Source organism: Strongylocentrotus purpuratus, unplaced genomic scaffold (assembly GCF_000002235.5).
Source record: "Strongylocentrotus purpuratus isolate Spur 01 unplaced genomic scaffold, Spur_5.0 spur5_scaffold_13, whole genome shotgun sequence".
NCBI classification, from domain to species: Eukaryota; Metazoa; Echinodermata; class Echinoidea; order Camarodonta; family Strongylocentrotidae; genus Strongylocentrotus; species Strongylocentrotus purpuratus.
Genome location: NW_022145598.1, coordinates 3,630,873 through 3,775,051, shown reverse-complemented (window position 1 = coordinate 3,775,051; position 144,179 = coordinate 3,630,873). Strand labels below are relative to the sequence as shown.

At 38.5% G+C, this 144,179-nt stretch overlaps 2 protein-coding genes and 1 long non-coding RNA gene across 4 annotated transcripts; 2 read left to right on the top strand and 1 right to left on the bottom strand.

The window, feature by feature from the left end:
- The first annotated feature begins 30,134 nt into the window (after positions 1–30,134).
- On the top strand, positions 30,135–51,132 carry LOC580996 (kelch-like protein 12). Of its 2 annotated transcripts, none has more exons than XM_030982728.1 (6): positions 30,135–30,274; positions 42,128–43,047; positions 44,664–44,900; positions 45,331–45,620; positions 47,876–48,025; positions 50,771–51,132. In XM_030982728.1, the coding sequence occupies exons 2-6, from the start codon at positions 42,140–42,142 to the stop codon at positions 51,031–51,033; spliced, it is 1,848 nt and encodes a 615-aa protein (XP_030838588.1). In that variant the 5' UTR covers positions 30,135–30,274; positions 42,128–42,139; the 3' UTR covers positions 51,034–51,132. The 2 variants fall into 2 exon arrangements, with proteins under 2 accessions (XP_030838588.1, XP_030838587.1); XM_030982727.1 differs by having other exon boundaries at positions 30,136–30,274; positions 44,661–44,900; positions 50,771–51,131.
- Positions 51,133–52,004: 872 nt separating this feature from the next.
- LOC115922943 lies at positions 52,005–53,903 on the top strand. The gene is made up of 2 exons (XR_004063687.1): positions 52,005–53,092; positions 53,177–53,903. It is a non-coding gene; the product is annotated as an uncharacterized LOC115922943 (long non-coding RNA).
- A 5,880-nt stretch (positions 53,904–59,783) lies between these two features.
- LOC581063 (melanotransferrin) lies at positions 59,784–98,981 on the bottom strand. The gene is made up of 13 exons (XM_030982726.1): positions 98,701–98,981; positions 98,079–98,203; positions 85,013–85,133; positions 80,359–80,574; positions 79,006–79,129; positions 72,851–73,031; positions 70,836–70,919; positions 69,123–69,288; positions 68,428–68,592; positions 66,700–66,993; positions 66,049–66,214; positions 63,789–64,053; positions 59,784–63,015 (listed from the first exon to the last, which is right to left on the bottom strand). The coding sequence occupies exons 1-13, from the start codon at positions 98,753–98,755 to the stop codon at positions 62,731–62,733; spliced, it is 2,247 nt and encodes a 748-aa protein (XP_030838586.1). The 5' UTR covers positions 98,756–98,981; the 3' UTR covers positions 59,784–62,730.
- Between the last annotated feature and the right edge of the window lie 45,198 nt (positions 98,982–144,179).

The following is a 144,179-nucleotide window of genomic DNA, read 5'->3' as shown; positions in this document are numbered from 1 at the left end:
GGATAGAGTACGGAACAAAAGAGTTGAGGAACCTCGAACCCCCCCCCCCCCCCACTCAGGGGTCAGAGGGACCGCATTTGTGTTCCCAAAATCTCGGGTAAAGGGGTACTTTTCACGCAACAAAGTCCGGCCCGTATTGATTTATACTAACCGGAAATGGGGGGGGGGGGGGGGGGGGTGCTTCCACAAATCCGACCCGTATTGACTTTACACACAGGAGATCGGGGGGGGGGGGTGCTTTCAAAAGAAGGGAACATGCATACGAGTACCCTACATAACACAGAGTGTGGACAGGGGCGTCGCTAAAAAAAAAAGGGGGGGGGGTGCGGTCGACACCCCCACCTGTCAGGATATTGTCGGTAAAATTGCGCTGCTGTCGGGAAAAATGAGAACAGAGGGAGGGGGAAAATGAGAGGGAAAGGGAAAGAAAAGAAAAAAAAGAAAAGGAAAAAAAAGGAAAGAAAAGAAAAGAAAGGAAAGAAAGGAAAGAGAAGAGAAGAAAGAAAGGAAACTTAATTCAGACAACGATCAAGAGTCGATAACGGTGCAACTAAATTCAAACAAGGATTAAGAGTCGAGAAACGGTACAAGGAATCGATGCTTTCATAAAGCCACATATAGAATTATATAAAGGTCTAAACGCCAAAATGTATATTGTCGTTATTTGTTTTCTCTCTCTCTCTCTCTCTCTCTCTCTCTCTCTCTCTCTCTCTCTCTCTCCGCACTGCACTCTATTATTAATAAAATACTCGCACACTAGCTGTTCATGGTCGACACCTAAATTATTGCCCGCACCATCGAATAAACGGAAGCTGTGATACCCACTGAATCAATATTCGAGCCAGAGGAAAAGAAACAGCGCCATCTAATCATCACTAATGAATAACTCAAAAAACGACGGGTGATTTCCAGCATGCAGGGATTTTGCATTGGTCAACGGACATCTGGAACAGCGCTGGGGAAAGCGAGTGAGCTGACGCTGGTTTTCATCACTCGACCGCTCATAATTCTCGTCTGAAATTTTTGTACAGATATCAAAGTTGTATGGATTTAAAACTTAAAGCAAGACGTATACTCTGTTTCGTTCTTATTCAATGTTTATTTGACTATGCTAACCCTGCATGGTATAGTAACATAAACAAGTCAAATCAAAAGAAGTTGAAAATTATACAGAACAAAATGGTGAGGTTCATCAACTGTTCTGGTCAAAGAACCCGTGTTGGCTACAGCGAACTTTCTAAAGCTGGTTTTCTTGAAGTCGACCAAAGATCAAAACAACTGTATTGTATTACGTGCATACATTATATTCGATCCAACTTCGATCTTGTCACTGACTTACATGATTATAATACAAGAAATAGCCGATTCAACTTTAACTTACCAGAAAGAGTAGGTAGTACTTGAAATTCGTTTTATTACATTGCCATAAGACATTGGAATTCCCTTCCTTATGATATAAAGGAAATAGAAAACTTTGCTCATTTTAAGAGAAAATTAAAGGAATGCCTAACACTTGAGATTCAGAGAAGAGAAGCATATGACATGATTAAAATAGCCTGAATGCATATTTTTTTCTTCTTCTGCCGGTTCACACTTTTTAATTTTGCACATACTTAATTAGTATGTTATAGAAATTCTACATAATTATTCATCATTATTTTTCCTCTTCTTCCTCATCCTCTTCCTCCTCCTCTTCCTCCTCTTTTTCTTTTTCTAATTCTTCTCTTTCTTCTTTTTGTTTTTGTACTTATTATCATTTCTATCATCAGTTTAAAGTTGTAAATATTATCATCATTATTATCTTTAATAAGTTTTTTAGCTTATCTGTTAGTAAATATTACTACTCTAACTCGTTAATTTTTACATGACTGTCGGGGACCCCACTGAAAATAAGCTCTCGAGCTTTCGTAGGCTATCCAGTTCAAGCTGACTTCATTTTGATCTGTTATTCTTGTATATTGTTGTATGTTGGAAGCATGGCGAATACAAAATCAATCAATTAATCAGGAGTATATTCCTCGTGGTGTAAGTCCCGTCCTTCAGGGAATTTGATGATCCACGCAAGGGGGACTCGCACCACGAGGAATATATAAACAGTTTTATCTTTATTATCCATATAAATATCGTCTATAAATCATTCTCAGATGGAAGATAATACCAATACAACATGCATTAAGCAACGTCTAGACATTAAGGTCGAATCTCAACTTTATTTTTCTTATTCTTATTTGTTTGTTTGTTTGTTTGCTTTTATTTCTGCGTTCAAAATAATACAATACATAATATAAAATGTGTTTACAAAGATAATATACAAAACAATTCATAAGATAGACAATAAAGTCATGATACATAATGAATACAAAATAAGGAAGTGATCTTAAACTTTTTTTTATAGATATATATCCATATATACGCACATATACATACATATACATACATATATATATATATATATACATATACATAGCACATGCATACATACATACACATATACACCTATACATACTCTCACATTATATAGAGATATTGCTCAAGTTCCTTATAAAATAAATCAAAATTAGAGCCTGGCGGTCTATAAATTAAACCTATGATGATATTCTTAAATCCTGTGTTTTCAATTTCAATGAATAAAGTCTCTGCATGTAACAGTTTCACATCGGAACGGATCTTAAATTTCAGTTTTCCAGCAATGTAGAAGGCCACGCCTCCGCCTCTTTTTCCTTTGCGATCTGCCCTTATCAACTTATAATTTGGTAAATTAAACAAATCTGGGGAATTTTCATGTAGCCATGTCTCGCTAATACCAATAACAGAGAATTTGAAATTGTTTAACGTGTGTAAGAGATTTTCAAAATATTCGAAGTTTCTATTCAGACTTCTTAAATTTGCATGGAAAAGGGAAATATCATTTGGATTACTATCAAACAGGCTATTGAATTCTTGAGGTGTGTAGTATTTGCTATTGTATGAATTTTCTATGTAATTATCAGGAATAAAAGAGAGTGAGTCCATCAGAAACGATAAAATGTAAAGTACCAGATATTATGTAAGGGATCAACTGCAAGCCTGCTTGTGGTGTAGGTGCGTTTGCGAGTGACTGAACGTGTGTTCGTGTGTGTCTGTGGTGCTGATGTGCAGTCAATATCAATATAAAGTTCATCTATAAAAATAATAAGACCCATCTTGGTCAGCATAAGAAAATCACTGGAAGCAGTAGAGCAGAGCTCAACCACCTAAGAACATGCATATAATAGTTGAAATCATTAACACATAAAAAGAATAATAAATAAGCGGTCACATACAAATGAATAAGGAGCAAACCCAGGAATATGCTTTTTTTAATCATAAAGTGCAACGAAGCCATACGTTAAATAAGCTCAGGGTGTAAACAATGTAGGAATATTGTTCATAATAAATGTGATAAAGGAGTATGAGTGGATCTGGATCCACTCAGTTTTCAAAGTTGGGAGTGATTTACCAATTATAGTTGTTTGTCAATAAGACATTGTCTGTCCGCAATTTCATTGTGTATCTAGGGTGATCAATTATTATTCGCACAAAAGGCTGGTTACATGGGAATACAATTTCACATGTGCTATGGGAATCGATAATGGACCATGGGCCTTGAGTGTATCGGCCTTCAAAATTTAGATAAAATAAAATGAAAAATATGTTGTTTTTTTTTTTTTTTTTTTTCCCCCTATCTTCTGTATAATAGTTACTGTCATAACCAAAAATAGTATTCCTCTTGTAAACTTAAAGGTTAGCATGGAGTGCAAGATATTAAACATTTGAGATTAAAGTACACTGTAAAAAAGAATTTGTTCCTTGGTAATTTTTACGTATTTTTTCCATGTAGAATTTACTTGAAAACATTAGTTTTGCCACTTACGCACTAAATTTAAGTCTTGCTAACTCAAACTTTCAATTTAGTAGAACATACGTGGAATATTTAAGTAAACTCAAATACATAAGAACTTTAAGTAATTTCAGCTTGTATTAATTTAGTAATTTTAACTCAAAATCAGAAATTATACGTATTACTCAAACAATTTATGTTGGTTATTCTTATCTTTTTATAGTAAGGACCGATGCAGTGCGTAATTTATTTATTTATTTATTTATTCGGTTTAAAAACATCAACACGTAAAGTTCAGGAACTCATAATGGTTGATTTACAATGAAATTGAATAGTGTAAACAAAAATTGAACCAACAAATATACACTTAAGAAGAACATATTATTTCACACACATGGAAATATGATTGCAATACAATATACAACGGCTGGCTAGATGTGGCTAGACCAAGGCGAGATATGACAAGGAAATCGAAAAGAAGATAAATGACAAGAGAGAGAGAGAGAGAGAGAGAGAGAGAAGAAGAAGCGGTGAGAGAGAAAGAGAGGGACAAGAAAGGGAAGGGTAGAAAGAAAAAGAGAGAGGTAGGGGGAAAGAGAGGGGGAGGGGAGATATGGAGGGGAAGTGAGCGAGAGAGAAGGAAGAGAGAGGAAGAGAGAGGGAGAGAGAGGAAGGTAGAAAGAGAGAGAAGAGAGACAGGGAGAGAGTGAGGTATAGAAAGAGAGAGCGAGAGAGCGAGAGAGAGGAGAGAGGAGAGATAGAAGAGAGAGAAAATAGGGGAGAGAGAAGGGGATAGAAGAGAGAGAGAGAGAGAGAGAGTGGAGAGAAAAAGAGAGACATGGAGAGGGAGAGATCTTTAAAAGGCAAAATAAGGAACAAGGTAGATAAACGTAGCATTAAAACATTATTACATTTGTTATACACATCTACACAGGAGAAGGCGCTCCGAAGCGTTCTGAGAAGACAACAATGGATTGGCCTAGCTGCAACGCATCGTCGCGTCCGCTCCGAAGGCCACGGTGCGCCTGCACATGATGGTCAACATTTCAGCATTTTCAAGAAATTTAGAGTAGCTAGAATGTACAGGGAATTTGGCAGTAAATAGCAAAATATAATCAATACCCTTCCCTACAATGTTGTGCAAAACATGTAAAGCTAATTGTTAAAGAGTTGACACTTCTATTAATTAATGGCAAAACCCGCATTTCTTCAATATTCTGGATCAGAAAAATACAGCTATAATAAAGTATTGCACCTTGTAGTGGTTCTAAAGAGTCACAACATGTGAAGCTAATTGCTAAGTTGACACCTCTATTAATGGAAAACCCGCATATCTTCAATTTAACAAATCAAAAAATACAGCTATAATAAAGTATTGCACCTTGTACATGTATCAGGTCTAAAAATTCACAACATGTGAAGTTAATTGTCTGGAAAAGTTGACACTCTATTAATAGGAAAAACCCGCAAATCTTCAATATTATGAATCATGTATAAGAAAATACAGCTTTTAATGAAGTATTGCACGTTGTTTCAGATCTAAAGAGTACCGGTACATGAAATACAATTCATTTTTTTTGGAATTCACATTAGGTTATTGAGAGTCTTAATGACTTGGGGTAGAGGAGACTTTTCATAGCATTGGGTCCGACACATCGGTTCTAGAAACCCATCCTTCGATCTTAGGGGACGATAATTAGGTAGGGTGCTTCGGAGAGGTGGGAGCATCGAACTGTGCCTAGAGCTTATGATGGACTTAGCAAACTTCTCAAATAATTGTTTCCGACGGTGCTGAAGTGATATGATGTTAAGAAACTCGAGAGCATTTGCGTAGTCTGTGTAATTGTGGTAGCCAATGATAATTCTACACGCACGTTTTGTATGCGCTCAATTTGGTTAGATTGCTGTACTGTGAGAGCTGGAGACCACACAGGGGAGGCATAATCTAGTAGTGACCTGATATACATCAGGTAGACCGATAGCAAGTCGCCGACAGGGGCTTTGTACTTATTGAGTATACATAGCATATATAGTCGTTTAGCAGCTACACTGGTCATATGAGAAGTTTGCATGTCCCATTTCATGTTAGCTTGTACAATATCTAACCAGGGAGGTGAGACTTTAACTCACATGCCCTGATCTAACAAGTAATAAAAATATTTACATAATAGTAGTGAATGATTAGTGGATGTTACTTGTTAGATTAGATGGGTACCAAATCGTGCAATATGTAATCCTATCATAGCTTTTTTTAAATTATCTAAAATGATTACAATACTTAAATTATTTACGTTAATGTAACTCGATTCAATAGTAGTGAATGATTAGTGGATGTTACTTGTTAGATTAGATGGGTACCAAATCGTGCAATATATAATCCTATCATAGCTTTTTTAAATTATCTAAAATGATTACAATACTTAAATTATTTACGTTAATATAACTCGATTCAACTGAGTAAAAATTCAGCAAAATAAGTAAAATCTACTTATGATGCCGTAGGTAATATTTACTTAATAAAAATAAGGCAATTCTTTTCCTCAATTTTATTGAGTTATTTCGACTATTATTTTTTTACAGTGTAAGTACAGTTCCGAGCGTTGCATGGGATCTTAATCCTGTTTTTCTACATACATCATATGCCCCCATTTAAGCACACTTTGAATCTGGTCACGCTCCTAAAAGTTTGTGGCCTAGCATTTTGTTTCTGTTGATGATCAAATAAAGAAAGCACCCTTTATAGATCAGGGAGAGTGTGAAAAAATCACACAGTAGGAGCAGTGCAATTTAAATATCAAGGGATGGATTAGAGTTTATTTCAAAAAACGAGTTGCATTATGCAACGTCTAGACATGAAGGTTGAATCTTAACTTTATTTTTCTTATTCTTCTTTTAAATTTCGTAGCGTTGCATGGGATCTTAATCCTGTTTTTTTTCTACATACATTAATGCCCCCATTTAAGCATACTTTGAATCTGGTCACGCTTCGAAAAGTTCGTGGCCTAGCATTTTGCTTCTGTTGATGATCAAATAAAGAAAGCACCCGAATAGATCAGGGAGAGTGTGAAAAAATCACACAGTAGGAGCAGTGCAATTTAAATATCAAGGGATGGATTAGAGTTTATTTAAAAAAATGAAATGAAAGGGCTATTTTACTTTCAAGAGTCCTTTCATTTCATTTTAGAGATAACCTCTCTTTCTCTCTTACATCGTTACGTAACTAGTCAAGTTTGGCCCATTTAAAACCCAATGATCTATTTCATTAAATTAATCATTAAGAATCATTAAAAAATAATGATTGAATAACAAAGATGTATTTTGATATTTGCACTAACCTAGACAATTTAGATTGACTTTTTAAACTTTGACACGCTACTATTACGACTACTCGTATTATCGCTTATTTAGGAACGCTAAAAACAAAATTACCATAGCTCTTACAAAAGGCGCAGAATTCGAAGAGAAACTTAAAATGTCAACGTTATCAATTAACATACCATTACAATAAATTTCGGCTATTGCACTCTCTTTTGGCACACAAATGCATATTGGCACACAAAATGCTGGACTTAGCTCATGCTGCAATCATAATTATAAACCTTTATTTCAGTCAGGAATCACATGACGTGTACAAGAGCAGGCGCGGATCCACGGGGGTAGGGGGGCCCTCCCTCAATCGGATTATCTTTTCTTTCATCTGTTTAACATGTTCTACGTGTGCACAAAGACTATTGTTAATTTGCCAATATAACATCCACTCTTCTTTACTATATTCTTTTCTGCTGAGTGGTCGCGGATCCTGGGTGCTAAAGAAGATCGATGTCACCCCAGTGGTCATCTACGGTTAATTGTTAGGGTAGGCCCTAGGCTCAAAAAACGTGACGTAAGTTCTGATTGTGTCTGTGATCCTCGCAAGAACCACAAAAAATAACAACCAAGAAACAATTCCCAGTCTGTGATGCGTGCGCAGTGATCTTTTAATGGTGTAGTGCACGGTGCAGGATATGTGTGTATTATAAATGTAACATCTCGCATTACAATGATGAAGACCAGGTCGTGCCAGATTTCACAAAACTTGTCATCAGTGACAAATGAGACGGCCATGCATCGTAGCCAGGCATCGGGCGATGGAAGAAGAACTTTAATTTAATCTTGATCTGATAAGGAGACACGAGCGAACGAACGATGGAATTGATAGTGCAGTGGGAACAATCTCGAAAGGTGCTTATAATATTTTGTATTTCTGTATAAAATAATGGGCGATCCATCTTTACAGGTTTTCGCAACTTAATGGAAAGCCCCGCATATAACCTTTGTATAAAGTCAAAATTGACTGTTACCTTGTATACTTTGAATTTTATATTGTGAAATAAATTGATTTGAATTGAATTGAATTAGTCAATTTAAATTCTTTTTCTGATGTATTTCAAACTCTCACTGCCAGGGGCGGCGATTTCTTTTCATGACAAGGGGGGGGGGGGGGGGGGGGGGGGGGCGAAATGCGAGGACGAGGGAGCACAGTGAACAAGAGGGGCGAAGATGACGGAAGTGACTACCTCCTCACAGGTTTTTGAAGTTGTGTTGTATTACAAAATTACATTCCTTAACAAAACTATAGCATCAAAATAAACAATATACTTTTGTTCACACTTCACTTTTACTTTGCCGGTAATCAGTATGGTGTCCTCAGAGATGTTTTCTTTTTGACTGTTTGCAGACGATACAAGTGTATTCTGTTCTCATAGAAACTTAAATACTCTTTTAGAAACTGTAAATAGAGAGCTTTGTGTATTGACTCAATAGATTCATGCAAATAAACTGTCACTTAACTTATTAAAAATCAAATATATGTTATCCAGTAACAGTGAAACAGTAATGCCTGGTAATGTAGTCGTTGATCAGGTAAATATTGAAAAGGTCTCATTTATTAATTTTTTAGGTCTCCACATTGATGATAAATTGACTTGGAAGATGCATACTACTCATTTAAGTAAAATGCTCTTTAGAAATGTTGGTATGATCAACAAATTGAAGTTTGTATTCCCAAGAAATGTACTAAGCATGTTGTACTGTTCCTTAATTTTGCCATACTTAAATCATGGTGTGCTAGCCCGAGGTGCCTCAGCCAAATCCCCCTACTTAAATAAAATTCTGCTCATTCAAAAGAGAGCAGTGAGAATTATTTCGGCAGCTGATCGGCGCGCTCACATTGACAAGCTATTTTACGAAAATAAAATGCTGAAGGTAAAAGATATATACTTTCTTTATCTGGGATATCTCATGTATCAGTTGGAGAAGGGTGAAGCTCCCATGGCAATAGCATTTTTTTTTTGTAAAGAATAACCAAATACACACGCGCCGGAAGCAGTTTGGGATTGGGGGGGCAAACATTCCAGGGGGCTCACCTTCCGAGGGCAGTGACGTAATGAGAAAAAACGTTCGGAAGGGGGGGGGCAGACGAAAAATCTGCATCACCACCAGTCTTACACGTTACATGCAGGTCCCGCGGAACGTTTTTCAAAGTGAAGTATTAACGATCAGGTAGAGCGTAAATTGGCGTGGGGTCCAGCCTCGGCAGGGTGTCAAGGGGCTGAGCCCCCGGAAGCTCAGGGATTTTAGGTATTTAATTACGGTTAGATGAGCATCCAGGGGCCTCTTTAAGGCCATTGACGTGTTCCAGAGGGGGGGGGGGGGGAGCCCCCAGAAGCTCAGAGGTTTTAATATTTAACTACGGTCAGATGAGCAACCAGGGGCCGCCCTAGGGCACTTGGTGGGGTCCAGGGGGCAGGGCCCCGGAAGCTCAGGGGTTTTAGGTATTGAATAATGGTCAGATGAGCATCCAGGGGCCCGCCTTATAGGGCCCTTGGTGGGGTCCAGGGGGCAGAGCCCCGGAAGCTCAGGGGTTTAGGTATTTAATTAATGGTCAGATGAGCATCCAGGGGCCCGCCTTATAGGGCCTTGGTGGGGTCCAGGGGGCAGAGCCCCGGAAGCTCAGGGGTTTTAGGTATTTAACTACGGTCAGATGAGCAACCAGGGGCGCCCTAGGGCACTTGGTGGGGTCCAGGGGGCAGGGCCCCCGGAAGCTCAGGGTTTTTAGGTATTTAATAATGGTCAGATGAGCATCCAGGGGCCCGCCTTATAGGGCCCTTGGTGGGGTCCAGGGGCAGAGCCCCCGGAAGCTCAGGGGTTTTAGGTATTTAATTACCGTCAGATGAGCATCCAGGGGCCCGCCTTAGGGCCCTTGGTGGGGTCGGGGGCGGAGCACCCGTAAGCTCTGGGGTTTTAGGCATTTAATTACGGTCAGATGAGCATTTTTTATGCCTTATTTGTGACATTGGCAGGTCACTTATTTTTTCTCTCCGTCTTTCTTTCTTTTCTCTTTAACATACTTTTTCAAAAAGTGAGGGGGAGGGGCTCGAGCCCAGCCACTTTGCAGACCATGTCATAAAGGCTTCTAAATAAGCGTATTTTTCGCCCGACTGTAATTTGGGAATTTCTTATTTTCCAACAAACGCATAAAAAGGTATGACTTTAAAAAAAATGGAGAAAAAATACCGGAAAATCATGTCATAACAGCAACATGTGTAAATCACTGGTATCGTATAGATATACCCCCCCCCCCATCAGTACGCCAGCGTTCAGGGGCTCATGTCTTCTCACCCCTATAACAAAACCAAAAAAAACAGACACGTTTTCCCATTCTCGCACAATATGTCCACGATATGCGCGTATCGCTATTATAAACCGTATAGGTAGCATGCACAATGTTTATAAAAATTTAATTCCTGTGAACTTTCCTTTCTTTGAATGGAATGGTATATGTGCTTTAATTCAGGTTTTTATTATTGTTATGTTCTTTTGGGTTAAAAATACAAACCATGTTTATTCCTTTACTGCTTTTTTTTTTTTTTTTTGGAGGGGGGGGGGGGCGTTTGGGGGGGGCAAAAATGCGTTTTGCCCCCCCACTTTTTTGACTGGGGGGGCAACTGCCCCCCCCTGCCCCCCCACTTCCGGCGCCTATGCTCTACTAGGCAGGCTGCCTTATACCATGTATCATCAGCGAGAACTCAGCTTAGGATTAATACACTTGCACATATACTGGACCAAAGTATTGGAACTCTTTAGACTATTCTATTAGGCAGTCTGTAATTAGCTCTTCTGTCTTTAAACGTAAGCTGAAATTTCATCTACACCTACAGTGGATAGATCTGATAATACTTTACCGAAGTAAAGTATTATCGGCATTATCGTGATCCCAGTCCACAGGGACTCGGATCCACGGACACTGTTTACTCTGAAAAAACATTTCCTAACTTCCAAAATTGTATCCACCAAAGCGCGCGTTAAATGGATTATTACTTTATTTAGTCAAGCCAATTTATAGTAGGTCTATTAAAGTCCTTTACTTATTTTCGTGAGAAAATATTTAGCGGCGACTCAGCCAGCCGGTGAATAAGCAATTTGTTTTAATTAATTAATTAATTTATTATTGTTATTATTTTTTGGGCCCCCCCCCCCCCCCCCCCCCGTGGATCCGCGCCTGCTCTTGTACACGTCATGTGATTCCTGACTGAACTAAATGTCTATTATGATTGCATCATGAGCTAAGTCCAGCATTTTGTGTGCCAATATTTATTGAAATGGTATGTTAATTGATAACGTAAGCGGACACTTTTTTTCTTCTTCGTTGGGGGGGGGGGGGGGGTAAGGTTACCTTTTTTAAGGTTAAAAAAAAGGGAAAAAAAAGGGGGTTTTAGTTTTTTTAGGGGGGTTTACAGACATAAAAATACCAAAGGGGGGGGGGGTTAACCCCCCCCCCCCCCTGCGTACGCCCCTGTTATAGACGATATTTATATGGATAATAAAGATAAAGCTGTCCGAGTCTTTAATTGAATATAATGCCTTAAAACAGCCAAGCTGTTTATTTCTTTATTTAGGGTCTGTTTCTACTGTTTATTCATATTTCATTGCCAACCCTCGAAAACGAATTTATTATGCATTTCATGGAGGAAAGTGTGCGTAAGAGAACTTCAATCGAATTTCGCATTTTAAACGGTTGTCTATTCACTAAATTGATGCTCAAAACTATCTAAAAACCCAGGGCAATATATTGTTGAGCTACTCGTGATTAGTTTAAACACGATTCAAACACGTTTATACTAATCCTGTTTATAGAATTTTAGCTGTGTGTGAAAAGGCTGCTAGTCAGGCAGCCAAAAGTTTGGATTATCTTTTGCTTTATATTGTAAGAGCATTTTTTTCTGGATCCGCGCCTGGACTTACACCACGAGGAATATAGTCCTTGTGATCCGAATCCCCCTCTGTGAAAAATGTGATGATTTTAACACGTATGGAGGACTCGGACTAAGAGAAATATATATACAGTTTTGTTGTTGGAGGTGTTGAATATGTTCCTCTTATGTCCTGTCTTACTCGCGATGAGGAGGCCGTCGATGTAGACTGCTAGAGCCCCCCCCCCCCACTGAGCGACTTTCGACCGGCGCGATTTGCAAATTTTCGGGAGCAAAAAAAAAAAAAAGTGCAGGTCACTAATTGGCGTATGCTCCAAGGGGCGGAGCCCCCGGAAGCGCAGGAGTTTTAGGCATTACAATTAAGGTTAGATTAGCATCCAGGGGCCAGACTTAGGGCCCAAGATGGGGTCCAGGGGGCAGAGCCCCCGGAATTGGTATGGGCATTTAATTACGGTTACATGAGCATACTTTCTTTTCTATTTCTTTCTATTTAATTCTCTTTAATATACTTTTTCAAAAGTGTGGGGGTGGGAGGGGGGGGGGGGGGGGCTTGAGCTTGAGCACCCAAGCCCGCCGTTCCGCGGGACCTGACATGTCGGCCTCTAAATAGTAAATAAGCACATTTCTTGCCTGACTGTAAATTGTGATATATGTCATTCTCCAACAAACGCATAAAAAGTATAATTTACTAAAAAGTGAGGAAAAATGTCCTGTCTTACTTGCGATGAGGAGGCCGTCGATGTAGGCGTACACAACTGGTAGACTATGGGTTACCTCGATCATGAAAAAACCGTTGAAAAGTATGGGCGGCATTTCGTAGCCCAGAAGGCATGCGCACAAATTCAAATATTCCAAAGGGTCCAGGCGCACCGGAAGCAGTTTCGGATTGGGGGGGGGGGGGGGCAAACATTCCAGGGGCTCACCTTCCAGGGGCAGTGACGTAATAAGCAAAAACGTTTGGAAGGGGGAGGGGCAGAAAAAAAAATCTGCATCACCACCACTCTTACACGTTACATGCATGCCCCACGGAACGTTTCTCAAAGTGGAGTATTAAAGATCAGGTAGAGCGTAAATTGGCGTGGGGTCAAGGGCCTGAGCCCCGGAAGGGGTTCAAGGGGCTGAGCCCCCAGAAGCTCAGGGTTTTTAGGCATTAAATTACGGTCAGATAAGCATATTTAGATACCTTATTTGTGACACTGGCAGGCCACTAATTGGCGGAGAGTCCAAGGGGCAAAGCCCCCGGAAGCTCGGGGTCTTTGGGTATTTAATTACGGTTAGATGAGTGTCCAGGGGCCCTCTTTAAGGCCATTGATGTGGTCCAGGGGGCAGAGCCCCCGTAAACTCAGAGGTTTTAATATTTAACTGCGGTCAGATGAGCATCCAGGGCCCCGCCTTAGTGCCCTTGGTGGGGTCAAGGGGGCAGAGCCCCGGAAGCTCAGGGTTTTAAGATATTTAATTACGGTCAGATGAGCATACAGGGGACCGCCTTAGGGCCCTTGGGTGGCAGGTCACTTATTTTTTTCTCTCTCTTTCTTTCTTTTTCTCTGTAACAACTTTTTTAAAAGTGAGGGGGGCTCGAGCCCTCGAGCCCGGCCGTTCTGCAGACCCTGACATAAAGGCCTCTAAATAAGCATATTTTAGCCCGACTGTAAATTCGGAAATTGTAATTTTTCAACTAACACATAAAAAGGTAAGACTTACAAACAAATTGAGAAAAAATACCGGAAAATCATGTCATTTCAGCAACATTTGTAATTCACTGGTATCGAATAAGAAATCCCCCCCCCCATCAGTACTCTATCGTTCAGGGGCTCATGTCTTCTCACCCCTATAACAAAAAACAGACACGCTTTTCCATTCTCTCACAATATGTCCACGATATGGGCGTATCGCTATTGTAAAAACCTCCATTGATGAATTTAGGTGTTTAGGAATTTAATTCCTGTTAACTTTTCTTTGAATGGAATTTTATATGTCATTTAATTCAGGTTTTTATTAGCGTTATGTTCTTTTGTGGTTAAAAATACAAACCATCTTTATTCCTTTACTGCTTTTTTTTTTGAGAGAGAGGGGGGGGGGGGGGGGCCCACTTCCGGCGCCTATGAAAGGGTCTGGTGATGGCTGTTTTGTGTAAGTCTACTGGATCGACTGGAATTTGATGGTACCCTCTGATGACATCGAGTTTGGAGAAAACTTTCTTTCCTGCTAGAGCTGAGGTGAAATCTTGAAAAGGGGAATAGAACAATAACACGATTCGTGAGAAAACTCTCCTTTAAAAAAAATTGTTTTTCGTGGTCAGGGGGGTCGGGCCCGTCGCCCCCCCCCCCCCCCCCTGTGGATCCGCGCCAGGACTTACACCACGAGAAATATACTCCTCGTGATCCGAATCCCCCTCTATGATAAATGTGATGATTTTAACACGTACGGAGGACTCGGACTACGAAGAATATATAAACAGTTTTATAGTGTTTAGAGTCATATTATTTGATCATATTGAAGTTACCTAGAGGTGTTAAATAAATATTTGCTGTTATATTTTATCAAATATCAAAAGAATCTGACTTAAAACACTATAAACTGTGTATATATTCCTCGTGAGTCCCCCTTGCATGGATCATCAAATTCCCCAAGGACGGGACTTACACCACGAGGAATATACTCCTGATTGATGATTTTTATTCGCCATGCTTCCAACATACAACAAATACAAGAATAACAGATCAAAATTAAGTCAGCTTGAACAGGAAAGCCTACGAAAGATCGAGAGCTTATTTTCAGTGGGGCCCCGACAGTCATGTAAAAAATTAAGTAGTAATATTTACAGACAGATAAGCAAAAAAAATTATTAAAGATAATAATGATGATGATATTAACAACTTTAAACTGATGATAAAAATGATAAGTACTCTCTTAAAAAAAAGAGTGAATTTTCACTCTATTTTCACTTTCTTGGGAGTGACGTCCGTGATCACTTGTTTAGGAGTGAAAATCGATTGATTTTAGAGTGCTCTCTAAGAAGAAAAGAGTGAATGTTGACTCTATTTTCACTACATTTTCACTCTCCAGAGGAGTGACGTCCGTGATTCTGAAAATTCACTCTTTTTTTAAAGAGAGTACAAGAACAAAAAGAAGAAGGAGAAGAATTAGAAAAAGAAAAAGAGGAGAAAGAGGAGGAGGGGGAGGAGGAGGAGGAAGAAGAAGAGGAAAATAAAGATGAATAATTATGTAGAATTTCTATAACGTACCAAAGCATAAGTATATCAGGCGCGGATCCAGGATTTTCCAATAGGGGGGGGGGGGGGGGGGCCGGAAATTCGAAATTCGCGCAGACCGTTATATAAACTTACCAATACTGACAAGGTCATATTAGAAGCACTGTACTTTAATAGTGTATTGGTACCTACAGACGGGCACAATTATTTGGAAAGGGGACATGCTCACGTCACATCTCTTGTCCGATATCAACATTCCCCGTTTTCAAGTTATGCTCGCGCGCAATTTTTTTTGACATTTCCATCAGTGGGGGCTGAAGCCTCTTGCCCCAATATCTATTTCCTGGTTTAATAATTTGGCGAGTGAGCGAAGCGAGTGAGCGGAAATTTGAGCTCATGTATGTTGTGAAAAGTGTTAATTGTCACCAAAATATACGAGATAAGATATAACAAATGCATATTGGTAATTTTTAATTTTCACGGAAAGAGAGGCTGCAACACCATCACGCATTAAGTGCAGGTGTTTTGAAATCAAATCAGACTCCCCAAAAAATTGTTAACCAAAACGCACGAATCCAGTTTCAAAAATCCAAAAAAATGTCAGCTTCAGAGGGGGGCACATCACCCATCAGACTCCCTCTAAAAGTATTAACCGAATCGCACGAATCTAGGTATAAAAAAAAAATCAGCTTCAGAGCTAGAGAGGAACCCCCCCCCCCACACACAACACACACACCTGTGCGCGCAAGCGTGAAATTAACGCTGGCGCTAATGCGTAAGCAGGGGCGGAGGAGCTATTTCCAAAGTGGAAAGCACCAACAAAAAAGGGCACCTACAAAGCGAAATCTCAAAGCGAAATATACATTTTTTTAGACATTGGTATATACCCTTTCATTGTGATCCCATTATCAGGGACGATTTCAATATTGTTTTTCTTTATATATCATACAAGTTATTGCTTAAGCATCACACTTTCGGCTAAGTGCGATTGTCTGAATATTCATTTGCGAGCGAGCAAAGCGAGCGAGAAAAAATGTAAGATCTGTGAGGTCGTAGAGTAAAAAATTACATCTATAAAGAGGGAAAAAAATCATGATGGGGTTATAAGCATCACGGAAGACTAAAAAAACATTTGTTTTAAAGTGACATATAATTGTATCATCTATAAATGCGAGCGAGCGAGCGAGCTTTAGGGGAAATTACTCTTAGTCGCTTTAAATTAGGTGCAAGACTAATGATGAGCAGGTTAGGGGGCACGTGCCCCCCCCCCCCGTGCCCCCCCCGATGATGAGAGGTTAAGGGGACACATATCGAAAGGGATAAAGACACTTATTAGAAAAGAAAAGGAGCATGTGTCAAGGTACAAAGAGTAATTATCAAAGGTTCAAACTGGGCACTTCTTACACCTGAAAGGAGGCACTCACCAGAAATGAGATAGGGCACTTATGAGTATGGGAAATGGGCATTTGTCGACGGAAAAGGGGCATCCATCAGAAATTGATTTATCAGAGGTGAAAAGGGGCATTTATGAAAAGGGATAGGTCCCTATATAGAAAGGAAAAGGGGCACGATTCAAAATTAAAGGGCAGTTAGCAAAGGTGAAAATGGGCACCCATCATAGATGAAAAGAGAGGGGAAGGGGTACTTTTCAAGGTAAAATGAGCATCTCTCAGATTCGAATAGGGGCAATTATCGGAGGTGAAGAGCGCACTGAAGTGAAACGAATTAACTTCATATGTATGAAAATGGTCATTTACCAGAGATGAAAAGGGACACTTTTTATTATGAAGGGCCTCATTTTTCTAAATAGCCCTTATCAGATAGGAAAGGGGGCACATGTGTTGATGAAATGTGCGCTTATCCGAGTTAAAAAGGGGAAGAGGCACTTCTTTACAAAGTAAAAGTGGCCCTTTGGGGGGGGGGGTACTTGAAGAGTGGGGCGAACTTTGCCCCCTACCCCTGCCACCCGCCCCATCATCTGAAAATCCAAAATGATGTTGTAGGGGCCGGGCGCGGCTTTATCATGAGTGCTTTTATGTGAACCTCTTTTTAATAAAAATATATTATGCTGGATTCTGACCCAGATTGCACACTCTAAAATGATAGTATGATCATCCCAATACGCTTGTAGTTCACGTATGCACCCCTTCCTCCTAATTCGTCGTTACGTCACTGCCATTTACGTATGGCCGGCGTATTTTTTATTTACACGCTAGCGAGGGGAATTTCTCGATTAATTCCAATGAAACCGCTTAAAATTCAATTTACATCCAGGAGAAAGTTTGCTTAACTTTTTCTTGAAACACTTGAAACGGTTATGGAAACTGTTTGTGTTTCTAATCTCCAATATTAATATTATTCTGCATCAAATAAAAAACATTGATTTCTACTGTGATATGTAAAAGGCACGAACTTACGTTAATACATACACATATTTTTTTGTAACCAAGAAGGCGCACCATGGTAATACATTTAACAAACACATCAACATGTTACCTAGACAACTCATCACCATAGCCATTGTAAAACCTATATTAATGATACATGTAAAATATAGATTGAAGCAATTCTCGTCGATTGGCTGTATCCTGAGTGTGATTTATATAATGGATTTTGAGTAACATTTGCATCTACTGTAGTTGAAGAAAAGATACAGTGTATAACATCAATTAAGTTGGAGTTCAATTGGAAGGAAGTAACGACGAATATTGAAGCAAGGGAGACTGGGAGATGAGGAAAGCAGGAAGTTAGAAATTGAGAGATTACTCGCGTGATAGCCTTGCATTAATGAATCCTTTATATAATGTTGTCTTGAGAGAAAGTAGACGATTTTTTTTTTTAAATTGGAGATAGTGCAAGTAATAGATATATTGGAAATAGAATTAATGAGAAAGTTTTTTTTTATCGAGATCAATACATGGGGGGGGGGCACCATCAAAATAGGGCACTTTCTGGAATATAAGGAGGTACACCTACAAAGGGAAACATCAAAATGTAAATCTACCATATTAAGACATTAATAGACGTACGCGTAACGCATGTCACACACAGAAAAATGAGAAGAAAAGAAAGAATAATTTTTTTTTTTAAAGAAGATAGAGGAAAAGGAGAGAGACAGAGAGAGGGAGAGAAAGAAAGAAAGAAAGAAAAAAAAAGAAGAACATGAAACTTAACTTTACACTTAGGCCTACATATTACATTTCCGACTGAGTTGGCTCGACATGTGCTGAAGTAGTCTGCGGACGAAAGTACAACAATACGAAAACAGAAGTTATATGAAATTGTCTTTAAGAGAGAAAGAGAGGTTAATTCTAAAATGAAATGAAAGGGGTTATGTGACTCTCAAGGAGGAATTACAATTTCTATCGCTCATGACGACTATTTGGAATTTCCTAAATTTTTTTAAAGTTCAAGAACTTCCTGGGGCTCCGCCCCATGCAAGACTCTCGGCAACAGCAAATTATTTACACAATTTCTTGCTGTCTGCTGCCTCGAGATTACTGGAGCGAAGAAAGAAAGGTAACATATAGCAAGAATCCCTATTCAGTGAAGGATTTATCCCTTTTATTTTTAAAGACTCCCGACAAAGGCTCCTCCCCTGCAAAATTGGAGAGAGTTTTATGTAGTTTAAGTAAGCTTCTAACAACCACGCCCGTGGACCTTTTATTATTTACACAAAGGTAAAAGTGTATAGCAAGAATCCCTATTAAGTGAAGGATTCATCCTTTTTATGCAGATGCTTCTTCTACCATTCTTGACCAGAAGTGCGTTTCAAACTCAATGATATGGGCATCATCCCATTGAATGTTGTGTCCAGTGTTACGGGTTTGTTTTGCTACTTGCTGCCTAATCTGAGGGCTCTGTTGTGCTCTTTAAAAAGAGGACACAATAGGGGCGGCGCAATTTAAATATCAAGGAATGTATTAGAGTTTATTTCTAAAATGAAATGAAAGGGCTATTTGGCTCTCAATAAAAACTCTAATCCATCCCTTGAAATTTAAATTGGACTGCCCCCATTCAGTGTGCCATTTTCAAAGAGCCCAAAAAGGCTTCAGATTGAAGATTCCATCTCATAAAATCGTCTATAAGAGAGAAAGAGAGTTTATTTCGAGAGAAAAAATGAAATGAAAGGGCTACTTGACAAGAGCCCTTTCATTTCATTTTAGAAATAACCTCTTTTTTCTCCTAAAGACAATTTCTCTCTTGAAAAGGCTCTGCCAGACCCCTCAAGCTCTGCCATGTTGTATGGATCCATTAGAAAGCAAAATAAGCCCACTCAATAATTGATATAAATTATATTTAAAACGTCATAGCCAGGGCTCAAATTAATTTTTTGTCCACGGGGGCTCTTCCCCCCCCCAAAAAAAAAAGCCCCCGTGTGCCTTTTCACGGGGGCTCTTTTAGTACTGACGGGGGCCTTTTTTTATACAAATATCCATTGAATTGGTACCTATGATACTCCTCAATTATTTGCTATTTCATCATTATCATTCCAATCAGCATTTCCCTCTTACAAATTTACAAGCTACATAGCTGTTACTGGCCTGTGTATATAATATATACGCATACAACACTGATCTTTATGATGTCTTTAACGTGACATATCTTCTTCTCCCCTTGCAAACGAGAAAGAAAACAAGGTCATTAAAAGGGATTAAGCGACAAATAATGATTGTGATTCAAATTGATGCGAATATTTGTTTGAATAAGCACTGCTATCACCCGAATCTTCTTTGTAAAAACAACTTTTACAAATCTCAGTCATGCTTACTGAGTTGAGACGTTCCATTCAATGTAAAATACTCATTAAAGAATACACTTCTCCTAATCTGAAAGTGATCTTACAACACAGTGGCAGATTTGCATGGCTGAGATTTGTAAAAGTCGTTTACAAAGAAGATTCTGGTGAAAGCATTGCTCATTCAAAAAAAATCCTTGCATCAATTTGAATCACAATGATTATTGTCGCATGATCCTTTTATTAAATAACCTTGTTTTCTTTTTGTTTGCAGGGGGAAAAGAAGCTATGTCACGTTAAGGAATCATAAAGATCAGTTGTATTATGCGTATATACATTATGATACCAGAACAAATGTTGATTATCAGAATGTCATTTTGGAATACCTCTATACAAATACCACATTGTCTTTAGCCCGTATCAGTATTAGTATCATGCAATATAAAGCTATTATTCTTTATTTAATTCAGTATAATGCTTTTCCTCAAAAATAGTTTTGCCATTTTGTTAGGGTTGAGACGCTAAGAAATGGTTTCAAATGTACATTACACGAACCCTGAACCATTGCAAAATGATGGTGGTTCTCTCTCTCCTCTCTCTCTCTCTCTCTTTACTTTAATCATGCATTATCAACTACATATAAAGCAGCAACCAAAAACTTAGGGTTATCTGAGATAGGTGAAAGTAAGAGTTAAAAAGAAAGTCATGCTAAAACGGCGCTTCACTCCCCCCCATGAAAAAAATAAAATAGATTAGTAGTCCTCCTCTTCAGCACCCCCCCCCCCGCTTTAATATCACATTTTCACTTGGCAGCCCAAGGGGGCCGGGGGTGGGAGGAGGGGTTAAACCCCTAAACCCCCCCCCCCCCGTAGATCTGCCCATGTTACCATATCATTCCACGACATCTTGGTCTTCCTCTTCTTCTCAATAGGGACTTTTAGATTTGCGTAGACGTGGACGTGTTACGTCCTTTTAAGGCACTGGCACTGCCTTAAAAGGAGGTCACACGTTTCAGTCCACGTTCCCATCGTGCAAATCTAAAGGTCCCTAATATTGATTTACTGGTCGAGGTTCATTATTTGCTAGTCATTTGAAATCACCAGATTTCAGCGGGTTAACACTTTCACAACGAAAAACTTCTCCATGACCATGTTTCTGCCCTTGCGCGATCGCCTCCAGCTCCAGCAGACATAGCGCGGCAGCGTGCACACGTACCGCTACTAAGGGCGCAGTAGGCCTATAACCACTGCTGACGGCGGCACTGCACTGTGAGCTGAATTGGTAATAATAGGCCTACTCATAAAACAAGAAATCTTGCACGCTAATCTAAGTTCCATTTCATTTGAAAATTGAAACTCAATATTGTGTTAAAGTTATAACAGAAAGAAAATCTTTATATTATAATTCCACGGGGGCGATTTTTAATTTTGCAATCGCCCCCGTGAGCAACCTGACGGGGGCGATTATGTAGCTCACGGGGGCGAATCGCCCACCGCCCCCGTGTATTTTGAGCGCTTCATAGCGATTCATCCAAATAAGAAATCCAAGTATGAGGCATTTTGAAAGTTTTAAGAAAATTCTTTCAAATTCCAGGATATTGGGTGTTCTTTTTCAGGAAACTCTATTTAAACGAGTGGAAGCACTGGCGGTTCTGTTTTTTTAAACTGTAACAATTCTCCTTGGATCAGATATAGACCAAAAACAAGCCTCATTATCTTCAGTATACAAGTGTCATTTCGGACCTTACAGCTTTCATAGAATCGCTTCTGGACCGTCAAAGAAAAAGTTTGAGAACCCCTGGTCTACGCATTATACACATCAGGACCAACTTGACAACTTGACAAAAATTTGAGGGGGGTTCGACCCCCCCCCTCCCCCTCCCCCTCCCCCTCCCCCCCTCCCCCCTCCCCCCCTCCCCCCCCCCCCCCCCCTGCGTACGCGCCTGCATGTGCATCCCTTCCTCCTTATTCCGTTATCCATCGTTACGGTCACTACCATTTGAGTAGGGCCGGCCCCCTCCTTAATAACGACTCCAAAGCCATCAAGAATGACCCCTAATTTATAGATTACCATTCTGCCGTTCTTTGGAGGGGCCGGGCGCGGCCTTTTCAGAAGTGTTTCTACACTAACCTTTTCATGCACTCCGGCTTAACATAAACAAGCATGCTAAGATTGTTTTGAAAAGAAGCATAATTTCGACTCAGTTTCGCATAACCTAAAAATAAGAATACGGCCAGTCACCCCTTCCCCCCCCCCCCCTCCCCTCAATGCATCCGCCTTCACGCACCCCCCTTCCCCTTGTCTTTCCCTTATTCGTCGTTACTGTCACTAATTTTTAGTGCCATTTCGTCGTCTTTCTTTCTCCCCGGCTCCTCTCTTCTTTTTCTTTCCTCTTTTTTGAACTCTCTCTCTTTTCTTTACTTTTTTGTTCTCTTTTCTTTTATCTTCTCCTTTTCCCCCTTTTTTTTCCTTCTTTTTTTCTTTCTCTTTTTTCGTTCTCAATTTTTTTTGCTTCGCCAATAGGGGGGGCCGCGGCCGTTTCGGCCCACCCCTGGATCCGCCACTGTATATGCAAAATTAAAAAGTATGAACCGGCAGAAGACAAAAAAAAATCTGTATTCAGGTTATTTCAATCATATAACATGTCATTTGCTTCTCTCCTCTGAATCTCAAGTGTAAGGTATTCCTTTAATTTTTCTTGAAATGAGCAAAGTTTGCTATTTCCTTTATAGCACTAGGAAGGGAATTCCAATGTGTTATGGCAATGTAGTAAAACGAATTTCCAGTACAACCTACTCTTTCTGGCAGTGGCGGATCCAGGGGGGGGGGGGGGGGCGGCCCCGGCCCCCCCCCCCTTGAGAAAAAAAATTATGAAAAACACGTGATTTTTTTACCTTTTTTTTGGGGGGGGGGGTTGGCCCCCCCTGGCGCTCAAGGGGAGGGGGGGGGTGCAAATTTTTAGATTTCCGAGGACAAAAAAAAAAAAAAAAAAAAAATGTGCTCACTACGCGCCCCCCCCCCCCCCCAACTTAGCGACTTTCGACCGGCGCGATTTGCAAATTTTCGGGAGCAAAAAAAAAAAAAAAGTGCAGGTCACTAATTGGCGTATGCTCCAAGGGGCGGAGCCCCCGGAAGCGCAGGAGTTTTAGGCATTACAATTAAGGTTAGATTAGCATCCAGGGGCCAGCCTTAGGGCCCAAGATGGGGTCCAGGGGGCAGAGCCCCCGGAATTAGCTCAGTGGTATGGGCATTAATTACGGTTACATGAGTATACTTTCTTTTCTATTTCTTTCTAATTTATTCTCTTTAATATACTTTTTCAAAAGTGTGGGGGTGGGAGGGGGGCTTGAGCTTGAGCACCCAAGCCCGCCGTTCCGCGGGACCTGACATGTCGGCCTCTAAATAGTAAATAAGCACATTTCTTGCCTGACTGTAAATTGTGATATATGTCATTCTCCAACAAACGCATAAAAAGTATAATTTACTAAAAAGTGAGGAAAAAATCCCGGAAAATTAGGCCATTTCAGCAAGATCTGTATATCACTGGTATCAAATTAGAAAAAAAAAAAAAATGATTTTTAAAGTTTATATTGGTGGGGGGGGGGGGGGGGGTAGGAACTGGCTGAATACTTACACCTATGGTGTCGAGGGGCTCTTTCTTCATTTTTTTGTTCGGTAATTAATAAGGTTAGTTTGTGTGGGTGTCACCCAGGCGCGGATATACGGGGGGCGATGGACCCGCCCCCCCCCCCTTTTTGAAAAAATAAGAAAGGAAAGGAAAGAAAAAAGAAAGAAAAGGAAAAAGTAAAGAAAGAAGGGCTAAAACACGAGTTAGAAGAAGACCCATCAGGGCACTCACTTATCCGTATCAGGAGGAAAAATACAGTGGGCTCGGGGTGAATTAGCCCCCGAAATGCCAAAAAGAGCCCCCGAAAGTCATAAAAGTAACCCCCGAAATCCCCCGAAGTATTTTTTCTCTGATCCGTATATAGGACAAGGCCCTGGGGCAGCTAGCCATACTCCGATATTTGGGTCGTTTTCCGATCAGAACTAGCCCTAACTATCGTTCCAGGACTTTTTGTTTCAGAACCTAACACAAAGTTACCCAATCCCTTTAAGTTTCAAAAAGTAGACTTCATTGAACTGTAATTAGGCTTAGGAACCGGGGGGAGGGGGATTGGGGGCGCAGCCCCCCCCCCCCAAAAAAAATATTGGGGGGGGGGGGGCTCAGAGATCATTGAGCCCCCCCCCCCCCCCCAATATTTTTGGCGGGGCTTATAGATATCATTAATTGATCCCCTCAATCTTTTGGTGGGGCTTAGATATCATTGAGTCCTTAGGGGCTAAGATACCATTGAGCCCCCAATATTTTAAGTGGGGCTCAGATATCATTGAGCCGCCCTCCTCCCCAATGATTATATTCTAGGCATGAAACTCATGTATACCTATAATCTACAGACCTACCATTCAAATATAAACATTTTATAAATATTTATTTAGGGGGGAGGGAGGGGGGCTCAGACATCGGATCTCGCATATCATTGACCCAAAAAATATATTTGGTGGGTCTCGGATATCATTTAAACCCCCAAATATTTTGGAGGGACTCTGATATCATTGAGCCCCCCCCCCCCTCAAGTGTTTTTGGTGGGGCTCGGATAACATCACGCAGCCCCCCGATATTTGTGTGGGGCTCGGATAACATCACGGAGCCCCCCAGATATTTTGAGGGGCCCGGATATCATTGAACCACCCCCCTAAATATTTCGGCCGGGCTCGGTTATCATGAGCCCCCTCCCCAATATTTTGTTCGTGCTGATGAGTTGAGGGAAGTGTATGCCGGAGATATTGACTTTGTAGCATTAACTCGGCAGCTAACAAGCCTCCAAGACGTGTGTGACGATGAGAGTAAACCTATTAAATATACATTAAAACAATCTGTGAGATTTTCAACAACAGTCCAATCTATAAGAAATCATTCTCAGAGGTGCACATCCCTTTTCTCATTTACCTTACAATCCCGGTTACAACGGCAACTTGCGAGACAACATTCTCTGTCTTCAAACGGATCAAAACTTCTCTGATAAGTACAATGACCCAAAGAAAGCTCAACCAAAGCTTAATATTACACATATATAAATCTCGTAAAGATAAACTGAACTTGAAAACTATTGCCCAAACTTTGTTTCCAGGAATACAAGAAGACAGAACTTCTTTGGCACATTTGTCTGAGGATGCATGAAAAGAAGAAAAGTCTGAAATTTTTCGCCGCGATGACATAGACGAGGAACAAAGAATTTATTTTCAGGTGCAAATTAAAGACAAAGAAGGATCTCAGAATTATATTTTTGGGTGGTGCCACATTTCAGTTTTTAAATATGTCCGATTATAGGCATGTGTGACAATACAAGTTTTGTTTTTTACGTTCCTGGGGTATTATTTTTTCTAAAGGTGTTAAATGTGTGTTTTGTCATACTTAATAAAATAAACTGTATATCTTATAATTCAACGATTTCTTCAAGTAGGCCTACTTTTATTAATTTCTTCAACTGCTTAAAAGTAAGGCTACAAATGCTTTGTTATTGTAGAGCTGTAGTGTGAACAGGCTACTTAGTAATTCACATTTATAGATTGGTGCACATCATTATGCTTGATCATCCTCTCCTATCTGTTTGTTTTCATTCCTCTGTTAGTCATCCTTTATTTGCTACCTATGATATTTTAATATATTCATTATTTCCTTTATTATATAAATGATCATGTAAATCCCTATATATGCAAAATAAACCCTGGAGGTTTAAAGTTGTAAAGCCCATGGCAGTTCAACACACGCGATCATGAAATAAGGGTGTCTTCATCGAAGTGTCTCTGTAAGTTTAGAACCACGCCCTGTGCCTACCCGCTCAGGCCACTCTACATTCAGGGGCGTCGCTAAAGGGGGGGGGGGGGTGGGGTTGAAGTCGGTGGTATGTCGGTCGGCCAGCATTTTTTTCCCCTTAGAACTGTGACATTTTATCGGACAAAGAAACATTTTTGAAAATTCAGACAATGATTTAGAGTCAGTTCAATGAATCGTCTTCTTTTTCTAATAATTTAATGAAACGTCGAAGCTCCCGCACTTCGCGCGAGAGGGGGGAGAAACTGAATTCAGACAATTAGGGTTAAGAGTAGAGAACGGTATACAACAAATCGTCTTCTTTCTATAATAATTTAATAAAACGTCTAAGCCTCCGCGCTTCGTGTGGGATGGGGAAACTGAATTCAGACAAGGATTAAGAGTCGAGAACGGTACAACAAATCGTCTTCTTTTCATAATAATTTAGTGGAACGTCTAAGCTACTGCGCTTCGCGCGGGATGCCTTTCACCCATCCCCTCCCCCACCTAGGGAGCGCTTCTTGCTCCCAGCAAGATAGTTTCCTCCTACATTTAATTTTGTTGCTGTTATGAGTTTATGAGTTTATATTCATATTTTTGTTATCAAACAGGAATAAATAAATGAATATATAAATACATTTGTACAATGATAATTGTAAAATGATGATAGAAGAACCAATTAAAATCGCAACTGATCTTCCCTAATTCCTTTTCTTTTCTTCCTTTTTGTTTTCTTTCCCTTTCTCTCCTCTTTCCCTTTCACTTCCCTTACTTCTCTCTCTCTCTCTCTCTCTCTCTCTCTCTCTCTCTCTCATTTAAGTTTGCTGAGGGTGGCAGGGGCCCTTTGCCCCCTCCCCCGATCCACGCGATTTTGGTGGGATTAATCGCAACTGATCTCTGCTTCTTTTCACCCTTTTCTATTCTTCTTCCTCTTTTGTGTTCCATTTTAGCTCTCCTCTTTCCCTTTCCCTTCTTTCTCTCTTTTTTTTGGCGGGGAGGGGGTGGGGTGGTCGGGGAGGGGGCAGAGGCAAAGGCCTTTCTCCGCGATCCACATCTTGTTTGCAGAAAAATTGCAACTAATATTCCTTCTTTTCTTTTCCTGTTTTGTTTCTTTCCCTTTCCTTCCTCCTCTCTTGTTTTGCGCGGGGGGGGGGGGGGGGGCAACAGCATGGGCGGCAAGGCCCTTCTTTTCTTTCCCTTTCACTTCTCTTCCTTTCTCTTTTAAGTTTGCTGTAGAAGGGGGGGGGGGCAAGGGCCATTTGCCCCCCCGATCCCTAACTTGTTGGCGGGAAAACTGCAACTGATATCCCCCTTCTTTTCTTTCTTTCCCTTTATCTCCTCTTTTCCCTTTTTTCTTTCCCTTCTCTTCCTTCTCTCTTTATTTTGCTGGGGGGGGGGGGGTGCAACAGCCTGGGAGGCAAAGCCCTTTCGGCGGCCCCCCGATCTCCTTCTTTCCCCTTTTCTTTTCTTCTTCCTTTCCCTTTGTCTCTTCTTTCCCTTTCCCTTATTTTTCCTTCCTTCTCTCTCTCTCTCTCTCTCTCTCTCTCTCTCTCTCTCTCTTTTGCTGATGGGAGGGGGGAGGGGGTGGCGAAGGCCTTTCGCCCCCGATCTCCTTCTTTTCCCCCTTTTCTTTTCTTCTTCCTCTTCTTCCTTTCCCTTACTCTCCGCTTTACCTTCTCTCTCTCTCTCTCTCTCTCTCTCTCTCTCTCTCTGACTCTCTCTCTCTATCTCTCTCTCTCTTCATTTTTTGTTGGCGGTTTGGGGTCAAGACCCTCTCGCATGGAAGAGCCTCTACCGGGGGTTCCAGGGCGGAGCCCCAGGATGCTCTCTAGTTTATTTGACTTTCAAGAGAAAGTGTCTCTAAGATATGAGGAGAGGTTATTTCTTAAATGAAGTGAAAGGACTCTTGAAAATAAAATAGCCCTTTCAGTTTCATTTCATTTTAGAAATAGACTCTAATCCATCCTTTGATATTTAAACTGCACTGCTCCTACTGTGTGCTTTTTTCACACTCTCCCTGATCTATAAAGGGTGCTTTCTTTATTGGTCATCAACAGAAGCAAAATGCTAGGCCACGAACTTTTCGAAGCGTGACCAGATTCAAAGTATGCTTAAATGGGGGCATTAATGTATGTAGAAAAAAACAGAATTAAGATCCCATGCAACGCTTCGAAATTTAAAAGAAGAATAAGAAAAATAAAGTTGAGATTCAACCTTTATGTCTAGACGTTGCATAATGCAATTCGTTTTGGTATTTTATTCCATCTCAGAGTGATTATAGAAGTTATTTTTAAGGATAATAAAGATTAAGCTGTCCGGGTCTTTGAATATAATGCTTCAAAACAAATAGAACAAGCTGTTTATTTCTTTATTCATGGTCTGTTTCTACTGTTTATCTATTTTCCTTGCCAATCCTCGAAAACGCATTTATTATGCATTTCACATAGGAAAGTTTGCATATTGATGAAACATATGGGCGCATATGGACTTCATTGTAGCCTTTGGACAGGATGGTGAAATAAAATTGATAAAAGAACATCATAATCAGATTATCCGACCCCGGAAACCCCATGAATTCATCAACTTTTATCATACTGGTCCTTTTCCTTTTGAAACTACGCTTGACCTTTAACTCGGATGGCGGCCATTTTTTATTTGGCCAATATGGCCAGCATGACAGCCCCAAGGAGACCTGCAATTGATACAAGCAACATCATAATCAGATTCTCTGACCCAGAAAACCCCCTTACTATATATATATTTTTTAAAATCATTTTAGCTCTTTTCCTTTTGGAACTACTATTGATCTGTAATTATCAGATGGCGGCCATTTTGGATTTGACCAATATTACCAGTATGACCCGAGGAGATCTCAAATCGATGAAAGAATATCATGATCAGATTCTCTGACCCCGAAAACCCCATAAATATATAAACTTTTATCATACTAGCCCATTTTCTTTCGTAACTATACACTTGACCTGTAACTATCAGATGGCGGCCATTTTGGATTTGACCAATATGACCAGTATGGCAGACCCTAGGAGACCTCAAATCGATGAATGAACATCAAAATCAGATTCTCTGACCCCCAAAACCCCATAAATATATAAATTATAATCATACAACCGCTTTTCCTTTTGGAACTACGCTTGACCTAATTTAACTCAGATGGCGGCCATTTTGGATTTGCCCAATATGGCATACCCAGAGGGTGCCCTTCTTGGCGTCCGGAAGAAATCGTTAAAGTATGGTATAATCTACCTCTGGGCCAAATTTGGTGCTTTTAGAAGAATCTGCACCAAACAACCCCTATTTAGCCTTAACAGCCTCCACTATATTGACTATGTATATGTGTGGACTAGAGTACGGACATTCGGTGCGGCAGGCGGACTATTGGTGCGAGACCTCTTCCGCACGGATTGTCCGTCAGACATTTGAGGTGCGCACGGAATGTCCGACACGGACATTCTGCGCGGATAAAATCAGCACCGATCGTCCGCTCTCGATCGATCTCTAATAGTCGGACGATCGGTGCGGGTTTCATTCTACGCGGTCACACCGGCGCGATTTTCAAATTTTCGGGAGCAAAAAAAAAAAAGTTGGGCCCCCTCCCCTAAGAAATCCTGGATCCGCGCCTGCCCTGGGTCCACATCTAACTCTTGTTTAGCCCTTCTAATTTCTCCTCTTTCCTTTCCTTTCCCTTTTTTTAGAAGGGGGGGGGGGGGCGTCGGGACTCCGGCCCTCCGGAGTCTTTCGTTTGCACTTTGTTCACATTTTAAGGGGGAGGGACGATCCCCTCTAAACGATCCGCCCTGCCATAATTTTCTCTGCCATGAGCAGGCACGTAGCCACGGAGGGGGGGGGGGGGGGGGGGGGGGGGGGGGGGCTCCAAAAATGTCCAAGATCGGTTGAATTTTTTTAGACCCCTCCCCAGGACGTCGATCGATTACACGTACGTGCCCATCCCCCTCCCCCCCCCCCCCCCCCCCCCAAAAAAAAAAAAAAAAAAAAAAAAAAAAAAAAAAAAAACACATCAAATTCTGGCTACGTGCCTGCTGATGAGGGGCCAGTCTGCATGTTACTTTATTTCCCCTTTTATTTCCTTATTTATTTGTCTCGTTTACATCACCATGACTGGCAACAATAGTCAAATTTGACTAATAGTCATTTTAATACCAAACGAACAACAACAACCGAACAGTTGACTGTTGTTATGTTGCAGCTAGCTGATGTGGATAGCGCTAGCGCAGATCGAAAATTTGGGAAATGCAGAATGAGAGGCCAGCATAGCCCAGGCCACATCGCTGATTAATTAATTTAGAATTTGAAAGACAGGTGAGGGTGCAATGTGCTTTTGAGTTTTGTGTGCTAACATAGTAATTTCGCTTTTATAGCCTACTAGAGTCTAGATCTAGTGTACTAATGACTGCAGCAGACCCTTCGCTTCAACTTTTCTGTCCCCAATCGGTCCGGCGTAGGGAACGATCAAAACGGGTTGGGTGTTGTCTCTGGTCTCGGGCCGACCTGTAACTGTTCTAAACTAGGTTGAGTCAAAGTCGAGTCAAATAGATCTTGTGTCCAGTTAAGTTATTCACATTATATATTGACCTTGTTACAGTTAAAATAGAGTAGACTTCTAATGATAAACAATTCAGACAATTCTTTTTCTTCTGGGATAGTCTAGGCTACTCCTCAACGTTCCGTAACTGGCGTAAGGAACCAAGCGAGGAGGATGAGGGGGTGCGCACTGTGCTTGTTTAGTTCTTATTGCTTGAGTCTTGGTTGCGGAAAAAGTTGGTTGCTTTGAGTTTGAAGGTGTCGTTGTTCGTGGTCCTTTGGATGTCGAAGGGTAGTGAGTTCCAGTCCTTACACTAAGCTAAAGTAAAGGCCTACATGAACATGTAGATCTAGGTCTAGACTATCTAGGCTAGGTCTATATGTAGTTACAGTACCAATAGGGAGGCCAAAGCCCAAATCTTACTTTTTAATTACTAATTTGTTTATAATAAAACAAAGATTAAAAGAAAGTATTTTCTTTCACTAAGAAAATTCACCCATCTGCCGACTCCAGAAGTTCCATCAAATAGGAGATATCCAGCTCTTTTTATCCAGCTTCCTTCTACGCCTATCCATACGTAAGAGCCTTGAAACAATTATATTTCATGTCGCAAAGTTACGTTCATAATTAGACAGGCCCGAGGGGATTGGGCGTGTCATTGCCCGGACAACAAGTTTAAAACTTCGCGCGAAATTCCGTTCATCATTAGCGGCTAGCCTTGAATCGGTCGCACACACCGACACAGCTAGGTAATTGCATTGCAAGCCGCAGTCCTGAAATCGAGCCATGGAGGGACAAAACATTCATGAACGAACAGAAAAAATAAACATAGATCTACGTGGTTGTAGTCAATATAATCCTAGAAAAGAATTAAAATTAATAATTAGGCCTACCTTAAGGTGATATTCCAAATCCAATAGTATTTCCTGATGAGTAAAGATCAATCTGACACTGCATTATCAACGATCGAGAAGTTACGAGGTCCAATTAACATCCATCTTGCAGCAAACACAATACGGAGTACAATAGGACAGCAGCATGCATAGCGCATGCAACGTACGTGTACTAATATTTCTCTCACTCTCGATCTCTCTCTCTCTCCCTTTCGGTATACGTAACATACACACTCACTGACCATGTATCATACAACACACACCTTCAAATCATGGCTTTCATTTCAATTCTCAGTTGGAGTATAGACTGCTCACGTAGACTTTTTTTTTTACTGAAATATCTTTTTTAACACTTCTCATACATTACTGCACGACACTCGTATCTAGTGCTGTGAAAATAAGGTACTAGGGTCTATAAATAAGACTAGGCTTTGCGCACGATCTGACCGGAGCTCAGACATATGTCACAATACCCTTTATTTTTGGCGCGAACAATGACGTCACTGTTCACAGTTTTCCTTCTCATTTGATTTGATTTGATTTGATTCGGTTTATTGAAAAAAAAGAACATGCAGCTGGGAAGCTGAAATAATTCAATTTACAAAGTCAATATACAACACAATAAACGAACAAAATATGAATGACTAAAACGTACGACTATAAATTATGCAAAATGAGAATCAAATATTACATCAAAATCTAAATATATTACAAACATTAAATCAAAATCTAAATATATTACGAATATTACATCAAACTTGAGATATATTACAAAATACAAATGTTACGTTAAAATTCAAATATATTACAAATATTATAAACATTAAAAATTAAAAACCTTAAAAACCGTCTGTGTCATCAAAGAGATGGATGTAGCTATAGGGCTCAAACCAACACAAAATTGACAGAAACATCGTACTTTATGTTCAGTTTGTAAAAATCTGTATTTAAAAAGATATAATCTTTTTTCTTTATATTTTCTAGTTGTTAGAAGTGGCAATTGTGAACATCTGAAATGTTGATCTCTATCAAAAGTTCTTTACTCAAAATGGATCCCATATTTTTAGGGTCTACCTTCTGCCAATGAGAAGGTTTTTAGTGAGCAAACCTCTACGCCCTCTAGGATTTTCTTAGTCGGTAGTGCGTGCGCGTCATGGTCTTCTGCTACAACAATTATTGGATTAAAATACATCAAAATCTGCAAGATCATCAACAAATGGTGAAAGACTGATACAGATCCGTGATTATAGGTATGTTGTGAAATGTATAATTGTATTTTCTTTTTTTTTTTTCATCATTTTTTTCCCTCTGCTAATTTTTTGAAGTGGGCGACGAGCGCGCAATCGTAGGTGTAGAAGCCTTACGCCCGGGCATTGGCCTCCCTAACAGTAGATCTAGAATCTAGATCTATATGATAGATGCAAGAAGCTCTGGACTGTGTAGGGTTCCGACATCTCAAAATATGCAAGGGAGGAGACTCTAGGCCTAGGTCTAGGCCTAATTACAATTTTGACTAATTAGGTCTCTCGACTCCTCTGGGCATCTGGCTGGCCGCTTGAAATTATAATTTGAAGAAGTTTTTGATTGGAAAAAGAGGGTGATTCTTCGTCCTACCCCGACGATTCTTCCAACTCCAAGTTCCATGTTTTATTGTCGATTCAACATGTTGTATTTTTCTGTCATGCATTTTTAGAAAACTACATGGGGGTATGGACTATGTTGCGTGTTAACTAGTAATCCCACATAATTCCCTTTTTTAATTAAACTACTAAAAAGCAGTATCCCTCCAGACAAGAAAACACTTAATAAATGATCACATCCAGACAAATTGATTATGGTTAAAAACTGGTTCTATATTCTATAATTTCACATAAGATACAATGATTACAGAATTATCAGAAACCTCTTCTGTCTATCTCAACAGTGACAGACAATTAAACTATCACTAGGCCCTTGGTAGTTACTATTAATAATCAAACATAGATAACTTCCAACAGCACATTAATGTAAAGGAGACTCAACTTAGTCACTATGGTATTAATGATTACCGCTGAATACAAGTCTCGAAATATCAGGAGTCTACTGTCTAGCTGTTCAGTACAACTTAAAACAGTACTAAAACAAGTCAGTTAAATATCATTCACACTGCATGAATAATAACAGTCAAGAAAATACTACTCAAATCTAAGCTAGACAGCGTTTAGATTTACTTACATAGGCACGAAATATTGTGGTTCAAGAAACCGCTAAACAAATCTCTACTTGTGTATGTGTACGGAATGCACAACACGAGAATACAACAATATATCGGTGGATCTAGACTATAGCAGATCTAGATCAGTAGACCAGGCATAGGCCTAGAACTAGTGCAATTATAAACATGTAAAATATGTGTTAGTAAGCGTACGCACTCAACAACAGGCACTCAGTCAGTCAAAATAAGGCATCACAATGATAAACAATGCAAAGCATCAATCACAATATAATTAACGTTACGTGAGTCATTGGAGTTGAATTCAGAGTAGATCTTCTTCAAGTTCTAGATAGATGTAGAAACTAGCTAGTCGAAAACGGTGGTCGATGAGCTGGTTGTCGATCGCGTAGAAAATGCAGACGATGATCGACGCTAGATGAACGATAACGATGATGCATGAAGACGATGACTACGTCTACGGTGATGAAGACAATGATGGTGCAGATGATGATGAAGACAACGATGATGAAGACAACGATGATGAAGACAACGATGATGAAGACAACGATGATGAAGACAGCGATGATGAAGACAACGCTGGTGAAGGCGATGATGTCGATGATGATGATGAGACAGTCAATCGAATACAATAATGATGCAGTCGAGGTCAATAGATCAACTTGCGATGCAGGTCGAAGAATCAAAATGTCAAGACAATATATATCATATGAAGTCGATGATAAAAGGTTGTCAAACAATAATGCAGGTGAGAAAAGCTTTAGATCATATTAAATGTTCTATTCTCACTGCTGGTGAATTAAAGTGTCGTCAATGCTGAACATCGAGAGAGTCAAAATATATCTTGCAAAACGTACAAAATGTAAATAGGTGAGCACGTCCACCGGGAATGGTCCGGGGACGTAGCAGTTCAATCCTCGTTGGATACAATTTTCTAGGTACAAATATCAACACAATAACAGCATGTGTGTATACCAATATTAAAACAGCTCACTCATTCCCGCACAGGAAAATCAGAAGAGCGCCAATCAACTACAGCGCGATTGGTTCAAAACAAGCGCACATGTATGTTAATAAGGCACGTGATCTAAATACTTATGAATAAATACGCGTACATCTATGTTAATTGGTCATGTGATCAAAATACTAATGAATAAACATCGTTATATAATAAATCGAGTTAAAACCAGTTCTGAGGACATGGCGTAATACCAAATCCTCGAACTCTCAATGACTTCTAAAGCGGCCATTTTGGATTAAAAACACAATATGTATACCAGTGAATTATAAATGAATGCACTGTAACATTTGTCGCTACATTAACCCCCCTACTAGACCCGAGCTTGCGTAAGCTCCGAGGGGCGAAAATACACAATTAAAAATATAAAGGAAACATATGTACAAAATACATTAATATACATGAAAATTAGCGCTTAGAGACTTCGGTGGTAAGCGCTTTATAAGTAACGTTTTTTATTATTATTATTATTATAACCACTATTTATGCGACACGTTCAATGTAGTGAACCTGAACGTACCTTTGCGGCCAGTGGACGTGGCGGCCTGAACGTGTGACACGCGCAGCAGGTTGCGATTTCACCAGAGCAGGAGCAGGCGTAGGAGCAGGTGCAGGAGCAGGCGCAGAGGTTGCGCGAAGTGCTGTGCGCAGAGGGGAGGAGACGGTAGGCTCTCCCTCTAGAGGCACGTCAGCCGCGGTAGTCCTAGCCGAAACGCTTTCCAAAAATGCGGGTTTCAGTCGATCAATGCTTAAAGAAACATGCTTGCCCTTTTGCTCAATAACGAAAAACTTCGGGTTTCGTTTGAGAACCTTGAACGGACCCAAATACGGAGGCTGTAATGGCTTACGGACAGCATCGATACGCAAGAAAATATGCGTACAAGTATCGAGAGACCTATGTACAAAACTGGTCTGTGGTGACCTACGTGTCGCTGTAGGCGCTAAAACAGACATATGGTCCTTCAAGCGTTGGACGTAGTCCGCGGGGTCAACAGTATCGTGTCGCGTAGGCACTATCAGCTGGCCTGGAAGACGCAACGCCGTCCCGTAGACTAGTTCGGCAGCGGAAGCTCCGATGTCTTCCTTAATAGCTGCGCGGATACCCAACATGACCAAAGGAAGGTATTCTTGCCAACGGTTCGGCTCGGGTTGAGATTTGAGAGAGGCTTTAAGTTGCCGATGGAACCGTTCCACCATACCGTTGGCCTGCGGGTGGTAGGCCGTGGTGGCTATGGTCCGACAACCTAGCAAATTAGCTAATGCAGTGAAAAGCGCAGATTGAAACTGACGACCTCGATCATGCGTAATCGTGGCTGGAGCTCCAAAGCGAGCTACCCAGTTCTCCACTAGAGCTATGGCTACTGTCTCGGCAGTGGCATCCGCTATCGGGATCGCTTCGGGCCAACGGGTGAACCTGTCGATACAAGTCAGCAGATAAATGTGCCCTTTCGAGGGCGGTAGTGGCCCAACAAGATCAATATGAACGTGTGCAAAACGGGCATCGGGGTTGGCAAAAGTGCCAAGCGGTGAGTGCGTATGACGTTGGATCTTTGCGCGCTGACATGGGATGCAAGTACGCGCCCATGTACAAATGTCCTTGTTCATACCCCGCCACACAAAACGGGCCGCTATAAGCTTTTGCGAAGCTTTAATGCCCGGATGCGCGAGATTGTGCAGATTGTCAAACAACGATCGACGGTGCGCTACCGATACATACGGCCGCGGATGCCCTGTGGACATGTCGCACCAAATGTGCGCGTCCCCTTCCGGAAGGAGGACCTTCTCAAATTTGAGCGAGGTTGACGTGTCTGAGCGCAGAGCAGCGAGCTCAACGTCATCGACTTGGTCGGTCGCGACTACACGCAGGTTAATCGAGTTCGGTAATTGCACTGAGTCAATCTCGGTGCGAGAAAGTGCATCAGCTACCTGATTATCAACGCCTCGAATATGGCGTATGTCGGAGGTAAACTGTGACACGTAATCGAGTTGCCGCGCTTCCCTAGGGGAATGTCGATCGGGCGATGTCTTGAGTGCGAAGGTAAGAGGCTTGTGGTCTGTAAAAACAAAAAAATCACGCCCCTCTAAGAAGTATCGGAAATGGCGTATTCCGAGGTAAATGGCTAGCAGCTCTCGACCAAAGGTACTATACCTAGTCTCGGGAGGCTTGAGGCGGCGAGAAAAGAACGCAAGCGGTCGCCACTCCCCTTCATGGAGTTGCTGTAACACACCACCTACGGCGAGATCGGAAGCGTCTACCGCGAGGCTTGTAGGTAGCTCAACAGACGGGTATGTAAGCATCGTGACGTTCGCGAGGTCCTCTTTGACAGCCGCGAAAGCAGAGTCGCACACAGGGGACCAATCTAACGCCTTTCGAGAGCGCTTAGGTTGCTTGCGCAGCAAATCAGTCAAGGCGGCCAGCGAGGATGCGCACTTAGGCATAAATCGGCGGTAAAAATTAACCATGCCTAAGAACCGGCGCAGCTGGCGTAGCGAGGTAGGGCGCGGAAATTTGCGAATTACCGCGACCTTGTCATCCATCGGGGAGGCGCCCTGGGCAGTCACATGGTGCCCTAGAAAGTCTAGTGCTTCGACTCCAAACTGGCATTTGTCAGGATGCACTACTACTCCATAATCACGGAGGCTTGTGAACAGCTGGCGCAAATGAGTCTCGTGCTGTTCGGGATTCTCGCTGGCAACAAGAATATCATCAAGATACACGAATACAAATGGCAGGTCACGGACGACCCTATCAATAAACCTTTGAAAGGTTTGCGCCGCGTTGCGTAGTCCGAATGGCATGCGTCGGAAATGGAATAACCCAAAAGGGGTTGTCAGCGCGGTCTTCTTCACATCATCAGGGTGTACGGGGATCTGATGATATGCGCGCACTAAGTCAACTTTGGAAAATACGCACTTGTCTCGCAACTGTGCGGCAAAGTCGTGAAGGTGCGGAATGGGATAGCGATCCGGGACGGTCACGCGATTAAGAGCGCGGTAATCGCCACATGGTCGCCAACCGCCTGACTTCTTTGGCACCATGTGGAGCGGCGACGCCCATGAACTGTCTGAGGGCTCGACAATGCCCAAATCGAGTAACCGGCCAAACTCGTCTTTAGCGATCTTGTGTTTGTCCGGCGCTAAGCGTCGAGGTCGTGCCGAAACTGGTGGGCCGGTTGTGAGTATTCTATGTGTGACGTCATGTTTCAACGGACAGTTCTTAAACATGGGCCGAGTTACTTCCGTGAACTCGGCAAGTAAGCGTTTGTAGACAGAATCGGAGTCTACTTGCACTATTGTGAGATTCAGCGACGGTAAGTCGGAGGCGATGCCATGTACGGACAGACTAGTGGTGGCATCCCAAAGTCGGTTGGTGCGCAAATCCACTAGTAAGCCGTAATGCCTCAAAAAATCTGCGCCGAGGATAGGCTGCGAAACATCGGCCAATATGAATGACCACTTAAACGAACGCCGCAGCCCAATACACACTGTGAGCTCACGCTGCCCATATGTGCATATGCGCGTCTTGTTTGCAGCCTGCAAAACGAGTGGCATAAGGTGCCTCTTATCAGCGGTGTTGGCAGGAATTACGCTTACCGCGGCACCCGTATCGACCAAAAATCGTGTCCCAGAATCTCTATCTGTGACATAGAACAAGCGACCGTCACGAAGAGGGCCAGTGAGGGGTGTCGCGCCCACCTCCTGGCCTAGTTGTTTTCCGCCGGCTTGCTATATGTGCATGGCGGGCGGCACTGGTGAGCCTTGTCACCCCACTTCTCATGATACCAGCAAACTTCAGAAGTGCTCGCTGATTTATAGCCGGATGAGTCGCGCTTCCGGTTGCTGCTCATGCTGCTGCTTCGGCTCCGCATGCAACCGATAGTGGCGGTCAATTCCTTGACCAATTTCGTGAGCGCAGCAACTTGGTGCTGAAGAGTATTGGGTTCAGTCATGACGCCGCGCCACGTCCACTGTTCACAAATCTAAATTCAGTGTATCAGTAAGAAATGTGATTACCTAATGGTAAACAAAAAATATTAATAAGCAAAGGTAATCTAACTAAATGTTTCTTATCTCAGGGGGATCACGTCGGGGTCACCAATTTAGAAAACTACATGGGGGTATGGACTATGTTGCGTGTTAACTAGTAATCCCACATAATTCCCTTTTTTAATTAAACTACTAAAAAGCAGTATCCCTCCAGACAAGAAAACACTTAATAAATGATCACATCCAGACAAATTGATTATGGTTAAAAACTGGTTCTATATTCTATAATTTCACATAAGATACAATGATTACAGAATTATCAGAAACCTCTTCTGTCTATCTCAACAGTGACAGACAATTAAACTATCACTAGGCCCTTGGTAGTTACTATTAATAATCAAACATAGATAACTTCCAACAGCACATTAATGTAAAGGAGACTCAACTTAGTCACTATGGTATTAATGATTACCGCTGAATACAAGTCTCGAAATATCAGGAGTCTACTGTCTAGCTGTTCAGTACAACTTAAAACAGTACTAAAACAAGTCAGTTAAATATCATTCACACTGCATGAATAATAACAGTCAAGAAAATACTACTCAAATCTAAGCTAGACAGCGTTTAGATTTACTTACATAGGCACGAAATATTGTGGTTCAAGAAACCGCTAAACAAATCTCTACTTGTGTATGTGTACGGAATGCACAACACGAGAATACAACAATATATCGGTGGATCTAGACTATAGCAGATCTAGATCAGTAGACCAGGCATAGGCCTAGAACTAGTGCAATTATAAACATGTAAAATATGTGTTAGTAAGCGTACGCACTCAACAACAGGCACTCAGTCAGTCAAAATAAGGCATCACAATGATAAACAATGCAAAGCATCAATCACAATATAATTAACGTTACGTGAGTCATTGGAGTTGAATTCAGAGTAGATCTTCTTCAAGTTCTAGATAGATGTAGAAACTAGCTAGTCGAAAACGGTGGTCGATGAGCTGGTTGTCGATCGCGTAGAAAATGCAGACGATGATCGACGCTAGATGAACGATAACGATGATGCATGAAGACGATGACTACGTCTACGGTGATGAAGACAATGATGGTGCAGATGATGATGAAGACAACGATGATGAAGACAACGATGATGAAGACAACGATGATGAAGACAACGATGATGAAGACAGCGATGATGAAGACAACGCTGGTGAAGGCGATGATGTCGATGATGATGATGAGACAGTCAATCGAATACAATAATGATGCAGTCGAGGTCAATAGATCAACTTGCGATGCAGGTCGAAGAATCAAAATGTCAAGACAATATATATCATATGAAGTCGATGATAAAAGGTTGTCAAACAATAATGCAGGTGAGAAAAGCTTTAGATCATATTAAATGTTCTATTCTCACTGCTGGTGAATTAAAGTGTCGTCAATGCTGAACATCGAGAGAGTCAAAATATATCTTGCAAAACGTACAAAATGTAAATAGGTGAGCACGTCCACCGGGAATGGTCCGGGGACGTAGCAGTTCAATCCTCGTTGGATACAATTTTCTAGGTACAAATATCAACACAATAACAGCATGTGTGTATACCAATATTAAAACAGCTCACTCATTCCCGCACAGGAAAATCAGAAGAGCGCCAATCAACTACAGCGCGATTGGTTCAAAACAAGCGCACATGTATGTTAATAAGGCACGTGATCTAAATACTTATGAATAAATACGCGTACATCTATGTTAATTGGTCATGTGATCAAAATACTAATGAATAAACATCGTTATATAATAAATCGAGTTAAAACCAGTTCTGAGGACATGGCGTAATACCAAATCCTCGAACTCTCAATGACTTCTAAAGCGGCTATTTTGGATTAAAAACACAATATGTATACCAGTGAATTATAAATGAATGCACTGTAACATTTGTCGCTACACATTATAATCTGATTGGAAATTATGCCATCTCTCCTTCTCTATCCCTCCCCTTTCCCTTTGGACCCTTACCAACTCTCCCTATATTTCTCTCTTTTGATCAGTCCTTCGAGCTTGAGCTCTTTTTTCCTTTCTCATTCTGCTCGTATTTCGATTGTGATGCTGCTCCTAATCCTATTCTACTTTCATATTCACATCTATATTCATACCTGAATTTATTCATGATGTGATTCAGAATTGTATTTAAAATTCTTGCTATGCATAAGTCATATAACTGTCTTGTCATGTTTTGTGCTGAAAGCCGGAGGACCGTACCTGCTCATAGACTTTTTCTTATAGAGTCTTGACGCCCTTCTGGCTTTCAGCACACGACACCATGTTTTTGTCTTATGTTTTATGTATTACATGTTATACCGATGGAAAACAAATTTCTACACATGTATATTAAATTATGGACAATAAAATCTTGAATCTTGAATTTTGAATCTTGAATCTTGAATCTTGAAGAGAAAGTACGCATGGTACTTTGGTAGTGCATAATTTTCTGTGAAATTTGATCAAAGTACATTCGCTCGTCAGCGGCTAGTCTTGAATCGGTCGCACACACTGAAACAGTATTTTTTAATTCGTTTCGTAATTGTGAGACAACTTAGACCAACTATAAAAATGAATTTTCTCAGACTTCAATCTCTATTTCTTGTCAGGAAATTCATCTCCATTGATGGCAAAATCATGCTGAATGAACTCAGTGAGCACATGAGCCCCCCTCCCTTAACAGCTTCCAGGAAAAATCCATCCAAAAACTACTTTTCTTGTGACTCGATCGAAGCCTCCTCTTATTAACCCATTCACCATGATGCTAAGGAATCATGTATTTGAATCCTAGATTTTACCTTTACTTAAATTTTTATTTCCTAATGAATGATTTCAGTCTCGATCTACTATACAATTGACTGGCACAAGATCCTATATTCCTCTTGCAACGCTCTCTCTCTCTCTCTCTCTCTCTCTCTGTACGTGACACATCTTCAATGCATGACACGTTTTTTCCATCATATTTTCACAATTGGAGTATAGTCATATAGTCATTTTTTCTGAAATATCATTTTAAAACACTTCTCATACAGTACTCATACATGATTTACTGCACTCTGAGAACGAGCTTGACACTGTCTAGTGCTGTGAGAATAAGGGACTAGGTGTGTCACTACGTTACCTGACGCTGCCGCGTGTTCTCGTTTAAGACTCGTACATATTCATATTATGATGGCGCAATTGAACATTTTTCATCAAGTCTTAATTGGCTCGAAAAATGTCGTCATCTTTCACAGTTTTCCCTTCAGGTTGAGATGGCTGTTGCTATGGGGCTCAAACCAACGCAAGATTGACTTTAAAATTATCCTCTATCTGCTGTTTATTCTAATGTCCATTTCATAAAAATTTGTATTTAAAAAGAAGAACAATTAGACATGCATTTAATTTTTGACTGATGTCACACAATTTTAAGCAATTTCATTTAATTTCAAACTTCACTCAGACACAACTATTCTTTCTTTTTCCATGGCAGGCATCAAAGAAAATGGATGACCTCTTAGACAAGCAGGAGAAGCGTGAGTACTGTGACTATGAGGACTGTGCCTGGGTGGAGAATCTTGGAGTTTCCTTCCAAGCCATGCGGCAAGCGCTAGAATTGACAGATATGAAGCTGCGTGCTGGAGACACCGAGTTCCCTTGCCATCGAGTCGTGCTTGCTGCAAGTAGCCCCTTCTTCCGAGCCTTACTCACAGGACCAATGAAAGAAGAGTCAAGGACGACCTTTGACCTGCAAGACACCTGCAGTTCAACATTGAGTCTTCTTCTTGATTTCATGTACACTGGTAAGCTTCGAATCACGGAGGAAAATGTGCAGGATGTACTCGTCTCTGCTAATTATCTATTATTGGGGCGTCTGGTGGACGCATGCTCAGACTTCTTACGGAGGCAGTTGGATTTTCAGAACTGTTTTGAGATGTACTCCTTTGCGGATGCCCATGGATGTGAGGAGCTGCTGAGAGCCACGCAGAGGTACATTCTTAGAAACTTACCAGAAGCTTCCTCCTCTCCAGCATTCTTAGAAGCGGGCTTTGAGCAGTTGCGTTCACTGCTGGGTGAAGACAATCTCAACGTATCGAGTGAGATGGACCTCTTTCGGAGCATCATGGATTGGGTGTCTCATGATGTTCAAGACAGAAGCTGCCATCTTCTGGAATTATTAAGACTCGTAAGACTTCCTTACCTTCCTACAGACAACCTGAACTTGATATCAAATGATAAGCTCATTGCTGCCAATCCCGGCTGCAAGACTGTATTACACAATGCACATCTCTGTAAGGAAGATTTAATACCCTATCCTATTGAATGGAGGAGTCCAAGGAGCTCAACCAATCAGGTGGAAGTATTGGTTGTTCTAGGTGGAGTGCATTCTAGTCAGCTTGGTAATAGTAGCAGGTACCGTTTTTTAACATTTTCTTTTGAGAAATGAATGAATGAAAGGGCAATACAAACCTTGTGATAACTCTATGTGGATGAACGCAGAAAAACAAGAGAAAGTTTGGAATAAATAGGATCAATAAGAAGAAAATTATGAATATATTCAAAATACGAGATCACTAAAGCTACAAGAATCTCAAATTGTCAATTTTTTTCAGTGGCTTGTGACTTAGTGACTGTGACAAAAATATCACTGATTTCTATTTTTTCCCAATTACATTCGCCTTTGGGGCACTTCACAACATATATTATTGCAGATCCTCTTAAACAAAGAGATTTCACGAGTCATAAATTTTTGAAAAATTTAATTTTAGTCATTTTGTTTGATTGAACAAGTGGGAAAGTTGTCCGCCATCGCAGACACATACTGATTAAGCAAATTCGACAAGCCCGTACCTATAGTGATTGCAACTGTTTTGTCAGATTTCATTCAAACTTTCGCCAGTATGGTATGCTTCTGTGATTTTTCTGCTTTCTTGTAGAGTAATTTGCTATCAAGGTTGTATTTCCCTTTAAAGAGCCTTGATGTGTAATTTGTTGTTTATAACCAGTTTTGTTTTCATTGATTACAAATTTAAACATACTTTCAATAAATGCCAAGTTATACCTTTAAATTACCATGGAAATTCTAATGGTGGTTGGCATTTTCAACCATCCTACAAGTTTTATGTTAACACGTTATGTGTCATGATACTTGCATCCACCAAGATTTATAGCCAAGAGTCAAGAAAGCAGTGTTCAATGTTTGATAAGAGAAACTAGGTGTGGTACACAACACAATATACATTTACAATGAAACCTAATTCATCAACCGTCTGTATTTAAACATAACAGTACTAAACACCTCTAGGCAGCCTCTGTTTGAGCTCAAGACTTCTGTTCTTGTTTCATTCGCTTTGTCAGTATTACCTGTTTAACCATGTTAATATTAATTTCAAGTGCTTTATGTATGTCTCTGTGAAATAATAAGCAAATAATTACCGTTGGTGAAGGTGATGGGACAAACTATCACTTCCGAGGCGATCTGGATGTAGCTATCTTTCCGAAGCAAAGCTGAGGAAAGATAGTGTATATATTCTGATCGACGAGGAAGTGATAGTTTGCCATCGCCTTAAAACCAAAAGGTGATTATTTGCTTTATATTCCACATCTGAAACAATTTAATTACAAAAAGAAAAGGACGTGTATGCGTCTACATAAAAGACACCTAGGCCCAAATTCACACAAAAAGTTTAACCCAACCCCTTGAGGGTAAGGTGCGCGCATGTGTTTTCTTTAATTGCGCTCATTGGTAATGCGCGCCTAATTACGCCTGTTTTAGTGCGCGTTTGGATAATCTTCAGTGAAAGTGCATTGCCCTTTGTAGATAGTACCTCTATCTTCAATGAAAGTGCGTTGCACTGTGTAGATAGTAGTACTATCTACACAGTGTAACAAACTTTTTGCTTCTCCCATCAATAATGGGCGAACTATCTTTCCTCACGTGATTTGCTTTACACCAATCGTAGAGCAAGATTCTTAGTATGTGGGATATAATATTCAATATCACATTGTTTGATTGTGTCTTGCAGTAGTCTACAGCATTACTGGTGTGACCCAAGGTCTCAGCTACTATCATGGAGTAAGCACTCTGCCATGCCCCACATGCTACGCAACACGGTCATGTACGATGTGACAAAGTTCCGGAATGATATCTATGTGATAGGAGGATTTGACGGAGAGCAGGGTACGCTTGGTCATGTGTGGCGCTATCAGATCGACAACGACCAGCGAGAGACGTGGGGTAGGGTGCCCGCACTCATCACGTCTAGGTAAGGTAACAAGTTGGGTTCATCAGGTTTTGAATCAGACTTTGTATACGGTACTAATTACAAAGTGTATTTTTTGTTTGTTTATTGTAATTATGAAGTTCTTTGCCAGAAAGATAATTACATTATATTTGGGGGACAAACAAAGAGATACATGTAGAATGGTGGGTTAAGCCGGTTACTGCTTGAAAGTACAGTATATGGAAGACTTCAACCCATAAAGCTACCCATTCACAATAAAGTCATTCATATATTTTTCTTTGCAAACTATGTTAAGATTAAAAGTTATAAATGGCCGGTTCTTAGCCCATTACTCAAGTTGAATGTTTTAATATTGGAAAGTGTATCAAAGAAACAACAATTGGAATAGATTGAAGGCTTGAAGGAGTCCTGATTAATTTGGTATTCACTGTTGACCTTTTGACCTTTTCAGGTATCAGCATGGATCAGGTGTAGCCGGGGGTCACCTTTTTGTTGCCGGGGGTTACGACGGTCGGGAAGCTCTGAACAATGTCGAATGCTTCAGCCCAGGCTGGGAGAGATGGCAGCCCTGTCCACCAATGCCAGAGGCCGTTACATTTCCTGCTGTTGTGGGCTATCATAAAAGACTGTTTGTGATTGGTGGAATGAAGAGTGACTCGTGTGCATTTCCTTGGATTCAATGCTTCGACATGGCCACACAGTCGTGGAGTATTATCAAGACATTGGAGCTCAAATCAAAAGGTTTGCAGCATCCATATATTCCTTGTGTGACCCCACATTAGGGACACTGATTTTCCGTTTCAAAAAATGGCCTTTTCCGTTTCAGAAAATCTTGAATTCCGTTTCAGATGGGCTGAAAAACGGAAATTCCGTTTTGCCATAGACTTTGTACACATGAAAAAACTAAAATTCCGTTTACATAAGATTTTCATTAAAACATGAACTTGTAGGGTACAAAAGTTCTATTAAAGCCGCCACCTTTGACAAGCCACTGATAACCACTCAAAAACATACGGACGGGACTGGATAAACTTGATGCAAAATACTAGTGAAAATATAGACCCCTACGGGCCCTAGAGTCTAGGCTAGACCTACAAAAAATTATCAAATGTTTAGATTTACCAACTTCAAATTCGAACTTAGACTAGCAGACTAAAGTCAGCTGAATGTATCAGAACACGATATATTCTTGACGAAAATGCTGAGTAGTACCGACGTCAACGAAAACATTTTCAGTCTTGGCTGTCATGTCCGCGATCGATCGATTTTAGGCGCACATGCCAGCCCCTTTTTCGAACTGTACAACTGAGTGTGTACAATCTCGCCGCACGTAGCGACCGCTACTGGCGTGTGTGTGCCTAGTATTACGTCTACGTAATGATCGCTTTCGGTCCAGCGAAACAAAATGGCAGCGCCCGGTCTCCTTAGAATCTGACGAATATCGCTAAATATTCGGAATTATTAACCATGATTTGAGGCCCAATATTTTTTAACTGCATAACGAGTCACAAAAATAGTGTAAGTTTTACGATTTTCTTCTTAAAAAATAAAAATTTTTGGGGTAAAAGGGGTTTTCCGCGATTTTCCGTTCGAAATTGCATTTTCCGTTTCAAATGGTCAATTCCGTGAATTCCGTCCGTTTTCCGTGATCGCGGAAAATCAGTGTCCCTACCACATTTCTTGTCACTTTATTGTATGTTTGATTGATGGTTGTTTTACCTGACTGCTAAGGAAGTATGTGTATGCTTGTAAGTAAGCAAGCTGGGGACAGAAGGCTTTAAGTCCTCTCTGAGGGGCTTCGTAATGAATATTACCAAGGGGCACAATCACATTGAATTGGTTTTGAACCTGGGACCTCCCACTGAACCATCGCATCTCCTCCTGTGCAATGTCATTGACAGTAAAAATGAATACATGAACAAAATATAAGTACCAGAGAGAAATGATTAAAGTTTTCAAATTAATAATAAATCTTTTTAAATATATGCCTGAAAAGAATCTTATAACTCCAATTTGAGTTATGCTGATCTGTAACTGACATAATTCTACTTTGTATCTTAATAATTCCTCATTTTCAAATGCTTATAGACCACTAAGGACTGTGTGTGTGTGTGTGCGTGCGCGCGTGTGTGTGTGTGTGGTGGTGCGCGCGTGTGCGTGAATATTTTTGTGTGTTCTATATTCTGTAGCTTAGTTCACTTAATGATGTACTATTACCAGTCTCTTTTTCATGTAAAAGATTATATCATGTTTTGTGTGGTTTTGAATAAATGAACTTGAACTTGAACTTGTAATGTTTGAATGCCATATCATGGTAGCCTAGCTAAAGCAGGGTTTATGGCTATGATCGCACTGACTCGGCGCTCTCACCGAGAATTGTATAGGATGAGGTTACCCTTGGTTAAAGATACTACTGGTATGTCCCATTTGCAGCCAACATCAAATTTTGTAGAACTTTGCAGGAATTATGAATATGTCATGTATGCCCTATCTGTGAAATTCAAATGTTAGCAGTGTCCTAACAATCAAATTATGCAAGGAAACCTGTTTACTTTCTAGAATTCCCTGTCAGGCACTTTTGAGTGAGTGACTGACTTTTTTTTTTTCTCTTGTAATAACATACATAAAATGAGCTGTATAGGGTACATGAGCATTTGCCTACATCAATAACCAAACTCTTGTAATGGCACAAAATGTAATTACTAAAGTTGATTTGACAACAAATGGTCAATATTTTCCCACTTAAAGACATTTTCAAGGCCTTTCGTTTTGAGGGAAGTTCTAATTTAGTATTATCTTTCAAATGCCGTTGGAATTTAATCTTTTCATTGTTTTGGCTTGCAAATGGGACATACATGTACACTGTAGTACCTTTAAAGAGACATATTATTGTTGTTATTATTATCATCATTCTTTACTTCCATGCCATCAGTTTAACTCATTTCAAGAGGAACTCTATCCATTTTAATATCATAATGATGTATTTCTTTGTACAGGTAGCAAAAGTGTCCTGCTAAACGATGCCATTTACATCATAGGAGGGCCATCCAATCAGGTCCATGTTTATGACCCAGAGAACGATGTTTCTTTTGATGTTGCTCCTACCTTGGATATCCATGTGTGTGCTGGTGTCACAGTCAATAACGGTAAGAACAAAGTGTAAGAACATCTTGAAAAGAAAGAAAACCAGATAATCCATAAGTCACAGTCAATATAAATGTTAAGAACAAAATATGAGAACATGCTAATCTTGATGAGAAAGAAAACCAGATAATCCATAAGTCACAATCAATATAAATGGTAAGAACGAAATGTAAGAACATGCTAATCTTGATGAGAAAGAAAACCAGATAATCCATAAGTCATAGTCAATAAGGGTAAGAACGAAATGTAAGAACATGCTAATCTTGATGAGAAAGAAAACCAGATAATCCATAAGTCACAGTCAATAAGGGTAAGAACGAAATGTAAGAACATGCTAATCTTGATGAGAAAGAAAACCAGATAATCCATAAGTCACAATCAATATAAATGGTAAGAACGAAATGTAAGAACATGCTAATCTTGATGAGAAAGAAAACCAGATAATCCATAAGTCACAGTCAATATAAATGGTAAGAACAAAATATGAGAACATGCTAATCTTGATGAGAAAGAAAACCAGATAATCCATAAGTCACAATCAATATAAATGGTAAGAACGAAATGTAAGAACATGCTAATCTTGATGAGAAAGAAAACCAGATAATCCATAAGTCACAGTCAATAAGGGTAAGAACGAAATGTGAGAACATGCTAATCTTGATGAGAAAGAAAACCAGATAATCCATAAATCACAGTCAATATAAATGGTAAGAACAAAATATGAGAACATGCTAATCTTGATGAGAAAGAAAACCAGATAATCCATAAGTCACAGTCAATAAGGGTAAGAACGAAATGTAAGAACATGCTAATCTTGATGAGAAAGAAAACCAGATAATCCATAAGTCACAATCAATATAAATGGTAAGAACGAAATGTAAGAACATGCTAATCTTGATGAGAAAGAAAACCAGATAATCCATTAGTCACAATCAATATAAATGGTAAGAACGAAATGTAAGAACATGCTAATCTTGATGAGAAAGAAAACCAGATAATCCATAAGTCACAGTCAATATAAATGGTAAGAACAAAATATGAGAACATGCTAATCTTGATGAGAAAGAAAACCAGATAATCCATAAGTCACAATCAATATAAATGGTAAGAACGAAATGTAAGAACATGCTAATCTTGATGAGAAAGAAAACCAGATAATCCATAAGTCACAGTCAATAAGGGTAAGAACGAAATGTGAGAACATGCTAATCTTGATGAGAAAGAAAACCAGATAATCCATAAATCACAGTCAATATAAATGGTAAGAACAAAATATGAGAACATGCTAATCTTGATGAGAAAGAAAACCAGATAATCCATAAGTCACAGTCAATAAGGGTAAGAACGAAATGTAAGAACATGCTAATCTTGATGAGAAAGAAAACCAGATAATCCATAAGTCACAATCAATATAAATGGTAAGAACGAAATGTAAGAACATGCTAATCTTGATGAGAAAGAAAACCAGATAATCCATAAGTCACAGTCAATAAGGGTAAGAATGAAATGTGAGAACATGCTAATCTTGATGAGAAAGAAAACCAGATAATCCATAAACACAGTCAATATAAATGGTAAGAACAAAATATGAGAACATGCTAATCTTGATGAGAAAGAAAACCAGATAATCCATAAGTCACAATCAATATAAATTGTAAGAACGAAATGTAAGAACATGCTAATCTTGATGAGAAAGAAAACCAGATAATCCATAAGTCACAATCAATATAAATGGTAAGAACGAAATGTAAGAACATGCTAATCTTGATGAGAAAGAAAACCAGATAATCCATAAGTCACAATCAATATAAATGGTAAGAACGAAATGTAAGAACATGCTAATCTTGATGAGAAAGAAAACCAGATAATCCATAAGTCACAGTCAATATAAATGGTAAGAACGAAATGTAAGAACATGCTAATCTTGATGAGAAAGAAAACCAGATAATTCATAAGTGCAATACACCATGAATGTACCACTAAGAATATGTACCTTTTCGTTCCTCAGGATTTATTTTTAGGACTAACTGATCAAATATTGTCCTTCAAATTAGCAACAATGATATTCTCCTGTAATAGATAGTACTGTACATTGTTTTCAAAAAAATGTAATGTCTCTGAAAAAAATAAACATGGTTAGGAATGTTGCTGAAAAGTTGAAAAAAATTGCTGATTCTGATACAAAAACAATGGTAGATGTAATATGAATCTCTAAATGTGTTGCCAACTTAGGGATCTGAAAACTTATTTTCTAACAATGGATGCAGTACCGGTATGTGCATAGTTTGTTGCCCTTTCTGCTTGTGTATCTGGTATAATTTTTAGAGCTCTGAATAACAAATTATTGAGCCAAACCTCAAAATGTTGAGTGATTCCCGGGAAAGAATGCATATTCTCACTGGTGATTGAAATTTGTTAAAGGTTGATGATGAAGAAGTACTGCATTTGGTTACTCTTTGAAATAACTCTCAATATTTTTTTATTTTTTAAAATCATTCAATTATCAAATCGTCAGGTCAACCAACATGTACATGTATCTTGATCTTGGGTGTATGTGCTAATCAAATAATGCACAAAGTTGTATGAGAAAGCATGGAAACATATTCTATTGTGGGTATCACAGGCTATACTACATGTATTTTGCTTCATGATCTTCTTGTTAAGATTGTCATATGTATGCTTAGTGGTCCAGTTGCGTGCTTAGTGATAACTTAATTCCTGTGAGTATCATTCTGGTCTTATTACAGGGAAGATCTATGTTGCTGGAGGAGACAACTTGAAGGACAGACAGAACTGGAACAGCGTTGAGTGCTACGATCCTGCCTCAAATACCTGGTCTATCATCGGTAAGATGGTCATCCCTCTCTACTGGCATGGTTTGGTGTCCATAGTTAGACCTAATATGCCTCCTATGAAAGCATACCTGGACTCTACCAATGTTTATGAAGTTGGCCCATCCATGATGTTCAGAGGTTTCCAGGAAGGACCTCCTGATCATGATCCAAGATGATGGCAGGGTTAGGGTTAGGATGATGGCAGGGTTAGGGTTAGGATGATGGAAGGAAGGACCTGCTGTGTGTGTGTGTAATTTGGTTTTTACAGACGTGTATCAATCAGGTATGATTATTTACGTCTGGGGACCGACTTTTAACGTCGCCATCCAAAAGACGTGACTCAGTTTCGAACCTGCGTCCTCAGCTGAATCAGTTTGTAACTTCCATTGTTAGCTGGATTACAGGCGCACGCCACAACATCCCGTTGATTATGCTGATTATGATTCAGATGATATCTGTGATTTAGCCTGATTCTTGTGTTTGTAAACAAGGACAACATACAGGTCAGGGATTCACCCAAGCAGAGAGAGTAAGTGTCTTGGAGGTTTTTGTTGCTTTAACAATAATGTTTATTATGGTGCTGTAAGTACTGCCTCCTGTATTATAAATAGAGCTATATTCCTGTCATCATTATTGTTATGATCCTAGCACAGTGCCTTTGACCATTACTTCATTACCACCTTGAATTGAGTCTGTGTAATCAGGGAATAGGGTGGGGGGGGGGGGGGGGGTAGGTGTGTACCGTTACATGATAAGCATATTCTACTTTTGCCACTCTCAACACCAGTAATAAAAAGTGTGTTTTTTTTTGCTTTAAATAAAAAATACTTCCCAAAGCTTAAAGGTAAAGACCAGTATTGGAAACGCCCTAATTTCAAAACATGAAATGGAAGCTCTTATTACCAATCATGTGAAAGAATATGTTTTTGCTATTTATGATGATAACAATTTTGCCGGGAAACCGCCTACTGATTGATATATTTGGTAAATAAGTCTATCTATTGGGATGTGAGAGATAAACGCAAGTGTCGCACACATGTGCATAGTCCCATATACATCTTTCTGTGTACAGTGCTTGTAACTTTACCAAGACTGGGCCAAATTTCTGTTATCATTTTGATGATTCCAGAACCTTGCAGTACACACCAATACTTATATGCTAGATGATCAACCTTTTCTGATCGATTCCACAACGTTTCTTTCACAATGCAATCGCATGACCATAACTGGTCTTTATCTTTAAGCCTGGGTTGTGTTTTATAGGGCACTTAAGAAGCACACTTGTAGATAAGTCAGAAATCAGAAATGGAGAGATATGTTCTGATCTTTCATATGCCACCTCTCTAAAGGAAGGGCATTTTCATTAGTGGTGTAAGGTGTTTTTTTTCTTCCCTTCTTGTTATATTGGAGTATGATAGAAGAATAGTTACAGTTAGATTCATGTCCATCCTTTTTGCTTTTAGAATTAATTTTCAAGTTACAGGTTTGGTTCTTCCCCATATGAAGTGTAATAATGATAACAATAATGATAATAATCTGGATTTATATAGAGCTCAATACGTAATACCATCTCTAAGTGCTTTACAGCGCTGTTACCCCGGTCATCAGATTCATTCATGCACAATGTGCACCATCTCCACTCCCTGGGGAGTATTCCTACCATATGGTCACTGTAATGGCATATATGGCAATTACTAAACACAATATGTCACTCTACCAGGTCCCCATTTCTATCCTGGGTATGGAGTGGCATATGTAGATTAATGCTTGCCGAAGGAAGTTAGTAAACATGGGAGAGTATATATATATATGTACATGCATAGAGCAATGGTTACTGCAATGATGCAATCGCTATCTATCAATTCTTTCCCAACCATTACCCACCATACAGGTAAATGTAGTACTTAACCATGATAATGTGGTCAGTGAGTATTATAAAATTGGTTCAAGAATGTAGCCAATGAGAAGCGTCGAAATGGATGTTTTTGAAGCTTTTACCGACCTTGAATTTTGTTGCGCAAGTTTTGTCCACTCCTGCAGACTGTCTTAAGCTACATGTAAAGCCTGGGGCCCGTTTCTAGAAACCGTCATTAGTCTGACTTCTTGACTATCCCATTGAAACGCGTTAATTCTATAACACACGTTTCAATGGGATACCGGTAATCAAGAAGTTAGACATATGACGGTTTCTAGGAACGAGCCCCTGGTGTCCTGCGATCACTGGACCAAAGATAGGTGACAATAGGTACCCAAGGTCCCTGTTTAGTGTCGGCTTAATCCTCTTACCGTAATCCATATTGACTCTTTCACCAAAGATAGGTGACAATAGGTACCCAGAGTCCCTGTTTAGTGTAGGCTTAATCCTCTTACCGTAATCCATATCGACTCTTTCACCTTTCTTAATAGACCAGTTCGCAGATAAAGGTCACTTGTACAAAATTATATAACCCACTGAGACTGCTCACGAAAGTTATGTAACGGTAATCATTATTCATGCATGCACACATGATACATTCTATTGGACACAAGTGACAGTAATCCTTTCAAGAGGGCAAACAAAGAATCACGTCGGTGTCTTTAGCTGTGACTATTCCAAATGGCACAAAGTGGGATTTATCTATGTTTAAAAGATCTGTGGATATTTAGGGTCACTGATCTGAACCATGGGCTAACTACGAACAGGGACCCATTTCACAAAGCCTTTATTCAATGACAAATGACAAAACTCAGTGACAAATCTGCTGATAACCAATCAGAAGCAAGAATTTCAGTAGCTTATAACAAAAATTGTCATTCGTCATTGATGACAAGTTTTGTGAAACGCTCCCCTGGTCTATTGGTAATCACACCATTTGTAATGTGATTGCATACCATGGAGCATTATACACACTACCCCTTGATTAGCCCATGCACCACAGCTCTCTGTGACAGTCTGCTGTTTCAGCTCATTTCCTCAGCTTTTTGGTGATGCTGTGGTTCAAGTTTTACAACTTGTATTTTTAAAGAAATTACATACTCTGGCGAGAATTGCTCTTGGGTCATTTTTTAAAAGAATAACAAGTCCCTACTTCACCCCTTTGCTGTGCAATATCCAACCCTGAACTTGGTATTACATCTGCCGGTAACCTCGAATCAAATTGCAACCGTTACCCTAGTCCAGCCCAAGACGAAAATCCAATTGAAACCAATTGAACACCAATTGAAATTTCAATTGGTTTCAATTGGTTTCAATTGGTCTCAATAGGTCTCAATAGGTTTTAACAGGTTTCAATGGGACCTCAGATGTTTTCAATTGGTCCAGATTGGCCCCATTGGACAAATTGGCCCCATTGGCCCCATTGGCCTAGGCCCCATTAGACTTTAATGGGTCCCAATTGGTTTCAATTGGTCCGGATTGGACAAATTGGCCCCATTGGCCTAGGCCCCATTAGACTTTAATGGGTCCCCAATTGGTTTCAATTGGTCCGGATTGGCCCCATTGGACAAATTGGACCCATTGGCCTAGGCCCCATTAGACTTTAATGGGTCCCCAATTGGTTTCAATTGGACCAATTGGCCTTAATTTGGACTTCAATTGGTCCCATTGAAACCAATTGGCCAATTGAAACCAACAAATCTAGGCATCTCATGAATATTCATTATCACTTTACACGTGTCACAGAAAAATAAATTTATCATGATTTGTTAAGCAAATTATGATAATGCACATCAATTTTGTGATTTCTTTATTCCTTCAGCAATTATTAACCAATAGATTATTTTGTCTGATCATGTTACAATTACATTCTCGTTTTAGCAATAGATATATTGATTTATATATTGATTATATGATTACTAACCAAAAAACAATATACATATTTAGTATATATATTTGTACGAGCCAAAGTCACTGTAAATGAAACTCTTGAATTCACTTCAAATGATCTTTGTGATGAAGTTAATGCAAATGAGATTGGAATATACCTAAATTGGTGGACAGTTGCCAATATCGATTATGAAGTATCAATAATTTATCACTGGTTCTTCTAACTGGATCGATTTACCAATTGAATCCCCATTGAATGCCCCCATTGAATCCCAATTCAATACCAATTGGCAATTTGGAGTAAATGGAAAGTGAAACAATGGGTACCCATTGAAACCAATTGGCGATTGGTCCCCATTGGAACCAATTGGCAATTGGTCCCCAATTTGGAGTAAATGGAAAGTGAAACAATTGGTACCCATTGAAACCAATTGGCAATTGGTCCCCATTGGTTTCAATGGGTACCCATTGTTTCACTTTCCATTTACTCCAAATTGGATTCAATGGGGACATTCAATGGGGATTCAATTGGATTTTCGTCTTGGGAGATTCTCTCAGTTTTTACACAATTTTTTTTTCCTTCAATCATCACTTTTCCCCTCCCTTAAGTCCCACACAGAGCGCAAAGTCTCCGCTAATCACGCGATCCCTGAAAATACACAGCCTACAAATTCATCTTGATCATGTTGCTACAAATTCAATCAAATTAATGGATTGATCTTAATCTGATCATTCTGCTTCATAAAAGGCAAATTTTCTTAGAAGTTTTGTTGCGGCTATTGTAGGTACCTCTACAGCTTCGAGGTCAACTGCTGAATAATTGACACAGCACCACATACAAATATTCCATGAGTGGTATACAATATTATATGTGTACAAATCAATTAAAGAAATGATTACATATGTGACAATGTTTTGTTGAGAATTCTATTTTTAAATGTATATTGTTTATATAGATATATATTTTTAAATGTATATTTAAAGTATTGGGGTCGATTTTGAAGTGAGAGAGATTTAGTTTTATGCACAGACATGCCGTTTTTGTTCAATGGATTTATTTGAGTGTGTTTTTACAATCTCCATTCTCACACAATCCCTATCCATGGAAACTGACTGACTGTCACTATGAACATGACAGACAAAGAAAGCGGACAAAATATACAGTTCCTCAGGTAGACAAAGGAACATCCCTTCACTGCTATTATGTAAAAAGGTGAATATGCATGTGACACCTGTTCTACACATTTTTACATAATAGCTGTGAAGGGATGTTCCTTTGTCTACCTGACGAACTGTATATTTTGTCCGCTTTCTTTGTCAGTCATGTTCATAGTGTGTTTTAACCCGTTGACTACTGAATTCACTCATTCCCATAGAGTTACCACAGTGATCACCCGGCTCCAGTAGCCAAAGGGTTAATTGTTTGTTTGGTGGGTTTGTTTTTATCCAACTGCTAAGAAAACATGCATATGCTTGTAAGTAAGCAACCGGGGGACAGACAGCGTTAAGTCCTCTCTGAAGGACTTGTTAATGAGGATTAATGCTTTACAAAGGGCACTAGCGCATCAACTTGGTTTTAAACCCAGAACCTCCTGTTTATAAGACAATGCTCTACCTCTGCCGTCACACCTCAAATACAACCAGTAATACATGTATTCTTTTTTAATACTAATATGGTGTTTTGTTATCATGTGCATGATTTTTGGTCTTTCTGAAAATGTTATATGATTATAGGGACATTGGTGAGATGCATAGTTGGGGCATCTAATATATAACCAGGAAAAACAAATGTCTAGTTGAATCCATTCTCCGGCCCTCCTTGGGTACATACTGTATATAAAGAAATATAAAATGGACATGTTGATATTTATGTGTAAGCACAGGGATTGCTGTTTTTTTTTTTTATAGGAAGGTATTTTTAAATATTCAAACATTCTCACAATTTACTTGAATAAAGGTTAAGTAATACATACAAAACTGCAATAGTGCAGTGCTCCTATTGTACGGCTCCGAAGTGTAATAAATAATTCTTCACATGTACTAGTATGTTACAGCTACTTCAGACAATATTTCTGTAACTGATTTGAGTGGAGGGTGGGAGCAAGTGCCTTGGTTTGAAATTTTCCATAGAAGAATGTACATGTAATTATATTTATATCTGTCAGTATATTTTATCAGTTATTTACTGAACAATAAATTATTCCTCAAAGATTTCTGTGTGTAGCCTTCTCATGGAGGTCTTACAATGTCTTCTCTCAATGTAGACTGTACATTGGTATTGAATGCTGTGAGATGTGTACCGTAGTAGAGCAGCGAGCACCCAGAATATGCCATCATTATCACTCTCTCTATTTTATATATATTCCTTTCTGTCTCTCTCTCTTTTTGTTTCTTTTCATTATTCTTTATATATCTTTCTTTCTTTCTACCTCTATTTCTCTCATTTAATGTCTCTTTCTATATATCTCTCTCCCTCTATGTACACATCGCTCCTTATACCCCCCTTTCTCTCTCATGTGTTATCCCTCATTCTCTGTCTCTTTCTATATATCTCCCTCCCTCTATATACACATCGCTCCTTATACCCTCTCTCTCTCATTTGTTATCCCTCATTCTCTGTCTCTTTCTATATATCTCTCCCTCTATATACACATCGCTCCTTATACCCTCTCTCTCTCATGTGTTATCCCTCATTCTCTGTCTCTTTCTATATATCTCCCTCCCTCTATATACACATCGCTCCTTATACCCTCTCTCTCTCATTTGTTATCCCTCATTCTCTGTCTCTTTCTATATTTCTCTCTCCCTCTATATACACATGCTCCTTATACCCCCTCTCTCTCATTCGTTATCCCTCATTCTCTGTCTCGTTCTATATATCTCTCTCCCTCTGTATACACATCGCTCCTTATACCTCCTCTTTCTCATTTGTTATCCCTCATTCTCTGTCTCGTTCTATATATTATAATATCTCTCTCCCTCTGTATACACATCGCTCCTTATACCTCCTCTTTCTCATTCGTTATCCCTCATTCTCTGTCTCTTTCTATATATCTCCCTCCCTCTATATACACATGCTCCTTATACCCCCTCTCTCATTCGTTGTCCCTCATTCTCTGTCTCGTTCTATATATCTCTCTCCCTCTATATTACACATGCTCCTTATACCCCCTCTCTCTCATTCGTTATCCCTCATTCTCTGTCTCTTTCTATATATACACATGCTCCTTATACCCCCTCTCTCATTCGTTATCCCTCATTCTCTGTCTCGTTCTATATATCTCCCTCCCTCTATATACACATGCTCCTTATACCCCCTCTCTCATTCGTTATCCCTCATTCTCTGTCTCTTTCTATATATCTCCCTCCCTCTATATACACATGCTCCTTATACCCCCTCTCTCTCATTTGTTATCCCTCATTCTCTGTCTCGTTCAATATATCTCCCTCCCTCTATATACACATGCTCCTTATACCTCCTCTTTCTCATTCGTTATCCCTCATTCTCTGTCTCGTTCTATATATCTCCCTCCCTCTATATACACATGCTCCTTATACCCCCTCTCTCTCATTCGTTATCCCTCATTCTCTGTCTCGTTCTATATATCTCCCTCCCTTTATATACACATGCTCCTTATACCTCCTCTTTCTCATTTGTTATCCCTCATTCTCTGTCTCTTTCTATATATCTCCCTCCCTCTATATACACATGCTCCTTATACCCCCTCTCTCTCATTCGTTATCCCTCATTCTCTGTCTCTTTCTATATATCTCCCTCCCTCTATATACACATGCTCCTTATACCCCCTCTCTCTCATTCGTTATCCCTCATTCTCTGTCTCTTTCTATATATCTCTCTCCCTCTATATACACATGCTCCTTATACCCCCTCTCTCTCATTCGTTATCCCTCATTCTCTGTCTCTTTCTATATATCTCTCTCCCTCTATATACACATGCTCCTTATACCCCCTCTCTCTCATTCGTTATCCCTCATTCTCTGTCTCTTTCTATATATCTCTCTCCCTCTATATACACATGCTCCTTATACCCCCTCTCTCTCATTTGTTATCCCTCATTCTCTGTCTCTTTCTATATATCTCTCTCCCTCTATATACACATGCTCCTTATACCTCCTCTCTCTCATTTGTTATCCCTCATTCTCTGTCTCTTTCTATATATCTCTCTCCCTCTATATACACATCGCTCCTTATACCCCCCTTTCTCTCTCATTCGTTATCCCTCATTCTCTGTCTCTTTCTATATATCTCTCTCCCTCTATATACACATGCTCCTTATACCCCCTCTCTCTCATTCGTTATCCCTCATTCTCTGTCTCTTTCTATATATCTCTCTCCCTCTATATACACATGCTCCTTATACCCCCTCTCTCTTATTTGTTATCCCTCATTCTCCGTCTCTTTCTATATATCTCTCTCCCTCTATATACACATGCTCCTTATACCTCCTCTCTCTCATTCGTTATCCCTCATTCTCTGTCTCGTTCTATATATCTCTCTCCCTCTATATACACATCGCTCCTTATACCCCCCTTTCTCTCTCATTCGTTATCCCTCATTCTCTGTCTCTTTCTATATATCTCTCTCCCTCTATATACACATGCTCCTTATACCCCCTCTCTCTCATTCGTTATCCCTCATTCTCTGTCTCTTTCTATATATCTCTCTCCCTCTATATACACATGCTCCTTATACCCCCTCTCTCTCATTTGTTATCCCTCATTCTCCGTCTCTTTCTATATATCTCTCTCCCTCTATATACACATGCCTCGGTATACCCCCTCTCTCATTCGTTATCCCTCATTCTCTGTCTCTTTCTATATATCTCTCTCCCTCTATATACACATGCCTCGGTATACCCCCTCTCTCATTCGTTATCCCTCATTCTCTGTCTCTTTCTATATATCTCTCTCCCTCTATATACACATGCCTCGGTATACCCCCTCTCTCTTTTATTTGTTATCCCTCATTCTCTCTTTCTTCATTCTTAGTTATCCCCCACATACTCCAGCTTATGTCCGTCTTATATATTTACCTTGTCAGGGGTGCTAGTGAGATATTTACAATTCATATGGTGCAACAAATCCACAAATGAGACTTTATTAAATTGCAGAACAGAGATTTATTGAGATCTTACTCACAACAAAAAACAGAAGCTAGAAAACACAGAAGTGGGGGAAAAATGAAAGAAATACTGATAAGCAGTACCTACGAATCACCATGATAAAACTAAATGTAAACAAAAGAGCAAATTTTCATATGAATTAGAGGAAAAAAGTAAAGAAAGTATCACTATGTACCATACAAACTTTATCACGCAATGCAGCATAGGTATTTGGGTTTCATTTGCAAAGAGTATTTTCTTCATGATTGTGTTCTACATCTCTCATTTTATCTCAGATTTATTTTCTGGGAGACATTAAAAAGGAGCCCATTTTTGTCCACAAGAAATATGATCACAGATTATATAACATGAATATTGTCCACCTTTTAAAACCCCTATTGCATGTTCTAACATCAAACTGTATTGATGGGACTACACGGGGAAATATGAAATACAGAAGTACAGCAATCACAGAAAATATATTTCTTTTCTTACAAAAGTCGTAGATGGTGAATGGCCTGCCACTGCATCCAACTATCAGCCTATGAAAATATAATTTTACTGTTTTTTTAACAAAATACCCTGGCTGGGTATCACCCTGAAAGATACAATTTATTTTCTCCTACAGCTAAGACTAAGGCATTTATTCCCCTGCTATCTATCTCCTGACATAGCATAAACAGCTCATTTTAATACATGCACATGCAACCCCTTCACATAAACATATCTTTGTGTTAATAAGGCACAATGTTGATTTACATGTATCTTTATTCCTTATCTACCATTCCATATTTTTTAAAGTACAATGTGTGATTTGTTTAAACATATTTGTGGCTTACACCCAGTAAAGATCACTTGATCGATCTGTAATTGACTAACAAGTCAGAAAAAATCTTGGATCCATAGAACAAAGTACATGTAATGGTTTCATGTACTGTAAGACCTGTGAAGCTAGAGGGTTATTTTTTCCTAACATTTGCAGCATAGTCAGTCTGAAGGCTATTGAAAGAACATGGATGATTTTGTGTATCCACATTACCATGTACAAAATGGCATACAGCACTAAACAAGTATGGTTTTTCTTTTTTCAATCACATTTTTTGTGGTACAGGAGTATTCAATGTATAAAGTTATAGTCACAAGGCTCTTCTTTTAAATGAACAAATGCAATGTTATATTCTTTTTCTAAGTATTAAACCGGAAACCCTGTAGTATTTCACGCTACAAGTGAATGGTCCTGCCACTGCAACTTGCTAAGCAAAATACATAAAATATTCAGTAAATGTTGTATAAAAAAAACATTAAAAATATTATATAAAAATATGGCAAAAATTGCCCTGTATGACGGTTTAGAGTGCAAGGAAGCGAGTATTTCTAATACTGCTTCTTCCAAGCACTTTTATTTGGTAAAAAAATACAGCATTTGACATCTTATGAATATTACAACAATGTTTATCAATTTACAAAAAAATACATGTAGTTTCAAGTCCAATGGCATAAATTTATTTCAGGAAAGTTTAGTTAGTGCTTTAATGGTGGAATATCATCCTGGGAGTTTCATACATTGAAAGTGTTATATTCTCCATTTTAAAACAAATGAAACGTAGGGAAATTGTATTGCAAACGATTAGCCTTCTCTTTTATCACCCAATTGACGATAACTGGTCGACATTTATGAGTTGGGAAGATTTTCTCATTTAACCCCATTGAAAATAAGCTGTACATAAGGATTGCAATTTTTCAATACACCTGTAGTCAAAAACCCTTGGCAATGCATCTGATTTTGCATGGTACTAAAAGGAAAATAAAATGCTGAATAATGAATGTCTCAAACTAAACTGACAAAGAAAACCTGGCTCATTTTCTAAAATCTCAATTCAAAGAACAGCGTTCATATACTGCATACATATAAGTCATTGGCGTACATCACTCATGCACTAATAAATCAATGCACTTTGATTAATGGGTCTCGTTATATGTACTGCACACATGATTAATCATTCTTCTTATATATATATTTCAGAGTACATACGTTTCACAACATCATAGGAAATTTTGACATACTTCATATGCAGTAGTTATGCATGTTACAATCATTCTTTATTAAATTGAAAAAAAAAACACAAGTGAGTAAATATATTTTCACATGCAGTCTTGATTAATATGATATACATACTATAAACACTTTCATCAGACCTTACATCATAGCAGGAAAGCGTCTCCTTTTTGATCCAGAATGTTAGGAACAACTGCCATGGGATACTTAAGACATTGTATGAATCTTTAGATAAGATATCACCTTTACAAGGAGAGACTCAAATACTTGTCTAATAATTCGGAAATGAATAATACTACATGAATAAGAAATCAAATGAAAATGAATCATAAATTCAACTACAATGCTACGCAATGAATACCACCAAATTAAAATGAGAGAAAAAAGATATAATTACTCGTTGAAAAGAGCTTAACAAGCTTAATTATATTCAAAGATTGGAAAAGATAGAAAGCAAAGAAACACACAAAAATACATGAAGAGACAAGGGACTATTGAACAGAAACTGTTCCAGAAGTCCATTATGTGAAATGAATGTTTCTTTGAACAAAACAGGAATGCTTTACAAAAGAAATTGTAAATATCCACAGAACATCCATATAGGGATCGTGGACATGCAGTTTCTGCTTGCGATTCATTTCACTGGAGGAGTCATATCGGGTCAGGTAAGGTCTGCTGAAAGTGACATAGACTCATGTCGACTATCATCCATTAAGCTAAGGCTTATATAGGGTGACACTTCTTATGTCGACGGCTAAATAAGGATTGTGAAACTACACGGCCAGGAGCAGGCTTTCATTATTAACTGGTATGTCTACATGAATAGACGCCCTCTGTGAGCATCTAGCATGCATTAAACTCCAGCCTACTCCCGACCTTCTATACCGGTTTACTTGCGAGACAACACCCCGAACCAGACCATCTGGATCAGGAACGCCATCATCACGAGGACCATGGATGTCTGGACAGTCCTGGTAGCTCCTCCTCCTGTCGTACTACAGGAGATGGCGTCCAGGTCCTGCACATACTCCGGGCTAAGCCACTTCTCAGTTGTATCCTGAGTGCCAACATCGACCAGCATCTCAGTCGAGTCTTTGAAGAGGAGGTCAGTGTCGCTGTAGGCCTGGGAGTCAAACATTTTGAAGACAGCGCCAGAGTCACTGCCGAATTGTTCCTAAAGAGAATGGCAAAGTACAATCATCAATAGCTAGCCTTAATCAGGGGTAATAGTGAGCACTAAAAAAAAAATAGGTTTTTTGTTTTCCCCTCAACCACGCCCCCCTTGAGTAAAAAAAAAGAAGAGAGGATTCGCGGGGAAAAAATGGCATCTAACAACTTTCCCCCCTTACGAGTAAGAAAATTGGGAAAAATATGGGAAAATTTGGAAAAAAAATAGGACAAAATAAGGAAGAATAGAGAAAATAAGGGGGAAGTCGGAAAAATCAGGAAAAAATCAGGAAAAAATAAAAAAAATGGGAACCCGATTTAAATCGGGTTTTTATCAGGCCTGCTTAATAGAGAAATGTAGAGGCATGAAGAGACACGTCCAGAATCCAAAATGCACAATAGTTATAGTTATGTCTGTTACTTAAACATTCTTTTATGACATACCTGAATGAAGATTGAGCTAACATAAATCCTCATTGAGATGGTATATACATACCAGCTCCATATCCTAACATTGTTGTTCTTCCTCTGTGTGATAAACTTCGATTTTGAACAGTTTTGCAGTTTGCGTTCTAGACACGTCTTTTCATACCACTTTATTTGCTAGGATACCTAAGCCAATATTCTAAGAAATGTTACTGTTGGTGAAGGAAAAATTTCCATTTTTGGGGGCAATAAAATTACTAACATATGTATAACATAAACAACGTTTCTACTAAAAGTCGAAAAGGTGCTGTTTAATTTTTTTTTTTTTAAATCTGATCACTCTGTTTTTCTCACCTGACCGTCAAGTAGGAGACGGGCTATCTCTTGTTTCTGAGCAGTTGTTTTGGTGCTGCTGGTCACTACTGCATGCGATGGAACCTTTGCCAGGTTACATGTCTCCCATGCTGTTATGGGCATGCGAGTGTTGTCCGCACACAGGAGTTCATAATCTGCACTATTCAGGTTCGTACTCCAGTCCTCTGCGCCGTTTCCATCCGTGTTGTCGGGAACGGTCGTGTGCTTCACGAACGCAACATCACCAGCCTGATCTGCCAGGCATCTGCAAAGTGTCAAGTTTCATTAAGGGAACGTTAATCAATGTTAAATGTGAGATGCACGTCCCTACGTGTTATCAGTGTCTGTGATATGGTGAAATATTGAAGCCCTAAAAAAATTGCGCTTCAAAACAATCAAGAAGTGCCTCAAAAAGGTAAAACATTTGAGTGACCAGTTTTACCATACTCGTTTTCCCCAATAGACTGTAGTGTTATGAAAACCGTTTGGCAAACGCAAAATTTGATTTCGATTTTCAGTCATAAATATCTTGATAATCAGACAAGCGATCGGCTTGTAAAAGTCATGGGGTTCCTGGCTGACATAGGTTTATAATTATCATTGCAGCATTACTTAAATCAAGGATTTTTTAAAAGGATCTAAGACAAAGTTACCCGATCCCTTTAAGATTAAAGATCAATGCCTATATTAATCCTATATTAAAACCTGTCTACACTAGTTTAGCCAGGAGGGATTGGACCTCCCTGAAAGGTAACTGACAGTTGGTTATCTCATCAAATCAGAAAAAGGGGATCATGGGGGATCGAAAGACACTGATTAGACATTGTTTGCTCAGGGCCCAAGTAGCTATAAGTAGTGCAGTGGCCTGACTGTGGGGCTTTAAACAGCTATGACACAGTGCAATTTATACTGCCTCCACACTGAACAGAAAATATCATCCAATAGCAAAGATGGGTGTGTTGAGAGGATTGAAAGAGGAAACACATGCTGCCTCAATGGCTCAAAGGGAGGAGGCCCATGGCTCAGTGATTGAGCAGTGGACTCGTAACAGAGAGGTCCCATGCAAGCTCGAAACCCAAGTCAAGCGCTTAGTGCCCTTTATAAAATGGATTCAAGAATGTAGCCAATGAGAAGCGTCAAAATGGATCACGTGTGCGTGCATTAATTTTAACAATAACCCATCTTGGTGATATCAGCCTTGCAAAAAGTGTGCAACAGAAAAGCATAACACACGGCTGCGTGCAAATCAATGGATGTTTACCATGCATTGCACAGTTTGTTTAAGAGGTCACTGCCAAAGGTCACTGCTCTCATGCGATCCTCTGTAGTTAGCTAGCTGTGTGTGCGCACAAATACGCGCCCCTGCTCACTGCATACAATTTTGTGCGATGACAATTACCGAGCAACGAGTGACCCTGTTGCAGGATGGCAGCCTCTAAGAAGCCAAACTTTCAGCTGCTTTCTGAAGAGATTTGATAGTAGACCCATTTTATAAAACAAATAATACACAGGTTTTTTGTTTGTGACGTTTTGGCGATGCAGCGGTATTCAGGTATTCACAATGGCACAAAATACACTCGGCTACGCCTCGAGAATTTTATTGCACCATAGTGAATACCCTCATGCGCTGCATCGACCACACGCACTCACACCTGTGTATTATTTGTATACTGGTAAGCATTGATTATCATTACCAAGCCCCTTGGAGAGGACTAAAAGCCATTGGTCCCTTGGCTGCTTACTTACAAGCATGTTTTCTTAGCAGTCAGGTAAAACAAACAAACAAATATGAGCTGTAGTGAACCACTATGAATGGCCTATATGGAACTCTCTTTACAGGGACTGCTGGTGTGACCATGGCCCCGTCTTACAAAGAGTTGATATCAATCGCAACTTATTTGTGATTGATATACATAAGAAATAGGAGACTACAAACTTGCGATTGAACGGAGGATTTGCGATTGATTTGGATCAATCGCAAATCTTTGTAAGACGGGGGCCTGCTATCAACAATTATCTGTTGAAACTGTCACAGATGGAAGCCATTCAGAAAGATATCAACAAAATTGACCTACATATGTAGGATAGTCAGGGCAAGAGGCTGAAGTACGGTGCAGTAAAGGACCGCAGAATTTTGGAGTGTTACTCTCATGTAAGGTGGCAAGTGCAATAATGCCTGGTGCTATACACTGATACCTGAAACAGCTTATGTTAGCAAAAGTAATTAAAAAAAAATAAATAAACATGAAATAGACATTACCTAAATGCACCAGCGTAGTCATAGTAGGGTTCGTTTGCATTCCTGACGCAGTTGTCATTCCCTGTTCCTATACACAGGGCGCACAAGCTGGATGGGTTGGTCCCGGTGGGATCATACTTGTCTGTCTTTGCTCCAGGAGCACAGCTCCCAGCAGAGAAAAACTCTCCTGTAATCATAATTAGAATAATAATAATAATAATAGATAAGAATTGTAAGGTGCTGAATCCACTAGAACAAGAATGATCGAGGGGCACTTAGGTGCAAAAGATGAAACAATGTTTACACATACAAATATCAACCCAGTAGGATACTACATATGAAAGAGAAAAGTAGAAGAAAAAGTACAAATAATCATAAGCCAAATCGAACAAAATACTTCTTTTGATTGTTTTTTTAATGAGATCCAAATAAGGCTTTCATCAACTTCTAAAAGACAAGATGGATTGAATACATGATCAACCATTTCAGATGGCTTTGTGGCTCGAGACAGAACAATCTGAACAACCGTCAATAACAGGATCGCAAAAAGTTAGCTATAACTCAAAGCACTAAGGCAAACAAAGTTCCTCATTTCATAAAATAAGTATGATAATTTTTCTCACAAAAAAAAAAAAAAATCACCAGTCATGGTTTGGTTTTGCTCAAACTTACCTACAGCCTTGGGTACCTCACAGCCACCATTAACGAAGATTTGTTCATTCTTGATCAAGTGACCTACAGGCACATTCCATCCTGATGTCTTGCCTATACCTGTGTGGCAGGACTTACGACCAGCAAGGTCATCCATGCCAAACTGAGTTCCTTTGCGAGCGATAGCCACAGCCCAGTAGCTTGCGTCGGGATTGTCGCCACCGACATCATAGCTCTCCCCGACGATGGGTGCGATCCTGTCACCACCTGCGTAGAGATCACCTCCGTCCAGGGTTACGACGTCAGCATCACCGGCTGTTCAAGTAACAATAAATTGCAGAAGTATCCATGATGTTACAGTTGTCTTCAAAGTGACATTTAGTATCCATAAGTATCTTGCAGTATATCAAGAAAATTGAAAGTCAATGATTCATTTAATCTTTTCCACAACAAATAGATGGACCAAAACAATACAAGACTTTAATTTGAATTTGTTCCATAAAAGCATTGGACTCCCCCTCCTCCTCATTCTACTCTTCTATTACGTCCTTCTTTCAGTGAAGTCTGTTACACCCGAGTTCCCCTTCTCATTCTTATATTCCATGAACACATGTTGTGTCCGTAACCTTTGTAACTTTTGATGAAATGTCATTATTTCATTATCTTTATTCAATAATTCTTTCAATGTGGTTCTGTATATTAGCTTCACTATATTATAGTTTGTCCATCCATTACAATGCATAAGGACAGGAATTTCTTAGGGGCTACATAAAAGTTGATCACCTGCTGCTCTTCAAATTGGCAACAATAATAATAATTTTTTTGAATGCTTCACTGTTGAAAACAATATTCAATGGTAGATATTTTGTCAAAAGTTGAAAAGGTGGCCGATATTGATTTTCAAACAATCTGTTGCCAATATAATAATTTTAAAGCTTTTCCTTTGAAAAATTCAAAATTCAAAGAGCAATATGGTCATGCAAGACAAATGGACAGTATGTGCAGACATTTCTGCCATTTTAACTAGCGCATCTTGAATACTATTTAGGGCTCTGAATCAGAAGTTATTGAGCCAAACCATACAATGTTGAATGTAATTATAGGGATATAAAAGAAGTACCATATTTGCCGGCGATAAGACCGCACCGCCGCATAGGCCGCACCCCAACTTTGACATTTCAAAGAGGGAAAAAAAAAAAAAAAAAAAAAAAAACAGAACAAACAAACAAACAGACAAAACAAAATAATCGTAATTTTCTCTTAAAACACTATTTTTTTTTTTACAAACTGTTACAATGTACGGTGTAGTGCGAAATTGCATGAAATGGAAAAACAAAATGGCGACTTCAGATGGATGCTTCGCGGCAGGTCTGTTAAACGGTCCCTTCCTTTACTTTTGCAATGCATTAGCACGAACTTGGATCAAGATATAGCGGCAAATGTTGTTTTAGGAAGTTATTTTCGTCTTCATGTCAACATTGCAAGATAAAATTGTCGGTAAGATGTTTGAAAATGTCCTGTACCATAGAGGTATAGTTTTTTTACCGTTTCTAGTCCCATATGTGCAAATTCGTGCTGGTTTTGACTTAGGTTTTTTTTTTTTTTTACTCTTTTGTTTTTAAGGCCGCACCCTGACTATTTGAAATTTTCTCTTTCAAAAATACTGCGGCCTTTACGCCGGCAAATACGGTAAGTTAAATGCATGAAGAGACTGAAAGTGAACCAGTTGATTGAAATGAAATAACATACAAACGATCCTATCCACACAGAGTCCTTTGCTTGTCTCTTCATAGCATGAGATCTGAGGGGTTAAGTTAGCTCCTTTGAATGCAGCACTCATGTCACGACACTTCTTATTCTCAATTGATGATGTTGTGCACCATCTAAGAGAGTTTGCTGGACACATCTTTAATCCTTGAGAGAGAAAGAGAAATAGAGAGAGATCGAGAGAGAAAGAGAAAGGGGAGGAGAGAGAGAGAGAGAGAGATATAGAGAGAGCAGAGAGAGAGAGAGAAAGAGCAGAGATGGACAGATACAGACAGGGAGGAAGAGAGAGCGTGAGATAACATAGAGAAAGAAAGAAAAATAGAGCAGAGATAGACAGAGAGAGCGGAAAAGACAAAAACAAGATGTAAGAGTAATATTGAATTATCATAAACCCTCATGATGGCTTTCTGAGTACTATTGCCTATAGATGCGAACCTATAGAAATATAAAGTAATATAAAGTGCGTTCATAAAAATATATTGTTTTTTTTAACCCAAATCTTGCAGTCACTAGTTTTATATCTGATAAGTGCCCATCTTGCATGTATTTCAACACTGTATGTAGGCAAGCCTCAATCCCGATTAACCAGGATCCTGACTATTTTGTAAAGCTCTTGGAGATAACATTAGACGTACGAAGCAACATTCAGAACATTATGAAAAGTTTATGTAACCTACCATCAATAGTGTTGGCGTAGTCTCCTAGGTATGTCCTGTAGGTCAAACCAGATTCAAGGTTGGCTAGATTCTGTGTGCTGTCTTTGAAGAGCAAATCATTTCCACCATAGGCGACAGAATCAAACATCAGGAATCCATTCTGATTGTTGTCATCTCCAAACAAAGCCTACAAGTGATTTACAGAAGAATAAGTTATCATAAGGCCAAATAACAAAAATAATGTGTTTCTCGTCCTGACTTTTCAAAAAAAGAAGGAGGCAGGGCATTACTGTTTACTATTTTGCCATTTTTTCAAAGATGGCTGCCATGCTTATTGTAGCTGGCCAAGCCTAGTTGTTCACAGATATTGTGCTATGTGAGTATACTGATACAAAGTATGAACAAAACAAAAAATGATTTGTATCACTTAAAAGCTATTAAAACATAATGTAAATCACATCCTTTTTTTCTCTTTTCCCCCTGAATAGCAAAAAAAAGGAGGTGGGGCCAAAAAGGAGGTGGGCGGGGATGAGAAGTATTTCATTCTTGTTATTTGGCCTAATTTTATTTATTTATTACAAGATAAATATGATTAATACAATTTATAATCGTCATCATTTATTAAAGTCTGCATTTTCCCTCTTACACTTCTTCTCGTCTGGAGCTTCCTCCTCATTTAGACCAACCTTACTACTTTCTATACCATCATTCTCCAATATAATAATTTATACAGTAAGCTTGCAGGTGCAACATTTGAGAGAGAGAGGAAGGATTGAGGAGTCCTGAAAAGGACTCTCTGTCATCTTTCTTGAGGGTTTGTAGTCCTGAAAAGGACTGTTGGTATAGTCTTGAAATAGACTGTTGGTTATCTTTCTTAGCTTATAGTTCTAAGGAGAGGATGAGTGGCGGGAGTGGCTCGACGTTACCAACGCTATTAGAAGACTATGCCAACAGTCCTTTTCAGGACTACACACCCTCAAGAAAGATTACAGAGAGTCCTTTTCAGGACTCCTCATTCCTCCCTCTCTCACATGGTGCACCCGCAAGCTTACTGTATATCTACATCACCATGCAAGACGATACTTACAATATAATAATTGCTGTTTATCATCTTTTTAATGCATAAAGTCATTTTCTTTGTTCTAGTTATTATTGAACTAAGTATATATCAATGTACATTTTATAACCTTATTTCATGTTTTCTTGTATATTACTGTAAATATGACAATACAAGTCTCTGAATTTTTACCATGTTCTTTTTTAAAACAATAAAACCGAAATTGAATTGAATTAAAATATCTTTTTTTTTGCCATATCTTTCCTTGAAAACGTTGGTCTTCCTTTCTCTCTTATGCTTTCCATTTCCAGATCCCACGCTCTTGTCACAGGTTCATCATCTTCCCTTCTCAACACATGACCCATCCATCTCAATCCACTTCTCTTAACCCCTTCCACCAGTTTCTTCCAGACCCAACCTTTCCATGAGCTCCCTCATGTTCTTTCTTTTGGACAGTTTACCACCACACTATCTTTTGTAGCTTGTTCTGTTCTCTAAAGATATCCTTTTCTACTGTCTTCACATTATATACCATATACAGTTATAAAATTGTCAATATTATAATCATTAATTCCTGTGGTGTTATAAAGTATCAGAGGTTTCATGACACATGCTCCAGCATCAAAGAGAAAATTAAAGACATAATTGAAAGAAATGAATGTGACAAGTTAACTTACCACAGCTTGGGCGAGGACAGTTTGGAAGGCCGTAATATCTTCGGCTGACGTAGATGGTGATGTCACAATAGCATGGGCAGGAGACTGAAAAAAAGGAGAATAAACTTCAATAATAATCACTTTAATTTTAGGATCTTTGCTGAAGCGATTGCATTGGCTGCCAATCAGACCACGCATAATTTTCAAGACCTTGACTGTTGTGGGTAATTCCATAAATTAGGAACCCACTTTGTGACATTTTTGGTGTCCCACTTACATAACGAGGTATTTGTGGCTCGGAGTAAAGATTTAAAAAGTGGAGTGAAATTGTAAAGTGATTTCCAAGGATAATATTGCATCCTCGTATCTAGAATCACTTAACAATCTCAGTCTACTTTTTAAGTCTTTACTCCGAGCCACAAATACGTGTGGGTTCCTTATGTAAGTGGGATACCAAAAATGACACAAAGTGGGTCCCTAATTTATGGCATTACCCGTATACAAGTTTTTCCCAGGTAAAGCTCCCACCTATCTCAGCTCTCTCATTATTCCTCACCCTTCTGCAAGACCGGGGGGGGGGGGGGGGGGGGGGGGGGGGGGGGGGGGGTGTTTCACAAAGATCTTAAGTTGAACTTATCTCTAAGTTGGACTTAACAATTATGGAAAGCTGTTGCCATCTTTGAAAATATTTTGTAAAAGTTGTTTTAAAAGGCATAAGATGTTAATTCAAACCATTCATATTTTCAAATATCAAGGAGATTTCATTTTCGAGATGTGGAATTTATGAAAAGTCTAAAATACTTGAATTTCTGCTTTTGAATATATTTCATTTTAAGGCTACAAATGGCTCTCCATAATTTTTAGGCCCAACTTAGAGTTAAGTTCTACTTAGGACCTTTGTGAAACACCCCCTGGCCTTTGATTAAGTTCAGACTGCCCCATACTCCCATGTGCCCAGAACAAACAGTTAAGTTGGTGATAATGCTTTTCAGGCCTCTACACCACAACTGTGGAATGACCTGCCATGATCTGTCCACCAGTATCCTTCATTAGATGCTCCTAAGAAGGCTCTCTAAACTCTCCTATTCATTGATTATCACTACCTTTTGCTAGTTGTATGTTAATTTGTTTAAACTCTGTGAAGCTTTGAAACGGTCTTATAGATGTAAAAGCATTTTATAAATGATTTTGTTATAATGGAACTGAATGAAGAGATATAGGGAAATATGCCATCTGCTTGGAGCCAGAGAAGCCTTATTGTATTAAAGATAAAGGTGAGTTCTGGTAATGCGATTGCATTGTGAAAGAAAAGGTGTGGAAAGGATCAGAAACAGTTGATCATGTAGCATGTAAGTACTGGTGTGCACTGCAAGGTTCTGGAGTCATCAAAATCATAATAAATTTGGCCGAGTCTTGGTAAAGTAACAAGCACTGTACACAGAAAGCTATATATGGGACAACACACATGGTGTCGGGGCTAGTACTACATTAATTTCCTTGTCTTTCTATGCTCATTACTCAACCAGTATACATTTTCTTCAAAATTGTTTGGCACATGTCATTTATTTGTAAACTTGAACATTCAGTGTAAGTTTCGTTTGATTCTGTGAGAATTAAAAATTTTTTTTTTTACCAGAACTGGAGTTTATCTTTAAACACAAAAGTTATTCTGGCCTGCAGTTAATGCCCTTCAAATTACAAAATTTTAGTTACCATAATTACCAAGAACTAGGTCTTTGGCATATCTTACACATCTTTCCTGCCACTAAATTGTAATAAACTACCAGAGTGTTTATTTTTTCTTTTAAGTCACACAACAGGGCCCTATTTCACAAAACTTGTCATCAGTGACAAATGAAAGTTTTTGTTATAAGCTACAGAAATCTTTGCTTCTGATTGGTTGTCAACAGATATGTCACTGATTTTTGTCATTTATCATTGAAAAAAGGCTTTGTGAAATGAGTCCCTGGTGTTCAAGAGTCTAAATTGCTAACACCGTCAGACTCTGTAATTTCCCCTGCTTCGTTCTAGGATACCTTAGCTAGGTTGCAGGTAGCAGCATTGTCGATAGTAGACTGAGTGTTATCGGGACATAGAAGCCTGAAGTCTGAAGACATAAGGCCCCTGTTCCAATCGAGCTGTCCATTTCCATCGGTGTTATCAATAACTGTTTGAGGCTTGATGAAGGCTACATCCCCGGCACTCTCAGCGAGGCATCTGTATGGTGGAAAGAGTGAGACAAGATGTTGATAATCAATCAACAAAATCAGCGTACAGCTAACTGAATTTTTCATGACCTTACCATGTTTTTAATTTTTTAAGTCCTGTACATGAAAATTGATTTGTCCTAATTTATGTTCGTTGAGAATGTATAAAAGTATTTGACTTGGATGTGTTGTGGGATTGGCATAACTTTACTCTTTTGACTTTAACAATTTTTTAAAATGACATTGATATATTATATATTCAAACAGTTCATATTTTTTTTATTTTTCAAAATCATAATATTTCAACTCGAGGTGCACTTGGCAGAGGCTCGCTTTTCTTTTTTCCGGTTTTGATGAAAACATACCTCAAGACTGTACGATTCTCCTCTCTTTCTATTTTTCTTGTTCTACTCTGTCCTTCTCTACCCCTCTTCTCCAATCTTTTGTATATTCTATGATTAACTTTTCTTTCTTTTTCTTCTTCCTTCTATTCCTCTTTCTAGTTCTCTCTCTCTCTCTCTCTCCTTTTGTGATGACACACAAGGTTTTTAAAGTTTTTAATGTTTTTAATATTTGTAATATATTTACATTTTGATGTAATATGTGATTTTCATTTGGTTTCATTATGCATGATTTATAGTCGTACGTTTTAGTCATTCATATTTTGATCGTTTATTGTGTTGTATATTGACTTTGTAAATTGGACAATTTCAGCTTCCCAGATGCATGTTATTTTATTGCAATAAACCGAATCAAAGCAAATCAAATCAAATTTAACAAGAGCCCTACTGAACCAGTCCATCTTTAATTACTGAGTTACGAAAACAAGAAAAACAACAACATCAAATTTACAAGGAGTATAAATAATTTGATCGTCATGTATGTATGGGATTTGTGCATGGTATACAATGTGCATGCAGGGATATGTCTGTGGAGACATGAAAGCTTATGGCATGTTTAACATACTTCACAGGAGAGGCAGATTTCACCCCGCCTTTTAATAAAGAGTAAAATGTTCAATGTTCCAAGTGCCCAATCTTATGAAGCAGTTCCACATGACATGTGATTGTTTGTTGTAGTTTCCCATTGTATCTTTATTGTGTTTCTTTCTTTTCTTAAATGTAAAAGTATGTGTAGTATTTGTCCACCTTATACTGTCTTAATTGTGTACAGTCAGGCAGTAGCCTAGGCTTGAATGCTCCTTTCTACATGCTTTCTCTTGTTATATCCAATAAATAAAGGATTTAACAAATAAGATGTGCAACAAAAGAAGGAAAAAAAAGAAAGAAGCAGAACAAATTAAAATAAATAACAAAATGTCGAGTTCGTCAGCAGACAAGCATCATAATTCAAAGATACCGGTACTGAAAATTCTCAAATCCATGTGCTTTTTTACAGAAATTCCTCCGTCTATAGACACGCTTAATGATATAGGTACTGAACAATTCCTGAACCCACCCCCTTTATAACAGAAACTCCTGTTTCTACAGACACGCTTCATAATTCAAAGTTGGTACTGATAAGTACCAACGCTCACACCCACGCTCTCTACAAAAGATTGAACTCTTCTTTGTCTGCAACACATCCGTCAGGTACAAAAGCAGCTGTTTCATCAACAATAGAATATGTGACAAATTTGGATCAATGTTAAACAATGTTGACACCGCCTAGCTCTGATCTCACCAAACCAAATGCCCCGGCTCCATATGGAGTTTACCCATATCCTTTGTCATATTATATATTGCATATATATACGGCCATAAGGGTATGACCCTAAAGGAAAGTTCACTCTGTGTACATATCTAGTACATAACAAAAGAGGAATACAGCCATATAATGATACTGAGAATCATGACGCCCACTACTACTTTGAAAACATCGAGAATGGCTGTGTAGAAAGACATACATGTATTGCCCCCAGGGGTAACATAAACCCACCCTTGACCATTTTATTATTGTTTTGGTTTCGCCAGGAATACAGACTGGTCAAATGGCCTAATCCATCAAAGTTATGAGTCATGTTTCGGGCTATACTGTATGACTCGTAGGATTTCCCTGAATTCAAGTTTGGGGGAACATGAAAGGAAGTGGACCTGTTGACCAATGGGAATTGAATATTGTATGACCCTTCCCACTTTCTCAAACTGTTGTCCAATAATATTTTAGGAAAGTCCTGCACTGGTCCATGTATTGTAAATGTGGTATATAAGTGCGTGTAAGGAGGAGAGCTCCTCAGAAGAATGATCGGCGAAGAATAATCGACGGAGAAGAGTTGACAAGAATTGTTAGAGTCGGGTTGAGAATCGAAATGTAGAACTCAGACTTTTAGAAGAATTGAGAAGAACTATATCAGTCAGATTGAGAATCAACACCGAGAATAGTGACAGAGCCCAGAACTAAGAACTCAGATTCCGAAGCCGAATCAGAATGGGAACATTGTGATTACTGAGCAACACTAAAGACTCTAAATCAGAATACAACTACAGAGCATCGTTCTTCGCTAGTCGATATAAAGGGGTGTTGACGGCCCCAGAATGCTGAACGAAACTTCATAAGTCAATGACAGAACTTCATTGATTCAACAAGTTGCAGTGACGGTGTTCGTGGTGATTGCCTAATCATCTGAAGCATGACTGACGTAGCTAGGGAGTTGCAACTGGACATCCAGAGGACGACAACGACGATCGCACTTCGAATCGGATCCAGTTCGTTGTTGAACTTTAAGAGAGCTCTCGCGCACACCCCCTCGCTTGATTTAAGTAGCGGTACCGTGAGTAGATTTAAAATGAGATTGATATTTTGCTGTTCGATTTGTTGTTGATGATGATGAATGTTATACTTATATATTAATTAAAGGACCATGTATTAAGTAAATATAATTATACTTCCTATCGACCATTATTTAAAAGTCTACTTACCTCAACATAAGACGTGAGAATGTGTGGTGGTCTATGTGAGTAAAGCCAGTCAATCCAGTCAATTATTATTATCTGAACCCTGGCATAATAATTTAAAAGTGGTTTCCCCTGCGACTATGCAACGGGTTACATATGATTCTAGGCTTCTGATTGGTCAAAAGTGCAGGCATGAAATTTGCTACGGGCTGCTTGGCAGTCTAGTGAAACATATTGGCCTGGCATAGTTCTAATTGCGCCTTTTGCACATCTTGTTCAAAGAGGCTTGAAATTAGAAATCACAGATGAATAAGAAAAAATAAAATGAACCTGATGATAATTGAATTTATACCTCATTACCTGGAAAAATCCTGGTAACGGAAAATCACACAATGAAAGATAAATAATCTCATCATCGGTAATGGCAGTCAGCCAATGAAACATTTATAGTATATTGTTCTCAATTTAATTGCCTCTTAAACTGAAGCACTATATTCAGACAATGTAATTGGAGAATGTGAGAAATAGATGGCTAATCTACATCCTTATTATTAAAGTTATTACAGCTTCAAGTGGCATGAGATTCATGATAGAGTGTAGCTATGTTAACACGAGACAGATGAAGTTTTAAACTTCAAGCTTGCAAAACCCCCAAACAACAAACTACTAATGACAAGGGTCACGCATGGCTGAACAGCAAAATGTTCAAACAAGCAGAGAAAGAAGTTGTTCTAACTACAGGCTGGAAAATTTTTTATTTGTGTCCATGCGGCAAATACCTTTAAGGGAGAACCTCCCCCAGCTCGTATTACTGCAATAACCATAAGATCGCTTGTGGTTTTGTAACTTCAAGGGAACTTAAGTTTCCAAACAATCCTAAACAGTCAACAGTCCTCAACTGTATGTAATGATGTATGTAAAACTAAAACTTTAAACCAAAAGATAAATTTAAAATTAACAGACTCCAGTGGTAACAGATTCCCATGTGAACTTAGCGATTTGACAGCTTCAAGTAGCATGGGTTTCATGATTTATCAGTGATTTACTCTACCTGTATAATGAGATTTTTCAAGGGCGAGTCATTAATTTAACGATGGAATAACAAAATTGCGTGTACACATACATCTGTAATTTCAGGGAGAGAATAAGAGCAAATGCCATGAATTCAATGATATTACTGAAAATGTTATTGAAGGCGATGTCCCTGAGCAATCAACCTGCTTAAAATGAATCGGCAATCCTTCTTTTTCTGGTTCAATGGTTTTTATATCAAAACTAATACATATATACATGTATGCTAAAACATGTTGAAAATTAAAATCAAATTTACTCTCTGGTATTACGTGTGTGGAAGATATTTACTTCTTGTATGAAAAGGTATATAATCAAATACATTCACTCCCAAGATATGAAGTTTGGACCGCAGACAGGAAGTTTGTGTACTTTTGCTTTCTACACAATAGGTTCTACAAGTTTCAAAGCAGTGTTCAATTGTGGTTTGGGGGTGAGAAAACAGTCAAATAATTTAGCTGAATGTTGATCTATACCAGGGCTCAACGCTAACAGACATCTGTGACACATAGGTGGCAAATTCCAAGCTTGGACCCCTAAATGTTGTGATTTTCACACAGGGCTGGTATACATACAGAATTTAAGAAGGTAAATCCGGACCCCTTTGAAAAAAGTGTGTGTGGAGCCCTGCCTATAGAGACACCAGGCCTGATAATAACTTGATTTAAATTGGTTTCCGGATTCCCCCCCCCCCCCAATTTTTTCTTTTCTTTCTTCCTGATTTTACCCCAATTTTCTTACTCAAAGGGGGGGGGGGGGATGTTAAAGATGCCATTCCCCCCCCCCAAAAAAAAAAAAAAAAATCCTTCTTTTTTTAAACTCAAGGGGGGGGGGGGGGGGGGAATGGTTGAGGATTTAAAAAAAAAATTTAGTGCTCACTATGACCCCTTAAACACAAGTGGGCCCTGTTTAAAAAAACTTGTTATCAATAACACCTACCACAGATCATTGCCTACTTTAGATCATTTTACTTATAGCCAATCAAATACAATGATTTCATTAGCTTGTATCATCCATTGTGATGCAAACTTTTATGAAATAGAGCCCTGAGCCCCGTCAGTCAATATATCTATAATCTTTCTATAATACAGGGCCTAGATCAAACATTTCACGAGTCAATCAACGCTTTCACAAACAAAACGTTATCACTTAATTTACAATATTAATATTTGCCTAATGAGCTCGATATCAGATCAGGAATCATCAAAAGCACTTCAGATAATCATACACCAAACATATTTTCAGAGTATTGTTTTTTTTTAATGCTTTCACAAAGAAAAAGTTATCACTTGGTTGATTTTCAAAAATAATAAGCTTGATATCAGATCATGAATCATTAAGCACTTCAGATCATTGTACAACAAACATATTTTTTTAGTATTGTTCTATTTGTTATCTTCCTATCATGTATAAATTGGCCAAAGTCCAAAATTTGGTGCATTGTGTTATTCTTTGTACATTTACATGTACTTGGTCTTAGTCCAATGACTTGACTGCACCCATTATTGTTCAGTAACTCAGCAGGTATGAGATAGAGAAATTCCCCCAAAGGAGGAAGATTAAATGGGGGCCCGGGGCAACACCCTAAGCAGAATGCAAGGGGGCAGCATCCTTTTACAGGGGTAAAAGGGGCTCGTAGAATATATTTAGGTAAAAGGACACATTTTCCTTGCATTTAAATTCTAAATTTGAGAAATATTTGTTACCCCATCATGCTCACAGGGACTCTATGACATTTTTCAGATGGGAGGGAAAAAATGCTATAATGCTAGATGTACGATTAAGTGTAAATCTGAAAGTTTAAGTTTGTTTCCGTCGTGAAATCTTGAAATTGGCGGAGGAATCCCTGCTCAGTATTGTCCGGTATCTATTATTGCCCAGTACCTCTCATTGTGAATTTTTTTTGTGAATTCTGAACCCTTTTTCAATTTTCAGAATGGTATGATGTTGTCTTTCAGAATAACTTAACCTCCCAAAAGCTGATTTTCACTGGTCCAGGGAGTCGATCATTAGACCTACCGGAATGCTCCAGCGTAGCTTTGGTACAGCTCCGAGGAATCAGCAGGACATTGCTTGTTGGTACAGATCCCACACAGATTCGGAGGGTTGGTTCCGTAAGGGTCATTCCTCTCCAAGTAGGCACCTGTATATTGGAAGCAGATATACACAAAAACAATGAAGAGTGAAATTTGGCCAAATACATTGTTATTGTTAAAGCTAAAGACCAGTTATGGTCATGCGATTGCATTGTGAAAGAAACGTTGTGAAATCGATCAGAAAAGGTTGATCATCTAGCATAGATGTACTGCAAGGTTCTGGAATCATCAAAATGATAAGAAATTTGGCCAAGTCTTCATAAAGTTAGAAGCACTGTACACAGAAAGATGTATATGGGACTACACACAAGTGCGCGAGACGTGCATTTCATATCTCTCAACAGGCGAGAGATACACTAATTTACCAAATATATCAATTAGTAGGCGGTTTCCCGTCAAAATTTTTATCATGTAATATTCAAAACATATTCTTTTACATGATTGGTAATAAGAGCTTCCATTTCATTTTTTGAAATTGGGGCGTTTCCAATACTGGTCTTTACCTGTAACAGTGACCTGGCTCCTCAAAACACAATCCATCATCCAAACAAATTATGGAAAATTTATGTCCAAAGATACTTAATTGTCAACCAGAGCTGCCAACCTTGTGCGACCAAAAAAAGGAATCATGATGGCAAAAAAAAAGGAATTTCAAGCAAAAAAAAAAAGGAATTCATAAAAACGAAACTTACAACCACACGGGACACACTTCCAATGCAGAAATGTTCATTCCCCACGCTTTTTTTTCTCCATACAAGCAGGGTTTCTTGTTTTGGTTATTTTGGTTTTTGACGTGTGGTATGTAAAAAAAAAAAAAAAAAAAATTATAAAAAACATATTTTATGAAGTAAAAACGTAATACCGTCATTGGGAGGAAAAAACGGAGTAATTCCGGGAAAAATGGAATGGTTGGCAGCCCTGGTCAAAGTTTTGGATCAATTTGATTAAGAATCACGATCCCACTCTACTCTGAATGGCATATAGTGCGTAAATTGTATAACTGGGCGGGGCTACCGTAAGCAAGCACCAATGATCGGCCAGCTGTTATGTCAGTTTCTGAATTCAATATTACTTTCATCATCATTTTCTAGCCTCGATCTACACTCCTTTCACGATATGGTGATTCTCTGTAGAACATTTCTTTACACAAGTTTTGTATAAATTATAATAAGTAACATACCATACAAACATTACAGTTTTTTTTCATTAACCTTCAACGCTGTTACCAAGTCACTTTAAGTTGAAGAGGAAGTAACAAAGATGATTAGAGACTCACCTGGGGCGCAACTCTGATTGAAGAAGTTAGATACAGCATTGATATCATCCCCACAGTCCACCGCCTCCATGTAACCAGCCTCCAGGAGAAACCCAACAGGAATGTTCCATCCTGCTGTCCTCCTGACACCGGTGTGGCACGAGTCCTTACCCTTCAAGGTCTCAAGGGTCAGAGTGGAGTCTGTGGCTCTCACTACAGCGATCCCAGCGTATCGGTCTGCAAGGTAATTATAATAGTTAGAACAAGCAACCAGAGGACTGAAGGCTTTAGGTCCTCTCCGAGGGACGTGGTAATGAGGATTAATGCCTTACCTTATTGATCGGCAATCTGAAATTATTATCCGATCTCACTTGATCGGCCCCCGATCCGATGATCGGTTACAGGGTTAGCCTACCAAAGGGCATTAGCTCATCGACTTGGTTTCGAACCTGGGTCGCGTTCTGTGCAATGAAATGGCTTTGCAAAATTACCCATTACTGGGTTCTGTTTCATAAAACTTGTTATCTATAACAAATGCTGAATTTCTATGACAAATTTGCTCTCAACCAATCAGATGCCATGATTTCAGTAGCTTATAACAGTAGCTTGTAACTTGTTATTGATATCAAGTTTGCTCTCAGCCAATCAGATGCCATGATTTCAGTAGCTTATAACAGTAGCTTGTAACTTGTTATTGATATCAAGTTTGCTCTCAGCCAATCAGATGCCATGATTTCAGTAGCTTATAACAGTAGCTTGTAACTTGTTATTGATATCAAGTTTTATGAAACAGGGCCCTGGTCTTGGTTCGCTCCTTGACAACCATAACACTAGTATAGTATTAATGACTGCTTTGAGAGAAATAGTTGTTTTTATACGCTCAAGGGAAGGTTAGAATTGTGCTATTGCCCGAGGCGTGCCGAGGGCAATAGCCCAATTGTAACCTTCCCGAGAGCGTATAAAAACAACTATTCCTCGGATATTAAAGCAGTCATTAATACTTTTATATGCCGAAAAAAAATAAAATAAAAAATAAAAAAAACTTTTGTCGAAGATGGGATTTGATCTCTTGCGTACAAAAGGTGATGTAACTAAAATCACCGCCTTTAACCGCTCGGCCATCGCGCTCTGTTACCTTACCGAGCAGTTTTCTCTAATATATACATTAAAATGGATTGAAAACGGCTTTGCGTGGTGGATGCTTCGCGGCTGCTCGATTAAACGGGCCCTTCTTTTACTTTTGCAATGCATATTGGCACGAACTTAGATCAAGATGTTGTTTTTTTTGTTTTTGGAAGTTTATTTTCGTCTTCATGTCAACAATGCAAGATAAAAATTGTCGGTAAGATCGATCGAGATTCAATTGTATTGAAATTACCGACCAATTCTTCGCACACGTATGGTATCCTCGATCGCTCGGACCATTTTTTAACATGTAAACCTATAGGGTAACCATGGAGACTGAACTATTTTCCCGGTAACCATGGTTACTGGGATTTTAGAACTGTTTTAACCATGGTTACTGGAATTTTACAGAAATAGTTAAAGTTTATGAATGCAATTTCGACCAATCAGATGGCTGGATTTCTTAAGTGAGGTATATAATAAAGAATAATCTTGTGCAGGAAATAATCTTGAGCCCTGTAATACTTCTATCCCATGATAAATACAATGTCACACACAGAGATTATTTGTGTGGCATATGAAGAGTTAAAGGGTTTACTCATATTACATTGGGTCTTAATAGAAGTAGAAACTAGATGGAATTTTGACTGCGTGCAGTCGAAAATGATGCCTCCGCCATAGAGCAATTTAAACAAGTTTGGAGTTTAAATCTCCAGTGGTTCTTGAGATATCATCCCTTACCGAAAATGCAGGCTTATTTAGCCTGCTTTGAACCTGCGTCTGGCCTGCATTCTTAAATACATGCTAATTATTATTTTGCATGTTAAATTTTAGCCTGTATTTTGCAAAATCAGTCTTACATGTTTTAGCAGGTTAAATTTTAGCCTGCATTTTGCAAAATCAGTCTTACATGTTTTAGGTTAAATATTAGCCTGTTATTAGCATGCATTTTGCAAAACACAGTCTTATACAGTTTAAGCAGGCTAAATCTCAGCCTGCAGTTTAAAATTAGCATGCGTTTTGCAAAATACAGTTTTAGCAGGTTAAATCTTTAGCATGCCAGATGAGATGCAGTTTAATCTTTAGCATGTAAATTTCTATCATAATTTGTTAAACCTGCAATCTGAAGAAATGTCCTCTGAGCAGGTTTATAACACAAATTTAACCTGTTATTGCTTTTTACATGTAGCCTGCAGGTTATTTTTCACATGCACGTTTAATGTTATATATCAGGGGTGATTTGAGAGTTTAAACAAAAATAGGTTCATAGAAAGCCGAGCAAGCGAGGTTTCGAGCGCTTGGGGAGGCATCCCAAGACAAAAATCCAATTGAAACCAATTGAACACCAATTTAATTTTCATTTTTTCAATTGGTATTTAATAGGACTTCAGTTGGTTTCAATTGGTCAAGTTTGGCCCTATTGGACCAATTGGCCTAGGCCCCATTAGACTTTAATGGGAACTCAATTAGTTTCAATTGGACCAATTGGCTCTATTTTGGACTTCAGTTGGTCCAATTCAGTTTCAATTTCAGTTTATTTTCATATTTCACATGTTTATTTTATTACATTTGGCATGTTACATTTTTTGTAATTATTTTTTTGGGGGGGATGCATTTATACAAACAAACAGAATAAGACATAAGACTAAGTTAAATAAAGGAAGAAATATGATGGAGCCTAAAGAGAGAGCAATGCTTTTAGGTCGTAGTTATAACATTGATATAGTCTTGTGTTTATTAGATACATGTATCATAATTGGATTAAATTGCAACTTATATGAAGAAAAGATATATTTGAAACCAATTGAAAACCTTACAGTCTATGGGGCTGATTGGTCCAATTGAAGTCCCATTTAAGTGGGGCCAATTGGTCCAATTGAAACCATTTGAAATATCTAATGGGGCCAATTGGTCCAATTGAAACCAATTGAAATCTCGATTAGAGTCAAATGGGGCCAATTAATTGGTCCAATTGAAACCAATAAGACCAATAGATCTACCAAATAGGACCAATATAAACCAATAAGACTAATTGAAACCAATGGGACCAATAGAAACCAATAGAAACCTTCATTTATGTTAGCCTGCCTTTTCGATTAGCATGCTAAAATTAACCTGCAATACGTATCTCATGAATATTCATTATTACTTTACACGTCTCACAGAAAAATACATTTATCATGATTAATTGTTAAGCAACTTATGACAATTAATGCACATATCAATTTTGTGATTGTATTTTTCTTTGGCAATTATTGACCAATAGATTATTTGTCTGATCACACTTACATTCATGTTTTAGCAATAGATATATTGATTATACGATTACTAACCAATTTAAATAGCATGTATATTTTCTATATATACGTGTATGAGCCTGTACTTTTTTAAGTCAATCTTGAATTAACTTCAAATGATCTTTGTGATGGAGTTAGTCTAATGCAATTGAGATTAGAATATTCCTATTGGTGGACACTTGCAAATATTGATTATGATATATCAATTTATCCCCCGTTCCTCTATCCGAGTCGATATACCAATAGAAGTCTTGTACTGATAATGATGGCAATCAAATATCTTCAATTTTGTTAGCCTGCATTTTAGATTAGCATGCTAAAATTAACCTGCATAACTTACATATTTCAGCGTTTTTGCAGGCTAACAAAGCAGGTTAATTTTGCATACTAAAAAAGCAGGGCAATTTTGCAGGCTAATTGAGCAGGTTAAAATGATTTTGCAGGCTAAAATAAGCCTGCTTTTAAAATGTACAGGCTAAATTAAGCCTGCCTAATTTGCATATTTCGGCGTTTTTGCAGGTCAGTGCTTGCTAAGGAATTAGCCTGCTTTTTAGCAGCTATGCAGGCTTGATGCAGGCTATAAGCAGGCCTGCCTTTTCGGTAAGGGATGATAACAATCTCAATGTATGGAATTTCATAAGTTGACCTCTGTGACCCTTGACCTTTGACATACGTGCTCCAAAATCTAATCAGATCGTCTTCCTATGGTGATACATACTATCCTTAAGTTTGAAGTTTAAATCTCAAATGGTTCTTGAGATATCGCGCTAACAAACTCAATACAAGGAATTTCATAAGTTGACCTCTGTGACCTGTGACCTTTGACCTACGTACTCCAAAATCTAATCAGATCGTCTTCCTATGGTGATAAATACTATTCCCGAGTCTTAAGTTTAAATCTTAAATGGTTCTTGAGATATTGTGATAACGGTCAAACGGGACGGACGTACGGACGGTCGGATGTACGGACGGACAACCCGAAAACATGATGCCTCCGGCACCACCTTCGGTGGCGGAGGCATAAAAATAGTGAAACAGATCAGCGGAAGTGACCTACATGTACATGTATATCATATCACATCAAAGAGTTGCTGACTTGTGCCTGAACTTCCTTATTATTTAATGGATTCTGCTAAAACTTTCACTCATCTGCTTTTCTAATACTTTTGCTTAAACATCAGGGTGAACTTCCCCTTCAACATGATACAAATGGCATCTTCATTAAACAGAGTGCAGATCAATTGATATATTACCTTGGGCATATGTTTCCTGTACAATGGGAACCAAGCCATACTCCTTTCCTGCTAGATAAACATCCCCTCCATCTAGAGTTATCATGTGAGCTTGGCCGTCTTGAACCTTCATCAAACAATCCTGTATATAATAGCAACAATAATGATAATATTAATAACAATAACACCAACAATAATGGTATCAACAACAATAATAACAACTATAATACAAATAACACCAACAACAACAATATCAATAACAGAATAAAAAATGAAAGAAGAGATATATATTTGTTAACATTCTCTGCATGTACTATACAAACGAATAAAGCAATGCTCACAAGGGATATCATATACAGTAGTTGCCAATTTTGTTTGTGGTTCATTACAACTAACAATTTGGTAACTATCTTAATCTTTGAGGTTATTAATATCAGATTTCCATCATCAAACTGTCACCAAGTTTCTCTTCTTTCTTCTGCTATCAAAACCAATCTGACTTTAGGGTGAACTTCTCCCTTAAATATGCTGGTACTCGTGCGATGATTATTAGATGCATCTAGCTTCCTTTGATTATTTGAGCGGATGATCGCAGACGAACAGATGTTGAATACAACACAGAATGCCAAACTAACACATGTGGGTAGGCAATGATATTCAAACCTCCATTATAATTTCAAAAACATATTCTGAAACAGGAAAAACATCATCTTATCATCTTAACATTGTATAACAACATATTTGCAATAATCATATTTTGGGTGAATGCATGAGTGAAAATGATCTGATTTTGTTTCTCTCATTTTCCTGCTGCTATCAAAGCCAGAATAAGATCCGGTTTGACTTCTCCCATGAATATGCTGGTACTCAATAATGATGATTATTAGATGTACAGTGTACATGTATGTAGCATCCTCAGATCAATAAAGAGGAAATTCACAAACAGGTGTTGAAATCAATAGTTGAATACAACACAGAAGGCCTAATCTAGCAACTGTGTCAGATGTGTCTAGCCAATGGCATTCATACTGTGATTATAATAAAAAACCAGTCATATTCTGAATCTATATAAAAGTACAAAAAAATCAAATAAAAAACAAGGTTTAACTGAAAAATCATGAACTTCTGGTGGAATTTGCGATGCAACTACCCCCCTACTCACAAAAAATCTTCCCTAGAAAAACCATGCTGTAAAGTGTGATATTGAATACTCCACCATACATGCCAACATTTGAAAATCAGAAATCTGTACAAATTATGCTATTTTCAAAAAAAAGAGGAACAATCCTAACTCTCCTATTCAATACTAAAGACAAATTTGTACAGGAAGAGGAACACCTGCATTAAAATGATAATTATCTTCTCCCAAAAAGAGGAATGTTCCTCTTTAATCTGAACAGTTGGCATGTATGCTCCACATGAAACTCTGCATTTTGTTGCCAATGTAAAGCTACAGTCCCATATACGTCCCGGACCGTCCCGGACCATCCCGGACCCCATCCGGGGTGATCCGGGATTCGGTCCGTGTTGACACCGTGTTGGCACCGGGGTGGTCCTGGATGGTCCTGGATGGTCCTGGGCGGTCCGGGAGTCGACCCCGGATGTTTTTGACGGTCAAAAACTGCCGGGGTGGTCCGGGACAATAGTTTGATCCGGGGTGATCCGTGTAGCCACCGTGCTGGGTCCGGGGTCATCCGTGGTGGCGCTGGGGCGGTCCGTGTTGATCCGTGGCAGTCCGGGAGTGAGTTATTGACCGCCCAGGACCATCCAGGACCATCCAGGACCATCCAGGACCATCCAGGACCACCCCGGTGCCAACACGGTGTCAACACGGACCGAATCCCGGATCACCCCGGATGGGCTCCGGGACGGTCCGGGACGTATATGGGACTGTAGCTTTTAAAGCATCACACTTTTTTGAACAAAACATCCCGGACCATCCCAGATCACCCCAGACCATGGTCCGGGATGGTCCGGAGTGGTCCGTGCTCGTCCGTGCTCGTCCGGCTTTATATGGGACTGGGGCTTAAACGCTTGCTCTCAAACTACAGGCACTCTGCTACTTCATCAATTTTTAAACTACTGGTATTCTTTGGTTACCTGTTTGACTTCTTCTTTTGTAATGATTTGTAGATAGATGGTATATCCAAAATGGATTATAATTCAATAAATCATGGTGTGTATCATTACGGCCGGGTATATAGAAGAATAAACACATTAAAGGTAGTTTTCAAAATTGAAGAATGCATTGAAAGAGCATAAATCACCTTGTACAGGCAGCAACCTCATGACCCCTCCTGTTCTAATTTACATTGTTCGACAAGGAATAATATTTTATGGGCAGGGCTGTCAGGCAGTGAGCACATACAATTCAGGAAAGAAGGCCCCTCAAGCTCAATGTAATTTCCCCACAAAAAGATCTCTGCCAAGGAAAACTTTCTGAAACATCATAACAGGAAGGGCACTTTGCCATAATTACGCATGCTTCAGAGCAATATTCTCCAAGGCTATCTGAACAAAACATTCATAAAGGTTGTGTATGCTCTTCTGTTTGCTGCTTCCCCTCCCTAAAGATGAGCTTCATCATTTACTGCTGCCCCTCCCTCCCAGCAGAAAACCATCACAGCCTTTTCGTTAGCTGATTCCCCTCCCTCCTGAAAAATCATGATCATAGTTATACCCGCAAGCTTAACCGGGGTGTCTTAATCATTTAAATCTAAGGCATGAAAAGTGTGAAGAAAGTGCTGAACAGAAAAATGTAACATCATCTTAAACAAACAAGCACTGAAACTCAGGGCAGGAATCCATTAAAGGGACTTGGTAACATTGTTCAGATGAGAGAAAGTGGTGCTATAAGGTAGTGATTTCATCGCTAGATGTACAATTAAAGATAAGCTGAAAATTTAGGTGAAAACAGACCATTATTAATAATATAAATTGGGAAAAACTGATCTGCTTGATTCCTAAATTCTCCAACTATATTATTACAATCTAATTACTTTTTAGGTGAATGTAAATTGTCACAAAGCAATAATTTGGCTCTACATGTACATATCATTCCAGACATTTAAGTGTTGAAAGATCTTTAATAGCGGTGTTCAATAGAATTGCTCCTCTGGTAACTTTTGCCAGAACTCGGCAGATAAATATGGGAAAGGGGAGAGGTGATATTGAATACCAGTAGATAAGAAAGGAAAAAAGTTGTTAATCGCAACCTCCATGAGGAAAGATTTAGGAAGTCCAAGTTGTTGCAAACATCTGTACAAACTTAATAACCCAGGGGAGTCAAAAAAGGGATTCCCCTTTTACTCCCAAAAAGACGAAAAACAGAGATGATACACAGTAGTGGGCTCTCATGGGGAATTTCACACTATTACCCAATATTACATAATGTGTTGTTGGTGCAAGGTGAATATGGACCCATAGCCAAACTCTTAATTTGATACTTCCAACACAATTCTATAAAGCCTTGGGGCCAAGCCTAACTTTTTGTCGCTCTCTGGCTGTGTCGCTACATGTTTATCAGTAGACTGTGCAGTCTGCATAGTCTATTACTTCAGACACTAACCAAATATGGGCTTGCGCCTACTTTGAACATTGCATACAATAATGGCACAAAAAGCCATTTAATTTCCTAAACTCTTTAAAGTGGTTTCACTTTTGGACAGGGTACATGTAGTTAACTTTTATCTTTTCTAAACTCTGAACAAAAAATGTTCATGTGCTGAACAGTTTGCAAATGTGGTTTTGATTCTATTGTGTGGCCATGTTTAGAACCAAATATCACCTCAAAAATACACATATGTGGTGGGTATTGAAAATGATCAGTGGAGTAAGAGAAGCTTCATTTCAAAGAAACAACTCTAAAGTTCTATAGTGATCAGCTAGCTGTGGTTTTGATTCTATTGTGTGGCCATGTTTAAAACCAACTATCACCTCAAAAATACACGTACACTGTACGTGGTGGGTATTGAAAATGATCAGTGGACTAGTCTAGATGTAATCTTAAAAGTCTTCAATTCCTCCCTATTTTCACGGTAGTGAATGAAAATTGCATACAATTTGCGTGCAGATTCTCTTCACTACCGTCACTTTGTGAAAACAGGAACGAATTACAGCATTTACAGTGTGATGAAAAATTCACACATGACTCAATCAATCGCCAAATACGTGAGAAAGCTTGCAAAATGCTTTCCATACAATCCATACAATCTTCACATTGTCTGCATTCGGACAAAAACATGCTTCAACTATTAAAGCACATTCTTTTGTGTTGGGATGCAAACTGAAAATGATCAGTGGCAAAAGAGGTCTTCAAAAGCTTCGGTTACAGCTTGCATGGGTGCGATGAATACTTCATTTAGGAGGTGAAAAAAGTACTTGTAAAATATTTGGCAAGGGTATCCAAAAGGAACTTTCCCATCTCTATATTTTCTCAAATTTACTTCCTTTTTGCACATATCAAAGTTGTGACCTCCAAGAACAAATTGATTTCGGGGAAGAGGGAGGAAATGAGCCAACAACGAAACAATGGCAACAGTTTCACAAAGCAAACAATAAATCTTTATCTCTTGAAATCACCTTTAACAATTCCATCTTGGTAATATTTGCACAAACTATATGCCTATACGGCTATGCTTGGTACATAAACCAGAAGACAATACTAAGTTTTAGAGGAGCCAAACAGAGATTTCTATTACATCTATTTTCTCTCACCTTTACTATCACTTTTAACCGTGACTGCTTATTTCTAGAACCTAACCAAATAAATCAAAATCAGGCTATACAGACCCACACAAAAGTGACTCAATAGCTCTGTTCACTCAGTTCCATTACACTTTTAGACTTTACTGTAAGTTTGTGAAAGCTCAAAATGTAAAACAAACGCCTAACAACGATGCAGGTTCACATAACACCAAAACAACAACTGCTCAAGGTTTGAAGCTACGAGACAGGCAAACAATCATTTAACTTCATGGAGAAGCTGGCAAAAGTTCAAAGCTCTTCTGCATGTACATGGCACATCACTTTGAGCCACCCCCTCCCTCTACTGTATGTTAACAACAAGTGCATCTACGAAGGTTAACTAAGGTTTATGTAGACTACATAAACCTTAGCTACAAGTTAACCTACGTACAAGTTTAAAAACACCAGCTAACTTAATGGCTTAGGTTTTATGCGAACCTAGCCTTTTAGCTAATCATTTCTGCTGACCATGTTTTCAACAATCCAAGGTCATACAAAGTCATAAAACTTTAATCCAATGAGCTATGGGAAGTCCATTTAAACATTGAGCAATAAAAATGAGAAAACACAAAAAAGGGGCTTTCCCTTTCTCTACCCTCCACATCCTACTTTCAATAACAGAGACACAAGTGACCTTTCTGATCTTTGCTAGGATGTGTAGCAACTGACAGCAGGTAAGCTTAAAGGTAGTCTGCAAGCACAAACCCTGGTCAGTCGTAAAAGTGAGTCTGCACTAGTGCTGTAACATCACGGATATCTCCAATTCCGTTTAACCGCCAGTCAAAACCGGACGGTTTTCGGTTAAACGATTTAAAAAAAAAATATTAAAAAAAAAAAAAAAAAAAATGTTTTTTTTTTTTTTTTTTTTTTTACCGACTCTGTCGGCAACTTTCATTTAACTGCGAGGTGCATTTAAAGGGGCCGATTTGTGCTTGTGAACTTGTCACAAATAATAGTAATTATATACCTCACTTAAGAAATCCAGCCATCTGATTGGTCGAATTGCATTCATAAACTTCAACTGTTCCTGTAAAATTCCCGGTAACCATGCTTAAAACATTTCAATATTTTTAATAACCATGGTTATTAAAAAAATAGGTCAGTCTCCATGGTTACCCCATAGGTTTACATGTTAAAAAATGGTTTGAGCGATGGAGGATACCATACGTGTGCGAAAAATTGGTCGGCAATTTCAATACAATTGAATCTCGATCGATCTTACCGACAATTTTATCTTGCATTGTTGACATGAAGACGAAAATAAACTCTCAAAAACAAAAAAACAACATCTGCCGATAGATCTTGATCTAAGTTCGTGCCAATATGCATTGCAAAAGTAAAAGAAGGGTCCGTTTCATGGAGCTTTTGCGAAGCATCGCTCACGCGGAGCCGTTTTCAATCCATTTTAATGTATATATTGGAGAAAACTGCCAAGCATGTTAACGGCGCGCGATAGCCGAGTGGTCTAAGCGTTGGTTTTCGATACACCTCTTGTTGTACGCAAGAGTTCGAATCCCGTCATCGACAAAAATGTAAATTATTTTTTATTTTTTATTTTTTAGTCTATTTTTTTTTTGGCATATAAAAGTATTAATGACTGCTTTAATATTCGAGAAATAGTTGTTTTCATACGCTCTCGGGAAGGTTAGAATTGGGCTATTCCCCTCGGCAAGCCTCGGGGAATAGCACAATTCTAACCTTCCCTTGAGCGTAATAAAACAACTATTTCTCTCAAAGCAGTCATTAATACTATACAATGTTGTTTTTAGAAGAATGTGTAAGATCATTAATATAAATTAAAAACAGTAGAGGACCTAGGACAGAACCTTGTGTAAAAGTTGGATGAATTATTATTATAAACTACATATTGAGATGATGAGATCTATTACAAAGATTACTTTCAAACCAAGATGACAGACAAATTGGAGTGTTGTTCTAGTTTTAGAGTGGTGAGTCAACACACAGATTACTGAGCTGGGAGACATTGCCAGGCATAGTGCCAGGTGGAGGGGCATAAATCGAAACTTTAAAAAAATAAATAAAAAAAAAAATTAAAAAAAAAAAAAAAATCGGGAAAACGAAACCGTCCAATTGAAAACGGAATCCGCCATGGGCGGTCGGATACCGGACGGTTAAACGTTTGACTACAGCACTAGTCTGCACTATAAGACTACCATAGGCCATGTACTGTAGCTGCTCCTGACACCCAGTAGGTAGCCGGGCTAGACTGTTCTCAAGGCACAACGATTTTTTGATTAAGTGTTAAATTAGGGTCTGTGCCTGCAGACTAGCTTAAAGGTAACAGTCATGGGTTAAAGGTACTATGTCCCATTGCAGGCCCCCAAAATGAAAAGGTAAAGTTCCAACTGCATTAGAAAGGCAATAACAATTTAGAACTTCCCTCAAGATGAAGGGCTTGAAAATGGCTTTTAGTGTAAAAATACAGCCATTAGTTGTCATATCGACTTGAGTGATTGCAATCACCCTTGTAATAGTCTGATTTTCAGACCCTTTTAAAATGGTCATAAGTTTTGTGCTGCACATAGATTAGATCAATTTTGGCCATTACTAATACAAGTAGTGGGTTATTGATGTAGACAAATGTTCTTGTACCTGTGTACAGCTCATTTTATGTATACATGTACATTTCATTGCCAAAGAAAAAAGATGTCAGCCAGTCACTCAATAGTGCCTGACAGTAAAGTCTAGAAGGTAAACAGGTTTCCTTGCATGTTTTGAATACTACGACACTGCTAATGTTTAAATTTCACAGCTAGGACAGACATGACATATTAATACCTGCAAAGTTCTACAGAATTTGATGTTGGCTGCAACAGGAACATAGTATCTTTAAAGTCTGCAGGTAAGAGCCCTAAATTAAGACTCAACATTTTTTTGGGGGGTCCAGACTCCAGACGTAGATTCTGGGTGCTCATGTGTCCCAGGCACCTGTTGGAGCCGAGTCCTGCCAAACCCAAACTATAGCCCTACATGTATATCTTTGATGAAATAAAGACCAGAGCAATTGTCGCTGGAGCAAATGTTTATAGGTAGCTCTAGATTCATGTCTGAGAAAGAGGCATTGAAAATTAGAGCTCCAACATCCTGGAGAAGAAATAAATCAAATCTCTGTCAGGATTAGCCCAGGAAGTGTCTGTTTTTTGTCATAAATACAGTAAACGACTAAATTCTTCATACCTTTACCAAGTTTTCTCTTTTTGTTCTCTCCATTGATTTGTCTAGATTTATGTTTTTGAGAATGCGACATATTCAAGCTCACATTTAAAAGTATTCATCAAAGATCCTAATTCAACCAGTCCATCTTTCCTTCTAGAGTTGCAAACAATACTAATAATTTATATATAAGAATGAGACACATACAATGACCTTTTAGCACTTTCACATGCCATTTCACTTCATAAAATGTTATGCTATGCTGGGATATTCTAACCCATAGCAAGCAGGGTTGCAGCCAGAAGTAAATCATGTCTATTAGTTATAAAAAGTAGGCCTATGTGTACACAGCATTGGAGTTCTTACGATGACACTCAATATCGCACTTTATATAAATCAGTTCAGAATAAATTAACGAGCCAAGGTCTAGGGCCAACAGGGCCCTCAATATCTTCATCTTGCCCTTCTAGCGTCTTTCTCCCACTTGCAATGTACATGTCATGAAACTCATGATCCCTTTTTTATCAATAGATCTGTTGGGCACGCAGTCTCCCCCTAAAACAAATATCTTTGGTTTTAAGGTGCTTAGGCTGATAACATGGTTACAATTAGGATCGAATAAAGAGAATGGAAGTTTGCTTGTCTTTCTCCTATCTGCGATGTCATTCTTACATCATACCTTGGTTTTAAGGTTCTAAAATAAAATGATTACAATCCAACAAAGAGAATGGAAGTTTGCATGTCTTTCTCCTATCTGCGATGTCATTCTTACATCATACCTTGATTTTAAGGTTCTAAAATAAAATGGTTAAAAAATCGAACAAAGAGAATGGAAGTTTGCTTGTCTTTCTCCTATCTGCGATGTCATTCTTACATCATACCTCGGTTTTAAGGTACTTAGTCTGATTAAATGGTCAAAATTGAACAAAAGGCCTGTCCTCATCAGTCCGATTTGGCCAAATAGCCTGCTATTTCTGAATCAGGAAATTAGCCCGATCACGAAATAGCGGGCTATTTGGCAGGTGAAGACGCAAAAAGCAGGTAATTTGCTCGGGAAATCTTCCCAAGATATCTTGAGCTGGTTTGTAAAATAATGAAAGTTTTCCTGTCTTTCTCCTGTCTGTGATGTCATTCTTACATCATACCTCGGTTTTAAGATTTTTAGGAAAAAATGGTTACAATAAAAAAAAAGTGAATGGAAGTTTGCCCATTTAATTTCTCCTATCTGCGATATCATTCTAACATCAGACATGGTGGCTGACCAGTGCATTATCTATTTTGTTTTGATGGAAAATGCAGATTTTAACAAATGATGATGATAAATTGAGTAAGAGATAGTCAAAGTACAATTTTTCAAAAGGCTACAGCACTAGAGCCCTACAGGGGTTAACAATCTTTTATTTGATAAGTGTGTTAATATTCAACAAAGACCAGTCTCTTCTTACTGTGTATTTGATATTCTCATTATCAAAGATAAGATTCTATTGTGAGTAAGTTAATACCCAGCAACGTTTATCAGCTTAATACCTCATCCTGTTTGTCTTGCTATCTTGCCATTTGTTTCAAACTTGGAAATCTTCACATGGGACCTATCTTCGATTTGTATAATCTGTCTGTCTGTATTTGGCCTAGGCAGGCTTTGTTCATGTGGCTCCATTGCACTTTGAACAGGGAAGGTAGGGTCTACGTGTGGACGATAGGTGTTTGGGGGGGGGGGGGGGGCAAAAGAATACTCCAAAATGAAAAGAACTACCGGTAAGTAAATCTTACGAATTCAGATATTCATTGTAACCAGAAAGTACACAAGGCTAAATTCTATTGTAAAATTCAGGACGAGAACAGAGCATAAAACTACATAACAAGTTTAATTCTTAGAAGTGCTTGGGTTTCTCATTGTTAATTCATATAGAAACCTGTATTAATTTTTTTTTTTAACCACACCTCATAATCAACCCAATAAATATCTACATGTACAAGGTTACGATGTAGAGTATCTCCTTCCAAGATGTCACTGACTTGCATTCAATGCAACCTTGCAACGTATGATATTTTTCCTTCAGCCTCTAGACATACAGTTAGAATGTAATTATTATTATTCATACCATAACCAAGTTTTGTAATTTTGTAAGTATGTGCAAAATTGATATCGTCCGATTTACATTTCTTGAAAATGTGAGATATTAAAATAATTAAAGCTACATCGTAAGTTTTTTCACGATGAAAAAAAAATGCGGGGGCCTCGGGGCGAATTAGCCCCTGAAATGCCCAAAGAGCCCCCAAAATTTGCATAGAGTTCAATGCAAAAAAAAATTAAAGAGTGTTTTTTCATGCAAGCAAACTTGAAAAGTAGCTCCCCAATACATATTTTCCCCTGGTTATTCATCAAAGACCCTAATTCAACCAGTCCACATGTCATGCTTGAATAAAGAAAAACAGAAGAAAGAACCCATAGAAATTACAAGGGTATGAATGATTTAGTTGGTTAAATGTAGTTATATCTAATCTGCACCTCCCACATTTAAAAACAAAACGGTCAATTTTTTTTAATTTTTTTTTTTAAATGAGATGGTCTCTAAAATGTCCAAAATGCTTCATTCATATCAACTGGCGACAGTGCACCCCCTCCCCCCCCCCCCACCAAGTACCTTTCTACATGTATTCCTTTTCAAATAAAAATTGTGCCTCCCTCTTCCTTTTAATCTCTAATTATATGCATATTACTCTATCTCTCTCTCCCTCACTCTATCTCTATTATATCTGCCCCTCTTTCTTGAGCCTTTACTGTTCACACATTGCCCCTACCTATTTCACTTGTTTCTCCTATTTTCCATCTCATCCACTTTTGCCTTCTCCTTTTCTATCTCCCTCTCTAATAATAACCTTTGTCCTCACTCTTTCCCTCCAGCTTTCTTTCTTTCTCTCTCTCTCTCTCTCTCTCTCTCTCTCTCTCTCTCTCTCTCTCTCTCTCTCTCTCTCTCGCCTCTCTGCCCCCCCCCCCCCTCTCTGTCCTCTCTCTTCTCTGCGGCCCCAAGATGTCACATCGATCTAGATCTAACACTGCTTTTCGTTTCACATATTGATCACACATGTACACTGTATGGTCACTAGAAACACCCCCAACGCTGGTTTGAACTAGAACTCTAGCTAGGTGTTCAAAAAGATAACAATTTAAACACAAAACGGGGGAGAACAATCAATCCTTGTCCAGATCCCCCCCCCCCTCCCCTCCCTCCTCCACTAGGTGCAACAGATAGTGCATTGTCTATCTCACAGTAATGTTTTGGAACTGGAACTCTAGGTGTTCATTACAAAATTGAAGAAAAGAAAGGAAGATAACAATTCAAACACAAAACAAGGGGGAACAATCACTAGGCGACCACAAATTGTGCAATATCTTAAACTATCAAGTATGTTTTAGGGTCAAAGTCCCATCTATACAGGCGTACGTGTACATGTCTGTTGAGTAAATGGAGGACTCATAATAGTTAATACACATCAGTATGTTAATATTATTAACTAGTGCTGTAGTCAAAGGTTTAACCGTCCGGTATCCGACCGCCCATGGCGGATTCCGTTTTCAATTGGACGGTTTCGTTTTCCCGTTTTTTTTTTTTTTTTTTTTTTTAATAATTTTTTTTTTTTTTTTTTTTTTTTTTTTTTTTTAAGTTTCGATTTATGCCCCTCCACCTGGCACTATGCCTGGCAATGTCTCCCAGCTCAGTAATCGGTGTGATGACTTACCATTTGGAAACTAGAACAACACTCCAATTTGTCTGTCATCTTGGTTTGAAAGTAATCTTTGTAATAGATCTCAATATATATTCATCCAAGTTTAACACATGGTGTACCACAAGGTTCTATCCTAGGTCCTCTACTGTTTTTAATTTACTTTAATGATCTTACACATTATTCTAAAACGACATTGTTACTATTATTTGTGACTAGTTCACAAGCCCAAATCGGCGCCTTCAGTTAAATCACCTTCCTGATTTTTCACACGGCCAAAAAAAAAAAAAAAAAAAAAAAATTTTTTTTTTTTTTTTTTTTTTTTTTTTTTTTTTTAATAATCGTTTAACCGAAAACCGTCCGGTTTTGACAGGCGGTTAAACGGAATTGGAGATATCCGTGATGTTACAGCACTATTATTAACAAACGTGCTTTTTTTTTAGAAATGTACTGTAACAAACCAAAGATGATCTGAAAATTTACTGCATACAATACATGCATTAAACCAATGACAGACTTTTCTGTGAGAATTAGAGCATCTGTTTAAATGTATACCCCTATATGAATTAAGGGTCTTGAATTTCAAACAATTTACAGGGTTTTCGAAACGAGGACGTCCCCTTTTTTGGAGTGGTCGTCAAAGCGAAGGTACAGTTCTTATGAGAGGCCTCGCTACCCTCTCACACACACATGCACCCATGCTGGTACAGAGTACAAGCAGGCACACATGCTTGCGCAATTTGCTAATAACTCAAAGACAGCCATTTTGGCCAAGGGAGGGGTGGGGTCGGGTCAAAGGTGACTGATGACTACCGGTACATACGTTATTGAACGAAAACCACATTTTGGCATAGATAAATTGGTATTTCTGCACATTTAATGGGCTTTGACCTACATACTCTTAAATCATTCTCAGACTGCATTTTGATACCATGTACCTTCATATAAAACTTCATACAACTACAGTTATCGAACAGAAACCAAATTTTTACATAATTAGATCTAGTTCTTCTTCATATTTAACGAGCTATGACCTTTGATCTATATACTTTGTAATTAAAGGCCCACTGCACTACTTGTAGCTACTTGCGCCATCTATATAACAAACCATGCCTAATCGGTGACCATTGGTCCCCCATGATCCTCTTTTTCTTATGTTAACTGAGAGCTGAGTTGATGAGAGAACCACCTGTCCAGTGACCTTGCAGGGCAGTCTAATCCCTCCTGTAAACTATGGCAGATACGCTTTAAACAAATAGTTTCATTTTCTTCCTCCTCTTCCTACTTCTTCTTCTTCAACTGTTTAAAAAGTTATTTGAATGTGTAAAAGTAGTTCTCCCAAGCCAAATCTCTGCTAGCTGCTGTCCTACAGTTTATTGGACCCAAACTTCAAGTTTCCTTGCATATTTTGAATACTACCAACTTCAAGTAGGCTACTTACCGAAATACCAGAACCAGCTACACAGACAACCTCGGGAGACAGACTTTGGGCACTGAATGCCGTTCTCATGGCAACACACTTCTGTTCCTCGTGAGTGGAGGAAGTGCACCATCTCATCTGAGTTGCTGCAAAGAAGAAATAAAAGATAAATGAAAAGAATGGTAATTTACAAGTCATGTGTATTTTCAAACAAATACTAAAACAAATGTTACTAGATCTAGACCTACTAGCAAAGTAGCATATTATTAGACTAGCAAGGGAGATTGTGTTTATAAGTGTAAGGAAACCCTTTGTTTCAAGCAGGGCAGTAGTACATAAGACACACATAATTGCACAAATTCTTTCACCCTCTGTCAGTTTCTTTTAGTAGTTTTATGTATAGACCTCTAGACTCTAAACTTCCATTTAGGTTCATATTATGTTTGTACATGTATATATCTCCGGATATAATGCCCTATCTGTCATGTTAATGTTATCATAACTTTTCACATTATGTCATCTCGGAAATAGATCTATCGAAATATGGAAGAAAGAATCTTTAAAAAATAAAAGGAGTCTATTCAAATGATGGAGGTGCAACTATAATAGTGAAGTCATGAAGTGTCGTGTCTAGTCTACTTACTTGCTGCTAAAGCAGTTGAAACTATTGTCAGGAGACAAAAGACGATGGTCTTCATGTTGATCGTGTTCAGTTCAGCAAGGACCAAGATTCAGAGACGTTCTTACTTCTTCAATTGAAGTTCAAGCAGCACTCAATGCCAATGATACCAGAGCAGAAAAATGGAATGAGATTGTGTGGTCGAGTATATCTAAGGTGTGGCGAGCACATGCCCGAAATCCATGTGGTTTTATAGCGCGGCTAGCTAGCTCCGTTCGTTCACGTTCGTGGAGCGTGGTGCGTGCACGGCCTTTGTTTTCTTTTCTTTTGAATGTTTGTGGAGCAGGCATTGTGTGGGCGTGGTTGAGAGACTGGCTGGCCAGCAAATTCATACCTGGATCAAGCGCCCAGGGCAGCATTTTACGACATCCTACCTGCTAAGTGCTACGCGTTCGAAGTTGTGTGAAAATAGAATGGAGGGGAAAAAAAGGGGCGAGGGGAGAGATCAAGGAAAGGATAAAGACATAGAACGTGAGATAATTAATATAAGGATACATATTGCTCGAAAAGGATTAACCTATTATGTGAATCAGTAAAGTGGGGACGAAATCATTATAGTTTTGAATAAAATCTGTTGGAAGAGCTAGCTAGGTTATCTGAAAATGCTTTGGATCAGATCTGCTTACAGCAGGCGCGTACGCAGGGGGGGGGGGGGTGTTTGGGGGGTTAAACACCCCCCCTTTGGTATTTTTACATGTGTAAACCCCCCTAAAAAAAACCTAAACCCCCCCCCCCCCCCCCTTTGGATTTTTTTTTTTTTTTTTTTTTTATTAAAAAAAAAAAAAAAAAAAAATTACCTCCATGGCTGACCTAAGAAAGGTGACCTTACCCCCCCCCCCCCCCAACGGAGCAAAATGTCAAATTTTCAAATTTTGAGACCAAAAAAAAAAAAAAAGTGTCCTCTTACCCCCCCCCCCCCCCCCCCCCCCCCCCCCCCCCCCCACTGAGCGACTTTTTGGCCGGCGCAATTTTCAAATTTTCCTGAGTCGTTGCGAAATTTTGGAACCGATTTTAAAACCCCCCCCCCCCCCCCCCCTTGAAAAATTCTGCGTACGCCACTGGCTTACAGGCTACAGCACAGAAGAAAAAGAAATATAGGAGTTAAACATACGGGGAAATTAGAAAGAAGAGAATGTGTGTCCTTTTTTTCCTTAGAATAAAAAATTTCCCCAGAGGAGTAGAAACTTCTTCTTTTTAAAAAGCTTTTTTGCCTTTATTCAGATCTTCATAATTATACAAAATGATGAATAGGAACACAATTGTTTGAGTATAAACATACATGTAGTACATTGTCTCATACATTATAAACACAGACATATTTAAAAAATATTTTCCATTTGTATCCAAACTAATAAAATACACATTCAAAACTAGTGTACAGAATGTGCTCCAATTCCTTTAAAAGGAAAAGGTGACGGTAATACTTGGATACAACATTATACAAAGGAACAATTTTTACAACATAATAAGCAAATTAATTAGTTCAATATAAATTAAGCAATCTGAACAAAGATTTTCATATATAAACAAAAAGTATAAGGTGAAGGTGCTGCTTCATAATCCATGATAACAAAATTTGTTATATTTACATATAATGATATGGTGCATTTTTCATTATAACTATATAAGGGTCTTGTATCAGTGGCGGTCTTTAACCATACCGTTATTTAAAAAAAATAAAAATATATAATATATAAAAAACAAGCAAACACGATAGCAGATAAGTGTCCGGATCGATGAGAAAGTGAGGGAGTGAACAGGAAACAGGAATTACAATATATATACAATCTGTTCCCCTGCCTTAAGGGGTAAAATGTTCCCATTTTTGATAATGTATTGGCAGTTTGTCCTTTAATTTTGCTTTTTCATGTTCAACTTTTGTTGAGTTCTCTACAGCCTTACATATTTCTTTACTAGTTGGGAACAGGGGGGGGGGTGGACAGCGCCCCCCCCCCCACTTGTTCAAGTACCCCCAATGTGCCCCTACTTTTTCAAAGGAAAAGTACCGCTTTAACTTTGTAAGAAGTGTCCCTTTTTACATAGAAAAAGTGCCCCTTCCCCCTTTTACCTCAGATGAGTGACCCTTATATTTTGACACGTTCCCTAGACAAGTTCCCATTTTCCTTTGCAATAAGTGTCCATTTTCAATTCTCATGAATGCCCTTTTTAGTCTCTAGTACTAGTGCCCCTTCCCTATTAATAACTTCCTCTTTTTAACTCGGATAAGCGCAACTTTTATTTTCACACTCCCTTCGTCTTTCAAATAATTACCCCTTTTCTCTATGGTAAGTGCCCCCGTTTTAAAAAAGAGACCCTTCATTTCTCATAAGTGTCCCTTTACATCTCTGGTAAATGACCCTTTCATTTCAGCTGAGTGCACACTTCACCTCCGATAATTGCCCCTATTCAAATCTGATACACTGTCGCTCACACAACCGGGAGGTCGTGGGTTCGAACCACGGCCGCGTCATACCAAAAGACGTTAAAAGATGGGAGTTGTTGCTACCTTGTTTGGCGTTCAACAATAAGGGATAGAGCAACGTCGATCTGGCGCTGCTCAGTGGCTGCCGGGCTCACGATCAATTGGGCAAAAAGAATTTCCGTTTCGGTTTAATTAAATTTGGAGTGGACTATTAGGCTATTATTATTATTATTATTATTATTATTATTATTATTATTATAGGTGGAAAACACAGAAAATGCAATCATTTTTCAATAATTTATTGCATTTTACCCCGGTTCCCAACATAAAAAAATCCTCTGTGTGCCCATGCCTTGAGCCATAATGCATGGCCATCCAGAGGATTTGTTTATGTTGGGGACCGGGGTAAAAATTATTGAACATTTATTGCATTTTCTGTTTTTTTAAATTTATTTATGGAAACTGTCCCCTACCCTAGCCCCCGCTGCGTACAGTCATGGTTCAGTGACAAAGCAATGGCCTAGTAACTGTGAGGTCTCAGGATCATAACCGTGTCGATGTGCTATATAAGTGCCCTTTTGTGGGGCATTAATCCTCATTAATGTCATTTATGACTTAAGGGCGTAGGTCCCCTATTTGATAAGCATAGAAGCATACACATGCTTTAGCAGTCACGCAAAACATACGTTGTCAAAACATGAGAATGTATACTATTTTCTAGATCTATTATTTTTAGATTATTTTTAAAATAATTTCATAAATTGGGGTAAAACAAAAATATTACACCTATATGAGCGACAGTGTATATAGATTTTCATTCACTTTGACAAGTGCCCCTTGCCCCCTGATAAGTGCTCTTATTATCTCTGATGAGTTCCCCTTTTCACCTCTAATAACTGCCCCCTTTATTTTGACATGTGCCCCTTTCAATTCTAATAAATGCCCATTCCCCTTCTCATAATATCCCATTTTCATCTGGTCTGATAAGTCTCCGTTTATTTTAACATGTGTCTCTTGTGAATAAGAGCCGCATTCCCTGTCTCACAAAAGCCCTCCTTTCACCTCTGATAAATGCTTCTATTCTTTCAAAAATTCACATTTTCCTTTAATATAAGTGCTCATTTTTTAATTCTCGTAAGCGCCCCTTTTCATATCTGGTCAGTGCCCCTTTTCAAGTGCGAGAAGTGTCCCTTTTCACCTCTCATAAATTCCCTTTTAACAATGATATGTGTCCCTTTCCTTTCTAATAAGGGACCTATCCCCTTTTGATATATTCTCCTGTTCACCTCTTATAAACGTCATTATCATAATCTCATGGGTCCGTCGACAAATGCCCATTTCCCATGCTCAGCATAAGCGTCTTTTTCATGCCTGGTGAGTGCCTCTTTTCAGGTTCAAGAAAAGCCCCATTATCACCTCTGATAATTACCCTTTGTACTTCGACACGTGCTCCTTTTTTTTATTTTTTTATAAGTTTGATAAGTCTTTTGATAAGTCTCCCCTTTTCCTCACATCGTTTAACTTGCCCCTACTTTAAAGCATCTAAGAGCAATCAAAGGTTTTTAATTCAGTCTTTCGTTATGAGAATGTGATTGGGTTTTTCTTCTTTATAAGATGCAAATTTCCGCACTGCGGCGTCGCAAATCTTAATTCTTTTCCTCGCTCGCAAATGAATATTCAGACCATCACACCCAACTGCTATCTTGTATGATGTATGAAGAGAAACAAATATTGAAATCATCCCTGATAATGTAATCACAATGTAAGGGTATACCAATGTCTAAAGAATTGTATATCTTCGCTTTGAGGTTTACCTTTGTAGTTGCCCTACTTTTTTGTTTTGATGCCCGCCCTCCCCCCCCCCCCAGTTTGAAAGTCGCTCCCCCTCCCCTGGGTAGATCGCCTCCTGGCCTGATCATCCGCCCCCTCAAATCATTTGACAATAATATAATACTGTAACAGCATGTTTAAACCGGGATGCCGCGCGAGAGATGAGGAAATAGCATTTTAGATAGAGTATAAATGTCTCTTTCCTCACTCGCTTAACTTTGTAACGGGATAGTTTCAGGCAGCGAGGTGCATGATTATCCCTTTTATTTATTGTTCCACTTAAATATCCACAAATTAAAATGACGTATACTAACCATACAGTAATACAATATATAATAGAACAAATGAATTATACAAGTAATGAAATACTGATCAGTATCGTAATCAAATAAGTTTATAGAGGACATTTCAGTTTGAGAATAAGACAAAATATTTTATATTGCTTGATTTAACCATGGACCTAATTACGAGTAGTAGGTCCATGATTTAACTGCAAAGGGAAAAAGGGAGTCTTAAAAGAACTAGGCTTGTTGAGCGAGATTCCAAGTATACTACTAGACCATCATCAGCGTGCATCAAATTGTATTTATTCCTCGCTTGCTTCACTCGTTCGCAATATTTAGAAACAGGATGATTTAAGGAAGTGAAGCGACGGAATATACCTCCATATCTGGGAACTGGGAAACGGGGTGCCCGAATATCGTCATATTCGGGCAGAATGGTGCCTGAATAAACATTATTTATTTATCTTGAAAATCACATTTTTACCACTCTCATTCACTCGCTCGTAACATTTAGAAACGAGAGAATTCTGGGCAACGAGATGCACGAATATCCCCATTATTGTGTATTGAGGTAACCGAATGTATATGTTGTATTCATGCATTCATCAGCGAGGTGCCCGCATAACATCTTAGCAAGTGTAGAAACGCAAAATAACATTTTTACCATAATAAAAGTGCCATTCTATTTTTGACGAGTGCCAGAGTGATGCAAAACGAATCTTCTACGAAGATTTTAGGATTGTGGTGACGCGAACCTTTTTATTTTCGAAAAGGTGCCGTGACTAAAAAAAAAGTTGAGAAATGCTTCCGTATATAGTATGAATCATAGGAATCATATTGGGATTGCGTAACAGCTGCACTGCTAAAGCCAGGGTAATTATGCTGCATTATTGTAGAGCGCTTAGAGCACGGGTGGCCAACCTTTTAAAGCTCGCGGGCCACAACTAATGATTGGCCTAACTTGGCTGGCCGTAGGTAGTCTTCTACACCCTCTCCCCATCACACACACACACACACACATTCAATACATGTACACACCTGCAACTTTGCACACACAAAAACAAGCAAACAAAAAAATCAGGCTTTTTTAGTGTGATTTATGGGGCTGCATCTCATTGAACGCGGTGTAAAGAAAGGGGACTATCCAGTTTACGATTAAGATTCATGAGAAAATTCAATGGCGGGAGAAAAGGGTTGTAATTTTCAAGCCCGGGGGGGGGGGGGGGGGGGGGGGGGGGGGTCACTTAGATTTGGTTTGGTCGGAGATGTGCCGCTCAAGCCTCGAAACCCCTACCCATTTTAAAGGGTCGTTTAAGGGGATTTTTCTCGAAATAAGCCCCATTTTCTCACAATTTTGGGGTTTCTTTCGGAATTTTGGAAATTTTTGTCAAAATAAGGGACCCATGTTTAATTTTTTTGTGTGTTTTGTGTGAAAAAGTCACCCATTAGAGCGGCACAACCCCATATGTCTTAATCCCCCGGGGTTTAAATACAAGTATGGAATTTCAAACATATTTCTCGGTTCACAACATTTTGTATAATAATAATAATAATAATTAACAACATTTGTATAGCGCTTATCACAAAATATGTTTCTAAGCGCTTAAGAAAAATAGAAAGAGAAGGAATTACAGCCAAATATTAAGTTATACATAATAGATAGTGGACAATCGAGGGGGCTGCATATGCAAATGAAAAAGGCTATTTAACAAAAAAGTAGGTTTTTAACATGGATTTGAATTTGTCTGTTGAATCTGCTTGTTTTATACATTGAGGTAAATTGTTCCAGAGTTGAGGGGATGCTGCATAAAAAGTTCGGGAACCATAAGTTTGTATATTTACAAACGTTATTGTGTGCGGAATTACAAACTGAAATTTACATGGAGAGTGATGTTAATGTCGTTAATGTAATGTTATGAGAGGAAAAGTTGAAGAGTTTTGTATCAACCAAGTAACGAGTCAATATGTTGTGAATGATGAAAACAAATTATGGAAATAGAGATAGTTGTGTGTAAATGTTTTACCCTATTTCATCGCTGCTATGCGGGCCGCATTTCATTTATGAGCTATTTTGTATAATTACTTTTTCAATGCTCCGCGGGCCGCACCAGAAGAGCTCGAGGGCCGCGGGTTGGCCACCCGTGGCTTAGAGACTTCTGATAAAGTAAGTGTTAGGCGCTATACAAGCAAATATAATTATAATTATTACGTCGTTTTGATGTAAGCACATTATTGCCTATATGATTGATTTCTTGAAAGTAGTTGCTATCATGTTATCTTAAATAATTGTAGGAGAAGAAAGACTAGCATTCAGTTGAAATACCATTTTTATGGAACAGTACAATAGTCACACAATACAGTATACGTTCTTGTTTTTATACCCCCCCCCCCCGTTCCTCCCTCTCTCTCTCTCTCTCTTTCTTTCTCTACCCGTTTCTCTTTTACTCTCTTTCCAGGCACGTAGCCAGAGTTTGATGTTGGGGGGGGGGGGGGGGAGGCACATTCATGTAATCGATCGACGTCCTGGGGAGGGGTCTAAAAAAGTTCAACCGATCTTGGAAATGTTTTGGGAGCATGTGCCCCCCCCCGTAGCTACGTGCCTGTCTCTTTCTCTCTCTAAGAATAGGCATAAAGACCGATATGTTATTGAAGATCTACTTTGTTTGGTTTTGGTATTAGTATGAATATTAGTATCTATTTAAACAAAATTCACATGGCAGCCCAGGGGCTCGATTACATGGAGTTTACAAGGTAAAGACAACATTTTTACAAATTATATATCATAATCATACAATTTTATTTTTGTATATTCACCGAGCATAACCTAGTTATAATGCACAAGGCAAGTAATCGCGGGATTTCCAATTCAGTGTGCCTTTCAGAAGATATTTTTCATGGGGAATTAACTTTAAATCTGTTAAATCCCAGAAAAAACGAAACCGAGAAGTGTCGATGTTCTATTATAACTTAATCACAACTATAATTAGTGAATGATACATATTTGGAAAGCTTATAGTCTCCTCTTTCATGTGATGCTACTCAGATAATGCATACTTCACGCATGAGCGATTAAAAGCAATTTGAAGGAAGGAAACCGAAAAGACATTTGGCGGGCGGTATCTGAATTTCGAAGAAAAATTCACATTTCTAGAAAGTTGAGTTTCTGCCCTTTCATATGACACCTCAATCAGGAAAAATGAGCGAGGAATGACAAAGTTCTGTTTGTTTAAAGTAGTGCTTGCATTTCCATAATTTTATTAAACGAATTCGTTTTCACTGGCTGCCTGCCGTATCAATAAACGAAATTAACAAAAAACTTAACTCCGTTTCGTTGACAATCAGCCGTAGACGAGAGTCTTCATGCATGGCTGATTGTCAACGAAACGGAGTTAAGTCTTTTGTCAAATCTGCTTTTTGCTACGGCAGGCACCCAGTGAAAACGAATTCGTTTGTTAAAATTATGAAAATGTAAGGGCTACTTTAAACAGACATAACTTTGTTATTCCTGGCTCATTTTTCTTGATTGAGGTATCATATGAAAGAGCAGAAAATGAACTTTCTAGAGATACGAATTTTTCTTTGAAATTCAGATACCGCCCGCCAAATTACTTTTGGGTTTCCTTCCTTCAAATTGCTTTTAATCACTCATGCGTAAAATATGCATCACATGAGTAGCATCAACTGAAAGAGGAGACTCTAAGCTTTCCAAATATGTATCATTCATTAATGGTTGTGATTAAGTTATGATAAAACATCGATACTTCTCGGTTTCGTTTTTTCTGGGACGCACTGTATATCCGCCAGATAAGCACTGTATAAATTATCTTTTAATATATACATGTACATGACCACATTATCTCTTATTCATTCTACCTCCAATGTTTCAGACTGTTTTCAAAACAATATCATGTTTGTCGATCATAGTTCTATGTAGCTTGATGTCTCATGGTAATTTAATCAATCTAAGCAACAATTTTTGAATTTTAGCGACAATCGTTCGCCATTGCTGCTCTTTAATACTATTATGACGTGCAGTAACAAATTGAAATTTCAGAACTCATGATAAATTCAATTAACATTTGATTCTACTTGGTTGATTCTATTGTTCGGATTATTTAGCAGAACGAGATAGAAATTGACATTCTCATGGCTAACGACTTTGCGTTCGTAGTTGTTTATCGTCTCTACAATGCTATTTGAACAATATTTGGTGACAAAAGAAAAAAATAGTTGATTCTACTTGGTTGATAGAAATTGACATTCTCATGGCTAACGACTTTGCGTTCGTAGTTGTTCATCGTCTCTACAATGCTATTTGAACAATATTTGGTGACAAAAGACGGCATTTCTATGTAGCGTCAAAGGCCATCAAATAACAAAAACATGGCACATGAAAAGATCCTCAGTACTGGGTCTGATTTAAAGAAAACTTAATTTGAACCCAGCCATATTCTGTCTCTCTCTCTCTCGCTCTCGTTTGTCATTGCCTTCATTTTCCTCGCTTACTTTATTCTTACCACGGAATATGTAATGTTTATGCACGTGTATGCCTCACTCATTGAGAATATACTCACTAATATCGCTGAAATGATTCTTCTCCTTCCCCTTCTTCTTCATCTTCTACTTCCTAGTAGTAGTAGTTGGAGTAGTAATAGCAGCAGTATCATTATAATCATTGTTATATTTATAATTATAGTAAATATCGTAATTATAATCATTATTAAAAAGCTTATTTTGTACTATCATTCTTATAGTTATTTGTATGCTTCTTCTTCTCCTCATAATTATCGTATACACGATAAGTCATGTGCCAAGAATTTATTGCTATGATACATTCAAGATGTCTATCAAAACTGTCAATTCGTTGCTGAAATAATCAAGCCAAAAGAAGAAACATTAGAATTTCTATTTTAAATTGAAATAAATTATATAGGAGAAATGAATAGAGAATACAATCATGATTTTGGAACTAGGGGATTATTATGGACATAATGCACTTGTTTACATGACCAAATTATCTCTTATTCATTCTACCTCCAATGTTTTCAGACTGTTTTCAAAACAATATCATGTTTGTCGATCATAGTTCTATGTAGCTTGATGTCTCATGGTAATTTAATCAATCTAAGCAACAATTTTTGAATTTTAGCGACAATCGTTCGCCATTGCTGCTCTTTAATACTATCATGACGTGCAGTAACAAATTGAAATTTCAGAACTCATGATAAATTCGTTTAACAGTTGATTCTACTTGGTTGATTCTATTTTTTGGATTATTTAGCAGAACGAGATAGAAATTGACATTCTCATGGCTAACGACTTTGCGTTCGCTGTTGTTCATCGTCTCTACAATGCTATTTGAACAATATTTGGTGACAAAAGACTGCATTTCTATGTAGCTTCAAAGGCCATCAAATAACAAAAACATGGCAGATAAAAAGATCCTCAGTACTGGGTCTAATAATTTAAAGAACACTTAATTTGAACCCGGCCATATTCTGTCTGTCTCTCTCTCTCTCTCGCTCTCGTTTGTCATTGCCTTCATTTCCCCTCGCTTACTTCATTCTTACCACGGAATATGTAATATGTATGTGTATGCCTCAGTCATTGAGAATATACTCACTAATATCGCTGAAATGATTCTTCTCCTACCCCTTCTTCTCCATTTACCTCTTTATAGTAGTTGTAGTTGTAGTAGTAATAGCAGCAGTATCATAATAATCATTATTATCATTGTTATATTAATTATTATAGTAAATATCGTAATTATAATCATTACTATAGTAATTATGTGTTATTGTTATTATTCTTATAGTTATTTGTATGCTTCTTCTTCTCATCATTATTATCGTATACACAATACGTCATGTGCCAAGAATTTATTGCTACGATACATCCAATATGTCTACCAAAACTGACAATTCGTTGCTGAAATATTATCAAGCCAAAAGAAGGAACATTAGAATTTCTATTTTAAATTGAAATAAATTATATAGGAGAAATAAATAGGGAATACAATCATGATTTGGAACTGGGGAATAACATGGACATAATGCACTTGTTTACATGACCACATTATTTCTTATTCATTCTAGCTCCAATGTTTTCAGACTGTTTTCAAAACAATATCATGTTTGTCGATCATAGTTTTATGTAGCTTGATGTCTCATGGTAATTTATTCAACCTAAGCAACAATTTCTGGATTTTAGCGACAATCGTTCGGCATTGCTGCTCTTTAATACTATTATGACGTGCAGTAACAAATTGAAATTTCAGAACTCATGATAAATTCAATTAACATTTGATTCTACTTGGTTGATTCTATTGTTCGGATTATTTAGCAGAACGAGATAGAAATTGACATTCTCATGGCTAACGACTTTGCGTTAGTAGTTGTTCATCTTCTCTACAATGCTATTTCAACAATATTTGGTGACAAAAGACGGCATTTCTATGTAGCGTCAAAAGCCATCAAATAACGAAAACATGGCACATGAAAGGCTTCTCAGTACTGGGTCTGATTTAAAGGAAACTTAATTTGAACCCGGCCATATTCTGTCTGTCTCTCTCTCTGTCGCTCTCGTTTGTCATTGCCTCCATTTTCCTTCGCTTACTTCATTCTTACCACGGAATATGTAATGTGTATGTGTAGGCCTTATTATGTTAATTAGGGTCAATGGTCAAATTGTCTCAATATATCTTCCATACATCCATATCGATCAAGGCTAAACAGTAGAAACTTGGCATATGGATAGATCATAATGAGAGAAGCATTTTATGTAACAATATGACATCGCGAAAATGCATTCTTCATTATGTAAATCATTAGCATACGTATCACCTAATTCGTCAAAGTGACGAATTAAAGTCTAGTTGTTTTTTTGTTGTTGTCATATAGAAAGGGGGGGGGAGGTTTCATGAAACAATTAGTCGGTGGTTTTCAACGACTAATATCATGTTCACCAAAAATTTAGTCAGCGCTGACTAAATTTGACCAATCACAGGCCTGGAAAATAGTCGGTGACAAAAGAATTGTCGTTGAACATGATATTAGTCGGTGAAAACCACCGACTAATTGTTTCATGAAACGCCCCCCCCCCTGAACTTAGTTAGTAGAGCCAGAAGGATGTGCAAATATATACATTAAATGTAACACACATGTAATACCCTTGTAGCTCAAATTTATCATTTAAAAAGTGTTAAACTAGGCTACAGAGGGCGCAATATGGGTTCACGCAGCATGACCGGTTGATGTTGTCATGGTTGTGATATCTAGAAAGAGTACCCAGCATGCAGTTAACGTCATATTCGCTCGTCTTCCAGGTTATTAGTTCTAGACAGTAGAGCCAGCGCATGAGGTTCACCGCGATACCAGTCATGCAATGGGCTGGAGCAGGCCAAATTCAGTGTTTGTGGCTGTTGTGATCACCGCACCATTTTTTGCGTCGCATTTACCCAAAATTAGTATTGCACCACCAATTGCCAGCTACACTTTTAAACCCGGGTTGAGAGTGGCAAATGCGGATCAATGTCTTGCCAAAAGAGTTTTTGCCGGGCTGGGATTCGAACCCCAAACCCCTGGATTGGGAGTCAAGTGAATGAACCACTAAGGATGGCAAAGGAAGAGGTTACAAATCATTTCAACTTTAAACCTTCCAAAATAAGCATCGCAAAGTTGTTTATTCGTTTTGTCGCAAATTTGTCCATGTTAGTCCATGTTATTGGTAATATTAAATGGGAAATTGATATACAGGGTAATAATGAATGAATTTGTATGTTCTAGATTTAGCAAATAGTTATCTCAAGAAACCAAATTAAAAGTCATACATGCTGCACATGAGGGTGCATCCCCCTCGTTTTGATTCATATTTAGTTTGAACGTAATTGTTTATTCAAAATAACTTTATTCACCCTAAAGTTAAATTCGGGTGAATAAGTAGGCTAAATTTATTAAAAAAAAGAGAATAATTTGAACTAATTTAGTTCGACACCACATTCACCTTCATTAGAATAATCCTCCAAATGGTTATGCGATCACCATCAATCGAAATTGGTTAGCCCCTAGGATAGTTGTCTTGGAGGTAGTTGTCCTAGAGGATGGTCGTCGTAGGGGGTAGTCGTCCTAGAGGGTGATTATCCTAGGGGTGGTGGTCCTAGGGGTGGTTGTCCAGGGGGTAGGTGTCCTAGAACCGTTGAGGATGGATCTGTCATCTTTGTGACTATGGGCGTGTTTATGCTTCACTTTTTTCTGGCCAGAATCAGGCATCTCTGTTACGCGTTAAGTTTAAAACACGGTTGCGTCCATGCTCACTTTTGTAGAATCACCAAAAAACGGCGATCACGATCGCCGATCGTATACTCACAAAAAGATGTGTTTACAATTTGTAAACGCGTTTAAATGGGGTCAGCGCACTGACCTCTAGTGGGTCTACGTAGCATGCACAGTGAAGGTTTGCGAATCCAGCTGGAAGACCAATTAAGCCCACACAGGGAGAATTGCTTTGAGGAGCCAGAGAAGTTAGCATAAACAGTACACCGTGGAACTGCGATTACGATGAGCGTTTACGATGAGCGTTACAAATCGCTCATTCTGCCTTCAAAAGTGAAGCATAAACACGCCCTGAGTCGCTCAAAGATAGGCTCGAGAAATCTAAATCTAAATGGTGGTCTATAATCCCTCACCTTTCCTTTGTTTCTGTACTTACAAAAGCCATTATCTGAACAGTACTGTGCCTCGTCTTACAAAGAGTTGCGATTGATCCAAATCAATCGCATGTCCTCCAATCAATCGCACATTTGCAGTCTCCTTTCTCTTATGTACATAATACACCAGTTTACAGTTGTATCAGTGCGCATGCGCAGACATGGGCGCCATTGTAAATGGTGAGTAAACAAAGCCAATGCAGTCAGACCGCAGCCGGTGCGAAAACCCTCTATTTTATTCAGCACGTATGCAAGAATTTACGTGTCTTGCATGCGTAATGAGTAGTGCAGACGGTCTTCCCGATCGGCAGCTTTTGCCTTTATAATTGTTCATTTCTCATGAAATGGGTCTTATTTTAAAGATAAGAAGTTGCACTCTCTATATACTTATATGACAATCATGTTAGATATATTTTGGAAACAGATATTTCGCCTTGAAAATGGGGTTTTTCGACGATAAATCTATCTAAAGAGTAGGGCTGATTTTCACATAGAAATCATTCTTGCGTCAAGAAGATGTTATAATCAGCATAAAGCATAAATATTTATCTTTACAATGATATCAAAATTATTTTATTTTACGCTGTACCAAAGTCAGGAACCAAAAAAAATCACGCTCATGTTTATGAATAATTAAAAAAAGTAGTCAACTTTGCCGATGTGATAATACAGCGTTCTGATTGGTCAAATACGTCAACTACGTCATATATGTTCCGCTTTGGTTTATTAACATTCTGAAAACCAGTTTTTGTAACCTAGTTTTGTGGCGTGCGCCTGAAGTGCACGTGCGCGCAAGCAGTCATGGCAACGATCTAAGGACCCTGGATCAAATACGTTATTTGCCCATCTGAAAAATCATTTTCTACAACATTTCTTTTTTAATCATTTTTCTTATTTTTTTCGACCAGTTTGTGGCGCGGCGGAGCTCCCTAGAGATTAATAATCAGTTATGCATTGTCATTGCTCAGACGGCGAGCGTGCACGAGTATGAAATCACACAATTTCGCGCCATCATAAGAAAGAACAAATTGGTAATTTCCGGGTTTTTAGGGTCTTAATTATTATGATTATAAAGAAAACATGATTTTGCGTCAATTAGGTTTTGACATTATTTTGATCAGTGACTTTTCATCTTTCCAACGAATCTCAAAGTAAACAAATTAATTATGTACCAAAGTCAGGAACCAAAAGCGAAATTCCGGGTACAAAATAGCTGTTGCAATGTTACAAAAATAACGACCATAAAAGTAGTGAAAAAAGATTGTTTCAAAATTGTGAAATATGGCAAGTTTCATATCAAACTGAAGCTGAAGATCTTTAGAGTAATTACCGTTGCGTGCTGCCATGTTGACTAAAGATATCGACCACAAAAGCAGCTGTTTGTACACCCTTACAAATCTCACGGAAAATCTCGTGAATTTCAGCACACGTGAATGCACGAGATTACCAAAGAGACGCTGAATAAAAATCAGCGTACAGCCTCATTATCGCGCACGCTGCGGTCTGACTGAATGACCTAGAGGTCAGTGGTATTTATGCGTAAATTAAGATTGAGCCCATGCAAATGATGATGTGCGCGCACAACGCAGCGCGCAGGCAGTGATTTCATCATAATTTGCATGGGCGCAATCTTAATTTACGCATAAATATATGACCTCTAGGTCATTGGCTTTGTTTACTCACCATTTAAAATGGCGCACACAACTGTCAACTGGTGTATTGCGATTGATATCAACTCTCTGTATAAGACGGGGCCCTGGTGATGTAATTCATCATTATCAATTTTACATTCATGATACCAAAATAGCCAGTACCACCATTGTATATTTGCATATGGCCCTACCCATTTCTGCCTCATCCCTTATATGCTTAATCTACTAACAGTGCCCGTATCAGAAGTATCCCGTAAATGACCCTTAAGGCCCGGTCACACAGCCCTCCCACGGGCGTAACGCGGCCGAATCACGGCCAAAAATTTCTGCCCGTGAAGCAGACGCTGTTGGACGCTTTGAGGTCGCGATAAAGACGCGATACAGCCGTACTTTACCCGTCGTTACACGCGGTAAGAAATTCACACGCGGTTGGCCGCGCGAAAAAGTTTTGGGCTGCCCAAAAATTTAGACCGCGGGTAATCGCGGGCGGTACACGTGGTACACACGCGGTAAAGACGCGGTACAGACGCGGAACGAACGTGCTAGGACGTGCTACGGCCGCGGTTAAGACGTGGTTACACGCGGAATTGGACGCGAAATTTTAGCGGGTAATCGCGGGTAGAGCACGGTCATAGCACGTTTGTTCCGCGTCTGTACCGCGTTGTTATCACGTGCATTAGCGTGTGTACCGCGTGTAAGCGTGGTAGGCCGCGGTACCGCCGCGCTTCACCCGCGATAAGGACGCGGAACAGTCGCCGGCGTCTGTTCCGCGGGCATACCACGGGTAAACCGCGGGTAAGCCAATTTTGCACATTTTTCCACCACGGGCAACCGCGGGCAAAAAAAAAATCGCGAAATTTTACCCGCGATACAGACGCGAAAGGCTGTGTGACCGGGCCTTTACAAAGGCCTCTCCGCGTTGAGAGCCGCTCCAACAACAGAGATGACCTGAATTAAAATGAAAAGGCCATATACAAAGATTATTTTAGTTTATGTATATGATACAACATATGCAAACATGTATCATTCAAATGTAATAGAGAGTTTATAATGCACTAATCACCAAACTCTACAACTACAAGTTATGTTATTTAGTGGATCCCTCCATTTCATTTCACATAATAACTACATGCATACAGCAACATTTTTTTTCTGCTTGATTTAGATTGTATGATATATTCATATGATTCCTTGTAACTAAAATGGTGAATTATATAAACAATGTCTTTTGTTAAGCAAAAACAAAATTACATGTAAACTTTTACAATGTTATTTGTAATTCATTGATTGTACATAATTTGTATTTTCCTTGTTGAAAATGGAAATAAACTTGAACTGACCTCATAATATGCTCGCAAAATTAGACTTGACATAGCCATGTCATGGATATATCTAACTACTAGCCTACAGCCCCTTGCTCAAGTTTTTTGTAAACCAGACCCCTTGCACACTGACACTCACTTTTCAATTTTAAGGTATTTAGTCTGTTACATATCCATATCCTCAAACTGCTGGCGAACAGAGCAACAAGACCAAGACCAAGACCAAGACCAAGCTCTGTAATTATTGTTAGGATTTTTGTCTAGTAGTATCGTGTTTGTGCCATCGAACTGGATCAACCAAATCAATTGATTCATAATATATTATAATCAGTTACTCAATTTATTAATCAAATTAATTTGATATCGTAAGGTAATCCGATCCTTAATCTCCTTAATATTCTTGCACTATTTCTAGAAAAAATATCTTTGTTTCTCTACTATAATCAGTGTTTTTATCACAGCACTGAATATACATAATCAATAAAGTACTTAAAAGTAATATTTGGTTGGTTCAATTAGTACTCTTATCATAAGAGTAATTGTAATCGCCTCATTCTTATATTAAATGTGAATTGTTTTTCCATGCTTAGTTGTAACCACTGCCTTGTGGTTCAGGTTCTCTTTAGAATCTAACTAAGGTTAAGGGAGCAAACCCTAACAGAAAACCATGCCACCGTGACAGCATTGAGGGCGATTGAAGATACGGAACTCCCGACATCCTTCGATCACTCACGTCTGCAGGGTCTAGTGGTTCACACCCGGGTTAACCCGGGTCTTCCGGGTTAACAAGGACCGCGCTGTTAGATCAGGACTTCCGTTGACAGTGCCAAGTATGCTATGAAGCAAACAACAACAACAAAACGACACCAGCGGAATAACTACAATGACGTTTGGATAGTGGAATGTCAGGACACTCCTCGATCGGGAAGGAACTGGCAGGCCAGAGAGAAGGACTGCCCTTGTAGCCATGGAGCTGGAGAAATACAGAATTGACATTGCTGCTCTGAGTGAAACACGTTTCTCCGAGTCAGGAAGGCTCGACGACACGGGCTATTCATTCTTCTAGAGCGGCAAGCCGGACGGAGTACGACAAAAGGCTGGAGTGGGATTCGCCATCAGAAAAGAGATCTTAGCGAAGCTCACAGAAATGCTAAAGCGGTGAATGATAATTATGACAATGACGGTACCACTGACGAAGAAGGCAAATGCTACTCTCATCAGTGTATACGCACCAACCATGATGAGTTCGGATGAAACAAAGGAGAACTTCTACAATCAGCTTAGGCGAACGTTGCGGGACACCCCCAGGACTTACAAGCTGATATACATGGGAGACTTCAATGCCCGGGTAGGACGAGACTATGAGAAATTGCAGTCAGTGATAGGAAGGCACGGAATCGGTAGATGCAACACCAATGGTGATCCTAGCGCTGTGCTCTGAGTTCGAACTCCTACTGACAAACACCGTGTTCAAGCAGAGGGAAGAACACAAAACCACCTGGATGCACCCTCGCTCTAAGTATTGACACCTGATTGATTACCTCATAACAAGACAACGAGACAGATTGGATGTTCACAGCACGAGAACTATGCGTGGAGCTAACTGCTTGACCAATCACCAGCTACTAAGATCAAAGATTGCATTTGCTTTACGTTCAAAGCGTAGGAAGCAAGGAGCTACTAAACTTGCAAAGCTGACACAGACCGGCTACACGTCAACACACAACGGCTAAATCTAGAGCAAGATACGGAGAAAGCTCTGACGAACTGGGGAGTGCAAGAGGGAATGACAGTTGATCAGACCTGGGCATCATTCAGCAAAGTAGTATATGACACAGCGAGCAACACCCTCGGTAAACCAGAGCGAAAACACCAGGACTGGTTTGACCCAGAAGACTCCGAGCTTCTGATACTCATGAAGAAAAGGGATGAAACACACCAACGTGTATTGCAGACTAGAAGCACCAGGTCCACCACCACCGCGTACAAGGAAGCCTTCAGACACTTGCAGAGGTACACACGGAAAATGAAAACCACCTGGTGGGAGAAAAAGGCAGAGGACCTGCAGCGCTCCGCAGACAATAATGACGTGAAGTATTTTTACACTGGACTGAAGGAAGTATGGGGGCCCCCAGACAAGGAGTACAGTTCATCTCAAGTCCCTGGATGGTAACACAACCTTTTCAGACAACAAAAGAGTGCTTGAACGATGGTCGCAGCATTTTGAGAGACTACTCAACCAGCCAGGAGATATCGAGCCTGCAGCGCGTGATAGGATCAACCAGCGACCTGTAGTTACTGCACTCAATAATATTCCAACACGAAAAGAGCTAAACTTGGCAATTGCCTCCTTGGGTGATGGCAAGGCCCCCGGAGTGGAGGGGATACCAAGCGAGATATGGAAGCACGGAGGAGCCACACTAACCAACAGATTACTAATCCTACATGGGCAGAAGCTTCTCTACCTCAGGAAAGGAAGGATGCTATTATTGTCACCATCTTCAAAAAAGGAGATGGAACTCAATTTGGAAACTACAGAGGAATGTCGCTATTGTCAATAGCAGGGAAAGTTTTTGCCAGGATTCTTCTTAACAGATTGAATGCCCACATAACACCGGATATATTGCCGGAGTCGCAATGCGGATTCAGGAACAACCGGAGCACGGTAGACATGATCTTCTGCCTCAGACAATTACAGGAGAAGTGTATCGAGCACAACCAATCTCTCTATGTGGTTTTTGTCGATTTTACCAAAGCCTTTGACACTGTTGGCAGGACAGGTCTTTGGCAACTACTCCGAAAGTATGGATGTCCCGAGAAGTTCACCGGAATGATAGAGTCCCTACATACGGGTATGATGGCTAAAGTCAAGGAAGCAGGCGAAACATCTGATAGCTTCCCTGTAAGTAACGGTGTAAAACAAGGATGTGTGTTGGCCCCTACGCTGTTCCTCTCGGCGATGCTGGAGGAGGCCTTTCCGGATTTTGAGGAGGGCGTATACATACACCACGTCAAGACGCCGACCTATTCAATGTCGCACGCTTAAAAGCTAAGACGAAGTCTACACAGATTATCGTAAGGGAACTCTTCTTTGTAGATGATAGTGCTCTTGTAGCTCATACACCAGAGCAGATGCAACATGTTATAGATGTATTTTCATCAGCATCAAAGCAGTTCGGTCTACAAATAAACATCAAAAAGACTTAAGTGCTATTCCAACCAGGTACAGACCATCGAGAGGAGGAGGAGATCCTAGTGGATGGGACATCCCTAAACCAGGTAGATGACTTCACTTACCTCGGCAGCACTATATCCAAAGACGGACGCATCGACTCTGAGCTGGTGAAAAGAATGTCAAAGGCCAGCAGTGCCTTTGGAAGACTGCGAACCAGGCTATTGAACAACCATCATGTCTTCACAAGAGTGAAGTGCAAAATCTACAGGGCTATCGTCCTATATCCACTCCCTTATACGGTGCGGAAAGCTGGACTCTCTACAAAAGTCAAGTAAAGAACCGTTCATGATGAGACACCTCCGAGCAATCATGATAATCAGTAGGAAGGACAAGGTGACCAACAAATAGGTACTTGAGCGAGCAAACCTACCTTCTATGGAGGACCTGCTCATCAGGAAGAACATACGATGGACAGGCCATGTCATCAGGATGCCCTCTGAGAGATTACCAAAGCAAATACTATTCTCGCAACTACCCGCTGGCGAAAGAGGGATTGGTCGTCCACGGCTTCGCTACAAGGACACGATCAAGCGGAACCTTAAGCGGTGGCACATAGAAATCAAGTCTTGGACAACTGCTGCAGGTCAGCGAGCTGTATGGAGAACAGCTGTAAAGTGAAAATGAAGGCGGTCATTGTCACTTCGCGACAGACAGCTACTACTACTACTACTACTACATCAATATCAGTTTAATATTTCTTATCGTACAAAATTAACATATTTTGTAATGTGAAGTCTTCACAAAAATTAATAATTTTGACTTTTGAGTTCATTCTCCTCACTTCATGTCTTATCATGCCTTTTAAAAACCTTCATTTGGTCCAATGATGAAATAAAAGGTGATTGCGAGATGGGAAATCCGAAAATAATCCGATGAAATTATGTAAGTAAATAAATTATGATGTGTTAACTAAAATATGGATCCTGTACTTTCTTCACCAATTGCGATTGAGCAGGGATATTGAAATTGTGAAATTTAATCTATTTATTTGGGTATTGGTGTTTTACGCACTGATGCTATGGATCCTGTGTTTCCAAGCTTTATCATCAAGCATTAACAGGGTATCTATATATAGAATAAATCGAATGTTTTCAGGTTTCGTAAACTTGAAGAAGGTATCAATATTCAGCCATTTGCATCTTTATTATGTTTCGGAGGACATTGTATCCGTGTAGAAAATTTAATTGCTATTTATCGAAACCTCTTGAAACTAAGCACCATCGTAGTTCATTGCTACAATTTGTTTCGCTTTATAATTATGTAGAGCCTGTATAAGCACGTAATACTTAACTTGTTAACTTGTTTGCACACTATTTGTGATCTTGACTTTAATAAAGACAATTCAATCTAATCTAGAAGGTTTTTGCCGTAGCGCCTTTTCCTCATAATACACATTGCTCCACATATGCTTGGGCCACTTAAAAAATAATAATTTTGATTGCTTCTTCGTTGCTTCATCGACGTCTACAATGGCAAACGAAAACGAGGATACTACAAAGGGCAGGCCGAATTACAATAGTTCACTTTGTTTATGTCTTCTGTCAAGTCTTGGAGTTTGCTTGGCATTTCTACCCTACATTCCTCTCAGCATCGTCGGCAAACGTGATGTCATCTTTATCGTGTCCAGGATCGTTATGATCTTCGTGATTGTGGCTGTCGAGTTCCTGTTGATTCACTTCATACGCAACAAGGATCGGTTCCACCAGGCTCAAATTATATTCTGGCCCAATCGTTGTCGTCACTGTGCTAGGGTACTTGGCAACATGCGATCAACATCAACAGACCAAAGCAACAACATCACTGGAGATCAAGCTGGACTACAAGTAGTTGGTGACACCAATTTAGATGCTTTGCCCATTGCTATAGAACACGAAGCGAATAATAGAACGGAGCGTACAAGTTCATCTGGGCGCAATGGCTCAATGAATTTTAGCGGGACATCGTATTTTTTGACGAGCGGGAATTCTAGTATATCGCGTCCAATTAGTGCTTCCCCGCTGTCACCAGAAACTTCTCCTTACAGCTCAACATCCAGTTACCAGCCTCACTGTGACACGTCCTTTGTGGACCAAGACGTTACCATCCGCGGCCATCATTGCAAAAGACAGCATATCTACTCCAAACGACATCGTTCACTTGTCAATGTCTTCAATGTTTTCTGCTTAATTGCTTTCTTTGGAATACCGTTCTTGGTCATCAATAAACTCGTCTGCATCATCAACTGTAACGGTTCACTGACAAAGCTTATTACTCAAGAGATATACGACATTCTGCTCTTGAGTCTTATCCCTGTAGCCATGATGTTCTCTATGAGGTACTACGACGCCATATTTGTTACCACAACAAGGAATTGCTACTCCATCGTGATATTCCTGTCAGGGGGTATATGGGTATCAGCAATGAAACTTGTTATGCCCATCAGCAATCTTCTGGGATTTGATGAAATGGGTAGCTCTTGTACAATGAACAGTACCTATGGAAACTTTCTCCACTACGGCGAGCGAGCAATGACTCCGTTCTATACCGAATGTGCCATTATATCTACGGGTATATTATGGCAGGCATGGACTTCTTTCGTGTCCAGATCAGAACTTCACCTTGATCGTGAAATGCCCCGTTACGACGCCATTCCTATCGCTCCTAATTCCCGTCACTGGTGCCAGATATTTTCATCATTGCTTAAATCGCTCGTTGAGAAATGTCGTCGCTCTAGCGGAAACGGCGAAGAACAACGCGAACTGATATCAAGGGACTCTACATCTGGATTCGAACGCTACATTTTTAAATGTTGGTTTGTCGCCATATCGATATCTCTTATATACTTCACAGTCAGTATGTGGCTGATATGGGATGGATATTCGTTATTCCCTTCTAAAACCACTCAACAGGTCTACGTCGGTTGGTCGCTTGAAATGTTATTTTATTTCCCATACTTTATATTCTTCTACCACATTTCCTACCTGTCTCCAGATAGAGCCCACCAGCCCGTACCATCACAACGTAGTCTAGAAGGACACGATATCCTGCTTCTTCTCTGTACCTGTGGAATATTCTGCCAGACTGTTTTTCGTATAACCTCTGGCTTTGGTCTCCTAAGTGGACGCGCAACCTCCGGTGATGAATACGCGACGTGGATCTGTTCCATAATATACTCCATCTTCATCATCTTCCTTATATTCAACCTCACCTCGTTTCTTCTGCGCATCCAGAGACATGATCCTTTAAACCCAACCCAAGTGAAATGGGTGCTTGCTTTCCTGATCTATATCTCGGTGCTTAACAGCACAGAGTGGTTGATTGATAGCATCTTAGTTGAGACTTGGATAGTGCAATGTCAGTTCTTCGGGCAAACAACGGGAAAGGTTATTGGAACTCTCTTAGATCCCTTTGCGACCTTGTTTGGCCTCCATGCAGCAATGGTCGCACATGAAGCTTTCAAGGTCATCCTTAAGAGAGCTCTTCAGCAACAGGGACGCTGTAGTGACATCTCATCAGATACTGACCTTAATAATTAGCCACGTAAGATGTTTTTGAACAAGTTAATGGTCAATTTGTCCCATACGTTGCCGACCATATCAAAGATCATGAGCGGAGCTGATTGTTTGAACGCTATCCAATAGCTGGGATCAGACTTAATGTCAAGGAAAATAGGTCCAACTGCAAATCCTAGATTTACCCATTCACAATGCAGAATGAAATTACCTTCTTCTATCAGTGATTATAATGAACCAAATCTAGAACATTGACTTGTCGTTTGCCCTCTTGAATATGCTTGAGTTCTGGTATAATGATGGACCATGAATTTCACAGAATGAAACTCAATCTTACACTGACTATGAAAGAGTTTCTAGATGATGGTTGAAATAATAATTGAAAAGGCGATCGGAAAATTGGCGGCTGCTGGAGATATCTAAACTCTTAAATTGTAAAAGGTAAATTTTCCTTTTGGACGTGATGCAAGAACTTTCCAACCAGTATCACACTGGCTGTTCAGTACTTTAATAAAGGCATATTCTCTCGAAGAATATTTGTAAGAAGTTGTCTGAGAAATTACTGCAAACAACGAAGGGGAGCTTTTTGTGCTCCTAGTTTAATATTTCGGGCAGCACCTTTTTTTATTTTCCAGCTACAGAAGTAACATCGTGGCAATATTCACGATTTCCAACAGTGTTATTGTATCTAAAGAAATTAGTCTGGTTAGTGAGAAAGTTTTTTGGATATTTATCATTTATATAGGAGAGTTATAAACATAATTTCACTGATTGGATCGTTTGATAGGATGATTGTTTTAAATCACTAAAACAACATCTTTGTGTGCATTTTTCTTTTCATCCATTTTTTTAAAATGAAATGATTTCTTTCTATATTTTGTCTATCATAACAAATGTAATTACTATATTGATGTATAAGTTTCAAGAGTTATTTGGGACTCAAACACGAGTCATTCTGGCGGAGATCCCAAAATAAATTTATTTTTTTACACAATATATGCTTGATGAACTTTAATTTTTTGTTATCGTTTTAGTACACGTCTGAGGAGTAGTTTTTAAAATTTATGATATTGTTTCTTGTCAGCAGATTTCCGTTAATTATTATGTTGGTACAATGATAAATGTACAGCATTAGACTTAGTTATTTAGGTAGTTTGGCTATTTTCTTTATTTTGTGTTATTGTTGTTATACAAGTATTCAACAATTTCTCGTTCTTGTTATTATACCTATCGCCTTCTCTATGTGTTTCTATGTGTTTGCATATCATAATCTCTTACCTTGAGAAGTGTTAAATATTGGCACTTTAAAGATGAAGTTGAGTTCTGGTCATGCGATTGCATTGTGAAAGAAACGGTGTGGAATCGACCAGAAAAGATTTATCATCTAGCATATAAGAATTTGTGTGTATTGCAAGGTTCTGGAATCATCAAAATGATAAGAAATTTGCCAAGTCTTGATGAAGTTACAAACACTGTACACAAAAAGATGTAAATGGGACTACACAAACACGTGTCGTAAAGTTTTACGACGTACATGACATATTTAGAATATGAAGGCATTTGAAGAGCCAAGCTTTTCAGGGAACATGTCTTATCTGATGTTCTTCCACACTTGCATAATAAGAATGATAACGCTCACAAATTATTTTTCACCTCTTCCCAGAACTCGACCTTCTCTTTAATTCTTTAGAAGTGTAGACGTTATCGAAAGAAATCTTAAATTGTCAATTTGTCAGTGGATTGTGACGTACGTTATAAGTTATCGGGATTTTGCTCAATTTTTGTTGATTGGTTTGTCTGATTGTTCTTCTATTAAAAGTAAATTGTTTTTGGAGTGGACTTGGCCTTTAAGTCGATTCGACAACTAATAGTCGTTATTTTCCCACTTACATCCATTTTCAAACCCCCTTATTTTAGGGAACTTCTAATTTAGTATTATCTTTCAAATGCCGTTGGAATTTAACCTTTTCATTTTTTGGGCCTGCTAATTGGATATAGTACCTTTAAAAACCATTCGAAAGTGTCAAGTGTGATACATAAATATATTGATAACCAGTATCCGGCATCTTGTCTATTGTATTTTTTTTAATCATTAGCGTGCCATGCAGAGCTCTAAAACTCGTATAAACACAAGCTCTCTTAGTTTCATTTTCAATGACAATAGTTGTCATGTGTCTTTTCTCCCCACCCACTGATAATATCTTGAAATTGTGTTCTTCTCACCTTTTGATACGACATAAAATGTGAATTGTTATGTTAAAAAATAAAACACAAAATTCAGTTTACAGCAAAAGGAAAAAAATATGCCACTTTTCTATTGTAATCAAATTTAATGCGCAAATCTTTGTTAAGTGTCTCGTACAAATGATTTCATTCACCTGTTACAAATAATTATCTTTCATTTAATAGTGATAATGAAAATTGCATATATTACGTGTTGTTAGGTAGGACGAGATATGTCCTACCTAACAACAATTAATGTATTTATAAAAAAACAAATAACATTCCGACAATGGTCTATTCAAAAGGCATCTTTGAGTTACCTAAACATAGATAGTTGCTTATTGACCAATCTTTAAAGCTTTCAGACAAGCTGGTATAATGCTAGCAGAAATATTGAGACATTAAGGAAATGAAGTCCAAAGTCCAAACTTAAAAAAAAAAAAAAAAAAGTTTTTGTTTACACACTATCATTTGGTAAAGTAGACCAATATATCAAACTAGGAAATGCAAAGTGAAAACAGAACTACGTATATTAGTGTGTAATAACGTTGCTTCTCCAAGAAGTATTTGAGTCATTCTAGTACAATTTTGTCTTTGTATTTTATTAGGAAATGATGTGTAAATATTGTATGAAAGGGAAATTATCCTACAATTTCAATCATTTCAATTAGAGTATGAGACCGAATAGACCATGTGGAAAACACTCAGTAAATGGCAGTAAGTGAGTTCCCAGATTCTCCGACGCGGCTTACTTTGAATCATTGGGTCATCGAGTTTGGTCGGGTGGTCGCGTTACACGACATTTCGTATAGATACGCCGTAATTTTTTCATTAAAGTGTCGGGTAAATGAGAGGGGTTTACGTCACAAATATTATCCTGGACATTTCGTGAATAAAGGGGCATCATGTTTTCACAATAGGCCAGGTAACGCGACCACCCGACCCGACGCGCCATTACCCGATGATTTGAAGTACTAAGCCCTCCGATGCAATGCTAACGAGAATAATATTTATTTGTCGTTCGTGCCGTACTTCACGTTCTTGCTAGATCATTTCAATGGTTGTTTTAACCGATGGGGGAAAAAGCAGATCTGTTTGATTGCTATCATGATAGCACTTCTACAATATTTTTGTCTTGCAGCGATATACATAAGGATACTAAGGCGTAATTAAACAACAAATAATATGAACTATGACCCACGTTTAGTATACCACATTCAATACCTCGGATTATTCAATGCTTTTGATTATATAAAAGTGTTAACAAACCTTAAAGTGACTCGGTATCATTGTCTCAGATTCTGAAACAAAATTCTGGATTTAGCTCATGCTGTTATCATAATTATACACCTTGAGGTCAGTCAGAATCCCATGACTTTTACAAGCCGATTGCCCGTCTGATTATCAAGACATGTATAATTTGGAAATTGAAATTTCATTTTTTCGTTTTCCTAACGGTTTTTTATAACACTACAGTCTATAGGGTGAAACGAGTTTGGTAAAACCGGTCACTCAAAGATTGTTACTTTTTTTGAGGCACTTCAGAAACAAATGTCATCATTGAAACACTTTTGGGCAACACTTTGACCTATCTTACGAGCTCCTTTCCAATTTGCTCTGTACACAATCTTTCATAAACTTTTAAATTTCTTAGTTATTGATGACCGAGTTGTTTTTTTCTTCATACAAGGGCATGTATACACACACATATTTGCAATAATTATTTGGAGGGTGAATGCATGATGATTTATTTTTTTGGTAGTTTTTTAGTACAAGGCACATGGGAAGGGACGTCGCAAGAAACGTCACACAGAGTTGCTAAGTTGTGTTTGATTGGTCACACCTTCAAAACTTTTTTTATCTCTTATATTTAATCGAAAACTGGTGCAAAAATCACTGAAATGAGTGATAACATGGGAAAGTTATCAAACTTTTTAGAAGAGTTTTCGTACTATAGTTTAAAGAGAGCTTCAAGACCCTTTCATTCTTAATGTTTGCATTGATTAATTATTGACTTTTAGCTATTTATAGACTAAATTACGTATTGACTAGAACTTCAGTCCTGGATTATGCACACATTATAATATTGCATCGGTTGGGTGCGCTGTAGAAAAACATTCTGTATTTTTACAACAAATCTTTCGTCAACTAAACTTTTGATGTAAAAGTATTTTGGTTGTTACTTTTCCCTACAGAAATTTAATGTATTCTTTAAAAAATTATTTATGAACAAATGTTAAAAGATATACAAATAGTTGGTTTATTTTGTTACACCTTTCTCTTATTTCGATAGCTCATGATGTTAAATGATTTTTATCTGTATTTCGTGTTTGCAGCATTTTTGTAAATCCATTTAATTTGCTTCTGTATTTCTGTTGTAAATTATGTCAATAAGAATTGCAAAATATTCGATGTAACCTTTTTACAGAGAATATTGCAGATATACATAAATCTGGTTTATTTGGTTTACAACTTTTTCTTATTCAACACCGAGCTCATGATGTTTGATGATTGTGGTCTGTATTTGTGTTTGCAGTAATTTTGTAGTTTCACTCGCTTTATGTATACATTTTTATTGTAAATTATAGTTACAGTAGACTCAATGTAATCAATTTTTTCCATAGAACATTGCAGAAATGCTTTAGTTTTTGTTGGGGTTTACAACTTTCTCCTATTTTAACAGCTTATGATGAAAAAATATGACCCACATTGTAAACAAATAGTATATATATTATGTATACTATACAAATACATTTTTTCGTTTTATTACAGATACTGTAAATCTGAAGTGACCAAAAAAAATTGAAAGCAAAAATATATGTTTTGTAAAACTATTTTTACATGAGAATGCTGTAGAAAATCAGAGAGATGTAAAATAACTACCAACAAATTCCGGTTGAATAATGTTTTAATAAGTTTTTGCAGAAAAATTGTCTTGAAAATCCTCTTATTTTTGGTGCTGTATATAACATTTATTAAAAAATATTTGTGTATTTTAGCTAACTTCATGTAAAGTTGATATCAAAATTGCTACTTTTGTAATTTACATGTTGAATCTGTAATTTTATCACTGTAAATATCCACACCTGTTTTCCTGTGTGGGCCGTATTTTGGCATTATGATAAGGGGATTATCGCCAGGCGCACGATCTGCGATTTTCCTGCGATCCGTTTCAAGTAGTGAACATGTTGTTTAAAAGTTTAAACAACTGTTGATTAACGGGTGACCTGATCTAAGAGTTGTTTAAAATGTTAAGCAACTCGAGTTGTTTAAAGTTTAAACACTTAGTTGATCAACATTTTGAACAACTTGTTTAAAATCACAATTCAAACAACTGGTGTTGTTTAAAGACGGTTGTTTAAAACGGAGCTGTTGTTCAGTGGGGGTTGTTTACACCAACTGGGTTGTTTAAAGAAAGTTGTTTAAAAAGGAGCTGTTGTTCAGTGGGGTTGTTTACACCAACTGGGTTGTTTAAAGAAAGTTGTTTAAAAAGGAGCTGTTGTTAAATAATAATAATAATATTGGATTCTTATATAGCGCACGTATCGACCTTGCAAGGTCCTCAAGGCGCTCCAACATTACCCGGCTATGCTAGGCTGCCATAGGACATTAGTTCCGCGGCGGGACTCGAACCGTGGACCTTGTGATCGACAGTCCGGCGACGTTTCCACTCATCCACGACACGTCTACAGCTTGGTTGGCCATGATTTGAAACAAATCTTTTAGCCAACGCGCACTTTACTGGCACGTGACACATGACGTCATATGTAAACAACACTGTCTAAAAGCTCTCGTATAGTAAATAAAGCAGTCATTAAATTTTAAACAGCGAATGTTTAACAAAATTACTTTCGTTTCGAGCAACATTGTTTACAATTTGTTCAACTGTTGTTTAAGATAGTGTACAACTGTAAGTGAACATCACTTTTTTAAGCAGCGTTTTTACTGTGTAGAAAGGGCGATTACATTAGATATGCAACTCTAAACAGCCTTTCCCTCTTGATTTAGGTTCTAAATATGCAATGGCCACTCGTTTTAGTTTATTGATTACTTTGTCACTTTAAAATCACGCTGCAAAACAATAGTTTTTTGTTGAGAATGTTAAATCATGACTAAAAAAGATATTTGTCAATTAAATTCACCTTTTTGTTTGATACAGAAAGGAAGAGAATCATTCCCTTTGAAGATAGGTAATAGTAGAATTATAATTTGTTCTTTTTGGTTGTATGTTTGTTTGAATTTTCTTTAGTTTCGTTTTTTGGCTTGCCAAGGCCTCGCATTTAAAAATGATTATGCGAATTTACCATGTACCACTAAACGAACTAGACCGAAATATATTATTTCACATTCGAAGCTACGAACTTAAAGGGACATGGTAACAATTCCAGATCAGAGGTAGTGGTGCTAAGGTAGTGACTTCAATGCTAGATGTACAATTAAAGATAATCTGAAAATTTGAGTGAAAAACGGACCATTATTCATGGTACAAATTGGGAAAAACTGATCTGATCGATTCTTTAATTCTCCCAACTATATTATTACAATTTAATTACATTTTAGGTGAATCGTCACAAAGCAATAAAATGGCTCTACATTCCGTTCCAGACAAAACCAGATTTGTAATACTTGTTTGGAACAAGTATAGGTAGGCTGATCCAACAAAAAATTGAGACAAAATGAAGGGTACATTTGAGATAGCTTTTTGTCTCAGCTACAACATACTCGAAGTTCAGCGTAAATGAAGCTAAAACGACGTAGATATTGCTCGCGAAAGACGGAAATGTAGAATCAAGTTTTGAGAAAAAGTCATGTCCCATAGAGAATAGACGCAAAATGTTAAAAATTGACATGCCTCCTTTAATCGCAAAAATACGCCATGATGCCTTTGTCAAAATGAAAAATTGTGGTCACTAAATTTGTAGGAAATTGTCTCAGCTAGAACATATTAAAATTTGGAAGAAAAACGATTTATACCTACAGAGATACAATAAATTTTCCAAAAATATGCTGACGTCATAACATGCAAATTGAAATTTTGAGTTCGGAGGTCATTATGATGATGTCATGAGTTAATAGAGGGTCAAATGAGACATCAACAAATATTTCCGAATCATACTCTATTAAAATATGATTTTTTTGGGGGGGTAACCGTGCATCCTAAAGAGCTACAATGGATTTTGTATAGGCATGTTTTTGCCACTATATGCTATGTATTACAAGAGCTCGCGCGCACGGACTTTTTTGTTAAACGGTCGATCATTCCGTTATTAATAGTCATAAAGAGACAAACATGGTATCAATTTGTTTGTAAAAATATGTGGAATATTATGTGCGCGATTTTTTTATAAATGCTTAAAATGGCCTAAAACGTATGCAAAATGATTTTAAAACGATTTTGAGCATTTGAAAATTTTGCGCGCGCATTGACGCGCGGACGTACGCACACGCGCGCGTTATTTGACCTGAAATTGACCGGAAGGATATTGACCTTGATCATGATAAATATGAATGAGAAATAGCTTTTGGTTATAAAGATATGATCATGAGTTGATTGTCCGAAAATTTTACAAAATGACGCCTAAATGACGTCATCAGTCAAGGTCAATGTTAAAAACGTTATTGTGCTTTGTACATATGCCTATACATATGTGTGTCAAATTTGAAGGCATTTAATTGAGCCATTTTCAAGTAATCGTGCTTACAAAAAAGTGGTTAGAAATAAGAAAAAGATATAAATAAATAAATAAAGGCAATTCTAACGAAATTATAAGGTGGTCTGTACGTTATACAGCCCACCTGATTAAGCAATTTTTTTTCATCAGCCTTCAACAATGTTACCAAGTCACTTTAAATTCTAAAAAGCATCACTTTTTTGTGTATTTCTTTAGAGAATGTCATAATTAAATTACTATACTACAATTTTGTTTAAATATCTCCTTGTTTTAATTATGCAGATACTAAGCGCTTTCAAAAACATGATCACGTAAGCAAGGGTTTTAAATCTAAAATTCTTTAGATTACTTTCCATATTGCTTGTTGTAGAGCAAGGCTATATTATTTTATTAATCAGTAATTATATCTTTTAAATGCAAACCCCTTTAAATGTGCGTTCATCGCAAAACTATTAATACACGATGTTTGTTTCGATGAGGTTGCAAGAATCTTAGTAGGCGTTGTATAAAATATGTTTCCACACATCTCTGTTATCTGCCATTCTAGTACACTCTTGCAGTGTCATTCAACTCCAGGCCTTTATGTTCTCCTCCCAGTTGGTTCTCGGCCTCCTTCTCGGTCTAGTACCTTCTATTTAACCTTCCAACAAATCTTTCAAGAAACCATGCTGTCTTTCGATATGTACAAGATAGTTCACATAAATTTATTTTACTCTTCCTATAAGCATATTTTGTTATAAATCTTGTCATATGACATTTTTCTATGTTAGGTTTCAAATCTTTCCATGATGTTCTCATTATCATAACGTGTTTTGATTGTTATAAGTTAATCATTATGTTTGAACTAAATTAAGAATCCTGTGTTTTCTGTACCGTTTGCGATTGAGCAGGGTTATTGAGATTGTGAGATTGAATCTATTTATTGGGGTATTGGTGTTTTAAGCTCGGTTGCTTTGGGTCCTGTGTTTCCAAGCTTTGTTATCAAGCTTCAACAGGGTATCAATATCTAGCCATTCAAAGAGAAAAATCGAAACCTGTATTTTCAAGCTCGTCATCAAACTTGAATAAGGTATCAATAGTTAGCCATATGCATCTTTATTATGTCTCGTAGGACATTGTATCCAACTAGAAACTTGTATTGCTATTTATCGAAATGAATAAATATATAATAATAATAATAATAAAAAATAAAACGGTACTTATCAAGCGCTTTCCATTGAAGTCTCTAAGTGCTACCTCTTGATACTGATCATCATCGTATTTCATTGCTACGTGTAGTTTCACTTTATAAGTATGTAGAGCCTGTAATAACAAGCATGTAATATAACACTTGTTTGAGCATTATTAACGAAATTTCCTTGAAGACAATTCAATCTAATCCAAAAGGTATTCGATGTAGCATCTTTTTCTCATAGTACACATTGCTCCACATGCTTGGGCCACTTAAACAATAATAATTTTGATTGCTTCTTCGTTGCTTTATCGAACGTCTACAATGGCAAACGAAAACGAGGATACTACAAAGGGCAGGCCGAATTACAACAGTTCACTTTGTTTATGTCTTCTGTCAAGTCTTGGAGTTTGCTTGGCATTTCTACCCTACATTCCTCTCAGCATCGTCGGCAAACGTGATGTAATCTTTATCGTGTCCAGGATCGTTATGATCTTCGTGATTGTGGCTGTCGAGTTCCTGTTGATTCACTTCATACGCAACAAGGACCGGTTCCACCAGGCTCAATTGATATTCTGGCCCAATCGTTGTCGTCACTGTGCTAGGGTACTTGGCAACATGCGATCAACATCAACAGACCAAAGCAACAACATCCCCGGAGATCAAGCTGGAGTACAAGTAGTTGGTGACACCAATTTAGATGCTTTGCCCATTGCTATACGACACGAAGCGAATAATAGAACGGAGCGTTCTTGCTCATCTGGGCGCAATGGCTCAATGGATTTTAGCGGGACATCGTATTTTTTGACGAGCGGGAATTCTAGTATATCGCGTCCAATTAGTGCTTCACCGCTGTCACCAGAAACTTCCCCTTACAGCTCAACATCCAGTTACCAGCCTCACTGTGACCCGTCCCTTGTGGATCAAGACGTTACCATCCACGGCCATCATTGCAAAAGACAGCACGTCTACTCCAAACGACATCGTTCACTTGTCAATGTTTTCAATGTTTTCTGCTTAATCGCTTTGTTTGGAATACCGTTCGTGGTCATCAATAAACTCGTCTGTATCATCAACAGTGACGGTTCATTGACAAAGCTCATCACTGAAGAGATATACAGCCTTCTCCTCTTGAGTCTTATCCCTGTAGCCATGATGTTCTCTATGAGGTACTACGACGCCATTTTTGTTACCACAACAAGGAACTGCTTCTCCATCGTGATATTCCTTTCAGGGGGTATATGGGTATCCGCAATGAAACTTGTCCTGCCCATAAGCAATCTTCTGGGATTTGATGAAATGGGTAGCTCTTGTACAATGAACAGTACCTATGGCAACGTTCTCCTCTATGGCGAGCGAGCGATGACTCCGTTCTTTACCGAATGCGCTGTCATATCCACGGTTATCATCTGGCAGGCATGGACTTCTTTCGTGTCCAGATCAGAACTTCACCTTGATCGTGAAATGCCCCGTTACAACGCTATTCCTGTCGCTCCTAATTCCCGTCACTGGTGCCGGACGTTCCTGTCATGGCTTAAATCGCTCGTTGGGAAATGTCGTCGCTCCAGCGGAAACGGCGAAGAACAACGCGAGCTGATACCAAAGGAATCTCTGTCTGAATTCGAACGCTACATATTTAAATGTTGGGTTGTCGCCATCTCGTTATCTCTTATATACTTCACAGTCAGTATGTGGCTGATATGGGATGAATATTCGTTATTCCCTTCTAAAACCACACAACAGGTCTACGTCGGTTGGTCGCTTGAAATCCTATTTCATTTTCCATACTTTATATTCTTCTACCAAATTTCCCACCTGTCTCAGGATAGGGCCCACCAGCCCGTATCACCACAACGTAGTCTAGAAGGACACGATATCCTGCTTCTTCTCTGTACCTGTGGAATATTCTGCCAGACTGTTTTTCGTATAACCTCTGGCTTTGGTCTCCTCATAAGTGGACGCGCAACTTCGGGTGATGATTTCGTGACGTGGATCTCTTCCATAATATACTCCATCTTCATCATCTTCCTTATTTTCAACCTCACCTCGTTTCTTCTGCGCATCCAGAGACATGATCCTTTAAACCCAACTCAAGTGAAATGGGTGCTGGCTTTCCTGATCTATATCTCGGTGCTTAACAGCACAGAGTGGTTGATTGATAGCATCTTAGTTGAGACTTGGATAGTGCAATGTCAGTTCTTCGGGCAAACAACGGGAAAGGTTATTGGAACTCTCTTAGATCCCTTTGCGACCTTGTTTGGCCTCCATGCAGCAATGGTCGCACATGAAGCTTTCAAGGTCATCCTTAAGAGAGCTCTTCAGCAACAAGGACGCTGTAGTGACAGCTCATCAGATACTGACCTTAATAATTAGCCACGTAAGGTGTATTTTAACAAGTCGATTCAGATTTAATATAGCGCTTTAATACATCTCGGACGTCTCCAAGCGCTTTACAGATATATTATTACCCCAGTCATGGGATTCAGTGCTTGTCCGCAAACACTGTGTGCACAATCTCCACTCCCTGGGGAGCATTCCAGCCAGACGTGACTTGACGCTCAAAAACTGACCAACAATGACGGTCGCACGCTACAGGGTACCCACTTTAGCACCTGGGTGGAGAGTAGCAAGTATGTGTTGATATCTTGCCTAAGGATATTAGTACTGTGTCGGGATTCGAACGTTACCGACCGTATCAAAGATTATGAGCGGAGCTGATGGTTGATAGCTATTCAATAGCCGGGATCATTCAGACATAATGCCGAGGAAAATAAGTCCAACTGCAAATCCTAGATTTACCTATTCACATTTCAGAATGACATTACCTTCTTCTATCAGTGATTATAATCAAACATTTCTAAAACATTGACCTGTGTTGAATATGCTTGAGCTCTGGTAATGATGGACCATGAATTTCACAGAATGAAACCAATCTTACACTGACTATGAAAGAGTTTCTACAGGATGGTTGAAATAATAATTGAAAAAGCGATCGGAAAATTGACGGCTGCGGAAGATATCTAAACTCTGAAATTGTTACAGTTAAATCTTCCTTTTGGATGTGATACGCGAACTTTCAAACCAATCTTACACTGTCTGCTCACTACCATAATAAAGGCATATTCTCTCGATTAATATTCGTAAGAAGATGTCTTAGCAATTATTGTGAACAACTTAGTTTTCTTACAGAGGCAACGAGGGGGTTGATTTCCTCCTCGTGTGATAATTCGGGCAGTACCTGTATATTTTCCAGTTACAGGAGTCACACCGTTGTAATGTTCACGATTTCCAACAGTTACTGTTTATGTTAAAGACATTAGTCTTGTTAGTGAGTAAGGGTGCGTTTAATCGACACTTTTTCACCATAGAATCACGATATTTAAAGACGTTTAGTTTAAAACACGTTCCGTTCAAGCGATATTTTCGCCGGTCGTAAAAATAAACGTGTTTAAAAACACAAACATGAAACGCTCAAAAAGATGCGTTTTGTATCATGATTCTGCAGAATCACGTTCGCTAAAATTCGATTGAACGAACGGAGTTCTCAATCATGATTCTATGGCGTAATTTTCGTGGCCTGTTCCGGTTTGGGCAAAAACCGCGCGCCTGCTTGTCATGCAATTTGCGTTCACTATACCATGCTCTTTATCGTGGCCTGTTCCGTTATGTTTTTCCTTGTTTTCCTTCTATCATTTTCTCTTTCTGTCTTTCCTTATGTTATTCTTTGTTTCTTCCTTCTATTCTTTTGTTATTCTTTGTTTTTTCCTCCTATCACCTTTTCTTTTGTTATTCATTGTTTTTTTTATGAATCTATCACCTTCTATTATGTTATTCTTTGTTTTTATGATTCTATCGCTTTCTCTTATGTTATTCTTTGTTTTTTCCTTCTATTTCCTTTACTTATGTAATTCTTTGTTTTAATAATTCTATCACTTTCTCTTTCTGTCTTTCCTTTTGTTATTCTTTGTTTCTTTCTTCTATTCTTATGTTATTCTTTGTTTTTCCTTCTATCACGTTTTCTTATTTTATTCAATTTTTTTTTTATAAATCTATCACTTTCTCTTTTGTTCTTCTTTGTTTCTTCCTTCTATCACCTTCTCTTATGTTATTCTTTGTTTTTATAATTATATCACTTTCTCTTATGTTATTCTTTGTTTTTTCCTCCTATTACCTTTACTTATGTAATTCTTTGTTTTAATAATTCTATCACTTTCTCTTTGTGTCTTTCCTTTTGTTATTCTTTGTTTCTTTCTTCTATTCTTATGTTATTCTTTGTTTTTTCCTTCTATCACCTTTTCTTATGTTATTCATTGTTTTTATAATTCTATCACGTTCTGTTATGTTTTTCTTTGTTTTTTCCTTCTATTACCTTTACTTATGTAATTCTTTGTTTTAATAATTCTATCACTTTCTCTTTTGTTATTCTTTGTTTCTTCCTTCTATAACCTTCTCTTATGTTATTCTTTGTTTTTATAATTCTATCACTTTCTCTTATGTTATTTTTTGTTTTTTCCTTCTATTACCTTTACTTATGTAATTCTTTGTTTTAATCATTCTATCACTTTCTCTTTCTGTCTTTCCTTTTGTTATTCTTTGTTTGTTTCTTCTATTCTTATGTTATTCTTTGTTTTTTTCCTTCCATCACCTTTTCTTATGTTATTCATTGTTTTTATAAATCTATCACTTTCTCTTTTGTTATTCTTTGTTTCTTCCTTCTATCACCTTTTATTATGTTAATCTTTGTTTTTATAATTATATCGCTTTCTCTTGTTTTTTCCTTCTATTACCTTTTCTCATGTAATTCTTTGTTTTAATCATTCTATCATTTTTTCTTTTGTTATTCTTTGTTTTAATCATTCTATCACTATCTCCTTCTGTCTTTCCTTGTGTTATTCTTTGTTTCTTCCTTCAATCACCTTTTCTCATGTAATTCTTTGTTTTAATCATTCTATCACTATCTCCTTCTGTCTTTCCTTGTGTTATTCTTTGTTTCTTCATTCTATCACCTTCTTTTATGTTTTTCTTTGTTTTAATCATTCTATCACTTTCTCTTTCTGTCCTTTCTTATCTTATTCTTTGTTCCTTTCTTATATCACATTCACGTTCTCTTATGTTATTCTTTGTTTTAATAATTCTATCGACTTTCTCTTTCTGTCTTTCCTTATTTAATTTTCTTTTTTTTCCTTCTATCACCTTCTCATTCTTTGTTTTATTATTGCGATCTCAGCTCAAAACAGCAGTCGACAGTCGGCCGTAAACAATTCAAGAAAGCGCGCGACGAAGTTGACCTATACTTCCTGGGTCAAACTGCGCAGTGTGATGCGCAGTGGCTGGGCTCGAAATGAGCTAGAATCAGCGTTAATGGAAACTCGCTTGAACGCTTTCCCGCAGTGACCTTGTTTTGTAATTGCGTTTTGATTTGTGATTCTAGCTTCGAAATATCGCTTGAACGCACCCTAAGTGTTTTGAATATTTTTAATTAATATTTGATGTCAGCACAAATGTTATTACTATATTCATGTAGAAGTTTCAAGAAGTGTTATATTTACTAGTATCTTATATTGTAGACTTAAACATGAGTCATTCTGGCGGAGATCCCAAAAATGTAAATATATTTTTGCACAGTATGTGCTTGGTGAACTTTTGTTTTTTCTTATCGTTTAGTAGGCGTCAGAGGAGTAGTTTTTTTTTTTAATTTAGGAAATTGTTCCTTGTGAGCTGATTTTCGCAAATTGTTATTTCTTTATTTGTTGTTGTTATGATTACTGATACATGTATTACAGAAGCTTCTCGGTATTGTTATTATGTCTATCTTCTTATCTCCGTGTGTATATTTGTATATTTATAATCTCTTACCTCGAAACAGAGTGGCGAAAGTTTGAATCAGACATATAATGAAAAAGATATGAATGTTTAAAATAAGAGATCACTGCAGATATGCGAATCTTAAATTGGCAATATTGTCAGTGGATTGTGTATAATTAATATCCCTAATTTGTTCCTTTTTTTCCTTCTCCCAAGTGCATTTACCCTTGGAGCACTACTCAAAATACATTATGGAGAGTATTTTATTAGAGGTCCTGTAAAAAGAAAGACCATCCCGAGTCATACATTTTCGATTTTTTAAAATCATTTTTTTGTTGTTGGAACAAGTGAGGAAGTTGTCCGCCACTACATCAGAGATACATGTAACCCATTCATCCAATTTGAAAAGCCCATTCCTATATAGTGATTACAACTTTCCTAAATTCTTATTCATATCTTTCTCATGTTTTGTTTGATTTCATTCAGACTTTCACCTGTATACTTGGCTGATTTTTCTGTTGTTGTTGTTGTTTTAGTTTTAAGGGCGTGTGTCATTCAATTATGAATATTTACGCCGAATATTTATTTGCTTTGTTCTAGAGTAGTCTCATATCAAGGATGGATCCCCTTTTAAAACCATTCCAAAGTGTCGGATGTCGTTCATAATGATATTTGTTTAGTATCCGGCATCTTGTCTATGGCATTCATTTTAATCATTAGCGTTGTCATGCAGAGCTATAAAACCCGTATAAACGTAAGCTCTCTTAGTTTCATTGTCAATGACAATAGTCGTTATGTACTTTCCTTCCCCCACCGTCATCAACATTGTGAGTTTATATGTTAAACATAAAACACAAACTTCTGCTTACAGTAAAAAGAAAAAACATGCCATTTTGTGCCTATTTAATCAAATTTAATGCACAAATCATTTTTAAGTGCCTAGTTACAAATGATTTCATTTACCTGTTATTAATAATTGTATTTCAATAGTGAAAATGCAAATTGCATTATATAACGTGTTTTGAGGTAGGACGACCTATAATATTTGTCCTACCTAACAACAATTAATGTGTTTGTAAAACAAATTGCATTACAAAAATGGTCTATTTAAAAGGCACTTTCATTAACAGTTATCCAAACATAGACATTTGCCTATTGACCATGTTTAGTATAAGTAGTATAATGCAAGCAAAAGTGTTGAGAAATCAAGGAAATGAAACAAAAGTTTGTCTTAAAGTCCAAAGTCCAAACTTTAAAGTGTTGTTATTTAAACGTTTTTGTTTACATGCTATCATTTAGTATTAAGGTAGAACAAGGAAATGCAAAGTGAAAACAGAACTTCGTACAGGTCTTCTCCAAGAAGTATTTGAATCATTCTAGTATAATCCTGGCTTTGCATTTCATGAGGAAATGATGTGTAAATATTGTATGAAAGACAAATTATCCTACAATTAAAATCATTTTTTTGTGCTCTATATCCTGTAGCTTAGTTTTTTCCATCCCTTGTATAAACATTACATTCTTTTTATTCGCCTTGCCATATCGTTAATGTATGTATTTTGTTGACTATAGGGCCCGGCTCACAAGCTTAGCTTCTACAGGGGTCCTAAAAACCATTCATTTAACGATGTAATCAAGTTAATATATGTTGATTAATGTACTATTACCAGTCTCTTTTTTATGTAAAATATTATATCATGTTTTGTGTGGTTTTGAATAAATAAACTTGAACTTGAACTTGTTTTCAATAAGACTATGAGACCGAATAATACATGTGGAAAACACATAGTAAATGACAGTAAAGTAGTTCTCAGATTCTTCGATGAGGCTAACTTCTAATTATTTGGTCATCGCGTTCGGTCGGAAAGTCGCGTTACACGATTGATTGATTGATTGATTTTATTCGTCAAGTATAGTACATTGAATGCATACATAAAGCAAATGGAACGAGAAGATACATTGACAGGATAACCCATGAAAGCCGGAAAAGGGTTATTTCCAACGGGGTCCTATAAAGTACGTGTACAGTACGGCATGAGAATAAAATATCACAACTAATAACTACTACGAATATTACGAATAAATAATATAACATAAACAACAACAAAAATTTCTAGAACTTATAGCAAACAATGATCTACGGTATATTATGCAAGATTAAACTTAAAAACATGCGCTACACATAATGAACTGTGATTTAAGATAACTGATATTACTGTTCTTGAAGGGATTCATGCTTTAGGTATTGTTTTAATACACTTTTAAAGTGTGAAAAATTCTCAACTATTTTGACATGTTTTGGGAGAGAATTCCAAAATTGGATACCATTAAAATAAAAAGAGTTTCCAATTTGTCCTTTTCGCTTGGGTAAAACAAAATTAAAATGACTATTTCTTGTATCGTATCCATGGATATTTGAGACACGAGTAAAATTATTAGTAATATAATGATCTACATCTGAGTAGTATATTTTATGGACATGGTGTAACACGAGTTGTTTAGACCTTTGACCTACATGGAGTATACCTGCTTCTTCAAGTTCATTTTTCCCGACGTGTGTTCTTGGGCCTAAGCAATTAATAAATCTTACCATCTTATTCTGAATTATTCTTAACTTTTTCTTATCCATCTTGCCCAGACTACTGTACCAAGCAGCATTAGCATAATCAAATAAACATTGTATCAAAGCAAAACACAAAATACGTCTCGACTTCATGTTCATACAACAGCCTTTTCACACACAGCTAAAATTCATCGTATCTAGTGATGATTAGAATCATCGTAAAATTTTAAACATGTTTATAGACAAAATTTCCCAGTGTGAACATCGTTTATACGATGTTGGGATAGATACGAAGTCGCGATCCATACGCCCCTAAAAGCAGGCTGCAGATACGAAGTTCGTATCTAGAGAGCTTGACATATTGTGTGTGAAAGGAAATTCTTGTTTAAACGTGTTTAAACTGGATGGAGCGTGCGCTTTGATTGACATGACATGACCTTCAATGCGCAATGGCACTACTGCGCATTTTACGAGCAGTAGTTAATCACGAAACAATTAACGATCGCACCGAAATTTCTGTGTGTGAAAGGCTCGTGATTAGTTTAAACACGTTCGAAACACGTTTATACTAGTCATGTTTATAGAATTTTAGCTGTGTGTGAAAAGGCTGCAAGTTTGGTATCTATACAAAAATTTTAAGCGAGAATTAGCCTTTTTGGCAACTGAATCTACCAAACCTGTCCATGACAGATCACTAGTTAAATTTATTCCTAAATATTTTACTGAATCTTTTCTCTCAATCACTTGATTATTATAGGTAACCTTGAAGTCACGTGTATATTTAAACTTTCCCTTCGAACAAAATAAAATACTTTCTGTTTTTCCAACATGTAAACTAAGCTTGTTGTCTGTCATCCATTCGATGCATTTTGCCAATTCTGCACTTAGTTTTTCTTCAATTGACTTAGGATTTGTATCTGAATATAGTAACACACTATCGTCAGCATATAAAAGTAATTTAGAATCATTAACACAAGTACACATATCATTAATATAACACATAAAGAGAATGGGGCCTAAAATGCTCCCTTGTGGAACCCCGCATTTAATAGGCAGGGAATCAGATATTACCTTCTGCATAGTTACCACTTGATGACGATTAGTTAAATATGATCTAAACCATTTAACACATGCCGAATCCAAACCCATCACTTCCAATTTCTTTAACAGTATGTTATGATTTACAGTATCAAAGGCTTTTTGTAAGTCCAGAAGAACCATTCCAACAAAGCGCCCTTGAGAAACTTCATTCCTAACAAAATCCGATAAATGTATTAAACATGTTTCAGTGGAATATCCGTTACGAAAGCCGGACTGAAATTCATATATTAACTTTTTTTCTTGAAAATATTTCTCTATTTGAGCATGAACCGATTTTTCCAAAATTTTTGAAACTACGCGACCTTCCGTGAAACGAAAGTGGTAGATCATGTGAAGACGCACGTTATGGCCCGGTCCCACTGGCCAACGGACACAAAACGTATGCATAAAGGACACAGCGGACGAGCAAAATTTCGAGGGTGGCTCCATCCGTTTTCATCCGCTCCAGAAATGGACAAAATTTGCGAAAATTTGCGAAAACAGAACGGAAAATAACGGACGTGGGTAGTATGTAGCGGGGATGTTAAACGGATGTTCATCGGAAGTCTAGCGGATGAAAGCGGATGGAAGTGGATGACAGCTTTGAATACTTTATATACGAGATGCATACGCTTACATCCTTTCTATTTCCGTGCTACTAACGATGTATAGACGTTCCATGTACCTTATCTTTCCTCCCTCTTTCCGTTTTCAGCTGCAGCGGATGTGAGTTGCGAGGATGCCCAGAAGATGCAGAGAGGATACAGCGGACGTTTAACGGAGGATAACGGACATAGAACGTTTGTTGCTCGTATTTGTCGCGGATTTACATCGTACACGGCGGAAGTTCATCCGTTCTAAAAGTTTTGTACAGCTCAAAACTTTTTGCGCGGATGAAATCACAGTGGACGGATGCTCGACGGATAGAGCGTATGAAACACGTATGCAATGACTACAGAACGGATGCATAGCGTTTTCCAACGGATGGCAAGATTTTTTTACGTTTTACATCCTCTTTGCATCCGTAAGTGCAGTGGGACCGGGCCTTTAAGGACGCTAACTTTCGTAGATTCGCCTTAATTTTGTTATAAAGTGTCGGGTAAATTTGACCGGATCATTCATAAATGAGAGGGGTTCACGTCACAAACATTATCCTGGAATTTCCGTGAATAAAGGGGCATGTTTTCCAGGTAACGCGACCACCCGACCCGACGCGATGACGCGATGACGCGATGACCCGATGGTTCGAAGTAAGCCCTCATATGTAATGCAAACGGGAATACTATACGTTCTTCACATTTGTTCCTTCATGTTTTGCATATAAGATCATTTTGATGGTTGTTTACTACCGTACAAAGAGATGTGGGAGAAAAGCAAATCTGTTCGACAGCTATCTTGCTAGCACAATATGCTTGTCTTTCAGCGATAAGGCTATTAATGATACTAAGGCGTTAACAACACATAATACGAAAATAAATGTATCCCTTTAATATTCCACATGCAATACCGTGGATCATTCAATGCTTTTGATTATAGTGTTAAAAAGCTTAAAAGGGAAGTCCACCCTGATATCAAGTTGGTTTTTACTATAAGCAAGTAAACAAATAAGAGAAACAAATGTCATCAGTGAAAAACTAATTGGCAACACTGATTGTGGCGTATCTTGCGAGCTCCTTTCCCATTTGCTCTGTCAAAATGTCATGAACTTAATTTTCTTAGTTATTGATGACCGAATATATTTTTTTCATACAGGGGCTTTTATAAAAACATATTTGTAACAATTATTTGTGTGGTAAATGTATGATTGAATTACAGTACAGTAAAGTACAGGGCAAATAGGAGGGGACTTCGCAAGATAAACCACAATGAGTTGCTAATTTGTGTTACATTGATTGCACCTTCAAGGTGATTTCATTACTTTCTTATTGTTAATCAAATTTTGGTGAAACTATCAATGACATGTTTCTCTCCATTTTCTATTTTTTTATCAAAACCAACTTAAAATCAGGATGGACTTCTCTTGTAACAATAATGTTTTATATTTTCCACTTTGCACAGACCGTTACTTTAATATTGAAATGTTGTACATATTATAGATACTTGTTCATAGGCTGTATATGCCTATAAAGCATGTGTTAGTTTCATGGATAATCATATTATAATGACGCCGGCGGGTTATTCTAGACATATGCTATAGACTACTCGGTGCAAGAGGCTAAGCCATGTGGTAGTACAAGCTTTGCACTTTTAAAGGTTCATCACAAATAAATTTACATTCTCATTTTACATATCATCTATATCTCCAGCGAATTCGACTAGTTCTTGATTGCACTTTAAATGTATTTGGCGTCATCTGTGCACAGGAGGGGAGAACCGTACTGAATCGCTGTAACCCTGGGGTCCCGCCTTCCGGTATGACTGATTCGGGGTGTGCAGGTGGACCACTACACCAGGGTTTCTCCCTACCCTTTATACGAATAATGCAGTGGGTTTTTAAAGTGCAAAGGTGGTGACTCTCCACTACATGGGGCCTCCAATTAAACATCCTATCCGTAAATGTGAAACAAGTGAAATTCCAAACTATTAGACAATAAAAGAAAGCATGATAAAAAGGAATCCATGTACAATAGTGTTTAAGGGAAGCCAAAAATTAAATAGGACACAAACGATTTGTTAAATGATCCATGATAATTTCAACCACTTTGCGTTGGTGATAGGCTAAGGATATTCTGCAAGGCGTCGTATGCCACTGACGCAAATAGCTTGTACATCATACAAAGTGGATCCAGCAAAAGTCCGACGCTTTGGCCAATACCTTCAGCGAAGAAAACAGATTGGACAGGCCATGTATCCATATCACGGCTGTCCAGAACCCACTTAGTTGCATTAGCTACTCCTGTGTAAACCAGAGTGATCATTATCCACTTCGTCTTGAGATCAGCTACCAAGTTTTGTCTCTGAACGAGGAATATGAAATACGTCATCACCCATGCTCTACAAAGGTCAAAGAGTGAGTAGACAACAGCGAAACAAGCTAGAACTAGATTATCGTCCATGCCGGTATCAAATTGACGTAGGATGATCCCAATGGCGGCTATAAGACGCATAACAGAGACGGCAAAGAAGCCAAAAAGACCAGTGAGCAAAACGATGTCACCACCATCTAGAAAGTTCATGAAGCTTGAATAACCCTCGATCAAAACGCAGTGGGTCTTACGAAAGATTCTGTTATGATGGAGAAGCATGATGACTAAGGGGAGAAACAATACCATGTCGCAGCACCACTGCAGGTAGACTCTTGCGTTTGGAGACAACTCTTCATCGGTATAAACATGTTTCAAAAGAAAAACGCTGAGGCCAATATAAAGAAGTCCCGTAGCGGAAAGCAGTACGAATACGAGTACGAGAGTACGACGCAAGCGATCTCGTAATGTCAGTTCCTCCTTCCGAATCAAACTCTGTCTTTCTGGTGCAGATCTGTTCTTCTTTCGACAAAACCTCGCAATGTAGCCACACAGTGCAGTGATGCGTTTCCATAGGCCGATATCCTCAGTCTCAAAGGCATCAAACTCTGCATGATCTGTGCTTTGGAGATTCAAAAAGTGTCTTGGTATGACTGAAGACCACGTTGACGATATAATGGCAGTCGCTATGATCCCGCTACTCATGTAAAGGTGTGTAAAGGATGGACCTAGACCAACGGAAACAGAACACAGAAACAACGGAGAGTGAATAAACTAAATATCAATTGAAGGAAATGTTAGCTCTACTTTACTGTAGGCTCATAATCACAAAACTGATTATCTATATAGCAATGTAATATTTAAAACCTTAAACAATTATTAGGTAAACAAAATGAAGACCGCTACTTGCAAAGATGTTGGTATAAAGGTTTCAATAGTGAGTTGGCATTTACATCTGAAGGCTTTTAGTAAAACCATGCCAAGATAGCCTTGGTGAACTTAATTTAAATTCGTCATGGTCTCTTT

Excerpts from the sequence above, each read along its gene's own strand:
- LOC581063 (XM_030982726.1), bottom strand. The coding sequence starts at position 98,755 with ATGAAGACCATCGTCTTTTGTCTCCTGACAATAGTTTCAACTGCTTTA. Across the intron at positions 64,054-66,048 it reads GACTACGCTGGTGCATTTAG|ATGCCTGGCAGATCAGGCTG; the intron begins GTAATGTCTATT and ends GACACTTTGCAG. Across the intron at positions 63,016-63,788 it reads GTCTCCTACTTGACGGTCAG|GAACAATTCGGCAGTGACTC; the intron begins GTGAGAAAAACA and ends CATTCTCTTTAG.
- LOC580996 (XM_030982727.1), top strand. The coding sequence starts at position 42,140 with ATGGATGACCTCTTAGACAAGCAGGAGAAGCGTGAGTACTGTGACTAT. Across the intron at positions 43,048-44,660 it reads CAGCTTGGTAATAGTAGCAG|TAGTCTACAGCATTACTGGT; the intron begins GTACCGTTTTTT and ends TGTGTCTTGCAG. Across the intron at positions 44,901-45,330 it reads CCCGCACTCATCACGTCTAG|GTATCAGCATGGATCAGGTG; the intron begins GTAAGGTAACAA and ends TGACCTTTTCAG.